The following is a 142436-nucleotide window of genomic DNA, read 5'->3' on the forward strand; positions in this document are numbered from 1 at the left end:
TACTGTTTGAATCATAATTACCTCACTAGGTAAAAAGCATTTCATTATCTGATGTCCTTTCTTTGATAGGAATAATTTTCCAACAAACAGAAGTTCAGCTGAGCTTCTTGGAAGCTCCAGTAATTTATTCCAAGTTTTATTTGCGATGTTAAATGTTAACTGTGGATTCTGTTTTTATAAGCACATAAGTGATTATAACTTGCTATGCTTTAACTCTCCAAAAGGCATGCACTTTTATACACTGTCCTTCACAAGGGGAGGGTCAAGAACTGTCAGATTCAAAAAATATAAGTAGCAGCTTAAAATGGGTAATTCTTTTCACAGCTGATTTTGAAAACTAAAAACAGAATTAAACCTTCCAAATTGACTATGGTTGATGATTTCAGGTTCATAAAACATAGCTATCGTAAAACATAGCTTTACATACCTGCAAACAAGCAAACTGAAACCTCAAAGAATGACCAAAAAAAGTGAGAAGGCAGGGTGGATTTGCACTGTATAGACTAACTAAATCAGAGATGTAAGTCACAAGCTTTGGGAGCCCAAGCTGTTTTTATCAGATGCTATAAGTTTCTCAGTTGAAAATCTACCCTGCCTTCTGTCTGACTTCAGACTAACAAGGCTAACTACCTTTAGAGAAAGCGACCCATTAAGCCATTCCTAATGGACATATTATTAAAAGTCCTTACAAATAAGCAAAAGTACTTTTAAATTTAATAGCTGATTTTACCAACAACCACTGAAAAGATTTCAAAGCCAAACAAATATGACCTAATAATGGGACTCCAGTTGGCTTCTTTGCTGTTTCATTCTGTATCAGCTGGAAGCTTTTAATAGCACAAGCTGTTAGGTACAAAAATAATGCATTGCAATTACATACAGTTCCCTGAAACACAATTGAAGTCTTATCAGTAAAATCATCCCCTAAAAATAATGACTTCGGGCTAAAGACATTCATAGTCTTTAGTCTTTCATAAATCATCTCAGAGCTGAATATTTGGCATTTAAAATACTAGAACAGAGGATCAGAATCCATAAAAATATGAGAGCTTCTGCAACAGATTTTTTTTTTAAACAGATGGGGGTATTGTCCATTTTAAAGCTCAAGTTGAGCAGGAGACAATTAGAGCTAACTTGCTCTCCATCTCTAGTTCAGATCTCTCCTTTCAGGATTTAATGAAACCTAGAAGAAGGGGCTAAGTTGATATTTACCTAGCTGAAAATCTCTGAACAGACAGGTTTTATAATGAAAGCTGCACAGGTCTTGTTCCACTCTGAAAAATAACTTTGTGAAAATGACATCTTGGAAGTCTGCAGGCCAGCTCCACTGTATACTCCAATTCAGATCCACTGACTTTAATGACCAAATACTACTTCTCTCTTGCCTTTTGGCCCCCATAGCCAAACACAGTTCAGAGAGAACTGTCAGTTCTGTTCCTTTTTGTGTCATGGCAGATCTGTTTATATTTAAAGCAGCAATTTTATACATGTCACTGAGAACATAGCTGGAACACATAAGTATCACATAGAGTATTGCTTGTTGCCAAACCAAAGTTTCTTGTACAGAAATGAATAGGAATTCCTGTTTAATATTGGGAGAGCTATAGTGCTTGGATAAATCAGTTTCACTTTTAATGCATGCAGAAGACAACCAGCCTGCACACACACACGTGCAAACACAAAGGGGGAGATCCTGGGGAGGGGCAGTGGTGCACTTGAACCCCACTTTGATTCCGGGTCTACCCAAAGTTTAAAATCAACTGCCTGGCAGTGGCAATAGCATTTCTAGTCAGGCAGTGCTGAGGGAATCACCTGACTTCATGGTTCATTATGATCTACCTGATGCCTTCTAAACTCTTCATTCCATGGGTGTTAAAGCTTCTCTTCTTATTAACCCAGCTGACTTCTTCTTCTTCTTCTTCTTATTAACCCAGCTTACTAACCCCAGCTGACTTCCTGCCCTTTGGGCAGGGGGCTGGACTCGATGATCTCCCGAGGTCCCTTCCAGCCCTGATGTCTATGAAATCTATGAAATCTAATGGTCTTGAAGTTCCACCAGTCAAGCAAGCCTTTTTTTCTGCCATTCTGCTGTCTGTTAGCTGTTCCTGGTAGGCTTGGAGGTAGCTCCTACTTGCAACCAAGGAAGCCTTTGCTCTGCCATTCTGGTGTCTGTTAGCTGTTCCTGGTAATCATGCTCCTACTTCACAGCCTTGCAGCTTGCTTGTAACTCATTCCAATGAAGTTGTAATTATTTTTGCTTCAATCCTAAAAATGAATAATACACCCTAGACCCTAGCATTCTAGTTTCTTTTAAACTGGAAAATGTGTGTGTTGTGGTATATATGATGATGCACCTCACTATCTGCACCCTCCTTTCCAGCATTCTAGATCTGTTCATGTGCACGTGTGCGTGCACACACACACACGCACACGCACACACACACACAGCATCATGTCAGGAGCCATACCCAATCCTGAGTAACTCCTGCAGTATTTCAATTTGAAACATTTCATCCAGCTTTGCAACTGCATTAGATGTTGAGAAACCAGATTTTCTCTGGCATACATCAGTATTACTCATTTTAGATATCTTATATAATGGTACTAACAGCTGATCACACCTGTTCTCCTTGGATTTCCATGTTCTTTTTAGTTTTGTTGTTATAGAGACTTTGTGATAGAGAAAATTCAGGGGACTACTGCATTTTTAATCATGCCTAATATTTATATAGAGAAAATCAAGCGTGAGAGGTTAGATTAGACAACTGGTCAGTGAATTCCTCAAAAAACACATAGTAATCAGAAGTAAAGTCAAGATTAAGAACAACTGACTCATCGTTCAGTGTTTCCCACTTTTACTTAAGGGCCTGAAATGCATTCTCAGTAAAGAAATTAAGGACACTAAGAAAATAGCACAGATGACTTCCTGAGGCCAAGTTATTGGAGAAAAGTTAACAAGCACACCGGAGGCTGCCCTAGCCACTAGGCTACCATCATGCTCCCTCTTCTATTCTGGTCAATGAATCTTAAATTCTTTGACAAGCCAGGTGGAGTGTGCCCCATCAGTAGGGGACTCTCCTGGGAGCCAGGAAATGTGGGTCTGAATTCCCTTAGGCTGAAGAGGGCTTTGAGCCTGGATCTACCATTAACTGCTAGACAACTACAAAGATGGTAGGGCTTGACCACATTGTGAAAGACTGGGCCTTGCTCAGTTCTTTACAACAAGGGTCGTAGGCACCTACTCTCAGTGGCAATGCATAGGGATTCCCTGAGAGTGCCAGTGCACCCCCTGACTGGCCACATTTCCTGCTTAGGTTGATGGGATCGGCTGCAGGGGACCCCCCGCTTCAGTCAGTGAGATTGGCCCGTGCCTTCCCTGAGTAAGGTGGCACCAGTTGCCAGTGCCTACTCTCATTAGGACTATAGATCTTAGTTGGACAGAGGCAATTAAGCCACAGAGCAGTGAAATTTCATATATATACCTTAGCATGGGCGACTGGTGCCTCCCAAGGCTGGGGGGGGCACCAGCAGCGTATGATTCTGGGGGGGTCCCCCAGCAGCTACCTGGCAACTGTGGGGGGCAGTCAGGGGGATAAGGTGCTCATTTTCAGCTGGAGGACTCACTGTCAAGGGGCACCAGCATGCTCAGCACATCGCCTATGCTCCTTAGGTTCCCTGCTCAGTGTCTGGTAGGTCTGGCTCCCATTCCGATATATATAACGTTGAAGCTTCCTGTAAGTGACCACTCCAGGGGATTGGGTCTAGGTTCAGAAAGGGCTTTTAAGCAATTTAGTCATGTTTTAGTGGAAATTCACATGCCTTTTCTCTAATGTGTGATTCAGGATAGTCCTGCCTAAACACGCATGAATCCGAAGCATCCTAGTGCAGTTTTTTTGCATTCTGCATTCTAGCATTCAGAAGAAAACCCATCTAGGTGTTGGAAAACAAAGCTACACACACAGTAAGGAGGCAGGTGAGTCTGCTGCCTTTCCGGCTGGCTTTGTTGTCCTGAGGAACTCCTCAGCCAGTCCTTGAAATACAAGAACACAGTCATTGCATCAAACAACTGTGATACCCACACACACTTGGGCTTGTGCGTGGTTAAGTGTGTTCTGGTTTTATGTAGCTGTGAATCTTGTTTGTTCTGTATATTGTGCCTTTTCTGGGACTGGAAAAGGATCACATACCCTCCCCTTCATTGTGTCCAGGCCATTGTCTTAAGATTCCCTCCAAGGGACCTTTGGGATCAGCTTGGTGACCCTGGCCACTTCACCTGGAGTGCTGACCACCTTTGAATTAATTGGCCTGTACTAGCACCGTTCAAATGCTGCTGCTGCTGCTTCTGCCTGGGACCAGGTGATGATAGCAGAAAAGTGATTTAAGGTGCAGGCCACCTGGGCAAAGTCTCTTTCTGCTCCTGGGGATGCTGAAAGCTGAACTGGGAGCCAGAAAGCCTGCTCCCTATAAGGGGGATTTCCCCTCCCCCTCTTCATTGGAGAAGAAAATTGAAGCTACGAGAAGGGAAAGCATCAGGTACAGGGAGAGAAGGGCCCAACCATTAGGCATATTCTGAATATAATAAAGCAAAGAGGAGAATGCAAGCACTCCTCTTTTCTCTCCTTCAGCTATTAAGCCTCAGTGCAGGGTTTGAATTGTTAATCAGACAAGGTTCTTTGGGTGAATCTGATATCTTTTATTAGACCAACTTAAATAGTTGGGGAAAAATTTTTAGCAAATTTTCATGGTTAAAAACCCTTCATCAGGGTGAGGAAATCTCTGCAGTTGATGTGTGCTCTTCCTGGATGAAATGAATAATCAAGAAGCCAGAGGCTGGGCTTGTATGCATGTAAGATAGGCAGTCAGTGAAGACGTAAATTGAGGAGTCAGTGAGCGAGAGGCAGGTTGGGGGTGGGGGAGAAGGGGGATGAATGTAGCAGTTAAATAGTGGAGAGGTACCTGGGGAGTTAGATGTCAGGCAGATTATAGTGTGTCATAACTCCAATGTCTATATTTAGTCCACAATTTTTAGTATCCAGGAGGCTGATGAAGTGGAGTTCATAGGCTCGTCTCTGGGAAGTGTTTTGTAAGTTTCCTTTGAGGATTAGACTGGAGAGAGAGTGCATTTCTTGTGAGAAGTGTGCCCCCACAGGCAATTGGATATTTTCGTCTTTGCTAGATTTCTGGTGTGCGTTCATTCTGGTGTGAGGTTGTTTCCTTCAGGGCATTTCGTGCACTGGATGAGATATATTACATTTCTGGAGGTGCAGTTGTAAGATCTGAGAATGCTGATGGCTCTGTTGTGGGGTGTAGTAGTTGTGGGGGTGGAGATGTGTTAGTAGGTTTTGCATTTCTGGTCACCGCATGGTCCAGATCTATTTGGTGTGCTCTGGACCTGAATTGTTAATCATACATTAACAGAAACACCAAAGTCAGGATACAGGGAATCATTTCAGCAGTAGTGTAACCAGTGGTGGCTGCTGGGGTTACAAGCCTTGGGTACTGATTAAGTGGAGGTGCTGGAACAGAAGCTCAAGAATTCAACAGCTAGGTCCTCCAGCAGCACAGCGCAGGTGGAAGTGGTCAAGAACCAGCCCCCAGGGGGGTTCAAAAGCCTGGACAGCAGGGAAGGGGCAGGAGGGAAAAGAAGCCTGAAGCCTGGGAGATAATCCTGCCATCAAATTTGGCATTTTATGCTATTAGTTAGCATAGCATCCAGCAACAACCTAATACCAAACCTGGCTACTCCATCTTTGCTTTGTGTTTCTGCTCTGTGCTGATGGGCTAGCTGCTGATGGCTGCACCCCACTACCTGCACTCCCCTGGTTTCTAGGTCCTGGTCATTTGATCCTGAGACAGCGCACAGCTGCCAGAGTTTGGTGTCCCCCAATATGCCCTTGCCTGTAGGTCTCTGCCAGCCATGACACCACAAATACTAGTTACATCTCGGCACTTAAACAGAGGTGAGAGGTGGGATTCTAGACAAGTTCCCTTCTTCCACTAAGCATCCCCCAGTTAGCATGCTTGCTGATATATAAGTGCAAAGAGTAGAAACCTAGAATGACTCACTCTGGTCTTTGAATGTATTGCATGCCTAAATAGCATGCAAGATGATGCACAGTATTGGCTCAGCAAGGTCCCTTTTTCAATCTGGGCAGAAGACAAACATTCAGGGCTGTGGTGTCTAATTTGTAGGTGTGTAAATCTTTTAAATACTAAGTACCACTCAACGGCACAGCGGAATTAGGTCCTCAAGCTTTAGGTGAGCAAAATATCATTTCTTGTGCTTTGTGTGGCAGAATGTATGACAACCAAACAGAACCTAATTCTCCTCTCATTTACAGGACTGTCAGTCATTAGTAACTCCACTGAAACCAATGGAGTTTCATCAGTGTAAAAGCAAACATGAATGAAAGGAAAATGAGACCCATAACATCTACAAAAGCATAATGGATCTGTGATGTAGTCTTTGAACCCTCATTTACTTGGATTTGTATTACAAAAAGTCATTTTACTGATTCATTTCTCAAAAAAAGAGAGACACAGAAAAAGCAATATGCAATTTCACATACCAGCAGGAGTAGGAAGAGACAGGTCATGTCAACTAAGTCTTTGTGCTCTGAAGACAGGAACTACAAAGCTGACTAATGCCTTTTTTCACATTTAATCTCACTAAGGTTGGGCGATTCAAGAGAACAAAGTGTTTATTTTTTCCTGGAGATGAGAATTGAGAGCTCTCAAACAAACCTGTAGTTTAGGGCTAGGGACAGAAGTTAAACATAAACCGGTTTAAGTGATCAGAAACTAGTTTAAATCAGTAACAGAACAAAAGTTCACTGCTAATAAACCAGTTCCAAAAATGACTAAAATAAACCTGGTTGAACATAGTATCAGACTTAACTGATTTTGGTCAAACCCGTTTATGAAACTTCTGTCCCAAGACTCCTTCCTTGTTCAAGTTAAATCACAGTCCCCCAGCATCACAGCATTTTGCAGCCCTGGGCTGGACTGTGCTGTCTACTCCAGAGAGCAGGGCTGGCCCTGCCCCTCTGCTGCCTAGCTGGAGCAGTAAGGGCTGGCTCACTGCCTCACCACCCCAAGCAAACCCCAGCTGAGGTCTGGAGCCAGGGAAGAGGGTTAAACTTCCATTCCCCGAAGTACGGAGCTACCTTACCCTGCTTACTTAGTGCTGGCTGTGACTGTGGACTACAAATCTCAAAAGTACCTAGAAGTAAAAAGAGGGAGTGATGAGCAACCCTGCAGAGTCATGCTGCCATGATTCTGGTCTACAAATCCCAGAGACCATGGGGGCAGCAGGAAGAGGAAGCAAACACACAGCCCATGCTGGCTGTATTCCAGGGAGCCGTGCTCTATCACACCCCTCACCTCCCCCCGGCTTCTGGCCTGAGCCACCATAGGCATGTGGCTGCATTTCCTGAATCAAAAGCGAATGTCTGTTCATTTACTTATTGGTTCAATCTTTGCAGCTTAGACTAACCTGCAAAGACTGAATCAATTCAGCCTCAGGCTTTTTGACTGTCTGTACTTAGTCTAAATGTCCTTGATATGCCAGACTTTACTTTCACCGGATTGTTATTGAGCACCAAGGACTTTGTGAGAACATAAGGATGATTTTCCGTCTTCTGCTGCTGAGTGGTCCCCACCAGAGAGATTAGCAACAGCACAGCCCAACAGAAAACAGTGGTGGCAGCTATGATTTATCAGGTCTTTCTTCAAAAGAAAGCTCACCAACTGAGCACTTGCTCCATAGCACAGTGCACCCTACAGCGGTATACTTGTATCATCACTTTCACAAAAGTGCTAATCCAAAGTGTACTGTAGCACAACCATCCAGTGTCTTGTCCTTTTAAACATCAAGAACAGGAAGATACTCAGAGGAAAATGATTATTTTAAATTATTTCCTTTTAAACTAAATTTACTCCTCCATTAAATAAATAAATGCTAGACTGACAGGCAGCCTGGAGGCTGACGACTGCATGCTGACTCTTAGGCTGGAATCAGGGCAAGCAGCAGCATGGCAGACTTCCTCACAGTGCTCTATGTGACCCCTCCTCCTCTCCTGTTCTGCAGAGACCACCTCCAGAGGAAGAGAGTAATTTAAGTCTATAAAACCCATTAAATCCAGGGTTTATATAGCAAGACCACCAACTGAAGCCAAACTTAATGTTGTTTTTGGCAACATGACTACCTTAACTCTAAATCATCTAATCTCCTCATTTCATAAACACTGAAGAGGAATCAAATAATGGTGACTTTCAGTTACTGTGAACCTGGATCAGATGGAAATCAGGAGCCAAGAACTAAAAGGCAACATAACCCCTAGCCATCTACTAATGCCAGAGTAATGTGACAAGAAGCAGACAGACATTTAAAAAATCCTTTAAGTACTTTAGTACCAGTGGATAGCATATACTGTTAGTAACCTATGTTACTGTGTGATGATGATACTGTTAATCCCCTAATTCCATACTACCAGCTTCAGTCACTTCTATTGTCTTGAATTATGTTATCAGCTTCTTAGGACAAAAACAGTATTTTTCTATATAGTTACACAGTAACTATATAGAAATGTGCTAGGGCACATGGCAGCCCTCCTAATGGACATCCTTAGACCCCAATACTAATAGAACCTACTGTTATTTAGACAAATAAAATCAATTAGGTGGATTATTTAAAATATAACCACATGTTAAAGGAACTGAAGGCTACTGTGAACCTAAAATGAAAAATTTGCACTTCTGTTTCCATGGACAGTGATGGTTGTTAGGGTTCACATGTTGGGCATAATAGTCAACCAACTGTCAATGAATAAATGAATGTCCTGAATGACAATAGCCAGTTGTCATTTAGGACAAATGTAAGATACCACTGAATGCCTTTTGATTTAAGACAGGCTTAGTATGCAACCAAAATTACAGTTTTAATTGGAACAGTTGGGACCTGGTGAGGTAGTTCACACACCCGAGTTGCTAGAAGTGCTGGATATAACTTGTTCAGAAAGGGCAGATGGGGGGGAAAAAAGGAAGTGATGTTGCCTTATGTATGTATTAAAAATGGATGTACTTCCTATGGGGTTCAGAATGAAGTGGGAATGAGACCTGCTGACACTCTTTGGTTTGAGATAAAAGAGAAGAACAGCAAGAGCAATGTCAAAGTAGATGTGGACTTTAGAAGTGGATGAGGTTTTGTTAAAAACAGTGAAGCAAAGGATCAAAATCACAGGACCTGGTGGTTTTGGGAGACTTAAATTACTATAAGAGCTGCTGTGTTACTTTCACAGCACAACACAAACAGTTCAGCATGTTTTTAGATTTTACCACAACAACAGTTTAGTACAAATGGTAGGAAAATAAATTTCTCTTAATTCATTTCTTATTAAAGAGGAGAAATTGCATATGAAAACAGAAGGCAATATGGGTAACAATGACTATGAAATTATCCCAGAAAAAAGGAGAGTTGGACATTTTCTCATCAAAACACTGGAAAAGCAGAAAAACTTGAAGAACAAGTAGGAGGGAATATCATGGGAGACAAGTTTGAGAGACAGAAGGAGAAAAAGAATCCAGGAGAGTTGGTTATTTCTTTAAAAGACAGCATAAATGGCACAAGATCTTGCTATCCTCATGCAAAGGAAGGACAGGATGAATAGCAAGAGAACTGAGGTCAAGTAAAGTCTCAGTGGCTTGGAAATAGGCAAATATATAGTGCCCAACCTAAAAAAAGGGGGGGAGGGGGACCCAAGGACACATCAGTCACTGTAGATTCAATACCTAGACAGATACTGGATCATATGAGTCAATCAATTTGTGAGCACCTAGGGGATAAGAATGAGAAGTAACAGGCAACATAGATTTATCAAGAGCAAATTATGCTCTTGAAAACCTACAATGGAGAGCCCACAGCTTCACTAGGCAGCTTGTTCCATTGCTATACTACTATTACAGTTTATAATTATGAAGTTTTGCCTGAGATTTGATCTAAATCTGCTTTGCTGCAGTTTAAAACCATCGATACCTGGTCCTGCCCTCTGGTAAAGAACAATGTGTTTCTTTTTTTTTTTTTGTGGCAGTCTTTCAAACACTTGAAAATTGCTATCACGTTTCCCTTAATCTCCTTTTCTTCAAACTAAATCTACTCAGTTCGTTCAACCTTCCCTCATACAGCTTGCTTTTCAATCCTTTCATCATCTTTGCAACTTGCCTCTGGACTCCAGTTACTTTACAGCCTTCTTAAAATCTAGTGCCCAAAACTGGTCACAGTTAGGGTTACCATATTTCCAGTTTCAAAAAAGAGGGTACCTGTCGTGCAGGGGTGGGGGGGAACAGAGGGACTATGACTGCGGGGGGGTAGTGATATGCTGGCACTGTGCCCCTGCCCATTCTGTTTCCCCTCACTGCTAAGCCATGGTCCCCTCCTCCCCCAGCCCTGCTGATGCCCCGCACTCCCAACCCACAGACCCCAGCCCTGCCAGTGCCCCTCGCTCCCAAACTGCAGTACCCTGCCCCCCTGGGCCAGGCTGATGCCCCTCACTCCTTACCCGCAGCCCCCAGTACTGCCAGTACCCCGCAGTCCTCACCCAAAATCCCCTACCCCCTGGTATCCCTCACTCCCAAGCCACAGCCCCCCAGCCCTGCTGGTGCCCCTCCCTCATGACCCACAGCCCCCTGTTCCCCCCAGCCCTACCAGAGGGACCCCAGCTGTTCCTGTCCTGACTGGGCTGGAGTACGGTGGCTCCAATTCATGCAGGCAGCAGCGGAGCATGTCCGGCCCCAGCACGGGCCGAAGGGAAGAGGAGGAGAGGCTTGTGACACCCCCCTGCTATGGGCTGGGGCTGCCATGCCATGCCAAGCAGCCTGTTCACAGCCCCCCTTCCCCTCCTGGGCAATGTCTCCTGACTGTTCCCCCCCCGTGCAAACACCGGCACCAGCCCCTGTGCTGCCGCCCTGGCCACAGCCTTCCCCACTGCCCTCAAAGGGCCTCTTGCCCCTTTCCCCCACTGGAAGGGCAGGAAACTCCTCTTCCCCCCATCCCTGCTGCAACCCCTGCAGCCCCTACCACCCACAGACTTATCTGCCTGTGTGCAGACCCATGTGGTGCTCCCTGGTGTCTCCGATTGCCCTCCCCCTGCTCCCACCAGCAAAGCAAAGCAAAATCCCAGACATTAGGTCAGATTTAAGAAACCCATCCAGACAGATCAAAGGACTCAAAAAGAGGACATGTCCGGGCAAAACCTGGATGTATGGTAACCCTAGTCACAATAGACCAGTTAAAAGCAGCAAGACAAAGATCTAAAAAAATATGTGATACATAAGGTGGAAGAACTGGAATTATTTAGTCTAGAGAAGAGGAGAGGAGAAGAATGAGGGGGGCTTTGATAAGTTTTCAAATACAAAAAAAGTGTTGTTATGATCAATTGTAATCTATGTCCACTGGAGATGGGACAAAAAAATAGTAGGTTTTCACTACAACAAGGGAGATTTATTTGGTATGATGAAGAACTTTAACTAGGAAGGTGGTTAAGAAATAGCAGATGTTGGCAGAGAGGTTATGAAAGCTCTGTCACTGGAGGGAAGTTTTTAAATGCAAGTCAAACAAACCTCTGCCTGGAGTAGCTGAGAGACATGGTTCTTCCTTGAACAGTATGTTAGATTAGATGACCCCCTGAGATCCCATTCAGCCCTGTTGTTCTGTGATTAGTCAATCTCCAAATCTCTTTATATTCTAGTTACTCCAGTGGGGAAAAAAACAAAGAAAACATTTTAACATTTTTACTTGGATGGTTTTCTTCCAGGAGTTGAGTCAGCAAAGGATTTGTAAGAATGGACCCAAATAAATGTGGGCTTTACATTCAACAATAGTCCTGCAAATTTCACACATTTGTCCATTAATTATGGCTTCTCCACAGAACAGATATAATGTAATTAAAGTTACTATTTTTATTGCTGGCATTTCTATATTTGAGCTACTTATAGCGGGTTTTTAATTAAACAATACATTTTGTTCAAGCTCATTAACACTTCATTTCTTTTGAATGAGACTTCATTCAATGTATAAGCAGGGTAGATTTTTACTGAGAAGGAAAACAGTAGATTTGCACCTTTTAGACTAACTAAATTAGAGTAATAAACTTTCATAAGCAGTGGCTTGCTTCATCAGATGCTGTGAAGGGACTGCAGGAAGCAGAGCTTCTAAATAGAAAGCAGTGATTAGAAGAACCCCTATGTCACCACTGAGGGACATAGGGCTATAAAAGTTAATCCAGGTAATGAAATAAGAATGCACAATCTGGGTGCATCCAGTTCTGGGATGATGTCCTGTATGCAGGGCTGCACACAGCATGTGGAGTCTACTCTATGTATTCTAAGCACTGCTTTCTATTTAGAAGCTTGGCTTCCTGCACTCCCTTCACAACATCTAATGAAGTAAACTGCTGCTTACAAAAGCTTATGCATCTCCAATTTAGTCTATAAAGTGCAAATCTACCCTACTTTCTGCCTGATTTCAGACTAACACAGCTAACTACCTCCCTATGTTCATAGATTCTCAGTCACTGTCTATGTTCCCCATGTTCATTAATTTTCAGAGTCTACATGTGCAATGAGCCAGAGTAAATTAATTCCAATGTCACTGCCTACGTGTGCATTTAAGTGCAGTAATTTACTGCACTGCCAGGTACCACTTGTATCTGAGAGGACTATCCAGCAGCGCATTAAATTAGTTTGTTGTGCCCTGATTGCCATGCACATGTAGACAGTAAATTGTCTGCTGCTCAGTAAAGCATCTCATGTAGATGTGCCCATTGTGACGTCCAACAGCTTCAGTATACTAAAATTCAATTTAAACTGCATCATTGCGTAGAAACCAAATGACTCATTTCTGTTTTACCAACATTGTACATTAATCTGTTGTAATTTTGAGATACAACTAGATTCCTTTTGAGGTAGGAGCTGGTGTCAGCTTCTCAATTCTAAAAAAGTTTGTGCTTGACACTTTGATAGCACCTTCCCACCTAAGCCTTTCAAAGGTACTCTACAGGGATTCGTGACATTCACAACACTTCTCACTAATTCTTAGACATCACAAAGCAAATCAGTGATAGCAGAACCAGGCCAAGGACCCAGGAATCCTGATTCCTAGCTTCCCAGCTTGAATCACTAGACCATGCAAAACAAATAAAGAAACGACACATTCGATAGGATCACATTTCCAGAGCCTGAACAGATATTTGAGTTAAAGACTGCAGATGAATATTGAAACAGTTTGATTTAAAGGATAAAAAGCAAAACAAAGTGGAAGTGACAGTTTCCCTGATCTCAGGGGTTAAGTACTTTTCTGCCAGGAATCATTTGTCAATCTCTTCTTCTGTATGTATTGTTCCTTAATATTTTTTAATGCTCCATTACATTTCCTATTGCATTGTAATTGCAGTTTTAAAAAGCAGGCAGTCTGCCAAACTGGAAAGGTGACAAAGCCTGGAGTTTTATACACCTGGCTCAGCCAATTTAGCCCAATAATGTGAAGAGTCAAGCAATGTGTTGGATGCGCCTCTCAACTTGTGGTAGCAGAGGGGAAGAAAAGTGGGTGGGAGAGGAATAGACCTTATACTGCATGTTCCAGACTATACTTTAGCCCACATCATCCTGCACACATACCAAAGATCAGTGCAGATAGGCAGGAGCCATGGTAGGGATAGAGACAGGCAAAGAGCATCTCATGATGGGACCCTGTTGTCAAAGAGAAAAGGAGGTTTAGTGCACACCTGGACTAGTTCATTCAAATGGACTAGCTGTCCATGCCAGAATCAACAAGGTTTCTTCATACTCTTCATGAAGAATTTAAGGTGCTCATGCACCTCTCAGTATCAGTAATGCAGACCTTAGCAGGTTTCTGGGTCTTGAACCATTTCCTTAGAGCACTGGGAATTCCCTTTCCTTCTGAAGGAGGAATAGAAAAGAAATGCCCTAAGAAAGGTCTTGTGGCCAACCCAAGAAGCTCTCTCACCTATTTCCAGAGAACCAATAACAAAACCCAGCAATTCTGACCTCTGAGGAGGAAGGAAAAACTGAATCCTACACTCCAGTTTCTTTCTTGTATACCTGTTAAATGATTATATAGGTCTCCAGGGTACTGAAAAACACTGGAAGGAATAATCTTCCTATTGCTTGTTCACCCCATGTATTCAGGATCATGACAACATAGCAAATGATCTGCCACTTAAATCTAAGACTATGTGGGGAGTCTCACGGTGTACAAGTAGACAAAAAAAGGGTTCATTCAAATACAAATGTAGCCCTGGTGGAACCTGGTGAGTAGCCAAGTTTAAATACCCATCTCTATCTCACCTTAGTGAGAACAGTCTTCAGAAAGATGTCTGAATCTTCCCAGGGGATCACAGGTTAATAAAAATTCCCCTTTGCATTGTAGTTGTTACAGGCTCTACTCTTGATGGTTGGGAGGAGTCACTTAATTCAAGTCATGCCCATGTTGACTTGACTCAACAGACTATAATATAATATTATAATGTATAAAATAAACAATATGTTGCGAAGCAATGAGGTGATTCAGGGCAAGTCCCAAAGGTTTTACTGTGGGCACAAATCATGTGCATGTGGAGCGAGGGCATAGGACAGAAGTGGCAATCTTACAAGAATTCAATATGTTAAGCTATCATATCATTTCTACAGGATTGCCCTGAGAATACTGACAATATTGAAGGGCTTTAGCCTCCAAGCTTTTTAAATAAGGCATCAGATATTGCTATTTAGAAGACAAGTGGGGAACTTGGCAACTGCAAAACGAAATGGCAACATGGTTGTGCAGCAAAATTAGCAACACATTTTCCTTCTCACTTTCCAGAAAGCATGTCTTCCCTCCAGTGAGCCAGGTCCTGAGCAGCATAAATTAATCTAGTTTGAGTAAGAGCCTGTTAATATTTCCCTTGCCAAGTGTTTACTCTTGAAGTCAATATTCTTTCAGCACAGATCACACTGGATGACACTTGTCATCACAATACATGTCCTTGAGAATATGCACTGTGAAACTGTGCGCTTGGGTTTGCTATGCTTGTTTATAAAGAAAGCAGCCTGAAGGTTTTGGTCAAAATAACATTAATAACTCCCCCAAACCAAAACTTGCTTTCTACTGCCAAATGTCACTCAGTTTACCATCAGTACTAAAGTGTGTGTGTACATTTGTATTGTACTGATTGCCCACTTGTCTTCACCCCCCACCCCAAACTTCCACATCATGTGGGACACTCTATGAGTGGGAACCACCCAGTACATTAAAATATGCACTGCCACAACTTTGTCTTCTAATATGGTCTTCTCTTCAAATCAACGTTTTCTGTGACACCTGCAAACCACTCCTATTTGGCATCAGCTGAGCAAGTAGCAAGCTGATACCAGCTTTTCTGTTAAAGTGACTTACTGCTACCTCACCCTCCCAAACCCAGATTTCTGTTCATCCACCTGCTGCATCCCATCAAGCACCTAGGTTGAAAGCTTTTTGGAAAAGAAGCATTCCTCCTCATTATTTCTATATTACCTAGCACCAAGGGGCTTCACTGTGTGATTACAGTTCGTAGAGTCTACCATAATAAAAAACACACACTAAGCATAACCGTAACAACAGCCTTTGTTTTTCATAGAAACAAAGGACTCAGATATAGAAAAGACTACTTAAAGAAACCGTTCCAACTGCTTGTCAGTGCCAGGCTTCTCTTGACAACCTGTTTTTTAGGCTTTGTCAAGCTAAAGTTCATAGAAAAATGAAAATGGATATGGCAAGTTTAAAGAGAAGTGTGCTCATGCAGTTAGGTGACAGAAGCATTCCAAATGCATGGAGATGAGGCCAAAGTTGGAACCACACTGGTTCATTGTTCTGACTGGGTATGGCAAATGTTAGAACAGCAGGTCATTGTGAAAGTTTGATACACAGCAGGTCATTGTGGAGTACTTCTATGTTGAGAAGCACATGGACTGAGTGCATAATACTCAGATATGATCACCGTTAGGTGGTATGTCTGTTCAATACAGCTGTCAGCTTGCCTGCAAATAGAAAGCTAAGGTCCAATGAGGTCAATGTAGAAGGCATGTCTGCCAGGGTGGTCAAAGCTGGAGCGATGACATGCCACACAACACTGTCAGAAGAAAACAGAGCAGCTTGCTCCCAAATGCTGTTCAATGTTGTCAGTATTGCTGTGGCACACGACTTAGATCTAAACATCCGACCTGTCTGCCACACCATGTGCACAAGCCCATCAGCATTAGGCAATAGGTTATTGCTATCTTCTGCTAATTTTATTCTGCAACTGTGAAAACTTCCAAAATGAAATGTGTTGCCACAATTAAACTGAATGAATAGAACAGGTGAATGTCCTGCAAATTGCAGTGATGCTACTTCATATTTCTGTTATGCTTGCTAGGGAAAAAAAAGAACCAGTATTAATGAGCCACTTCTGCATGTGTTTATATTAAGGTCAACTCCAATCAAAGCAACACTGTGAAAGCAAAATTTGTCTATATTTTTTTTTATTTAGCTTTATTTTATAGCCTAACCTGTTTCACCAGTTTGAGAAGTTATTCCCCAGATGAAAACTCCCTCTGCATCTCAGTCTTCATCCTGGGACTTGAACGCCCATTTCACAAAGTGACAAATATGGCCACATCTGGGCTAGAAGCAGGTTAGAGCTTCAAGGACAGCAGCTTTTATTTCTAACTCAATTTTCTTCCTGACACATTAGCTGAAGCTGGGTAAAGTAGGGATTCATTTAGCCAAAGGAGGTGTTCAGGGCTAATACTCCATTCATTTCACACGTATGTTCCAGCTCCAAACCAAATCAAGGTCGCAGGAATTAAAGACAGGAGTTTGAGTTGAACTCTAAATGGGGAGATGTCACTCAAATATCCAAAAGCAGTTCAAATAGATGCAGTAACTGAAAGTCATATGAAGCCACAGAGATCAATCACTGTCATTTTAGGTTATGTTTCAGCACCATTTTCATTGTTTAACCCTCCTTATAGTCATCCACAACAGCTTAAACCACCTGTGCTTTAGGAGCCAGAAGGTTAATAGATTACCTATTCAGCCACAGGAGAGGACCTCCAACAAGTGATGAGAAGTAAAGAAGAAATAGAAGGAGCCTGCACAAACATTTGTATTTTAGAAAATGTTACAGAGAAACATGCTTGAGGCAAGTGAAAACTTGGAGAAAACAAAGAAAATGGAGGAAAACATGCACCATCAGGCTTTGGCTCTATCGAGGGGGAAGGGAGGCCATCTCACTTACAGCTCGTAGAAGTGTTTTCATTCAAGCTCATTGAGGAAGGAAAATAACATTTCCTTTTTGCCTTTAGTTTTCCCTTCAAATCTACATCAGTCCCTAAAATAACCACCAACTTTTGGCATGGGGCATGTTGGAAGAGAAGTAGGTGAAAGCATAGTGCACTCCATAGTGCACTCCCTTAGCTTCTCAGAGATTTCTGTTGCATTTTCCACCCTGAATAAAACACCTCCTCCATGCAGGGAAGGAGTAGGAGGAAAAGCGCATAGCTTTATGTCTGGATTTAAGCAGAGACTGGGCACATCAATAGCCTAATTCCCTGAATCTTGTAAGTTTCTTCCCAAAAATGGCCAGCAACCACAGATGCTGACTTCCCTGGCATAATCTAGCCTCTAGTCACAAGCAGGCTGATGTTCAGAGCCATTTTTACAGGAGAATGTGCATAGACATTGTATAAAAGGGAAGTAAAATACAGTATTAAAGAAAACAAAGCAAGAAAGAAGAAAAATCAAGAAGGCAAACATGGCTAAAAGAACTTATCACACATATAATACTTGCTTGCTTCTGCCCTAGTGATCTCCAGTTTTCCGACAGGCCACATTTGCTGGAACATGGGGAGGGAAGAACGGAAAAAACCCCCAAGAATTCTCCACATTTCCCGTTTCTGTGGAGAGGCATAGCATTACATTAGACCTTATTAGCCCAAGTGTTTGAGGATTATGCAAATCCATGAGGTCTAGCCTGAATGTATAATTGAAACATGAGCTAAGGCAAACTACTGAAGCTGACTATGCATCTGAAAAAGTAATACATCACATTCAGGGCCATGTGGCCAGATAATGACAGAATGTCTTAATCGGGTTGAATCTTTGTCAGTCTCAGAACATCAACCAGAGTCAGGAGCTAAATTCAAGGTATGCTTAAGGCTGCATTCTCTTATCCATTTTAAATTATGTTAGTGGCATGAGACCAAGTTTATTATACCAGGAAGAACTCTGTTATGCCATAACTGATATTCATTTTTACTTCCAAGTAGTTAATGCACAGATGATTTATCTTATTCATGACTTTCAAATATACTAAGTTCATACGAAACACAACTGTTTCTTGTGCAACCTGATAGTGCTTTAAAAGGGTGACACCATCATCATATGGGGAAGAAGCAGGGTAGATTTTCACTTTATAGACTAACCAAATCAGATGAAGCAAGCCCACTGCTTACTAAAGCTTATGCCGGGAGTAGGCAGCCTGCAGCGCAGGCAGGCTCGGTGCGTGGCATGTGACAAATAGGGGAGAGGACAGGCCACACAGTGGCAGGTAGGGTAGGGAACAGAAAGCAAAAGTAGTAGATCAGTCACAGAGCACAGGCAGGAAGTAGAGCAGCACAGGATCAGAGTGGCACTTCAGGAGAACGGGGGCTAATTTGTGGCACATCTGGCTTATTTTATACATCTCTGATTTAGTTAGGTCAAGGGGGCAAATCTTCCTTCTGCATGACTTGAGGCTAATATGGCTACCTACCTCTCATAATATGCAGAAGACATTCTCACTGGGTACAGTTCTGAAGTGCAGTCACCCACACTTATTTATTAAGAAAATATCCTAAATCAAAGCAATGTACATGTACAAAATCTTAGCTTCTTAAAGGTTCCTGTGTTCCTAATTATTTCTCCCCTGGAGTCATTATCCTTTCCAGTTGTGATGGCAAAAGCAGAGGATTATAACTTCAGGTGAAGCATAAGCAGCAGGTCCATAGGAAGATTTAAGCAATACAAATCCAGGCAAAACTATAAAGAAATACAGAAGAGAGGGAGATTTTCAAAACTGCACGACAATTTTCAAAACTGCATCTACATAGAATGATTTTATCTGTATGCTTGAGAAATCAAGAGTGCCAGTTATTATAATACCTAGGCACTAAATGCTTTTAGTATATTCTACGAGGCATCACTAGCACTTAAAAGATTTATTTCAACAATTTAGGAAAATCATCCATTTGCACATCATGGTCAAAGAAAGGTAATTACCACATATTCCTGTGCAGCAAAGTAGCCAGCACTGGAATGTGCATCACATCCAGTAAGATCACAGTTGTCAACACAACAATCAGATTATTTCACAGGGGCTTTTCTGGCCTTTTGTTAAATTTTAATAGGTATCGTGTTGACATGTCACAATTATAACAATCAGGGTTTAAGGCAAAAGGAATAGGTGTGTGGGAAGAAAAATAATTTCCGTTGCTCAAATAAATTAATTAGTTTCATATCCACATGAAAAAGGCCAAAGGGAATGGAAGCTGCCATTGTTCAATGTTTAATTATTTGAGACCTGGGCAAGAACCCATTAAAAATATACCAGCCGCATTTAGAAAGCACTATAATCTTTATCATAATTAATTAATAAACCAGGCCTTTGATGCCTTCCTTGGATACATTGCCATTTTGGACTGTATTTCACTCTTGCAGAGAAGTATGAGGTAACTACGGAAGAGGATCATTAATGAATGGAAACAGATACTGCTTTTCACCAGTGATGAGATACTTTACAAATGTTGAACTCGGTGCTTGCATATGGGAATTATGCAAAAAATGAAATTCAATCTGCTCCAACAACAAAAAAAAGTTTTATAAATTACTAAAGTGATAAATGCTGAGACAGGTCAAAATGTTTTATAGTAAGCAACTTAGACATCTGAAAATGTCTCATTACTGATATGTAGTTGCTTTTATTATGGCTTATGGGGAAAAGAAAATGAAGCTTTTAAATTGAATGAATCAGTCACTGGGATACTTTTCTTCAAGAGCATCCATCCAGGACTGTGGCTGTAAATGAATCTATTGCAGCTATTGTTGATGCTCTGACTTTCAGTTTGGTTTCCAAACTGGTGGTGAATGCAAAGTTTTCTCAATAGCCTCTCAAATTCTTTGTGATGGGCTTGATCACAACCTCCATATTTAATCATCATCATTATTATATTTAATTCTCTCCAAGCCAAAAGGAAAACTGACAGCTGTTTTAGGAGCTTTAAAAAATGGCTGTTTGTTAAGAGTAAATAAATGGTCTCCAAGCTGCGGCCCATAGGCAGCTGCTTGGTGCTATGTTGCTGGCTCTCCCTTTTGTTTCCAGCTGTTGCCTCACAGTAAAGAAGCTAAAAAAGTAATGAATGGATTTTTAAGAATATTCTTCCATGTACATGACTATGACAGTTGTCTCAGACATATCAGACAGTGTAGTTACAAATAGGAAGCGAAATGGCCAGAAAGTCCACCTCTCCGTGAAGAAAGGGTCCACACTATAGGGAAGTAGGAGTCATTCCATTAAAAATGAACAACAATGTGCTACTTTAGCTCTGCAGTTTATAAAAGGAGGACTAGGAGCAATTGCCTCAAGCTGCAGCCAGGAAATTTTAGGTTGGAAGTTACCGTGTTTCCCCGAAAATAAGACATACCCATAAAATAAGCCGTAGCAGGATTTCTATGTATTTGCGCAATATAAGCCATACCCCGAAAATAAGACATAGTGATAGGCGTGGCTAAGCGTACCGGCGCGAAGCGGTAAATAAGACGGGCAGCCCTTCTCATTTGCCCCATCGTGACAGCTGCTCTCTCGGAGGTGACCGGAGAGGGAGAAATAGAAAGTGAAAGTAAAAGTCTCCTCAGTGAAGTGAGGAGCAGGAAGTTCTGCTTTAGGTATTGTGTGTCCTCAGGGGGAAGAATAAAGCTGTGGCTGCTGTTTTACTCAGCACTGTGGGTCTCTCTCAGTGTCTTATTTTCGGGGAAACACGGTATACTTAATAAAAATAAGACATCCCCTGAAAATAAGCCATAGTGTGTCTTCTTGAGGAAAAATAAATATAAGACAGTGTCTTATTTTCGGGGAAACACGGTAGGAGGAACTCTCTACGAAGATGGTCAAGCACTGGAAGAAGTTCCCTAGAGAAGTTGTATCCGGCAGTCGAAGGAGTCTGGGGGCAGTCTGCAGGCTGGCAAAGGTTACAGCCCAGCCAAATACAGTAAGAGGTGATTGCAGGCTGCCTAGGCAACAGGACCATCTGAGAGAGAGAAATTAGCTGACAAGAAACTAAAAGGCTCCCAAAGAGAGTTAGAGCTGCAACGTGGAAGCAGAGAGTGAGAGACTGCCAGAGAAAACTGGGAGGAGAGCTAAGGAGAGGAACTGGAGTCAAGCAGACAGCTGAGGACCTAAGAGCTGAGAGGGAGAGAGCCAGAGGGTCAGCTCATGGTGTAGCCTGGGGACCACACTTGGATTGTGGTTATCCCAAGAATCAGCCTGTGATAGTGAAGATGAGCATGGGGTGTGGAGAAACCATGCACGCATCACAGACTGTGTAGATGGCTTGTGTTGATTGACTTTTGCTGGGAGGCAGCTTGCCTGGGGCAGTAGAGAAGATAACCAGAGGCTGTGAGCCTGTAAAAGGACACTGAGGAACCGTGTGAGGAGCTAGTTAACCCCAAACCTGATACAGATGATTAATAATGATCCTGTCTTGTGCAATGGGCTGGACTAGATGACCTTGTGAGGTCCTTTCCAGCTCTACTTTCCTATGATTCCTGTGAAAAGAGGATACAGTCCAGTCCAGTCCAGGGAAGACTGAATGTGTGAGGTTTTCCATGAGTGTCTTATCACTAGAGGCTGCCTTGTGTGTCTGCTGGGACTTCCCTTCTCTAGCAGGATCATCTACCTTTGGCAGTGCCACCAGGGTCCAACCTTTGACTGTGTATAAGATTATGCACCGCTACTCAGAAAGCCATTAGAAATTCTTCAGTAGCCAGACCTGGCACCACTAGGGCCTACTGGGGCCACAGCACATTTTCTCACCTGTCATCAGCCCCACAGACTACTCAGGTGCCTAGCAGTGACCCACCTCCCAGCTGCCAGGGAGCCCTTCCCCTCTTGACCAGTCCACAGCTTCACAGAGCCAGAAGGAAGCGAGCATCTGATTCTTTCCCAAACAGGTTCATCACGTTGTGCTTTCCTGACCTGTGACAACTTGGCTGATTCATTAGTCTAGTCTTCCACATATATACGTATACCATCAATGGTAGATGTAAGATGAAAAAAGGCCCTGGACACACTGTACCATGAACCTGGTATAATCCCAAAACCCCATTTTCCAAAAGTCATGGCCCTTATACCTTTTGAATATGAATGCACACTCATGCACATGCCTCTCTAACCAGCACGGTATGAGCAAGGCTCCCCATAGCATTTGGTCTTGAATTTAATATTCCATAGGGATTAATGGGACAATGTTGATCTCAGAAAGCTATTATTGCAAGCCATCAGCATGCATCACTGCAATAGTCATGCTCAGGTAATATTTTCAGGCTTTTCTTTTTACTAAGCTAACATAAGCATGAGGTGTGATAGGAGGACATAGAGAGATTATAAGGAAACCAGAAGAGTCAATACAGAGGTCAATAAAATATAAAAGTTATCATTTTTAACATGATGTGGAATCCCTTAACCTTCCAATCTGCTTATCTCTTTCTACCAACAGCATAACTCAGTTCTCACTGCAGAAGGAAACATTTACATATTTCCCTCTGCACTGAACAAAAATAAATATAAAACAAACAAAATCCAGCAGGCTACGGACATTTGGGGCTGACCAGATTCAGAAAAGGCATTTATGTACCTAGCTCCCAGTTAAGAGCTAAGGAAAGTAAGTATCTAAGGACCTTTCTGGACCTGTGCCTTAGATATAAAGATAACAAATCCTTTAAAAAAAACAAAAAACAAAATAAAGAAGGAAAGAGAGGTCATGGCCCATTAGCCTAAAAAATATTATCCTTTACCTTCTACTTCACAGTGTAATCAGCATGATTAAAAATCAAGTGCACATAATATTTTTCCATGAATAATATACATAATTCATATTAAAACATGCATTCATTACTGTTAATTTTAGACTCAACCCCCTTCTAAAGATAAACTTAATTTCTTGTTTTCTGCCTTACAAATTGCTTTGTTCCCACACAGCTTGTTTTGGAGACTTGATCTAGTCTGGATCATCCCTTTGGCTGCTCCCTCTCTTTTGAAGTTCTCTCCCTTTGTTAAAACTGTTCCAGAGCCATTCAGTTGCATAAGAAGAATTCTCCTACATTGCATTTCTGTGACTGGAAGAAAAGAGAGTTTAGAAACAGACTTGTATTTATGGCTCACAATTTCACTAGCTGTAGTGTCAATGATCCCCCCCCCCCCACCAAGCCCCAACCTTTTTAAAAGCTTAATATTCTGTATATTTATTTCTCTCCCCTCTCTTTTTACCTCTTGGTCTGACATTTCCCTCCCCCGCTGCCTGAGCTTTCTTTCAGGCCTACCATGGCTCTTTTTGATCTTGATATATGTTTCGACACTAGTTAGACTGAATAAAGTAATCTAAGTTATGGCTATTCCAAGAGACTGAGCAGGGTTATCTTTTGCCAACAATGCTTTTAAATTCCAGGACAGTAACCAGCCAAATTTTCAAGAGATCTCATTTGCTCCATTGAAATGAAAGTACTGGTTTTGCATGATTTATATCAACACTCAGGTGATTGTTTCTTTGCCTTTCCTGTGACTGTTTACTGTTCAAAGAAAAAAAAAGTTTTATAGGGAGCTCAACTTCAAGTTGGAGAAACAAACAAATAAAGTCTGTTTTCATTGTGTTGAATAACATGCTATATTGCTTACTTCCACGTGTTACTAAAATACATTTTTTTTTAATATGGGTCTCTTATTTCATAGCCATACCAAAAAGCTAAATTGCAGCCCTGAACAATTGCTGATAGACTCGCATGTAGTTTGTCACCGTTTGATAAATACACTGCATCAAATTTAGGTTCATATGACAGTAACACAAGGATGTCCCCTTTTGAGTACTGGAGAAATAGGTAATTTCTGATACCATTATGTGAAAACTTACAGGCAAACAGTGCCTTTTAAAGGCAATCACAAGAGTTTGACAGGAAAATGTTTTTAATTCCTCTTGCAACTGGTGCAGTAAGAGAAAGCAACATGAAAAATCATTTGCTCACTATCACTAATTTGCAAGTACTTGCTTATTTTCTTTTAAAAGAAATCAAAGAAGGATACAGTCTAAATCCTATGTTCTGTTCAGAGAGAGGGGAACACTTTGGCAAGGCCTGTTTAGAGCAGCTTTATCATAGCTATGTGGGAAGATGAGTAGATTTACACGCGAGAACCAGTTGCATGAAAAACAGCATTGGAGCGACGTGTTATAGTAATCTTTTTATTTCCTTCACTGCAAGTTCTCCATCTTTGACAGCAGCATTAGATGCAGCCTCAGTCAAGAGTGGTATGCTTGGTAGTACTTGCCTGAGGGTATGTTGCCCAACATACTTTTTTCAAGACCCGTGAGCCTCATCTCCTGAGCACAGCTGCTTCCTTTTTAATTGGCCCAGACCAATGGAAACTGAGATGTGAGTCTCACTCCCAATAAAGAAACTCTGTCACTTGCCACATCAACAGGTCATTAAGGCCCCTTAAATTTGAAGATGATTGTAGCTATCTGCCAGTAGAGTAGAAGCAACATTTTCCTACTATTTCTGTCATGAGCTACTTGATAATCCTGTTTCTGTGAAAGTCTAGACATTGTTGTGCAGTAGCCCTGACAGAGAATTGGGATTCCAATGTTTTGCGCATGCAAGAAGCTGGACAGATTAATCTATTGTTTAAAAGCAAATGTGACAGCACATAAAGAAGAGGAAGATAAAAGAGTTTAGATTTACACAGATCTGTACGTATTTAGTTGAGGGAGGGGTTATTCCTACAGGAAAGTGTTTTACAAAAAATGCTAGGTAGACGAATAGAAAGGAAAATGAAATGCCAAGCTGGCACTTCTTCTGTGCATTGTTTCAGCTGTTATCCTAATTTTTGAAGCCACCAGCTTCAGGAACACATTGAGTTGAATGCAATCATGGCTAGTGGTGCAATGTAAGCATAAAACTTGGAATACAATCTACTGATGTCCCTAAGCCAGATCCCATAACCTACTTCCCAGGCCTGCTGCCAGTGTTGTGCTCTGAGTCACGAAGAGAAACAAATGCAAAGAATGTCAAATTATATAGGACACAACACTTTCACAGCATACCCAAGCAAAGAAATCATGCTGCAGCATACAAACCTCCACAGACTCCAGTCGGACAGATCCTGCTCTCTGTAATAAGAAACATCTCTTTAATTAGCTTCACCTAATGAAATTCATAAAATGGGAAGTGGGAGTTTTGCTCCTGGGTAGAAACTAAAATCTTCTCTCTGCTCCTTTTGCCCATTTTCTGTAGCAGCCATTAGTGAATTTTATTGAATCCCTGTGCTAAACAGTAACAACTATTGTTTGCCTAGAACACAAGTCCATTTATAAGCTGCAATATGACACATCTTGGAAACCCCAAACTGAAATGCTCTTCTACAAAATCAGGACTGGCAAGAAAGAGTAATTTCAGATTCTCCAAACAGACAATAGAGAAACTTCACCCTGATTTTTAGGTTGCTCTGAGCACAGACTTACATATTTTCAGGTATTTTTCCAGGCTCAGCTAAGGTAATTTATGAAAGTTATTCTCTCCTCTGTCTTATTTCAGGGCATCGTATTTTTCATGTCTCCAACTGAAAGCCTAGGGGTTGCTCATAATCATCATATCAAAGCTGTGAGATTCCTAGACTTCTTAGGAATGTGCATATTCTCTTATGGAAATATTGACCCATAAGGCTCCGTTTAAATCCTCTTTGGTTATGTGTCTTCAAAGACAAACCAATTTCCATGGTAACAAACAATTTCATTGAAGAAGAAAGAACACAGCCAAAAAGAGACTATAATAGCTCTGTTAAATCAATGACTAAAAACGCTTGAAAGCACTAAGTTTAAACCATGAGGGCAGAAGATTCATATTGAGCTGAATCTCAAGGCATTTCATCAGGATGCTGTTTTGCAAACACATAGGAAGCATGGAGGAGAAAACCCAAAATTTTGTCAGATATTTTAATTTCCAAACTATTCTGTGAAGGGTGAAACGATAGAACTTTATTTTGAGGTTTTAGTTGTTTGTTGAACAGGTAAAAAACTTAAAAATGGGTGGGTCTCCAAGCCAAATTTGGGATAGATATAGATAATGTAAAATGATAAATCATCAGTTATCCTGTTCAGGTTATAATTCTTATTGACATCTTGTTTCCTACACATACCGACTCTTTCCAAAGAAGCCAATAACCAACATTTTCAAGCTCTGGCACTCAAATCCATATTCATGGAAGTAGCCTGATTTTCAAAGGTGCTATTTCACTTGTGGCTGCTGTTACAGGAAGTAACAGGACCAAGATCTGGGAAACAAATTGCAAAGACAAGGTATCAGCAGTCTTATTCTTAAAAGCTCAGAGCAATGGCTAAGACCATTGCCACTGTCTGGACCTGTTCACCTGACCAAGCCGCAGCAAGATGCTCCTACAGAAAAGCTCAAATTCGAGGTCCTATTGAAGTTGATGGGAATTTTACAAGTGATGTTACTGCCACCAAGTTTTCATCCAGTGAATCCGTCTTTTAAATAAGCTACCCTGACTTGTGCCTACCTGTTGGTGGTTGTACATAACAACCACTAGTCCAGCCCAAATAGTCCCTCATGTTTCCCTGAGGTTAACTAAATTGTGCAGTTCAGCCCCAAGTCATAGATTCATAAATATTAGGGCTGGAAGGGAGCTTGGAAGATCAGAGTTGAGCCCCCAACCCTGGGGGCAGGAAGTCAGCTGGGGTCATAGGATTCCAGCAAGATAAACATCCAAATGTGTCTTGAAGGCATTCAAAGTGGGTGCTTGAACCACCTCTGGTGGCAGTCTATTTCAAACCTTGGGGGCTCAGACAGTAAAGAAGTTTTTCCTTATGTCCAGCCTGAAACGGTCTTGCAGGAGTTTGTGACCGTTCAACCTTGTCATCCCTCAGGGCACTTTGGTGAACAGATGTTCCCCCAGATCTTGGTGAGCACCCCTGATAAACTTATAGGTGGCCACCAGATCACCCCTGAGCCTGAGCTTTTCCAGGCTGAAAAGTCCCATGACTCTCAGCCTCTCATCATAAGGTCTGTTTTCTTGACCTCTGATCATATGCAGGGCTCTCCTCTGGACTCTCTCAAGTTTCTCCACATCCTTTTTGAATTGTGGAGCCCAAAACTGGACGTAGTACTCCAGCTATGGCTTCACCAAGGCCGAGTACAAGGAGAGAATTACATCCTGGGATTTGCTTGAGAAGCATCTAGGGACACAAGCCAGCATTTTCTTGCTTTACTAGCCGCAGCATCGCATTGCAGGCTCATGCTTATCTTGTGGTCAATCATGACCCCCAAGTCTCTTTCATCCATAGTGCTAGCCAGCGTAGCACTGCCGAGGCTATAAGCATGTTGCAGGTTTTTCTTCCCAAGGTGGAGAACCTTGCAATTTTCATCAAGTTCTTGTCCACCCATTTCCTGAGCCTGTCCAGGTCAGCCTGGATCGCCCTCCTGTCCTCAGGTGTGGATGCTTTACCCCAGAGTTTGGTGTCGTCAGCGAACTTGGCCAGTCTGCTTCTGATACCAATGTCCACATCATTAATGAAGATGTTGAATAGTGTTGGCCCAAAAACCATGACAATTGACTCCCACCAACCACCACCCTCTGGGTCCTACCACAGAGCCAATTCCCCAGCCAGCAGATCGAGGTGAGGCCGAGGCCGCAGTTAGCCAGTATTGCCAAGAGGTGATCATGGGATACCAGTCAGTCTCCATGAGCCACTGTCACAGCTTCAAATGAGACTCAGCACTCATTTATAGCTCTAAAGCCATCATTTGCAGTGCCTGCTACATGAGTGAACATGGAGTGATCCCAGAGATACTCCCAGTCATTCTATTAAAACAACAAAGAAATAAAACCTTAACATCTTGCTAAAGATCATTCCACAGTTTGACAATACAGAATATGTGAATAGCTATAGTAAAGACTTTGCTGTCCATTAAGGATGACCAGCTTAAACTATAACTTGTCTATTTGCGAGTAATGCAACTACCACAGGACTCGTGTCAATACTATGTCATGGCTAGAATATATTCCACATCTAGGATGTTACTGCTTGCAATGAATTTCAGCTGTTATCATGGCAAATCAAATGAATACAGGCATCAGAAGAGCATTCCCCACCTACCACACCATGCTTTGCCAAAGGAAAGGTCTCTAGTACTGAGTCTGAATTCCTGATATTGCCATGTGAACAAATAAGAAACTCTAAGATCTGGGACAGACAATGCATAAACTGGTTGGAGCCAAATCAGTTAAGTCCGATACATTCAACCAGGTTCATCTCAAACCGGTTTCAGCCCTTTTCAAACTGGTTTATGTACACTGAATGTCTGTTGTGTTACAGGTTTAAACCAGTTTATGTGTAATGTCTTTCCCTGACCTGAAGGGCAAGGGTCTGCTGCAGAGATGTTTCTGGGACATCAGACTTTCCATAACATGTATTGGCATGGGCACAGTGTGTTTGATGCAGCATGAAAGAACAGTCCTGGTCGAGGGCAAGAACCTGCTTCTCTGTGCATGTGTTCTAATGTGAGTCTTTCTGGTCTGACAGGAAACATGGAATTCCTCGCTTCTGGAGGGGGAAAAAAACTCCCCCCATTTAGCTCTAGTAAATAAGAGCTAATTGTTGGGAATCAATCCTCAACATCGCTTCTCAAATAACGAAGGGTCAGGATGGATCTTCAACTTGCCCTGATACAGCCTCTCAACAGAAAAATCAGTAAAATAGTGTTGGCTCTCACCATGCAGTAGCACAGCTCATTACCCACACAGGTACCAACCAGGTCTACACTGGGTTCCCTTCCGAGGTCTGTATTCTTAACCCTTTACACCTGTCACCCTTTACACCTGTCACCCTGTTGACTTTGTGCCCTTCTTCCTGCATCCCAACTTGAAGGTAAAGCCAATGATGTAATTAATATAGGTGTTGCACATTATAATGGAAAGGAGCCAAAGTAATGTCTTACTGCCCTGAGACTGATTCCCTGATCTTTAGCAAGAGAGAATCAATCATTGATCAGTCAAAAGGTTTTTAGAAATAGAGTTTTAAAATCACGTGTGAGAAAAATAAAGAAACAAGCCAGTGCATTCCCAAGAAGTAACTGTCACAGATGTAAAAGAGAAATAGTTAAGGATTAGTCTGAAGTGCATCAGAAGTCAAGGTGAATTTGTGCCTCATAGAAACTTCATAGTGTCTGATAAAGTAGGTTACTACTTTATGAATCTCTAATTTAGTTAGCCTATAAGGTGCAAATCTAGTCTACTTTCTGACAGGTATAAAAGGCCTTTAAGTGACTGGAGCTCAACTGCATGAGGTAATCAGATGGAAAATTTCCCCCTCGCTTGGTCCCAGTCAAAAGGCACAATGAGCAGATAGGTGTTCGACCCCTCTGGAACAACAGCCCTAACCATTGCTGTGCCTTTGAAGCAGTTCCCCCCCAACTCGGTGCTATTGCTTTTATATTACTATACTGCTTTGAAGCAGTAGTTCAACTAGAGAAACCAGGGCAGGATACCTGGGTGCTGTTGCCAACCTTTGCCTTTTTCAAGGGGCCTAGGCCAAGCTGTAAAAGTGTGGCTCAGCAGAAGACACCAGAGCCTGGTTCGGAGTGATTGTAGCATGGACCTTTGCAGAGGTGACAACCAGCCTGGTCAGCAAAGTATCATAGAATCAGTGAGTCAGAAGGGACCTAGACAGATCATCTAGTCCGACCTCTGCCATGGGCAGGAAGGAGCACTGGGGGTGGGAGGGGTCATAAGACCCCAGCCAGGTGGCCATCCAGTCTCCTCTTGAAGATTTCCAGGGAAAGTGAGAGCGCCACCTCTCTGGGAAGCCTCTTCCAGGCTCTGGCCACCCTTACAGTGAAGTAGTTCTTCCTAACACCTAACCTAAACCTATCCTCCCTCAGCTTGTGGCCATTGTTCCTGCTGACTCCAAAGGGGGCCCTGGTGAACAGACTTTCCCTGAGTCCCTGCTGCCGGCCCCTGATAAGGTTGTAGGGAGCCACAAGATCCCCCATCAATCTCCTCTTGTGGAGACTGAAGAGATTCAGGTCCCTCAGCCTCCTCATAGGGCTGGCCATGGAGGCCCCCAACCATATGAGTGGCCATCCTCTGGACCCTCTACAGGTTCTCCACATCCCTCTTGAAGTGTGGTGCCCAGAACTGGATGCAGTGCTCCAGCTGCGGCCTGACCAGTGCGGCATAGAGGGGGAGCAAGACCTCTCTGGACCTGTTAGTGATGCCCCTGTTGATGCATGACGGAGTGCGGTTGGCTCTGCCTATTGCTTCGTCGCATTGGCAACTCATATTCATCCTGGAGTCAATCCTGACGCCAAGATCCCTCCCTGCCTTTGTGCTGCTGAGAGGGTCAGCCCCTAACCTATAACCATAATGCTGGTTCCCTCTCCCCAGGTGCAGCACCCTGCACTTGTTGAACCGCATCCTGTTCAAATCCGCCCACTTCTCCAACCTATGCAGGTCTGCCTGGATGCGGTCCCTGCCTGCTGGTGTATTCACTTTACCCCACAGCTTGCTGTCATCAGCAAACTTGAACAGGGTGCTCTCCACACCCTCATCCAGGTCGCTAATGAACAGCACCAGCCCAAGGACCAAGCCCTGGGGGACTCCGCTGCCCACACCCTCCCAGGCTGATATCGACCCATCCACCACCACTCTCTGGGTGCGCCCTGGGAGCCAGTTTGCCACCCATGTGACTGTGCATTCATTAATGCCGCAGTCTCTCAGCTTGCCACCCAGAATTGGGTGGGACACTGTGTCGAAGGCCTTCTGGAAGTCCAAGAAGATGACATCGACTTCCTCCTTCCCATCTAAGCTCTTTGTTACCTGGTCATAGAAAGAGACCAGGTTAGTCAGGCAGGATCGGCCTGGCACAAACCCGTGTTGGTTACCCCTCAACATCACTTCCCCTGCAGGGCTCTCACACATGTGGCCCTTGATAATTTTTTCAAAGACCTTCCCCAGGATAGAAGTGAGGCTGACTGGCCTGTAGTTGCCAGGCTCTTCCTTCCTCCCCTTCTTGAAAATAGGGACCACATTGGCCCTTTTCCCATCCTCAGGGACTTGGCCTGAGCACCAGGAGTCCTCAAACAGCCGTGCCAATGGCTCTGCAATGACACCAGCCAATTCCCTCAGCACGCGTGGATGAAGGTCATCCAAGCCCGCTGACTTGGACACATCTAAGCCCGCCAGGTAATCCTTAATTAGGTCTGAACTAACAGTTGAGGGACTCGCATCCTTCCTGGGCCTCTCTGCGCTATCACCCGAGAGCACCCCGTTGTCAGCAGACAGGAACATGGAGGCAAAGAACTTGCTGAAGAGTTCTCGCGCGTCTGTCACCAACTGCCCTGCCCTGCCCTGCCCCGCAGGGGTCCAATGTTACCCTGAGACTTCTTCTTGCTACCTATATATTTGAAGAAGGACTTTTTGTTATCCTTAATCCCAGAAGCTAATCTAAGCTCCAGTGCTGCTTTAGCCTCCCTTACCAAACCCCTACAAACTCAAGTCAGGGAGGTGTACTCCTCCCTTGTCCCTGCCCCTGCTTCTACTGCCAGTACATTTTTTTCTTTGCCCTCAGGCCAGCCTGGATATCCATGCTCAGCCATGATGGCTTCTTGGACCCTTTTCCCACCTTCCTGCGCAGAGGAATTGCATCCTGCTGCACAACAAGAATAGCCTACTTGAGGACCGACTACCTTTCCTGGACCCCAATACCAGCTACACCCTGGGCTCTGAGCGCCTCCCTGACTACTGCCCTGAGCACATCGAAGTTGACTTTCCTAAAGTCAAGCATTTGCGCTGTGCTAGTTACCCTCCCCACCTTTCTCTGAATAGCAAACTGGATCATTTCATGATCATTGTCCCCTAGCCTTCCTTGTATTAGGGAAGTACAAGTAAAGGAAGCCATAGTTTATTGAGAGCACATAGAGAAGCACAAGAAATATTTTTATTAAAACAAATTGCCGCTATGGTGGCCCTGTATAACTATTCAAAAGTAAAAGTGCCCCAGAGATATATTTGGTCCAAATGTTTTGATCACATGTATTAAAACTAAAAATGTAAAATAGAGCTCCTTGACATTAAAGGGGTTAGACAAGTAGCTAGATGTTTTACTCTGAAGACAGGCAGAAGGCCGGGCAGAGACGCACCTTATACACCAACTGATTCAGAGACACATGAACTGTCATAGGCCCATTAGATGCTATGAACAGACTGGAAGCTAGGAGCCCCACCTCACGCAGGCACACTAGCCAACAGCTTTAGAGTCATGTCCTCTGGATAAAGGTCTTCACTGAGCCACAATGTGGAACAGGATCAGCAGCGGAAACTGGAAGCAACCTGCCTAGGAACAACCTGGAGGAGTATGCTCAGGACGCTCTCCCCCAACGTGTATTCATTTCCTTCTTGGAGGGGGAAGAACTGCATCCTGAACACCATTGCTACTGGGTTTAGTAAGGGGTGGAAATGGGACAACCGGGCATCAGCATTCTCCTCCAGTCTCTGATATCTGCTCCAACCCTTCTGCTTTACACGTTTTATAAGCAACCAAAAAGCGTTTCAGTTTATCAGAATGTTTCATTTGAGCTAAAATGAGTTTTTAGTTTATGTTTTAGCAAAGAACAAATTTTTCCTCAGTTTTAGTGGGTACTCTTTTGTTTTTGTTTTAAAGTTTGGCAGCCAACTGTGGCAAGATACCTCTCCGGGGAGGTGGTGGTGGGGGTCTGAAGCCCCTAGAGTTAATGAAGCCCCCACTTTCTGGTGGCAATCACTCGTTTAGTGCCTGACATGCCTTGATGCAATTTACTTTTTTATGAGGGAGGTTGCCCCAGGGTTTCCTAATTTTTTCTTTCAAATGACCACCAGTTGCTAGTAGTCCCTGCCTTATGGGCTAATTGCATGGCTCCATTCTGTCCCTATCATGACCCATGCCCTGCAGATGCCATCCTCATTGATGTTCTTTGACTTAGCACCCCCTCTGGGGCACCTGGACCCTCTCTAGTCCCAATCTTAGCTCCTCAATCCCTGGGTCCCTAGGAACCTCCTCCTCCCGTTTAGTCCCTCCCCAAACCACCAGGCTGCTTCTTGTTGTACTCTCTAAGCTGACCTTCAAGAGCTGCAGCCACCCTGCTGAGGTGTTCTCTCAGCAGGCTCCAAGATGTTACTGCTGGCTCATCTCAGGACCTGGGCTTATATCTCACCTAAGCCCAACCTTCCTTCAGGGTCAGATGACTTCATAATCAACCCTGACTGCACCTGCAGGCTGCCTTAGTACTAGCTTGTCTGTTGTCTAGTGCTGAGGCAGCCTGTCTAACTAAACTAGTCAGATACAATTAAACAAAGAACAAGGCCTAAAGGAAGACATTAAGGGAAGAGCATGCATTAAATAATGCAAATACACTATATCATAGCTTTATCTTAAAATTTTAGTAGTTGGCAGTGATTGATGTAACCACATGTATTAGATGTTATCTTGCTATGATCGATGCACTTTTGTTAAGGTTCTCAGATAATTGTCTGAACAAAAAAAACAGCCTTGTCAGAGAAGACCATAAACTAAGGTAAAGAAGAAACAGGCCAGTGTTGAACAGCATTCCACAATGAAGAAGGAAATGAGATAAGAAACCCTCCCTTTTGCTTTCCCCAGGATATAAATCCCAACTAATTGACACTTTCCAAGCCCATAGGAGATCTGGTTCAGTCCAGTTCCAAAAGTTTCAGTGAAACAAATTTAAATAAAACCAATCATAGATCATTTATTAGAATACTAGAACCAGCTACCTATAAACATGGGGTATAGGTTGGAGGGAAATTTGGAGAACTCAGCAAGTTCAAGATGCCCTGCTACCAATCTGCATGCTGCATTTCTCTCACATGTCAAGTCTCTTCTGGCAGTAGAGGTGAGAATCTATGTTGTACTGTCATGGGTAGCCAGATAAAAACAAACATTTATCCCAAAGTATATGTTTTCAAGGGCAAACAAATAAAAAGTTGGGCTGTAGACCTTTTTCTGTCCCTTTTATCAGTAGCCTACCCACAAGGTTACCTGCAATCTGGGAACCTGCAACCTGATTGCCTTTTATGATCAGGTCACAACAGCCTTGGATGCAGGTGTTGCTGTGGATGTAGTCTTTCTGGACTTCAGCAAGGCCTTTGACACAGTCTCCCACCCCATCCTCATTAAAAAATTGGGCGACTGTGGCACTGATGCCTACACAGTCAGATGGATTGCAGATTGGCTGAAGGGTCGCACTCAGATGGTGGTGGTGGATGGGTCATATTTGACCTGGGGGGAAGTGGGCAGCGGAGTCCCCCAGGGCTCAGTCCTTGGGCCCATGCTGTTCAATCTCTTTATCAGCGATTTGGACAACGGGGTGAAAAGCAACCTGTTTAAATTTGCTGATGATACCAACATTTGGGGTGAGGTGAGCATGCTAGTAGGGTGCTGCACTCGGGTAGTAGTAACCAGCAGAACACTTAAAAGATGGGAAAGTCCCTTCTTGAGAGCATGGAGGCAGAAAGGGATCTTGGAGTCATTACTGACTCCAAGATGAACATGGGCTGACAATGCAAGGTCATGGTTGGCAGGGCTAACCGGACCTTGTCATGCATCCACAGGTACATCTCAAACAGGGCCAAGGAGGTGATCCTCCCTCTCTATGCAACACTGGTCAGGCCACAACTGGAGTGCTGCGTCCAGTTCTGGGCGCCCCACTTCAGGAGGGATGTGAACAACATTGAGAGGGTCCAGAGGAGGGCCACCAGCATGATCCAGGGACAACAGGGCAGACCTTACAATGAGAGACTGCGGGACCTGAACCTGTTTAGCCTTCACAAGAGAAGGCTGAGGAGGGACCTGGTGACTGTCTATAAACTCACTAGGGGGGACCAGAAGGTTTTGGGAGAGACCTTGTTTCCCCTAGCGCCCCCTGGCATAACAAGGAATAACAGGCACAAGTTGTTGAGAGTAGGTTTAGATTAGACATCTGTAAGAACCACTTCAGAGTCAGGGTGGCTAGGATCTGGAACCAACTTCCAAGAGAAGTGGTGCTGGCTCCGACCCTGGGGGTCTTTAAGAAGAGGCTTGCTGCCTACCTGGCTGGGATCATTTGAGCCCAGTTTTTTCTCCTGCCCTGGCAGGGGGTCGGACTTGAAGATCTATAAGGTCCCTTCCGACCCTACTTCTATGATTCTATGAAATAGTACTGAGTTGAGGGGGGGAAGTGGAGGTTGGGTAGGGGGGTGCACCACTGCTACCCAGCATGCAAAAAATACTCACATGCATCTCTGCTTTGAAGATTTACACCTCTTGCTCTGCCAAGTCTGCTGAGGGCTCAAATTTTCCTTTAGAACTGGAAAGTGACAGGCTGTAGAAGGGGCAACAGAGACACAGGCTTAGCCACAGGTTAAGATACAGATTGATGCTCACACCATTTCTGAAGTTGAAATCCTTAAAAATAAAAAGCCCATGTTGCTTGTTTAGGCTTTAATGTCTATATATGGAATTTAAGACCCAGTGAACCAAAATTCACATGCCATCAGGCAACAAGAAACCCAAGCACTGATTAGTTTTTGATTAATGCCTAGCTAGCTTTTGATTAAAGCCTACACCTTCAAAACAGGTGACTACACTTAGGCTTCTAAATTCAGAGTTAGGTACCTAAATAGAAGTGGCCTAATTTTCAATGTACCCAGCAACCCCAGCTCCCAGAGGAGAAGAGAGGCAGGCTGGAGAAGAGCTGTGCTTCTTAGAGTTGTCAGGGCAGCTGCTAACAAACAAAAAGGTTATGTCAGATCACAGCAGCTCTGCAATTGCTTTTTTCCCTTCCTCTTCTATGACCCCATAGAAGAAACTATAGCCCCATAAACTTACAGATGAATTACAATGGCTGCTATACTTGAATATGATCAGGGAATAAGGAACAGAAGTATTCCAGCTCACTAAATGCAGAATAAGAAATAAATACCCACAGAGGGTCAGTTCAAGTGCATAAGATTCTCTAGTGTGCCTTGATCAAACTGCATTGGCTACTGATGCAACGTATTAACACATTGAACTTTACCTCATTAACTAAATTAGAGTAGTGTAGCTAGCCATATGCAGTAAAATCAGGAACACAAAAATATGGTAGTGCTAGGGTTTTAAACCAGATCCTTAAACATAAATTTTAATGCATGCGAGTTGCATCCTCCAGAGAAAATTGTATTTCTACCAAGGTGGAAATCTTTAATCAAAACTCTATAGCACTACACTGGTATTAAGCATTTCTATATTGAGAATCAGAGCACACCATGGAAACATCTAGACTTATTTGCAAGGTTGGTTATTTTTCATGCAATAGACATGCATGAGTCCACATGAATGCTCTGCTACTTCTAGTCTTTGAATCATGCCTAGCTGCAAGATTTGTTTCTTAAAAAACAGCATGTGTGTATCTCTCACTGAGACCAGGCATGCATTGTAACTAAGAGAGGGCTAGCATAGGCTGCCTATTGCTGTGAATGCATTTGGTTATTACAACAACTAACATATCCCTACACCCTGCACCACCCTGTGGTGCCGATCTTCAAGAAAGGGAGGAGAGTGGATCCGGCTAACTACAGGCCCATTAGCCTGACTTCTATCCTGGGGAAGATCTTAGAAAAGTTTATTAAGGAGGCCATCCTTGATGGACTGGCCCAGGCTAACATCCTAAGGGATAGCCAGCACGGGTTTGTTGCGGGTAGGTCTTGTTTGAGCAATCTCATTTCCTTCTATGACCAGGTGACCTATCACCTGGACAAGGGAGAAGAGATTGATGTCATATATCTTGACTTCAAAAAAGCCTTTGATCTGGTATCCCATGATCACCTCTTGGCCAAACTGGCCAGTTGTGGCCTGGGCTCCACCACGATCCGCTGGCTGGGAAACTGGCTCCGTGGTCGGACCCAGAGGGTTGTGATTGATGGCAGTCACTCATCGTGGTGTCCTGTGACCAGTGGGGTCCCTCAAGGCTCTGTCCTGGGACCCATACTGTTCAACATCTTCATTAATGATGTGGACATTGGAGTCAGGAGTGGACTGGCCAAGTTTGCCGATGACACCAAACTTTGGGGCAAAGCATCCACGCCAGAGGACAGGTGGGTGATCCAGGCTGACCTGGACAAGCTCAGCAAATGGGCAGACGAGAACCTCATGGTGTTTAACACCGATAAATGCAAGGTTCTCCACCTTGGGAGGAAAAACCTGCAGCATCCTTATAGGCTCGGCAGTGCTACGTTGGTTAGCACTACAGAAGAAAAAGACTTGGGGGTCATCATTGACCACAAGATGAACATGAGCCTGCAATGCGATGCTGCGGCTAGTAAAGCGACCAAAACGCTGGCGTGCATCCATAGATGCTTCTCAAGCAAATCCCGGGACATCATTCTCCCCTTGTACTTGGCCTTGGTGAGGCCGCAGCTGGAGTACTGCATCCAGTTTTGAGCTCCACAATTCAAAAAGGATGTGGAGAAGCTTGAGAGAGTCCAGAGGAGAGCCACGCCATGATCAGAGGTCAGGAAAACAGATCTTACAATGACAGGCTGAGAGACATGGGACTCTTTAGCCTGGAAAAGCGCAGGCTCAGGGGTGATCGGATGGCCACCTATAAGTTTATCAGGGGTGACCACCAGGATCTGGGGGAACATCTGTTCACCAGAGCGCCCCAAGGGATGACGAGGTCGAACGGTCACAAACTCCTGCAAGACCGTTTCAGGCTGGACATAAGGAAGAATTTCTTTACTGTCCGAGCCCCCAAGGTCTGGAACAGTCTGCCAGCGGAGGTGGTTCAAGCACCTACATTGAACACCTTCAAGAGCAAATTGGATGCTTATCTTGCTGGGATCCTATGACCCCAGCGGACTTCCTTCCCTTTGGGCAGGGGGCTGGACTCAATGATCTCCCGAGGTCCCTTCCAGCCCTAATGTCTATGAAATCTATGAAATGAAGAGGCCTGAACTCCCATTGGTTGGATAGTTAAATGCAACTCAGCAGTCCATATGAACAGAGGTGTTGGGTGCTTGGCTAGCTCAGCAAGCCTGAAGTGATAGGAAGGATGCAAGCAGAGATTTTGTAGTTATGCTCATAGCTGGAACAGGGCAACTTTGAAGACCAAAGAGTGTTAAAATACTGTACACCATTGCAAACATATTCTGCTGTCGATACTTTGCGACTATATGAAGATATTAGGCCTAATTTCTGATCCAAGTCCATGAAGGCAATGCCTTTGGACCATGGTTTATACAGCTGAGCGGTAACATGGACAGATCCTGTAGCAGGAAGCATTTAACTGAGAGACAGATATGGTGAAGTGGTGTAAGCTTAGAGACAAGGACCCAGCTCCAACTGCCACCTCGAACCAGTCACTTAAGAACAGGGGCAGGTTGTCACCACTGCAAGAAGCCAGGGCAGAGCTGTGATCTGTTGCCTGCATGTCCCTCCCCAAAGCATGCAGGCTGCTCTGCTCTGGCCCTGGCCCAAGCTGCCCCTGCAGCAAGATCCCAGCAGCTCTGGAGCAGCCCCCTTTCCTATCCTGCACCCTGCCAGTGTGGCTGGGGCTGGTCTCCATGGCCACCCCAGCCTTGTGCTAGCTACAGCTGGGCGTCTCCATGGAGACCAGCCCCAGCCATGTGGGCCAGGGCTGCTGGGAAATGGAGTCTGGCTGCCGGCCAGATTTGCCATTTTGTCCACCCCTGCTTAAAAAAAGTAGCTTTCCTCAGATTCTGCCTGGTCCTTATGGATCAGGACTAGGAAACTGAATAGATTTCAGAGATGCTTAGGGTCAGAAGGGACCTCAGTAGATCATTGAGTCTCACCCCCTGCCCTGGGCAGGAAAGAGCCCTGGGGCCAAGTGACTCCAGCCAGGTGCTTGCCCAGTCTCCTCTTAAAGACCTCCAAGGTTGAGGAGAGCACCACCTCCTTTGGAAGTCCATTCAGATTAAGGTTAACCTGGAATAAGGTTATACATTTTTAAACGACTAAGATTTGGCAGACAAGGAAGTTAGAGTGGATGGAGCTACATCCAGGTCCCCTAACTCCAAACTAGGAATAAGCCCCCACTAGGGTATCTGAAACAGGTACATTCCCTGGGACTTCCTTAACCAGCAATGGAGTATTTGAAAGTAGGCAGCTGAATAAGGAGGTAGATCCCAGGTATGATGCATAATGTGTAGGTGGTGAGGAGAAGTGAAAGGCACCACCACCACCAGGCAGGCAGGCAGGCAAGGGCAGTCTATAGTTACTACTGCCACTCTAGTAGGGAGGCAATGAGACAACTGTTACAACACAGGAGAGAAAGGAGGATTGCCCAGAAGATGCGTATGAAGGCAGCAGTGGACACTAGTATTCCGTGAACCTTCCTACCTGTTCATTTCAGTCAAAGCCGATCAAAACTTTAGCCTCAGAAATGTGCAAGCACATGCTTGTGAATATTTCCACTGCTTATGGTTTTCCCCTGGGGAAGAAGTAACATTTCAATATCAATCTACTATCTGCATTATGGCAATGGCTATAGACTGCAGCTGAAAGGGGGGCTAGACTGTGCTAGACAGCATACTAAGAAGGATTAACACAGCCCTTGCCCTGAGGAGCTGACAGTCTAAGTAGTACATACCAAAAGGTGGGAAAAGGGAAGTATTTTTATCTCCCCTTACCACCTTCCAAGGGAGAATCTGTCTGAAGTTAAAAAGGCGATAATACTCACCTTCCTCACCGAAGCCTTGCAAAGCTAAATTTGTTTTGGCAAGGGGTTTTGAGATGGGAAGTAATACCATAGGCCCTATTTAAGTGCAATACCACACATGCTTTGAACAGCACTAAATTATTTTCGTAACAAATTGGAGGCCTTGTTTGTTGGCTCTGGTATACCACATTGAGTAAATTTTCTTTCCTTTTCCTAGTCAGTATGCAACAGCCAATTAAAAAGCATTGCTGTCTTTGTATCCTTTGCTACAATATGAGGCTTATTGTCCTATTTATCACCACTGAGCTGCCATGGCTGAATTATTTATAGAGTTGAAAAAGATGAATAAGTAGTAAACTCAAACTGGGTCAAACAAATGTCTCACAGGCCCTCTGGCTCAGTCTGTGTTAATGGACTGAGGTCTTGCCCTTTTAGTCAGTTTAATGGAACCAGACATAAAAAAACAAAACAAAAAACAAAAAAACCCCTTCACAGTCTGCAAGAACTTGTGGTGAAGGAAAAAAAGGATGATTACTATTTTTGTTGGAGGTACAGGAGTGGGTAGCAACTCTCACTTGTTTAGATTACTTGCTTATGGGGTCTTCTTCTCCCATTACCATTAATATTTGAATTAACCATACTGTGGAATATTAGAAAACTGGAATTTCTCTGTGGAGGGAGCAGGGGAGTATGTACAGGTATACTTTATTAGCATGGCAGCAAACACATGACATGCTATGTTAAATATGGAAGTGTTATGTGGTATTGCCCATATTAAGCTTCACAACACAGATAATGTAAAACAAGAAGATCCCAAAAGGCTTTGGTCTGATAGGAATAGACATGCAGAACTCTTAACTGCCTAAACTGATATATCAGCCTCGTTTCAGAGTCTGTTGAACACTTCAGCCTGCATCTGCATTTCAATTGAAAGAAGTGCTGTATGTTGAAGGATTTTTTATCTTGTACAGTTGATGCATTTCCCTCTGTGATCAAAAGGATGCCAAAACTGAGACCAACTTAATACTGCATAGACAGATTGACAGGGTTTCCCAGTTGGTACATACATAGGGGAAAAGAATAAAATGACCCTTATTAATTATGGAGGTATATAGTCCATCAAGCATAGAGCAGTCCTTTCAAGAAGCAGCACAGCATCCTGGATCTTGTAGTCCCAGTGGTATGGGATGCAACACCATAAGCCAACAGCAAAACCCAACACCATGTTTACAAAAAAAATGGAAGATACATGCTAAGGACATGATATCTCTAGGCTGAACTTTGTGAAGAAAAACTACATCCCAGCAAAAAATTCCAACACTTAAAAAAAAAAAATGCCACAGTTGCTTGAGACTTCAGCTTTTAGCCTAGAAAGAAGCAGTTATTTAAGCATTTAGACTTAGAAAGGAAATCCTATGTACATTTCCTCACTTAATTCCCAGTTGAATTTAGTAATGCTACACTGGGAACAGTTTGTACCTCATCTATCTTCCAAGTTTGAAAACAACAATGATTCAATTGCTTAAAATATAATGAAAGACAATTTCACATTACTGAGCTCTCGTGATGTGTCAGACTGGGTAAGAAAGACTTTTATTAAGGTGTTTACATTTTATGATTTCCCAAAGGGATTTACCACGTCAGTGCTCCAAGGATCCTCCCATACAACCTCATTTTGATTTCTCCTCCAAATTACCGCCACTATCTCATTTACCAAGGGAGTCTGGGATTTCTGTAAAGGTCTTCCTTCCTCTGAAAGGGGTTGTATTTCCTGAGGTGCTTGTATGGCCTTCACCTGAGAACCTCAACAACATTAATCCTCAAAACTGGAAAGTAAGGGTGAGATGCACATTGACATTAGGAGGTGCTAATTCCAAGCAATGTTAGTTTGTGTTAAGGTTAACAAGTGCTAACCATCAGTCACACATTCTGGGTTAACACTCTCTCTAATGTATGCTGCTCAGATCTGCCACTAAAGGGCTGAGAAGCAGGGGTATGGCTAAGGGCTGCAAGTCTACTCCACGTCTGCCCTGCTCACAAGCTACAGATAGACCAAGGGCATTGGCAATGCATAGGGGGCACACACGGGTGCACATGCACCCCCTGAGATTGGCTGTGCACCCCCTGGAAGCGCCAGCAGGGTTTCTGGGCTCTGGGGCCCTGCACTTCTAGCTGCTGACAGGCAAAACTTGTGACATGGGTGCTTGTGCAACTGTATTTGTCTTGGGGCAAGGGGGAAGGTGGCGGGGGGACTACTGGAGGCCTGGCTGCTAAGCTACTGTGTTACCAGTTACCAATCAATCATGATTCACTCAGGGACCAGCTCAATACACAGTAGCTAGCTAATGTAACAAGTTAACAAGCAAGCATTAACACCTACAAAACCACAGACTAAGGAGAGAAAATAATCAATACAGACAACTGCCCCAAGACAGAGACAGTCAGTTGAACAAGCACCCATGTCACAAGTTTTGCCTGTCAGCAGCTAGAGGTGCAGGGCCCCAGAACCCCCCTGCACCTATCTCCTTGACATCTGGCAGGCTTCGTGGCCGCAGCTGGGGCTACCATCTGTGCAGCTTTTACCCTGCTGCGCCTTAACACAGTGTCACCCGTGTCACAGGATTTGCTTGTCTGCATCTTAAGGTAGGTGCAGGGGTTTTGGGGGAAACTCTGTCCTTGAAACTTGGCAGGCTTTGTGACCTCACTAGAGGCTACCATCCCTGCAGTTTTCACCCCCCTGTGGCGTAATGCATACACGTGACACGAGTTTCTTTCAAGAATTTGGGTTGTAGTTTCCCCCGAACTCCCACACTTATCTCCTTGAAATGTGGTAGGCTTTATGCTCTCAGCAGAGGCTACCACCCCAGCAAGTTTCATCCAAATCAGACAAAAAACAAAATGATAGATATTTCATTGTACCCTATGACCAAATCTCTGAATCGGCTCCGAAGCCAATTCAGCCGAATTGAAGCGGGAAACCAATTCAGAGCTCTGAATCGAACTGCTGGCATCTGAATCAGCTGAATCTGAACCTGAATCAAATAGTTCCCTATTTGCACAGGCCTAATGGCTAATGATAGCTAGCAATGCCTCCTGGAATACTGGAGGACTGCAAATTGGTGGTTTTACCACAGATAAACACTCAGAAGTTAACTTAACTCAAGCTAGGTAGCACAGCTCAAAGATAATCCTCATCTGAAATGGCATAATTTTAAGACACCTGGGGGGCATTTAGCACTTGGTTAAGCCTCTAATTTGTGATCATTCAAGTTTTAAGTGCTTTTTACATAGTTTAATTGTAATATGTAATCTCTCCCTATCACAGTCTGTACTGGGGATGGGGCAAAGAGTAAAATTATGTGTCCAGAGTCACAAAGGAACCCTCTGGCTGCACCAGGATATAGAGCCAGGGCTCAAATCCTGGTGCCCACAGAAGACGACTCTTCCTTAGCTGCCGCATGAGGCAAACTCTCTTCAGAGAGTAGAGAGAGTCTGAAGGTAGCCGGAGGCAGGACGGGGGGCACTTTACAGATGAACTCATTCAGAGAAGCATGAGCTTTCATAGGTTACAATAGCCTATAAAAGTTCATCCTCTCCAAATGAGTTGTCTCTAACAGCATTTCCCAACCTTTTTTGCCCCATGGCACATTTACCAGGTGCCATGGGACATTTAGCAGGTCCAGGGAGGTGATCCTCCCCCTCTATGCAGCAGGTCCAGGGAGGTGATCCTCCCCCTCTATGCGGCACTGGTCAGGCCGCAGCTGGAGTACTGCGTCCAGTTCTGGGCGCCACACTTCAAGAGGGACGTGGACAATATGGAAAGAGTTCAGAGGAGGGCCACTCGTATGATCAGGGGTCAGCAGGGCAGGCCTTATGAGGAGAGGCTACGGGACCTGAACCTGTTTAGCCTCCACAAGAGAAGGTTAAGGGGGGACCTTGTGGCCTGCTACAAACTGGTCAGGGGGGATCAGCAGGTATTGGGGGAGTCCCTGTTCCCCCGTGCGCTGCCAGGAGTGACCAGGAATAACGGTCACAAACTGGCGGAGGGTAAGTTTAGATTAGATATTAGGAGGCGCTACTTCACAGTCAGGGTGGCTAGGGCCTGGAACCAGCTTCCAGGGGAAGTGGTGCAGGCTCCTAGCCTGGGGATTTTTAAAAGGAAGTTAGATGAGCACCTTGCCGGGGTCATCTGACCCCGGTGCTCTTTCCTGCTAAGGCAGGGGGTCGGACTAGATGATCTACCTAGGTCCCTTCCGACTCTAGCTACTATGAAACTATGAAACTATGAAACCTGAATAAAAAAGCACTGTGGCACACTAGATGCGGGGGGGAGAGGGGAGGGATCTGAACGCCGACAGGGAGGGGTGGTGTGCAGCCAGACAGACAGCATTTTGGACTGGAGTCATGCTCCCCATCTGTGTCCACAGCAGCAGGAGGTGGGGGGCATGGGTCCGGCCAGGCAGGGGGTGTGGCTCCACCCCAAAATGCCATGGCACACCTGGACATGCCTGATGGCATACCAGTGTGCCACATCACACCAATTGGGAAATGCTGATCTATAAGGGTGCAAACATAATTTGCATTTCTCTGAGGAGAAAGTAGCCTACAAAATGCACAAGATAGAAGTGTGCTAACCCTCCCCACCCTCACCCTGGGACAATGCTGTGTATAGGCAGTCTTCAACTTACAGCATTTCCAGTTGCAACATTTTGCACTTACAACATTTATAAATCAACACCCTGTTTCAGCTTTACAATACCAGTTTCGACTTTACAGTGCTTGATCCAATGTGACACCACACCAGCAAACAAGTTCGCTGCATCACTCATCTCTCTGGAGAACATCTGTCCAAACTTCCTTGGACACTTTAAGAAAGCAGACAAGACTTGACTGGAGTCTTCTCAGGAGAACCTTTCAAAAAGTCCAGCAGTCACCTCAAAGTAGTCATTCCAAATGAATATAATGTTATTTACACTATAAATACATTAATGGAACTATATTATTCATCTATAATTGATTGAGTACAAAATCCTGGGATATTTTTGGTGAAAAAAATTGGTTCCTAAACCAAGGTCCAATACCCAATCTCCCATTTATAACATTGTTTCTTGTGAGAAAATTGGTTCCGAGTTACAACATTTCGACTTAAGATGCAGTTTAAGGAACCAACTGTGTCGTAAGTCCGAGGACTGCGTGTACATCTGTGAGCTAATTACAGGTCTTTCAAGTTCATTGCAAGTTTTTCCAGGGACTAGCCAGTCAGAGTGTGCTCTCACTGGCCACCTACTAGCAGAAGGGCAACAATGCAGTTTGGAAGGGCTACACATGCAAACGGCTTTGCTGATTGTGTTTTGATCCTGTTTAAAACCCAGGACAAATGATATATCTGTTCACAATCTAGAGTGCCGCCCTGCCCTGCCTTCTCTGCAGAGAATAAAAGTGCACATTTATCCTACCAACCTAGGGCCAAACCAAAACAATGGCACTCAAGATTCCCACATGGGGAGGCTACAAAAAAAAAATATTAGGCTAGGATGGTCTCAATTTCTTTGAAAACATTTTAAAGGATCCTTTTATACAGGAATGTACATGGAAAAGTACATCTTGTATATGTACAATTAGAAATTAATATTCTTCCTTCAGGGTGACCCTCAGTTAGCCTAGGTCACATGACCCATGTCACATCTACACATCAAGAATAGGAGGGGAGACAAGATGTGGGCAGACATATTCATAAATGAAAACTTCCTTTCCCTCCCCCCACCTCCACCCAAGAGGAACCCTCTTTTAAAAGCAGCCTGCCCACTATTCGACTGTCCTGCTGTGCTTGGCACCGAGTAACAGAGATAGGAAAGAGACTAGTATACACAGAGCAGAAGTCAGGAACAAGAAGTTGGGGGATTGCTGGAAGCAGAGTTCCTGTCTTTTTGGCAATAACATTGGCATTGCTCATGCTGCACCTTAACTTACAGGGTAGGTGGTAACTATATAGCACAAAGCACTGCTCAGTAGAAATGTACTGTGTATGCACCAGGTGCATTGCTTCCTGTGTCACCAGATGATTTCTGAGTGTGCTAGAGAGAGGCTCATCTGGAGCAGTCTCTGAAAGTTGATGGAGATTTCAGAAGTGGTTTGGACTACAGCAAGGGGAGGCAGGTGAGGGAAGGGGTCAAGCTTAGTAGTGTTCTTTATAGATGGTCAGTCAGTTTGGAATTGTAAACAGCAGTAAGTGGTTTTCAAACTGTTTGGTGGAACCCTGGAGTTCCATAAGTAATTAGGGGCTCTGCAAAGACATTGGGGGTAATAAAAGAGCAGGGCAGGAGGCAGTGGACCACTGTTGTTGGCCAGCTTGCCTGGCTCTGCATCAACTCTTTAAGATAGGGGTTATGCAGAAGTGATATGAAAAGGTTCTGTGACTCTAGGAAGGTTGCAAACATGGGTGACTGGTGCCTCCTATACTAGGGGGGCACCAGCAGCCAATCACTGACCTGAGGGGAGAGGGGGCCCCCCAGAGACCAATCGCCAACCAGGGGGCTGCAGTCAGAGGGAGAAAAAAATGGGGGGGGTGCTAAGTGCTTGTGCATGCATGCCCTCCCCATCCAAAAGTCCGCAGGGGAAGGGAGTGAGGCTGGGACTGGCACCAGCACCAGGAAGGGATTGGGTTCAGGGCCATGGTTTGCTACAGCCATGCAGCTGCCCCTTCCTCTGCACCAGGGGTCATTACCTGGCCCCAGCCTCTACTGCACCCCAGCCCTGCACTGGCCACAGTCCGGCCCCAGCCCTGCACTTCCCAGGGGTGGTGGGGAGCACAGCTGGAGTGGGGCCAACTTCAGCTGCACCACTGGGCTAGAGGAGACTGAGCCCCTGGGATTTGGGACCCCCGCCCTGCCCATCTAAGTCATCCCTAGGAAGAGCCAGGAAGCCCCTGCAGTTGCGATGCCAGGGAGCCAAGGGGAGCACATTGGCCCCCTCGATCTTTGTATGGGGAAGGGTGGGCTGCAGCTGCGAGGCGAGCTGGGTTCTGCCTGCTCCATGTCTTGCTGCAGCCTTTGAAAGCGGCGCACAGCCATGTGTGTTCCACTGCTGGCCAGGCCAGGCAGAAGCACATGACGCTGTGCCATGCAGCTTTTAAAGCCTGCATCAAGGTGCGGAGGCAGGAGCAGGCAGTGCCTAGCTTGCCTTGCAGCTGCAGCCCACCCTTCCCCCATGAAAAAAATCGGAGGGTGGGGCACGTGCACTGCTCAACTCCCCAATACTGCAACCTGCAGGAGCCCCTGGTTTACACTTGTCCCACAACCTGGCCTGGCCAGGGCTCCTTTCACTATGAATAGGACCCCAACCAGGCCAGGTCACAGGGCAATTAGAGCCCAGCAGCTCATCCAGAGCTGCGGCACACTGGAGCCAAGGGATTGAGACCCCAGCCGGGCCAGGTTGTGGGACAATCCCTACAGTGCAGCAGGGAGTGGGGCAGGGGTAGAGGTGAATGATTCGGCCCTGCCCCTACCCCACTTCCTCCTGCACTGTGGGGGTCTTAATCCCCCCACCCCCAAGCCCAGAAACCAGAGGAAGAAAAGAAACCTTACCTACCTGGCTGTTGTGTTGTGCTGAGCCGGCTGCAAGCCTGGCACACCCCTCCCCCCTGCTGCAGCAGCCTGCGGCTGGGTTGGCCTGGCATTTATGGGGGCTGAGCCCCGTTAGCCTCCTCCTCCACTGTCCCCAGGAGCTGATCCCGACCAGCAGCTGAAGTGCTGCCAGCGCTTCTCTCATGGCCAATCTCAGAGGGTGCACATACACCCCCTACGCATCATCAGTGGTTGCAAACCACTGCCTTAGGTTCAAGGATATATACTAGGGACCTTGGTTATTAAGTAGGGGCTGAGCCTTGAGAAAGGGAGGGGCACCCATTTGAGAGACACAAGTAATATTTTTATTAAAACAAATTGTCGCTATGGTGGCCCTGTATAACTATTCAAAAGTAAAAGTGCCCCAGAGATATATTTGGTCCAAATGTTTTGATCACATGTATTAAAACTAAAAATGTAAAAATAGAGCTCCTTGACATTAAAGGGGTTAGACAAGTAGCTAGATGTTTCACTCTGAAGACAGGCAGAAGGCCGGGCAGAGACGCACCTTATACACCAACTGATTCAGAGACACATGAACTGTCATAGGCCCATTAGATGCTATGAACAGACTGGAAGCTAGGAGCCCCACCTCACCCAGGCACACTAGCCAACAGCTTTAGAGTCATGTCCTCTGGATAAAGGTCTTCACTGAGCCACAACATGGAACAGGATCAGCAGCGGAAACTGGAAGCAACCTGTCTAGGAACAACCTGGAGGAGTATGCTCAGGACGCTCTCCCCCAACGTGTATTCATTTCCTTCCTGGAGGGGGAAGAACTGCATCCTAAACACCATTGCTACTGGGGGGGGTGGGAAAGGAGAGGGGATGGGACAACAGGGCATCAGCATTCTCCTCCAGCCTCTAATATCTGCTCCAGCCCTCCCGCTTTATGTATTTTATAAGCAACCAAAAAGTGTTTCAGGTTTATCAAAATGTTTCATTTGAGCTAAAATGAGTTTTTAGTTGTTTTGGCAAAGAACATTTTTTCCCTCAGTTTTAATGGGTACTCCTTTTGGATTTTAAGTTTGGCAGCTGACTGTGGCAAGATGCCTCTTCAGGAGGGGGTGGGGGGCAAAAGGGGCTGAAGCCCCTGGAGTCCGTGCAGCCCTCAATTTCTGGGGGCAATCATTCCTTTAGTTGCCTAATATGCCTTGATGCAATTTTTTTTTTTGAGGGAGGTTGCCCCAGGGCTTCCTAAATTTTTCTTTCAAACGACCACTGGGTGCTAGTAGTCCCTGCCTTATGGGCTAATTGCATGGCTCCATTCTGTCCCTACCATGCCCTATGCCCTGTAGATGGCATCCTCATTGATGTTCTTCGACTTAGATGCCCTCTGGGGCACCTGGACCCTCTCTGGTCCCACTCTCAGCCCGCCAATCCAGGCTCCAAACCGCTCCCTGGGTCCCTAGGAACTTCCACCTCCCCAAACCTCCCTTCTTGTTGTACTCTCTAAGCTGACCTTCAAGAGCTGCAGCCACCCTGCTGAGGTGTCCTCTCAGCAGGCTCATCTCAGGGCCTGGGCTTATACCTCACCTAAGCCCAGCCTTCCTCCAGGGTCAGATGACTCCATAAATCAACCCTGACTGCACCTGAAGGTTGCTTCAGCACTAGCTTTCCTGTTTCTTAAAGCGGCACCAAACCTCCTGCCACACTGATTTGAAATACGTCGTCTTGGTACAGCTCTGTGCTGAAGTTGCTTTACCAGGAGACTTAGTTTTTACTACAAGCTTGCAAGTGAAAGTGAAAGGCCCCCATTCCAAATTAGGTCCAGGAAATGTGACTAGCCCCTGGTTGGGGATACAAAAAAAGGTAGCTGAATGCAATACTTATTACTCCACACCCATGTGTGCTATTGGCTCTAGAAACTGATGGCCTTTGCTATGTCAGCCTAATGAAGCCATATGGCTAAGGTTGACCTTTGACTTTATATGCTCTTCCACACTTAAATTTACAATTAAAAAAACCTCAACTGCTAAACACTTGCTAAAGCAGGTATGTGCAATGTAAGTCTACCGCTCAAATCACTTCCCTCCTCTCTCGAATGTAAACAACATAACTTTACCTAAACAGTGGTTTGCATTTCTATGTGCTCCTTCTGTTTGCATGCACACTCACAACTGCAGTACACAGGGCCATTTAAATTTAGCACAGCCTTCCTGCTAGGTTTGCACATGCACTCACAAAAGCTGTGCACAGATAGTTACATATAGCTTTTTAAAAAATGAAAGGCAGGAGACACCAATATCATGAGAGGAAACATAGTTCCAAGAGAGTCTGTAGTAATGGGGTTTCCTAGGCTTGTTTGTTGTATATTCATCCTGTTCTTTCCTGATCTTATTTTGCTTTCATTTTGATTCTTTAGTTTCTGCTGTCAGTGAGGAGTCTTTAGGTTTAGACTCTTAACAAATTTAATCAAATCTCAACAGAAACAGTATTTTCTGATGAAAACTGCCCTAAAATTGATTTTTTAAAACTACTACTGTGCACTGGAACTCTCAGAGGAATCTCAAACCCATCCAATTTACCTCAATGTTTGCTTTATTTTACCATGTTGGCTTTTCTTTTTATATGACAGGAGGCTGTGCACACAGACTGCATAAAAGTCTATGTAGTATATGTACACTGAAAGAAGAGATGGAAAAATCATACCATGCCAAAAAGCCCACCTTCTCAAGACAGAAGGACCTGTTTAGGAAATGGATAAACTGAGAAACAAAGTTCCCGGATCCAAGTAAGAGTGAGAATAACACGAAGTAGGGAAGAGAGAATTTTAAGCCAGAAAAAACATTTCTGGATCACCTCAATAAGGGAATACAGACAACACCCTATCACCTCCCCAAGTAATAATAATGCTTACACAAAAGCATTCTTTGTGCATCTCTCTCAAATTACATTCAGAGGAAAGCTGAGCATTTCCCTTAGTTTACAGATAGGGAAACTGATGCACAGCCATTAAGTCAATAATGCAAGGCCAGTCAGTGCCAGGAAACAAAGCTGGAACTTCGACTCTCATTTCGAACCCTGCTGCCTTCCCCTTTCTTACACCCCTCAGCTATGGAATTTAAAGTACTTAGCTTCTCACCTTAATCCTCTCTTCGGGGTTGCTATTCAGCCCTCTGAAATCAGCTGCTGTGACTAGCCATCATTTTGCTTAAACACAAAACGGGACCCAGGATGTCTCCATCCAACTTCCTGCCAGTTTACTAAGAATCAAATTCCGAAGAACTTCAGAGCACACATGTATCCAACTACTTAACTTTAAAAACAAATGGCACAGGCATGTCAGCCATTGGTAGACAAGGTAGCTAATACAGGGAAGCTCATGCAAATGCTATTAGTTTCATGGGTCCAAACCCCTAGGCTTGGGTTCTGCACATATGAAACTGGAGCCAAAATAGTCCAGCTCTTCACTTAAAAAAAAAAAAATAAAAAAATCAAAGTTACAATAGCAGTGGCAGGTCCAAGTTGTTCACCAAGCCCCAAAATACTAGAACTAGAGGGGACCTGCTGAAATTAGTAGGCAATAGATTTAAATTAAGACAAACTTTATTTTTTATGTAACACTTTGTTAACTTGTGGAATCCATTGCTACAAGAGGTGGCAAAGGCAGATAACAGCCAGGTTCAAAAAGGGACTAAATATATTTATGGATGATAAATTTCTTAAATGGTTATTAAATAGAAAAGTTGGAGGAGTTTCCTCTGGCATCCCAAAATGAATACCGCTAGACACTAGGAAGGGTATTGAATAGGGGATAGATCACTCTAGATAAATCGGGTTCAATGCCCTCCCTCTATAACACCCACCCTGCCACCATTGGAGCTGGGATACTGGGCTAGATAGACAATTGATCTGACCCGGTATGGCACTTCTGACGTTCTTACAGTTGTAGATGGTTTGCATGGCAGGTTACCCATGCAGGGTGGTGATAATGAAAAGAGGGTCTTCCTTGCATCTTTCTAGCACGGGGGTGGGCAAAATCTGGTCTGCGAGGCTGTACCATCCAGCTGGCGAGGCCTCTAAAAAATTTACAAAAGAGTTAATATTGATCTGCCCTTGGTTCCTGTCAAAAGTGACAGAAACCAGGGGCAGTAGGACCCAGCAGGGCTTCTGGCCTGGGACCACGTAGCTGCACTGGTGCCGGAACCTCAGGTAAGGGGGGAGGTCGGGAGGACAGGGGAGGACCCCAGGCAGGGAAGGAGCCTGGGGAAAAGCAGCTCCTCCCCATCCCGTGGCCAAGCGCCCCTTGCTGCAGCTGCTTGCAGTCCACGCAGGGCTATCCCGAGCAGGCTGTGAGCGGCTGCAGCACGGGGTATCAGCTGCAGGGCAGGCAAGGGACCACTTTTTACCCCCACGCTCCAGCTTGTAACATGCCCCCACTGCCAGCTTGGGCCCCACACCAGCTCCAGGCTCACCCGCTGGGGCTACGCTGTGGCAGCAGCAGCTGCGGCCCCCCCCACTTGCTGCACTAGGCAGTGCTGGCCATGAGGCGGATGAGGGGCCGCTTTTCCCCCATGCTCAACACCAGCTTGTCTCCTGTCAGGGAGTGGGAGGTCAGGGCTGCACACTGCCCTCTGCCTGTACCACAGGGCTGGGGGGGGGCGGCCACTGGGAGTCAGCGGGTACACAGGGCCCACACCAGTGTCCCAGGGCCAGCACCAGCAGGGCCAAGAGCAGCGCGGCAGGAGTGCAAGGTCCCAGCTGGTGGGGGCTCTATGGAGCCAGGCCAGCTCCCCCTCTCCCTGCTGGTGCAGCCCAGCCTGGGTCCATAGAGCCCTGCCAGCCTGTGCCCCGCTCTGAGTCCCACCAGCACTGGCCCTGGGACATTGGTCCCAAGATGGTGACCAGGGGGCAGGGCACCTGTCAAGGGGTGGGGCTACCCATGCAGCCCAACAGCTTGCCAAACCTGAGTAAGCGGCCCTCCGCCCGAAATAACTGCCTGCCCCTGTTCTAGCAAGATAAGCTGATCCTACAGCTCAGTTCCTAGGAACTGCACCAAACTATTTCAGCACCACATCCATTTTATTCTACTTGCAATTCTGAAGTCCACAACTTTAGACTGCTACAGAGAGGTAGAGATCAACAAATAATGCTTGAAGTTCAGTGACACAAAGCCATTTAGAAGTAGTGACTCCTTATTCCCTTCATGAACAGAAGCAGACATAACAAGAAATGCATTGTTCTAAGCAACTTTTTAGTTGTGTATTAAGTTACAATCACCATTTCCAAACTAGACTAAGAGTTGCACAGAGCTATACAAGTCTGATTTCTGGATTAAGAAATGAGCCTGATTTTTAAGAAAGCCCAAGTTTACTGAATGTAAAGAGTCAGACACCCATAATTACATTTTCTGTAGCTAAGTTACAAAGCAAAAAAGGGGAAAAAGATTGTGATACACGTTATTTAAAAGTATTTTTATTTAAAGTGAGTCACAAAGGGCTCAAAGCAGGGTTTTTTTTAAAGCAGTCCTGCAATAAACCATCTAGAAAAAAAAAAAACCAAAATCAATTGAGGAAAATGAAAGGCTCTGTGGAGCATAATAAAAGAAATCAACTGCTGCAGATGAGAAACATTTACTATTGGGCTTCAAAGAGACATCTTCATAGTGGAGAATACCACCACAGAGCCTCAACATGGAACAAAGCAAAGCACTCAGGTACCTGACACGGCAGGACAGGATTTTATAGCATTAACATCACAACCTGAAGGCTAAATAAAGGTACTAGGAAAGCTGACTGGAATGTCAGGAAGTAGGATGCGAGACCCCCATGACCTACAAAAGCAACTGAAATGTTAAAAAAAAGGTTTTGATTTCTCTGCATTCCTAGTTCAGTACAACTCCAGCATGGGCCTACAAGTCTTCATTCATCTGTAGATGAGACGTTTCAGTGTTAAATATAGAAAGCATACATAGTAGGAAACCAGAAAATCAGCCCCTGATTTATAAGATGTAGGCTTTACGCAGTAAGCATGTTTCTTAGAAGTGTTCTTCCTCTTCCCTTCCCCCAAATGTAGGAGAGAGATTTTTTTTTTAAGTTTTTTGTACAATAAGGCCCAATTTAACAGGTCAGAGAAGACAGAAGTGCAAGCATTTTAGATTTGGGCTTTCCTTACCCAGGGTAGATGCTGCAACAACTGAAGCAACAGGGAGATTTGCCCTCAGCTTTAGTTACTTTCAGGGCTGAGGTGAAGGAGCAATTCAGTAGTCATAAGGTATTCACTTTCGTTCACTGCACTGTAGTCTCACCACATGCAGAGTCGATATAGACACACCCATAAATCCATTTTTGTAAGACTTCCTATGTCCTTAGCTAAATTTGCCTTGCTGGTTTTTCATTGTAATCAACTATTAAGAGTCACATGTTCATGCTAATGAAGTTAAGTGATAATATGTGGGACCACCATAGGAAGAATGAATCATCTTATTTGAAAAGTATAATATAACAAGTTTATGTTTTTTATATTAATCTATTTATATATACACACATTCCTAGGATTCACAACCCTCTTTAAGGGATGTTAATATTTAAATAATTCCATAAATTTATATAGTGCTTTACAATCATAGTGTAGCTATAAACAGCAGAATGATAAAGACAATTTTGAGCTATAACCTAGCACTCCTCCCTCCCTGAACAACATGTATTATTATACAGCTGGAAAGGCTTCTAAAGCAAAGCAGGTGAACATAAAACACATATAGTTATTAGGTAATACAAAAATCCTGCAATCCTTAGTATTTAGCAAGTGATTGGAAAGGGGTAGTTGTATCAGAATTGACCAAAGCAAGTAAAACCAATCCCTGAGAAGGCAATTTAACTCAGAAACTGAGCCCACAGTATTTAATCATGGCTAAAATATTAAATGGAGGGATTTTTTTCAGTTGGTGAATGAAATAAAAGATAATTTTCACATCACATTTTCAATGGAAGTGTGACAAACACATGAATGTTACTAAAAGGTATCTGACAAGTAAACAGACACTAATCATCAGAGATAGTGAACTTGCTTCAAAAGCCTCAACTGATGCAAGTTAAGTTCAAAATAGCTGGTGTGATATTTACACTAGGTCACAACACAGAAGAATGAACATTTTGTACAAGTGAAATTAATAGCATGATTCCTGAGAAAGCCACTAGATATATCACCAGCATCATAAAAATGAATCAAATGAGACAGGCTCTAGAATGCCAGATAATAAGGCCTTAATTTTACATAAAAAGTTAGGGAAGATAAATGGTAACTCATCCTAGTAAGTTTCCTAGACAAATATTAAGTGAAATATAGAATTCATTCCTTCATGCAATAAAAACCCATTTCAGGAGCTAGCTCAGTCATGAAACAACCAGCTATTGTAGTTGAGGCCTGAGATGGCACTAAAAAAGTCTGAAGTCATAGCCCCACCATTAAACCATTGCTAGAAAGCCAGAGTTTTGACTGGTCACTTGTAAGAATGATTTCAAATCAAATCTGTACTTCCCACGACTCTCCACCCCACCACCCAGAGCCACCAGTTTCACCGTGTTTCCATTTCTTTGCTCAACTGATTGATTTACCAAGCCAAAGACAGAACTAATATGAATGAAGTTTTCAGTGCCAAACCAAATTATTTTATTTTCTTCAGTTTAATACTTTGAACCAGTAAAACCCGTGAACTGTATCCAATTTGTATTCCGCAACATTGCACACCCTCCAGCTGTACCTGCTTGCTAAAAGTTAGAGAACCCCATTTTACAACAGCAGAATTTTGACCGGATACTGACTTTAAACACTGGCCTGGTGTGCACTGAAGCAGTCCTCAGTTGAAAAAGAGGGAAGGAAATACTGCTGTTGAAGATTAAAATTCTGTTATACCACTGCTGCTTTTCAACTCGAGTCAGAATCACCCAAAAATGGAGACAGGTTTCTAATGAGAATGGTCACTTCTGGCAAACATCTTAGATTATTTTAAGGGTTCTTGAGGTCCAAAATACAATTGGTTATTTTGCTATCCTAACGTCTTTCAAAAAATATATATATATGTCATGTAAAAAAAAAAAGCAGCAAGTCTAGGGTCTCTCATCCTGAACAGACACCATGTAGCAAACATCAGTTTTCTTCACACTGCACTGCTGGTGTTTCCCATATCTCCTCATCCACAGACTGAATCATTTGTGATGTCTGAGCTAAGACTGCTTTCTCACTCTGAGCTATAAATAATGTATTCTGTTCTCCTCCTGCTAATTGAAGGTCAGAGCTACAAGAATCATTATACCCATCAAGTCTGTCTGTCAAAAATTCTACTGCATCTCTAGAAGCCTGTCCAGCCTCTGCTTTAGCTACTGGCTCTGCCTTCAGCTGAAGTCCAAACATGTCATTTCGGATGATGTATCGTACGCACTGCAAAATCACATTCCTTTCATGGCGTATGTCCTGGGCCAATAACTGGAAGGAAAGAGAGAAAGTGATGCATATTTCCATTATTATTTGTCAGCAACAGATGCAAATATAATAAGATCTGGGGGGGACAGTTATTTAAAATAGGTTTTCAAATAAGCTCCGAAACAAGACCTGAAAACAGAGACAGGAAAGTCTGTCCTACTAACACAAATATGAAACTTAAAGCCACCAAGCCCCTAATTCAAATCTTAGCTCTACCACTGACTTATGTTGGGATTACAGGAAAGCCAGTTCCATATGTAAAATAAGAATATTTCGCAGGTGGAGCAAGGCTCTCAGGAGGTTGAATGCTGCAATTCATTTAAATATTGAAGTACTGACTTCTGGTGGGGAAAAAGCACATGGGATGCGTAAAAGTTATGTGTACCTGTCTAAAGGGTGAGACCAGCAATTCAGAAAATATTTAACCCCATCACTATACTAGAGGAGGTCAACCAACCAACCTGGGAAACATGGACAGCATCTTTTTTATTGTTATCATTTCTAGTTTATACAGATGGCAGGAAAGTCAGCAAATATACCCCAAATACCATGAATTGTTCATGTATAAATTCACATATTGCAAATTCTTCATTGTAAGAACCATGCCTTTGTGTATGTTTATAAGGCTCTCTTTACAACATGGGTACCCAGATGCTGGTTGGGATATCTAAATGTTATGTTTATTCATAATTAATACCTGCAATAAACTTATTCCAGCCCTTGAGCAGCATACTGCAGTACCAAGAATCAACACGTATTCGGACTTTTCAGACCACAGAAGTTACTTCTGTCAGACCACACAGATTACCTAACATAACATCACATACCTATGATAAGTCTGTTCATCTGGGATACATATTTACAAAAATAGCTCAAGTAGATAGATACCACGTTAAGAACTGATTAAGCCTAAATATTAGTGTCTATTCTGAAATGTAGTCCTCTAGATTAAGATTTGTCAAAGCTTATTCAGTAAACTGCTGAAGGCATTCATTATTTACTGTAAACTCCTGCCAATACTTATACACAGTTAGCTTAGTATTTCAAAATCATATTTTGCAGACTGTCATACTGTGAATGTTAGGAGTAATCTAAACTTTAAGCAAGCAAGGAGTATAACGTAAACAAATTAAACTTGTGACTACCTTAGTCCTTTACAAGAGAACAGTCATAAGAAGTGTGTATTCAACTTGCCCTGTAGAGTTTGATGGAAGCATTCTTTATCATAAAATTTATTTCCAAAAGAGAAGTCTATTCAGCCATTTTAAATAAGTTTTTGTTTGCTATTCAGAATGGTTAGCAAACAGTGCTGTAGGCAGTTAGTCTATAAAATGAATACCTTCTGCATTTGCCAATATTAAAGCACTAGTTGAGACACTAAAGCTTACTGTAGTTCATGCTCCTATCCTCACATGCATGCACACAAACGTGTGCATTAGAGCAAGGTGTAGGGCTGCATCATTAATTCTTTTTGCAAGACCTGGAATAACTAAAGAATTCACAAGTGGTGACAAAGATGAAGTGGAATGCAGGATCATCCTTAGCTAACAACAAATAAAGCTTCTTAACAGCCCATCTGTCACATTATATATAGCCTATACCAGTAACTATATTCATAACACCTTTGCCTACTTTATGCAGTGAAGGATACTGGTAGAAATGGGCTGTATGGGTTTTTTTGCTATTCTCAGTCAACACTATGCATCTTTAAGCATACAGTGCTATGAATGTGGCTAAGATGAACATAACTTGATAGTATCCAAACTGATTATTTAATGAATGCCAACAAAATGGTCTGCACTGCAACTACAAAAGTCTGTTTTGTAGGAAAAAAGCCACATTATATCTTCCTTCAACAGGCATGCTTCTGCCATTCTCTTCATTTCCCTAGGCTGCTCACAGTTGAGGCTACTTCTAACAATGGAATTCAGTTCTGAAAACCTCTCATTTGAAAACCCACTCTATTTCCTCGCCTTTCCTGGTACAAGGAAAAGAGTAGTCTTTATACAATATATTAAGGTTAAAAAAAAGAAAAGAAAGAAAGATAGAAAAGAAAGATAGAAACACGTGTTTTACAACTACTCCAGGCAGCTAAGATCCCCACCCACCATACTATCTATCTCCTGTTCACTGCTTCCCTCCATGCGTAGGACTTCACAGTAGTGTCCAAGTTTTCTTATTACAGTCCTTACAGCTTTGATTGCCAACTGTTTTGTAGTTTACTACTCCTTCAGTTTTTCTTGTCTGAAAAATGGACTTAGGTGTGCACATCCATGCATGCATTTGTGTGTACGTGTCTGTAAGGAACCTTCTTCTGTAGCCTGGGGTTATGATCATGTTGGGGCAGGGTGGGAGTCTCCACTGCCCATCTCTGCTGGCATTTCAGGCACTGGCGAAATGCCTCAGGCTCTCTTCTGCACCTCTGGCATACAATTCAAGTCAGTCACCCAGCTGTAGCAGGTGGGCTGCACCAGGTAGACTTGGGTGCTGGAGCTGGCCCCAGCTGGCAGCGGCAGCAGCAGCAGCAACAACATGCCATCACCTGCATCATCCACATGCTCCACAGTTGGTGAATGCAGAGTTTTAAAAAGACAAAAAACAAAAACAAAAAAAACCCCTGCACTCACCGGCTCTGGCAGCAGCAATTGGGGCCTCTGGGCTCTTTTGGCAGAGCCCCCTTGCACAGTGGGAATCGTTCCCCTACCCCACCGCCTAGCACCCGTGCGATAGCTGCCACGTGGTGCAGGTCCAGTGTGGCTCGGCAGGACACTACATGCTGTCCTGGAGCTGGGGCAGTTCCAGCAGTCAGCCAGAGCTCCTGGTTAGATTCCCCAACTCTCCGATCATTCCCACAGCTCTTCCCATGGGGTGCAGTCCCCACGTCACATGTGGCATTTCAGCAGGCTACCGCTGCCAGATGGTGAAATAGCCCAGAGCCGCCACCATCCTCAGCTGGCAGCACCAGTCTACAGTCATCCCGCATCATCCAGGGACCCCATGCCCCCCGGGAAGAGCTGGGGGAAATTAGACCTGAACGTTCCCCCAGCACCCAGTTTGATTCCCCAGTCCCCGGCTCAATTTCCCAGCTCTTCCCAGGGGGCACAGGCCCCCAGATCTATGCGCCAGGTTTCAGCAGGCTGCTGCTACAGGCTGGGGCCAGCAGAAGCACTACTATGTTCCCAGAGCTCAATGTGGGCTGCATCAAGTGACGACTGCTGGCCCCAGCCTGCAGCAGCAGCCTGCTGAAACCTCATGCACAGCTCCAGGGCCTGTGCCCCCTGAGAAAAGCTGGGGAAATGATCAGAGTGCTGGGGTAATTAAACTGGGAGTTACACATCAATATCAAATTAGTCCTTCCCCACTCTTCCCCCTCCCTCTCCTTAGTTTGTTTAGCTGCAAGCAAGCCCAGCTTTGAAACATTTTGAAAGTTTTGGAATGTTTCAAGTGCCCTCATTTCGTTTTGATTTTACTGTTTCAAGCTCAAAACAACTTCAAAATGAAACACCCGTTAAAATGCCACACAGCCCTAGTGGATGCAGCTGCACGCTGAGCTGTGTGTACTGTTGCCGCCGCTTCGGAAGCAACATGATGCCATGTGCCTGCCACGCTCAGGACACAGAACCCAGCAAGCAGTGGGCAGCCCACCTCTGCCTTGTGCACAGATCCTGGGGGCACTTGCCCCCTTCCCCCTCAAGCCTCTTCTGAGAGGCACACAAGGGCAAGAGCCCCCCCACCCTGCTGGACAAGCCGCCCAGGCTCCAGGAGTCCCACCACCCACCCCAGGATCCTATTAACCCCTGCTCCACTCCCTCCCTTTGTGGAGGCCTCAGTCTTCACCCCCCGCATGCCACTTCCCCGACTTACCTGCTGTGGTGGGCAATGCTCTGCATGCTACGTGGCTGCAATCCTAGCTGCCTGCAGGTTCTGTGTCTGTTTGTGCACATCCCAACCCCTTGCAGCTGCCAAGAGCCCATGCTCAGCCTGCCCTACAGACCTCTGTGCTGCCCCATATTTGAGGTGGCTAAGCCACATTAGCCCCAGCCTTCCATTGCCTATGCTCGCGACGGGGCAAATTTTGTGGTTTCCACAGTCCGCGAAATCATGATTCTCAGGACCCTAACTGGGGGCGGGGGGCACAGAGGGAGGAAGAGACTTGGTAAAATGTAGTGGCCTGTTATATACAGAAGGTCAGAGTAAGAGGATCTGCTGGTCCCTTTCACAGATTTCATAGACATTAGGGCTGGAAGGGACCTCAGAAGATCATTGAGTCCAGCCCCACACCCAAAGGGCAGGAAGTCAGCTGGGGTCATAGGATCCCATCAAGATGAGCATCCGATTTGCTCTTGAAGGTGTTCAATGTAGGTGCTTGAACCACCTCTGATGGCAGGCTGTTTCAGAAATTCTTCTTTATGTCCAGCCTGAAATGGTCATGCAGTAGTTTATAACCGTTCGACCTCATCATCCCGTGGGACACTCTGGTGAACAAGCGTTCCCCCAGATCCTGGTGGTCACCCCTGACAAACTTATAGGTGGCCATCAGATCACCCCTGAGCCTGCACTTTTACAGGCTAAAGAGCCTCATAGCTCTCAGCCTGTTGTCATAAGGTCTGTTTTCCTGACCTCTAATCATGCATGTGGCTCTTCTCTGGACTCTCTCAGGCTTCTCCACATCCTTTTTGAATTGTGGAGCCCAAAACTAGATGCAGTACTCCAGCTGCGGCCTTACCAAGGTAGAGTATAAGGGGAGAATGATGTCCCGGGATTTGCTTGAGAAGCATCTATGGATGCAAGCCAGCGTTTTGATCATTCGCTAGCCGCAGCATCGCATTGCAGGCTCATGTTCATCTTGTGGTCAATGATGACCCCCAAGTCTCTTACTTCCGTAGTGCTATCCAACGTAGCACTGCCGAGCCTATAAGGAAGCTGCAGGTTTTTCCTCCCAAGGTGGAGAACCTTGCATTTTTCAGTGTTAAACACCATGAGGTTCTCATCCGCCTATTTGCTGAGCTTGTCCAGGTCAGCCTGGATCACCCGCCTATCTTCTGGCGTGGATGCTTTGCCCCAAAGTTTGGTGTCATCGGCGAACTTGGCCAGTCCACTCCTGACTCCAATGTCCACATCATTAATGAAGATGTTGAACAGGATGGGTCCCAGGACAGAGCCTTGAGGGACCCCACTGGTCACAGGGCAACAGGATGAGTGACTGCCATCAATTACAACCCTCTGTGTCCGACCACGGAGCCAGTTTCCCAGCCAGCGGATCGTGGTGGAGCCAAGGCCACAACTGGGCAGTTTGGCCAAGAGGTGATCATGGGATACCAGATCAAAGGCTTTTCTGAAGTCAAGATATATGACATCAATCTCTTCTCCCTTGTCCAAGTGATAGGTCACCTGGTCATAGAAGGAAGGAAATGAGATTGGTCAAACAAGACCTACCCGCAACAAACCCGTGCTGGCTATCCCTTAGACTGTTAGCCTGGGCCAGTCCATCAAGGATGGCCTCCTTAATAAACTTTTCCAAGATCTTCCCCAGGATAGAAGTCAGGCTAATGGGCCTGTAGTTAGCCGGATCCACTCTCCTCCCTTTCTTGAAGATCGGCACCACATTGGCCTTCTTCCAGTCTTCGGGCACTACACCAGAGCGCCAGGAGTTTTCAAAGATCTGTGCCAGGGGCTGGGCTATGACGCTCGCCAGCTCCCCGAGTACTCTGGGGTGCAGATTGTCAGGGCCGGCTGATCTGAAGGTATCCAGCTTCTCAAGGTGTTCCTTCATGAGGTCAGCATTTATGGAGGGTAGGGGATCCCCATCACCCGGATCTCCCTGCCCCATAGCAGGCATGAGCATCCCATGGGACTGATGAAAGACTGACGCAAAGTACCTATTTAATAGGTTGGCTTTTTCCTGGGCGTCAGTTCTCAGTTGCCCCATCTGGTTTAGCAGGGGTCCAACGTTGCCCTTGCTTTTCCTCCGGCTCCCCACATACCTGAAAAAGGACTTTTTGTTGTCCTTGATGCTTGAAGCTAGTTGGAGTTCAGTTGCAGCCTTGGCTTTCCTGGTTTGCTCCCTGCAGGACCAGACTAGTGCAGCATAATCCTCCTTGGAGGTGAATCCCGTCCTTCATCCTTTGTAGGCTTTCCTTTTTAGCCACAGGAGGTCCGCTAGGTCCCTAGAGAGCCAGGAGGGCTGCTGTGCCTTCTTGCTGCCTTTCCTCTGTGTTGGAATAGATTTAGCTTGTGCATTGAGGATCGCTTCCTTGAGAAGCAACCACTCTTCTTGAACTCCCATCTCCCTGGGGTCATGGTCCCCGAGGGCCTGACCGACAAGCCTCTTGAGCTTGTCAAAGTCGGCTTTTCTGAAGTCAAGGACTTCTGTGTTGCTGACTGACTTGCCAGCTTTATGGCGGATGGTGAAGGTGATCAGCTCATGGTTGCTGTCACCCAGCTTCCCATCGATCACTAGGTCGCCGATTAGGTCGTCCCCCATAGCCAGTACCAGGTCGAGCAGCGCTTTGCCTCTCATTGGCCCATAGACTTCTTAAGTCAGGTAGAGGTCATCCACGCACGAGAGAAAGCTTTGCGACCGCTCGGATTTTGCTGAGTGATCTTCCCACGAGATGTCCGGGTAATTGAAGTCACCCATGACAACCAAGGTCCTGGAGCAAGCGGCCTCAGTCAGTTCCCAGGCGAACTCCTGGTCAAGCTCAGGACTTTGAGTGGGAGGTCTGTAGTAGACTCCCACTGTTGTGTCCCCTGTGCCGTTTTTCCCACAAATTTTTACCCAGAGGGTCTCTAGCTGTCTTTGAGCTATAAAAACCCCTATGAACTGAAAAGAAAATTAAGTCACTGCTGATTTTATACCAGAAGGTAAGCAATAGAGCAACTGCACAGGATGAAGATGGATTTTTGTTTAAGCTAGTTTAGTTAGTCCCAATAGCCTCTGAATGCCCTGGTCTCCTCTACAGCATTATGGTATCAAGGCAAGCCATTTCTTGGGTTCCAACAATTTCTTCATGGTACAAGGCAATGTTCACGGCAGTCAGACTTACTAAGCTTCATTTCTATATGTGGAGAGAAGCCTATACATAAGAGAGGTTACCTGAGAACCTCTTTTCTGGCTGATCAGAAATATGGGTTGATGTGCCTTCCACTATGCTTCAGCCAGAACAGAGGTGCTCACTCCATCACCCAAAACCAAACAGCAAGAGAAGGGTAAGCATAGTGACAAACAAAAACAAACATCTTATTTACAACAGAAACAAAAGGTTTTCCCTGCAGACTAGCTTCATTGATAAGTTTTCACCTTTTGTTCATCAAGCCAAACTATTATCTGAAGCATACCATGAAGCAATCTATTTACATATTTAAGCTCAACCTTTCTGCTAAACTGAATGCGTATGCAGCATCTATCTGAAGAAAGAACTGTTGCTAATAAAGAGCTTTAAGTTACAACAAGTAAGACCTCAATTATACTGTTAAAATAAAAAAAAACAAAACTTGTGTGTCAGTGGTTTAGGAAAGCACATTACCATTTCCAGGAGTGTTGGACGACGTTTGGATGGTACTGGGAGAGACTTCTTTCCCCGTTTATTAGAACCTCTGTAAGCCCCTGTGTTTGTATTTGAGCTTCTTAATGTTGCACTCGTACACTTTGTATGTTCTTCGTGGTTCACATTATTCAGACTGTGAGGTATATTTGAAGCCTGGGAAGCATTTCTCAGCATGATCTGGTTTTCCTCAAGAGTTTTAGTTACAATCTTGACAGGAACTTCTAAGGACATAGAACAAATGGTAAGCTCTCAAAAAAAATCTCAAATGCCTCAATTGATACTGATATATCCCATTTTTGATAGATTACCAGTTACCATCCTAATATTAACAAGCTGCGATTTAAAGAAGCTCAAGATAGTTTTTACAAAGCATGGTATCACATCACCTATTCCCAGAAGCTGCAGTAGCAAATGCAAAAATTAGGTGCTTTGGCCAATATCAGAAAGACCCCAAGAGCAAAATTCTGGAATGGATCTTTGTTCTTTTTGCAGCAATACATACCAGCAAAGAGGATGAATGGCCCAGGGACTGAGGTGCTACTTAAGACACAGGAGACCAGAATTCAATTCCCCGTCATGTCAAATTCTCTGTGTGACCTTGGGCAAACTACTTCATCTCTATGCTTTAGCTCCCTCTTTGTAAAACTGGGAGCAACCACATCTCTCTACCTACTTTAAAGAATGGCAAGCAATTTACTTGTTCTTCAGCACTGACTGAAAGAACACTTTCTGATTTTTATTCTTTTTGGACAAGCTAATGGACAGTGACTTTGAGGGAAGTCACTGAAACATTTATGTAGATAAATCACGGCTTGTACCCTAAAGTGTGTTTACTGTTCTTTTTAGGCATGCGTTTTAATACAATTAAGTGGTTGTGCTAATCCAATTTAAAAACAAACAAACAAACCAACCAACCAACCAACCAATTAGCAGGCATTCAGTATCATAGTGGGTCTTGTAAAAGGATCTCTACCTCGAGCTAAAACATACACACACACAAATATTTTCTTGTACACAATATGCCCCAGAATATAATACACACTTTTTTTCCCCAAAGGCAGAATGAAGTGAAAAGATTTTTCTTCAGAGAATGTGAATAGCAGCAGTTAGGGAGTTAAGCCTGCTCTTGTTCTCCTCCCTGTGGATACATGCAGATTTTACTTTGTTTCTGGTAAGCAGCACAACCTGCTCTTACCATCTCCATCACATATAATGTAAATTTTTAAATTTCCTGCAGCTGCTTTTTTTTTTTTTTTTTTAGAAGGGAAAATGTGTGTACTGTATACAAGAAAATACAGTATTGCATCTTGAAGCACAATGGCAAAGTTACATTGCCCCCAAGAATACCTAGTAGGTGCCTTCTCTAGAAAGTGTTAAAACCTTGGAGATTAGTGAATCCAGTTAGTGCCCTCATCCAACGTAATTTTACAGCAAGGTAGAAAGACGGCTAGCTTCCCACCTACATGCCTCTGAAAACTATACAACTTAAACAGCTCAGGAACAGGCTGACCCCAAAAGTAAATTTAATCTCCATGTTCAGATTGAGATAGCAGGAAAAGGCAGATATCAGGGGGCAACTCCTCTCCCACCACCAAACAAGCATGCCACATTTAGAAACTTGAATGTCATATAATATTTATTAGTAGAGACTAAAAACTAGATGGACCATGAGTCTGACCCAGTACAGCACCTTTGATGCTCTCAGTCAGTGAACCCTAAGTGGGCAAACAATGTACTCTGTGTGCTTCTTTTGTATAATGTGTTCTCTCCGCTGGGAAGCTACCACTGGGGTGCCTGTCCCTGCCCCCCACCCGAAGGAGGAAAAAAAGGCTCATTAAGCACCAACTCACCTTCTGGCTCACTGTCACTATCCGTTGCACTGCCATAGTTAGCCACAAGTGAACTCAGGGCCGAGGTTACCTGCTTTGGAATTACAGTTAGTCCCACCTTTCCATCCTCCATGGCTGCTTCATCCTTGTCAGATTCTGCAAGGAAGTACCGAGATCTGTCAGTGATCCTTTCTATAAACAGCCATCTTTATCACTCACCCTGCTCTCAAATAACAAATACCTGCTACAAGTGTCAGACAGGCTGCTCAGCATCCTGGTTTGATAAAATACATGCCTACATACTTTCCATAAACATTCAGAGGCAGAGTTGTTTAAACACTGGTTTACAGTCCTCACAAAGAGACTAAAAAGGAAAAACAGCTTGACTTCCCTGAACAAAAGCTTGGGTTTTTGGCTCCGTCTTCATAAAGTCAATTTAATTACATGTTATGTTATTAATTGCAGGTAGCAGACAGAGAAGAAGTGTTTTAGTCTTACTTGATGTAGTCCAGTGAAAGATATGTTCAGACTTTAGTTGTTTTCTGGAGGAGAATTCACATTTAAAATGAAAATTTCCAAGAGAGAAAAATCTTTAGGGGAGTAGAGTTATTTTTAGAGAATATTCAGAATCAAAGCATCTTAGCTATTTATAATGCTTTAAAAAGCAAGATCTTGCTGTTAAAAACAGTGCAACACAATGCCAGGCAGATGAAATGTGAGATAAAGGGATCAACATCTGAGAAATGGAGCAAAAACTACTAAGAACGCCCAAAAGCAAACTTGCAAAACCACTGATAATCTTATTTAATATGGAGGACCCATATGTAACAACAGATCACTTCATTTAGAGGAATCTCAAAAGTCTCAGCTAGGAAGAGAGGTATGACATGTTCTTTTATAAACGAGTCTAGATACAAATTTTGGGAAACATTAAGAGAACCCTATTAGGAACACCATCAAAATGGTTTCTGCTGAGACTGAATGGAAGCCTGGTTGCAGGCTGAACTATTAATTAAAAAAAAAGAGCAAGGTATTTTCCCAATTACAGGAATTGTACAATACCTCTTTCACTGCCTTCAGCCATAGGAGTTACTTACTTCTAGAAGTACACTTTAAACTGTACTTGGAGTTACTGTTAGCCTGACAGGAACCAATGTCATTTGGTTAAGTAAAACTCAAGTGGCAGGAACTTAATTATTTGGGGTGGGGGGAGGATTTTAAATCGCTCTCTTTTTTTTTTTTTGTATTTTATCATCCAAAAGAAAAAGGCAGCTTCTCACTGGAGGGCAACAATAAAAACCTGTCAACTCGCAACTACATTAACCTTTATACCAAGTTTAGCACTTTATTTTTTTACTAATATTAAGATTTGTTAATTTTACCAATGTTAAAAATGCTCAACATTTCTAGATGAAGTTTTGCTTGTCTCAAGCTAAACTGGGATGAAACCATCTAAAAAACAGCTTTTGAAAAATTTTATACAAAATACTTGAACTGCAGGAGACAAGGATTTTGGTAGGTGACATCTCATTGAGACAACTATATCAATAAAAGATATTATCCACAGAAATCCTTTCCTCTTGCATTATTTCCTGGACCATCACAGCCACAGTTCCAGTACTAAATACATATAAAATGTTTTTAAGAGATCTATTTTCTATTTAAAACCATCTAGTAAGATAAAGGAATTATTATGTTTAGTTAGTGAAACAGACTTTCTGGCCATCTAGATATTAGTACAATAGACCTCATCCTCTCACCTTGTTTTTATTCATAGATTGGAAGAGGAAAAGGCAGTCGAGGGGAAAGGGACTTAAGGGTGGGAGTTTACTACAGACCTCCCAACCAGGGAGAAGAGCTTGACCAGGAATTCTCGGGTCAGCTCACAGAGGTAGTGAAGGCTAAGGATGTGGTAGTCATGGGGGACCTGAATTTCCCGGACATCTGCTGGGAAGAGCAGTCAGCCAGGTCTGAACGCTCACGTAGGTTCTTGGCCAGAGTGCAGGACCTCCATCTAACCCAGGAGGTGCACAGCCCCACCAGGGGAGATGCCTTGTTGGACCTAGTGCTGGCCATGGGTGATGACCTGGTGAGGGGGCTGCGTGTGCTCGACCACCTGGGCGACAGCGATCATCGCCTGCTGGAATTCACCATCCAGCGTAAGGTAGCAAAGGCATGCATTAAGGCAGCGGCCCTAGGTTTTAGGAGGGCAAACTTCAACGAGCTAAGGAGGATAGCTGGAGAAGCGCTGAGGTCCCAGAGGGGAGGGGAGCCAGGTGTCCAAGGAGAGTGGTCGCTCCTTAAGGAGACGATCCTCCAAACCCAAAGGAAGTTAATCCCAACAAGGATCAAAGGGAGCAGGAGAGCACACAAGCCTCCGTGGCTCACCAAAAGCATCTGGGAATGTCTCCTTGCTAAAAAGGAGGCTTACCCCCAATGAAAAGAAGGGGTCATCACCAGGGAGGACTATTCTGTAGTTGCTCAGGGATGTAGGGGTCAGTTAGGAAGGCCAAGGCAGAGATGGAACTGGGACTAGCTTCCCAGATTAAGGACAATAAGAAGTCCTTTTTTAATTATGTAGGGGGTAAAAAGAAGGTCCCAGGTAATGTGGGGCCCTTGCAGGACGCAATGGAAAACTTGGTTGTCACACCAGACGGCAAAGCTAACATGTTTAACGATTTCTTTGCCTCCGTCTTCCTAAGTAGGGACCAGAACAGCCACCTCCCTGCTGGGCCCCCCTCGGGCCCCGGGGGAGGCACACCTGGGCCACAGGTTAGCAAGGATTTAGTCAGGTAGCTTCTGGAGGGGTTGGACGTATTCAAGTCAGCCGGCCCGGATGATCTCCACCCTAGAGTTCTAAAGGAACTGGCCGAGGTCATTGCAAATCCCCTGGCACAGCTTTACGAGCACTCGTGGTGCTCTGGTGAGGTACTGGAGGACTGGAAGAGGGCCAGCTTGGTCCCCATCTTCAAAAAAGGCAGGAAGAAGGACCCGGGAAACTATAGGCTGGTTAGTCTTACCTTGATCCTAGGCAAGCTGGTCGAGAAAATTATGCTGGCACACATCCATGAGGGGCCAGCAGGGGACTGCATGCTTCGGGGCAACCAACATGGGTTCATCAGTGGCAGGTCCTGTCAGACCAGCCTGGTGGCCTTTTACGATCAGATCACCAGATCATTACATGCAGGGGTAGCAGTGGATATAGTCTTCTTGGACTTCCGGAAGGCTTTTGACACTGTCTCTCACCCCGTTCCCATTAAGAAACTGGGGGGCTGTGGTATAGACACCCACACAGTCAAATGGGTCACCAACTGGCTGGAGGGCCGCACCCAGAGGGTGGTAGTGGATGGGTCCTTCTCAACCTGGAAGGACGTGGGCAGTGGGGTTCTGCAGGGCTCGGTCCTCGGGCCCGCACTGTTCAACATCTTCATCAGTGATTTGGATGAGGGGGTAAAAAGCACCCTGTTCAAATTTGCTGATGACACTAAGATGTAGGGGGACATGGGCACACTGGAAGGATGCAACAGGCTACAATCAGACCTAGACAGGTTACAAGGATGGGCAGACGAGAATAGGATGGGTTTCAACACAAGACAAGTGCAAGGTGATGCACCCTCGGGAGGAACTGGCACCATACCTACAGGTTAGGGAACTCCCCTCTTGTCAGCATGGAGGCGGAAAAGGATCTGGGGGTCATCACTGACTCCAAGATGAACATGGGCCGGCAGTGTGGGGAGGCAGTCAAGAAGGCCAACCGCAACTTGTCATGCATCCACAGATGCATCTCGAGCAGGTCCAAAGAGGTGATCCTCCCCCTCTATGCGGCACTGGTCAGGCCGCAGCTGGAGCACTGCGTCCAGTTCTGGGCGCCACACTTCAAGAGGGATGTCAACAGCATGGAGAGGGTCCAGAAGACGGCCACTCGCATGATTGGGGACAGCAGGGCAGGCCCTATGAAGAGAGGCTACGGGACCTGAACCTGTTCAGCCTCCAAAAGAGAAGGCTGAGGGGGGGATCTTGTGGCCTGTTATGAACTAGTCGGGGGGGGATCAGCAGGCATTGAGGGAGTCCCTGTTCCCCCAAGCACCGCCAGGAGTGACCAGGAATAACGGTCACAAGCTGGCAGAGGGTAGGTTTAGGTTAGATATCAGGAGGCACTACTTCATGGTCAGGGCGGCTAGGGTCTGGAGCCAACTTACAAGAGAAGTGGTGCAGGCTCCTACCCTGGGGGTGTTTAAGAGGAGGTTAGATGCACATCTTGCTGGGGTCATTTGACCCCAGTATTCTTTCCTGCCATGGCAGGGGGTCAGACTGGATGATCTGCTCAGGTCCCTTCCGACCCTAGAAACTATGAAAACAAAATTTTCCCGTTTCTTCACCTCCCAGCTAGTTTCTCCACTTCAAATGAAGTGCTTTATTAAACTGAGGTGAAAAATATATTCTGTCTGCAAAAGAGCTACTGCTGACAAAAGCAGGCTTGACAGTCCAAGAAACTCTAGATCCAGGTGCTTAGTGAATTGTACCTGTTCAGTGGTTTGGCTTTCTTTATAGGAACTTCAACAGCAAGCACAAACTGCTTGAATAATATTTTCAATAGATCAAATTAAATATGACCCTGCCACCTAGAAGTGGAAAAATATATTCAAACAATTAGTTGATTTTTTTCAACATATAGCATTACTATCCTATCCTGACAAGTAGTAATTGACAAAACATTCATTCTCTTGAATTATTGGGATTTCTATCCTGCAGTGGGATACAAAAACTGAAGGAAACCAAAACCACATTTGAGCAGTCTGACAGTCTATCAAATGGGAGTAGTGGAATATACCAAACATTTTTCCCCATATGTTTATTATTTTAAGAGACAGAGCTCAAGCTTCTTGTACTGTCAAAAAACCTATTTATATGCCATACCAAGAGTGCTATATCAGTGCAGACAGAATAAATAGCCATATAGTTCAAAAGTTATACTGCTCCCCTCCTACAGGAAACAGTTTTTAAGATCAAGTTTTGTCACTTTTCCTTATATTGCATTCATCCTTAAACTTTTAGGCTCTCAGTCCGGCAGTTTGGGATTCAAAACACGGTAAAGACTATTTCATGGTTTTCAAGAACAAGTTCCAGCGTGCAAACATTTCTAGTCCTATTTGGAGTTTTCAGAAATAATTTTTGTAACGGTTGGTTTTAGGGTGCATTTAATTTGACACGATTCCTTTAAGCTACTATGCAATATTTATCATGCAACATGTAACACTGTGCACAAACTTCTACTTGGCAGGGTTTCCAAAACCTGACTACCAGGCAGGAATTGCAGTATCTAAATTTAAACAACTCAGATTCAATTTCTTAATTCCTCTCTTGTTGCATTCCACTCACTGAACTGCTCTTCTAAACAGAAGCGCAGGCAAGAAATGTCACTGGTTATTGCCACAGCACTCAAGGCAGGAAAAAAGAAAAGAGGTTGGTTTTAAGTTAAAAAAAGAAAAAAAAAAATCAAAGACCAGCACTGCACATGTTAAATGTCCGTTACACTTATTTCCAATGTTACAGTAATTTCCAGAAGTACCTTCTGCTGAAATATCTTATTTAACATTAGGAGCAAATTGCATCTTTGGGCCAAACAGCACTTTTTAAGGTTTGCTTTTTTGGTTCCAAGATCTGAATAAACAGGTATTTCCTAATCTTTTGAAATTACAGGTAGCATAAAGCTATTTGTTAAATGTTGAAACACTTGTGTGTAAAATGGACAGAATTTGACTGTTCTTTTTTAGTGTGGAGAAATATATTTTTACTTATCAGCTAATAGTTCATTATTTGCTTAAAGCTTGTAAGTATTAAGCATATATCTTTATGTACACCAGTAGAGTTCACATTTGACATCCTGCCTCCTATACTCCAACCCCCTCCTCTGCTTTGACTGCCATCTTGGATTTTCAGGAAATTCTTAAAATCAAAATGTGCACTTAGTCTTTTTATCTGTATTGCTATAAATATTAGGAAAATAAAAAGGTACAGAGAATGGTCTCTCTTTCACACGTATGTTTACTGAATAGTCAGACTAGCCTGTACTTGAAATCTGTGACTCTACTGGCATTACTGAGGGTGCTTCCTCTGACTAGAATCTTATCTGTTGATTTCTTTCCAAATTACACTCCTTATTTTTCTAAAACTCCTTCTCTTCATTACCTACTACATTTCTTTTTTCTTCAATCTCAAATACCAACGAAGCCAGAAGTTTCAGCTTTTCTTATTAGCAGGTACAGGTCAGCAGAACCTCCAAAGATCTTGATCTATTATTTTCTCTCTAACAGGTTAATTCTGCTCAGCTAGAGATTTCCTGAGCCCAGGACTTCTAATACATTGACTCAGTCTGCACAGTTCACCCTCCATAATGCTCATATTGCATTTTTTCCCTGAGAAAGTTCATGTTCCTAGCCAGGATGCATCTGAACAGGAATTTCCATCCAAAAGGAAATCCTAATGAGGGTTTAAAGTACAAGGACATAAAAACAACCAGACAGCCACAAATTTATGACCCATTGATGCTTAAGCTGGCATGACCACAGGGCAGGAAAAACCCCAGTAATGTAGCAAAGTGACAAAGAGAAGACTTGTGGTTGAGTGGCAAGCTGTCCCTGCTGCCCTCTGCCAAATCAAGAGGAAAGTGTTACAACTGTTGCTGTGAGCATGGGTCTTCCTAATGACTGCAAGCTCTCTCAGAACCCAGCAAACAAGTTCTGATCAGACCTCCAGCTCTTCTAAGAAGCTGTTACCTAGATCAGGGGTTGGAAACTTTTTATCAGCAAGGGCTGCTGCTTGAGACCCAGCCCCAACCCTAACCGTCTTTCTACCCCCTCCACCTCCTGTGATGATCAGCAGATCCTGTGGCAGGAACAGATGGAAGAGGGCAGGAAGTAGGATCCTGGGGATGCCTCCTCTACTGCTCTGGCTGGACCATACTGCTGATTCCCCAACCTGCTGTGAGCTGGATCCAAGTCTCATCACAGGCTGGATTCAGGCTGTGGGCCACAGATTGCCACCCTGCCCCAGGTGAAAAGCAAGAGTAATTTCCCTAGCTGTGATGTTTAAAATAAGATCTCAATTTTCTTTGACTGTTTTTCTTACCAGCATCACTATTAGCCAGAATGCTAAGTGGATCCACATCCTTTGCACAAGCCTGGGCCTCTGAAACAGGCTGTTTTTTAGGTTCTTTCTGAAATGCATGGTCTTCTGGTCCACTGGCTGCACTTTGTGCCTTCTGTGGTGATGCATTAGCATCTTCACCACTTTTCTTAAACTTTTTCCAGAATTGACGCTTCTGCTTTCCCTTCTGTTTTTCCTGCTGCCCTGAAGGTTTTTCTTCTTGAGGAGCTTTCCACATACCCTTCATTTTGCTGACAGAAAGAATTGCAAAGATCTCATACAAACAGTATAGGAGAAGGAAAGAAAACAAAACAAATCAAAGCAAAGAAAGAACTGTGTTCTAAAGGAAACAAGAGATTAGAGGAACAACTTGTACTTCAACAAAATCTGTGAATTTCCCCTCTCATGTGCCACTGCACTTAGTTTCCCCAAAACTCAGCATATTGGGAGTTGAATATAAATTTACTAGAATATCAATTATCAACCTCAAAGCATTTTATTTGTGGTTTAGGAGTTTTACTTGGTGACTAGCCCAATGAACTAAGACATGATGGAAGGAGAAAAAAGTTCAACAGGCTACCAACATGAAAACAAGGCACGAGGGCACGTTTTATGGCCACCAAGACTGAAACAATTCTTCATCCCACATCATAAAGTCAATATTCCCCTCATTTAGTAAGGCTATTCTCAAAAGGCAGAATAGAAGAGATAGGAAGAGATCTGTTACTACCACATTTCCTCAGCTGAAGTCACCCCTTTAGTTAGTTCTAGAATATATTGTTACAGTGCTGTGCAAAATCCTAATTTCTTAAACAGATCAGACCAGCCCAACTGCTATGTCAGCTTAATCCACTGAGGACTTGTCTCCTTTCAAAAGTGTGTGCATTTTAAGGAAGGGGAAGTAGAAAATAAAAGATAGGCTATTAGTGAGAAGAAGGAAGTTCTCTTCCTTTACAGCAGAAGGTTTCAAGTTCTAATCAGGGAACCGTGAAGTGCTTTCAATGAAAGCAAACTATGGGGACAGCCAATTCTATGAATCACAAGGATTAGTCCATATTGTAAGAGGAATCTCAGAAGATCCCAGCAAAAGCTAAAACTGGTCTCTAAAAAAAATACAAGCTTGAGAACATGGTGAAATGTTTTGCACATATCTGAATGTGGCTACAGTGAGAAATTAGGTATAAAAATAGTAAGTTGTGCCTACGAACAGCATTTCTTCCAAGTGAGTTACTTTGGTTATTGACAAAAGATTAACTACCGTCAGCACCTCCAAACACTTAGAGCAGGGGTGCTCAGCCTCCGATTATTTGGCGAAACGTGGCTGGCAGCATCTTGGTATCCAGGTCACAGGGCTCACCACAAATTGGGAAATTTAGCAATGGGGGAGGGGTAGCAGGTATTACTGCCACCCTCCACTGCTGCCAAATGCCCAAACCCCAAGCTCTGGAGTGGGTTAAGGCCAGGCCATGACCCCTTGCCCCATTCTTCCCCCCTACATGGCCAGGCTACCCTTGTAGGGCTGGGTTGGGGCTGAGATGCTCCCCACCCATCTGCACTGCCAGCTGAGGCCCTGACACCCATCTAGGGTGCTGGATTGGGACCACAAGCCAGACCCAGCCCATGCACAAACCAGGTACCACCCATCTGGCCCATGGGGGTAGGGTGGGGAGAAAAGATTAAGCACCACTGCCTTAGAGGAATGCAAGAACTTCCATGCCAGAGTGGGCCGGACAGCTCATTTTGCTCAGTTCCCTTTCATCAATGCACATACAGTGAATGAGAGGTCCCTTTGTAATACTCAGGCAGTTGTGCAATACCAAGCCAGGAACCAAAAGGAAAAAAAAAAAAATCTGAGTAGTTTCAGGGGAATTAGAACAAAACTCTCAGTTCTGATAGGAGATTTCCTATGACACTTCAGGCAAGTTGCTTAATCCATCTGTGTATCTGCTCCCCATCGATAAAATGGGAATATTACCTTCTTCCAAATTTGTCTTTAAACTGTAACTTCTATAAAGCACAGGTTTTCCATGCATTTGTTCAGCACTTTGTACAAGAGGATTATGCAACACCAGGAGGTTAAAAAACATTGTGATGGGGCAGCTGCTGTCTTTGATCTATGGACACTAAAAACCTGTGACAATTCTCAAGATCAGAAACCTGTTGTCCAGTTCCAATGCAGAACCTCCATTCTGCCTTCCCCTTTGATAGATCTACTAAAAGATGCATTCTCTACTTCTTGTCCAAAATGGTTGCACTCAGTATGGTACCAACCGGCTACTGCAGTCCACCTACAAATGGCTGCATTTAAGTACTAAGGGATATGTTTCTTGTATTTTCTAATCTAATAGACAGGAATGTTAAAAATTAACATTTGCAAGGCACTTAAGTAGTACTTTTCTACAGTGGCTCTGAAGTGTTAATTACCTAATCCTTTTTAAAATCTTAGTTTGCTGTTTGCCTGAATGCCACAAGGTTCCAGAGAATAAGCTGCATTCTAGCTTGCCTGACACATCAGTAAGTTTTCTACATAAGCACCAACTCCAGAATCTTTATTGTTGACATACAAAGCAGAAACGACAGCTTTCTGGACAGCAGATTGAGTCTGTAGTGCTAGCAGTTTGGACAAAGATTTCTAACCTAAACCAGCATTGCAGATAGAGGTCACCAAGTAAAAACAAAAAATGGAACAGCTAACAGCTTAAGAATCGTTTTTCTAAATCACTTTTCTAGCAGTAAAACTACTGACATGTGATAATCTTAGGCATGAAAGGCAAGTGACCTTTAGATGCTGCCTTCTGAGTCACAGCTCACTAACAGTCAGAAAAGTGCTATCAGAAAAAAAATCATTAGACACCAGTGATTGTACTACTTGGACAAGCAGGGATCACCTTAACCTCTAGTTATGAGCCTCTCTAGGCCTCCATTTCCAAGCATTCAAGCTTTATATTCACTTCTAATGTGTTATTACCAGTGTTCATTAAATTTATTCCATCTCACATAAGCCAGACAAGGAAAATGCCACCTTAGTCCTTAATAAGTAGGAACCTTTGTTATACAGCCCTGCAGAAATGAGCAAAGACAGACCGGGGTATACTGCAAGTGTGACAGAGCAGCTTCTGCAGTTTAGTCTTCATTGGGACTATCTGCACTGCTATAAAATATCAAATTAAGACAACCAGGTTAAGGTTCCCCTTTCTATTAACATACTCAAGCTACATTAGAAGAACTTACATGGAACCAAGTTCTCTTAGTACAGATAAGTCTGAGTCCATCCCTGCAGACCAGCAGAAATGCTCCACATGGAAACAGGAAAAGCTCTAGCATTTTGAACTGGGAACACTTTTGCTGATCCTACTTAGTTCTGATCAATTAACAAGAGGCTGGGGCATTGGGTACATTCTAAGAATAAAGAAAGAATAAAAAGGTGGGAAGATACAGCCAATCTCTCTCTACAGAAGCCTGCATGGTGACTTCCAGGGGTTTGCAGGTAAGATCAACAGGAATCCAAGAAGAAACAAAAGGCACACAGTGTAGCTTATTATTCGGTGACTGAGCTTCTTGTTTTAAAATTTAGACTACTTTGATATTTTGTTTTCTTAAGCCAGGGAACACAATCTGCCCAGAATATCAGGACTGTAACATGATTACCGTTTCAACTGGCTAAGTCACAAAAGAGGTTTGCACAGTACTGTGAACAACATTAAAATTTGCAACTTGAATAAAACGAAGGATATGCGGACAGTAAGTTACAATGCCCAGTAAAAGCTGCAACCACTTCTGCAGCATGTTTGAAAAGGAGTGGACTTTTAACCAATTACTAGAAGGTTAAATACTGCCAGAAAAAGCTTACCCAAATTGTGGAGTTGTCAGCACTTCACCTCTCTCTTCTTTCTCTCTTTGCAATACTTTCTTCTTTTCAATGTTTGCCACTGTAGGAAAGTTTCTAGAGAAAAAGACAAAGTGTAAATGTTTAGTTTGCACCCGTCATAATCCATACCTGCAACATACACACCACATGAATGAATGCAGTTTAATCTTTTGTGTCTGTGAAACACCTTTAAGACAAGTTTAAAGTCAGACTGTTTGCTCATCATACCAGGACTGGAAACGGAGAGGGAGGAAATACACCCACCTGCATATGTACACAGGTACAGAGGGTACACTGAAGTGCAATGGCTTTATTAGACAATCTAATGACCTCACAAACTAAAAAGACACAAACATCCCAAAACAATAACATCTACAGATTCCACCAGGCCATTACATAACATGACAAGCTTATGCCACAACCATTAATAGTTCTTCAACCAAAACATTCAACTGTCACAGGCACAGTGCGTATTTATCAAGATAACCCCATCTTCATGTGAAAGATTTTCTGCTCATTTAGGCTGGATTTTCCTACACAAAAAACATAGTTCATCAGGAGAGCCTCCGGACACACAGGACTCCTTTATGACAACAGGTAAGGAAAGCACATGTTTCCTTTCAAGCAATATTCAGTATTGTGGTTGCACACTGACCTCAGTTTCACCAGTATTTCTGTCCTCTTTAGCAATTTTTCTTGAAACTGGAATAAGTCATGCAGACCAAAGCATATCCACAGTTATAACTGTTTCACAAGCTACTTCTTTGCACCACCCCAGACTCCGTTCTTCCTTAAGGAAAATGGTACACTAGTTCTAACATGCAAAGTCTGATGTGAATCATTGCAAGAGATCTTACAAATGGCTCTTCTATTCACCCATCAGAACTTACTCTTTCAGTAGAGACCCCACCACTTTGTAAAGCACTTTGAGATACCAAGAAAAAAAGGATATATTCTGTTCTTAAGGAACGTAATACCAGTTATTAATAATTAATGTCTGTTAAAAAAGGAGCAGCATCAGCCTAGAGCGGCTACACATGCAGAGTTATCAAAAAACACAAAAACAGCCAGCTTTTTGTGCTAAATATTTCATCTTCTCACACATCCTCCTCTATTTTGTAGCAGCAAAAGTACATGTTAGCAGAACAAGCTGAGGCAAGACAGCTGCCAAGAAAGGAGGCGAGGTGAAAAAGAACAACAGAAATTTTTACAAAGCTCATTCCTTCTAAGGTAAGATTTTTAATGGGGCTGGTAAGTTTTTGCAAATCATGCTTAGATATACTTTTATTGTATTTCTTCCAGAAGTCCTAATGTTTATCACATTCTATACCTTCCATGGGAGTTATTCCTGCCATTGCTGTAATCAAAAGCAATGGTAACTAAAGCCCAGCAGAAAAGCAACTGTTATGCATCTTCCAGTTTGCCATTTCTCATTTCTTATCACTGCCGAAACTGATGTGCATCTAGTGCATCCATGCTACTATCTTTCCAATAGCTATATATCAGAAAATGTCTATCAGTTGTGCTATTTGCCACCATTCAAGGAAGTAAATATATTCATGCAACAGAAAAGCTGGCTTTTTGCTAACTTGAACCAGATGCCTATGATGAAGAAAGGTAGTATCTGTTGAATAAACTTAACCAGCACTGACCAGGCCAACATGTGGAGTTGACAATGTTGCTCCATCCCAGTGGTTCGTACCCAGATTGCCACAACACCCTGGGGTGTTCAGTCTTTCCTCATAAGTCAAATCCCCCAGCCCCTCACCATTTTTGTTGCCCTCCGCTGGACTCTCTCCAATTTGTCCACTTCCTTTTGGTAGTGGGGGGTCCAAAGCTGAACACAGTACTCCAGATGTGGCCTCACCAGTGCTGAATAGTAGGGAATAATCACTTCCCTTTGACTACTGGCAACACTTCTACCAATGCAGCCCAGTATGCTGTTAGCCTTCTTGGCAACAAAGGCACACTGCTGGCTCGTATTCAGTTTTTTCTCCACTGTAACCTCCACGTCCTTTTCTGCAGGGCAGCTTGTACCGATGCATGGGATTGCTCCATCCTAAGCGCAGGAAATTGCAGTCCTCCAATTTGTCTAGGTCACTCTGAATCCTAGCCCTACCCCTTTACTACAGAGCCATGCACTAAATCTTTTAGCCAGCAGAATGTATTCAATAAATGCCCAGATGAATGAAGCTTCTACAAAGATTACATCAACATATAGAAGAGATGTACCAAAGTAAGGGAAAAGCAAAACAAATGAGTTCAGGAGATAGTTAAAGAAGGCAAATTCGATAACCTATCCAGGCATAAAAAGCCATTGTAAAGGACAGGCATAAGAATTCCATTTTCACACTAAGGGTGTCTGGCTGCAATTATCTCAATAACTTGCAGTGCGATAGCTGAAGATAGGGTAGTCAGATTCACCATGTACAAACAGGATACAGATTTCTGTGGAAAGGAGCTCTTTTCAGACAAAGAAATACAGGAACTGTGCCTTATGTGATAATTAGTGTGGAATGTCAACAAGTATGTGGCTGGTCAACAGTTCTCATTATATTTCTTCTCACTATTTACCAGACTAAAAAGCAAGAGACTAGCCTACTTGCTGGGGAAGAGGAGGGGGCAGGACCACATCAGTTTTGGTGATAAAGTGAGTCTACACAGCTCATGAATGGCTACTGGCATCATCTGTTAATATACTAGGGCAATGAGGACCTGGGAACCATCTCACTATACTGCTTAATTTTAAAGTTTCTCTGGACAGGAAGGGACTCACAGGTTACTTGAGAATTATCAGCTCTTTACATTAAATACAAAGGCCACAGACACCACAGCAATTCAAAGTAACATTGTGAGGATAAAGAACTGGTTTCTGGGCAAACAGAAACTAAGGGCATTTTTACACATCCAAGCACCACAGCACTAGGCACTTTGAAAAGCACTGGGCACTGTGACGTTTGCAGTTGTCCAAGCAGCAAAATGCACCAAGCTGAGAAAATGGCAGTGATGCATTTTTGAACTAAAACACATTGACGATGTTTTAGTTCAAAAGTGCACTGCCGCCATTTTCTGCGTGCTGATACGCATTTTGCTGCTTATACAACAGCACAGCACAGTTTGCCTCAGCTCGTGTTCAGAGCAGACTTGATTGAGTCTGCTCTGAAGCAGCGGATCTCTGGTGTATCATAGGACAAAAAAGTATACGTATAAATGCCCCAAGATGTTAATTTCCCCAGTGCAGGTGCCTATATATTCTTGGTACAGGTGCATTTTTACTCCTGAATTTTTAGGATACATTCAAAAGAGCAACTATTTAAAAAAAGTAGTTATGACCTTGGGAAATAACCAGAATGCTGAAGGAATAAGCAACAGAAGAACTAAAACAGCAATTAAAGCCTGAGCACGGAGCTAAATGCATTAAAATGCCGCCGCTTGCTTAGGATCTGATCGTTTATGACCTGAAAAAAAAAACAAAAACAAAAACTAGCTCCCTTAATTGCAAGAGAAACTTCAGACAGTAAATACACGCCCCCTTCAAACACCACAAACCTAAACAACATAGCAGCTCAGGCTCCCTCTGGAATCCTTTTTTTGCTACAATGCAAAGTTTACTGAAGCTTTGTTGCTGAGTCACATTACTAAATTGTTACTTTGCTGAAGGCTCAATTTATTGCTTCACAAAAACTATATTTTAAGGACTTTCATACAGATTCCTTACTTCAAAAAACCCCCAAAATAACAGAAGTCACCTAGGCAGTCATTCTGCACCCATGTATTATAACTAAACAAGATGTCCACACAGGACGTAAAAGCACCAAAATGAACTACAGAACCACACCACCTAGTGGACTTAGCTTTAGAGGATTCTGTTAGATTCGGCTACTTCTACAACTTCATTAATCCTTTTGATTTTTATTGGTCAAAAGGTTCATTTCCATATATTTTAGTATGATGATTCATGCAGGAATTTTGCAGGAACTCAGATGTAATAGGCCTTAAAACACTGGTCAAAGCAATGAGCGGAGTGGTCGTTCCTTAAGGAGATGATCCTCCAAGCCCAAAGGAAGGTAATCCCAACAAGGATCAAAGGGGGCAAGAGGGCACAAAAGGCCCCATGGCTCACTGAAAGCAAAAGTCTCCTGGATAAACTATGGCAGGGGGTTGGACTTGATTATCTGCTCAGGTCTCTTCCAACCCTACAAACTATGAAACTTATTTCTTACAAGAGGTGCTGGTCAGTACTTTGCTGTTTGATCTTCTATAACTATTTTCGGGAAGGTCAGATATAGCTACAAGCAAAACATGAATTTCATCATATAAGCAAACTGTATGGTTATCAGCAAAAGTTGGGAATTCTTACACAAATATCCCAAACAAGAAGACTGATCACTATAACCCCCCATCAAAACACACACATACAGCATCAGGGCACATGAAAAGCTAAACAGTAATTTTCAACTATGTTGAATTTTTAATGGGAACTAGTCTAGCAGTATATAAAGCTAGCTATGGACTGAAGCTATGTCTTGCTAAATTCAACATTGATTATAAGCCTGGGATTAAGGGCTCTCTAAAAGTGTTTTGTTTTGTTTTTTTTAACCCATCAACATCAAATTCTAGACAAGTTTAAAGAAGTCAAAAAACAACTTTTGAATTTCTAAGAGAGAAAAGGACACTTTGGGTTTCACACCAGCTGCCACAAGACAATAGTCTAGATAATCTTTTTCTGGTTAACAACAGCATCAGGAAAATAGACTGTTGCTACTAGAGCATGCACTATGTCAGGGATTGGAAACCTTTTGCTAGCCTGGGCTGGCAACCCAGCTGTGGGTCATAAAGCTGTCCCCACTGCCACCATCACACTGAGCAACCAGCTGTCAGCCCTCACCCTCACAGCAGATACTCAGTTCCTCTGCAATGAGGGCAATAGAGATGTGACAGAGCAGGAGGCGGCTCCAAAGCTATCAATTCCCTTGTGCTGAACTGGATCTTTGCGAGATGTAGGTTGCTTACCCCGGTATTTATTTAAAAAAGAACAAAAAAAACCCAATTTAAGATTATGGCAAATTATAAAAATTGAACCGGACAGTTGGCAGGCCAAGGCTGTGGGTATAAACAGAAACTTTTCCTTTGTCCTGCCTGTACAGGCACAAAGCAATCAGGGCTCACGGACAGAGGTGATATCTTTTATTAGACCAACAAGATTTTTGCAAAAATCTTTAAAAATTAAAGGAATTTAAGAATTAAAAAAATTGCAAAAGTCTTGTTGGTCTAATAAAAAGATATCACCTCCATCCATGCCACTTCCCTGAACCTGCACCCTTCTATGAAAGCAGGTTCAGGGAAGCAGCAGGAAGCAAGAGGGGATAACTTCCGCACTCTCTCAAGCAAACACATGCCAGTATTGTCTTTAGGACTCCATTAAAGCAGCCACCTTGACTCTGACACTTTAGCCCTGTGTCTCTGTAGACACTCACAATACAACAGAACTGCTCTACATGTACTTTACCTAGCACTTCACACACACACACAAATTAAGCTGCAGCCAAACAGCTCATAAGGATTATTTGGATAAAGAAGGGGACAAGCCAAGGACTGAGATAACAGAAGAAAACAGTAAGAGAACTTTTGATGGGTCTGAATAAATTCAAGTCAGTGGGAACTGATGAACTTTACCCCAGGATACTGAAAGAACTGGCAAATGAGATTTCTGAGCCCTTGGCAATAATATTTACAGAGTCATAGGAAACAGGCAAGGGCAATAATTGCATCAAAGATCAAACTTGTTTAGCATGATCTGTTCTTCATAAATCCATGCTGACCACTCGTGATCAGCCTTTCCTCCACCACATGCTTGTAAATGGACTTCAATATAACATGTTCCAGTAACTTCCCAGGTACTGAAGTGAGGCTAACTTGTGTATAATTCCCAAGGTCCTCCTTTTCACAAAAGAGGAAAGCTATGTTAACCCTTTTCCAGTCCTCTGGTACCCATTTCCAATTCCAAACTAACAGTTTTTTCAAAACTGCTTTGCCGCTACTATGAAGAGTTTTAATGACAACAAAAATCTGGAAAAAAAAAAAAAGAGGACCCTCAATATGACTACAACATGGTTTTCAAGAATAAGGAATTAGGAGCCCTGTGTACAGGATCTTCTACAGAAATTTTGCACAAGACTACAACCACAAGCTGGGTTCTGTGGACTAGCCTGGAAAACTCCCACTCAAGTAATGAGCAGGCTTGAATTCTGGTAAGATCTCAGCCCATAGCAACTTGGCTGCAGAAAGTACTGTTAGTTTATTTCTGAATTTATTTGAGAGAGAGGACAAGGTAGGAGACCCAGTTCTCACACAGTGCTTTACAGCATCACCAATAAATCACTCACTCACTCTCATTCTACATTTTTTTAAAATAGCTGTATATACAAATGAGGGCCAAGTCTCAAGGAGAAGAAACCTAAACGATCTTTTACACGGATCAATCAAACATAACCTGTTTTATCTTTGAACAGCTACACAGGTTACATTTGATTGATCCGTGTAAAAGATCGTTTAGGTTTCTTTCTCCTTGAGACTTGGTCCTCATTTGTATGCAGCTTGTAGCTTTGAACAGCTAAACGGGTTAGTAACATCAGGCCGCAATTAGCAGCATCTTTTTATGCAGTTTTGCATTGCACTTCATTTTACAGCTTCCCTGAGAGCATATTAAATCGCAGAAAAGGCTTATACATCAGCAGTGTTTTTACTTCTCTCTCAAGTGTTTTAGATGATTCCAAATAGGGAAAGGGAAACTTTTTTTTTTCCTTCATAGCACAGAGGTATTTAACAGCACACATTCTGAGTCAGAGAGTGCAGACATGCACGCTCACGGTATGACATCTACAACAAGGTTTAGCAAAGACGTTACATCCCGTTATCCAGTCTACTGGAATAAGCTGTGAAATTCTGGAAGATGTCCTATAGCTGCTGTTAACATCCCATTTTAAGATCACAAGACGATAGGACTGGAAGGGACCTCACAAGTTATCTAGTCCAGGCTCCTGCTCACTGCAGCATCATCCCCGATTAAACCACCCAAGCCAAGTGTCTGTCCAACTGCCTCTTGAAAATTTCTAGGGATGGAGATTCCACAACTTCTCTAGGTAGCTTATTTCAATGCTTGACCATCATCATAATAAGGAGGTCCCTCATTTTCAGATTCTTGTAGCTTTACAGTATCCAATGCAAAAAAAACTTTTCAACTTGAGATGGGAGAGCGTTTAAGGCAAGGTGAAATTACAAGAAGACAGACTTCCTGTTTATAACAGATCCTTACATTTCACTCAGTTATTATCCCTGTATAAAGGCTAGTAACTCTGTTGGACTAAAGCATAAATACCAAAAAGGCAGCCAATCTTAATTTGAAAATATCTAGAGGGAGAAACTCACCACTTTCATTGGCAGCTTTTTCTTATATTTAGCTGTGTGCTCCAATGGGAAATTGTGCCCAATTTCTAAATTGAATTTATCTGCCTTTGGCAAAAAAAAAAACATAGGCCCAATGGTGATAGCCCTTCTCCACTAAAGGGAAGCCTATTAGTTTCTAGTAATCTTTGCTCAGGAAGGAGTAAGTAATCAAATCACTTCTTGATGTTCTTTTGATAAACCAGATGATAAACTCTCACTAGTGAATTTGATCTAAATTACCCAAATCTCCTAGATTGTATTCCCATATTTCAGTGAAAGTTTTTCATTCCACTCCATTTTGCTTCTACCTTTTAAAATGAAAACATAAAATGTTTCAAAAGAACCAATTTTAAGTATATATATTATCAGTTGAAAGTATCCTCTCTGACTATACTGAATGCGATCAGGACAAGATCACTGCTCCTTAAGGCAACCATTAACTCCCAGTACCAAAATAACTTCAACTTCTGCCATGGTACTGAGGTCCAGAACAGAGCTACTACTCACTGGTAAATGACAAAACAATCTTTAGATAAATTATTTTTAGACACTAACATTTTACTGCCAGCTGCATGGGGCCTCAGGTATATATCTATAAAACTGAAGCCTCTTCTGATCCCATAACACAACAGGTTTTCAGTTTGGGGTTTTTTTTTGACACTACAAACAAGTACTCAGAGAGTAGCTCATGGAGTTTTCCTATTTGGTGTCTGCAATAGATCACTGGTTCCTCTCTACTGGGCTTTGGTTATATATTAAGCAACATGTACTGAAGATCCTTGGGTTTCAAGCTACCAATAACTATAAAGCAAGCAACGGTGCCCAATAGTAGAACAAGCAGGTACATCATTTTTACCTATTCTACCCTTCCTAAACTGAAATTTTAAAATTCTAAAACAAGCCAATCATCTCATCAAATTTTAGCAGTAATTTATGTCAAATTTCTTCTCATTTCTTTGTACAATGCACGCTCCTGATTCAGGAATTTGACTGACCACTACTTTTTCCAGCTTCTAAATTTAACACTTTGAGTGATTTTCAATAAGTGTTGCAAAACTAATTCACCTAAAATCTAAGAACACAAAGAGAAAACTATAAAGATTAAGGGAGAAGTGATGATGGAAGAATGCCATCTTTTGCAATGCAATTAGTTTCTGAAATGCTACTCACTTTTTTCTTTCCTCTCTCCACTTAGCGATCTCCTCTGGAGTATCCAATTTAATTCTTTTAACACCAGGAGCATGCATCTAGGGAGTTAATGGTTTCAGAAGTATTTAAAAAAATATGCAAAGAGAACATCTGATTATACAAAAGAAAAAACTGCATCTTTTTCAACCAAGATATCCCTGAGCTTGAATGAAGCTCATTTTCATCACTTATTTTCTAGGACAATACAGGGCAATTCTCATTTTTATTTACATGATTTTCATGTTTAACATGGAACTGAGGGTCAAATTTTAAGGATTCTGTCTTTCCAGAGGCATATAAAAAAAAGCTTAAGAAGACTGAGAGAAAGGAATAGCAGATTCTTCACTGTGGACTTCAACAGGAATTAAAGTTCTGAAGCCGTCTCAGATACCTACATTCTTCCAATGCATCTGAACTAACTTCTCGTGCGCACGAAAACTGCAACCCTCTTCTGGGCACTGCAAAATAAGAAAAAGTGTATTTAATATTTGAGTTTGCATTTAATTATATAGGCAATTCACAAGAGCAAAAGAACTGCTTTTTACTGTGTCAGATATAGCTTCATCTTTCCCAGTGTTTTGTGTCACACAGTGGCAGACAGCAAATGGTTAAAGGGAGAATGAACAGGGTTTTTTCCATTGTTCCCTTCCTACTTGCATCTTCCGTCATTTAAGGACTAGGAAGTTCCAATTCAGAGGCTAAGCCATTAACTCCCATGCTCAATAGCTATTATTCACTTCTCCTAGAATTCATAAAATCCTTTTTTAATCTGGTTAAACTGTCAGCTTGCCACAAAATGTTGTGGCAATGAGTTCCACACTTTAGTTATGCACTGTGTGAAAAAGAACTTATAAGTCAACTACAAATTTCACCGCTGTTCCATACTAATAGAACTAACCATTAATATATCTCAGCCACTATGTAGCCATGTAATACTTTGCATAAAGTAGGACTGTCCAATTGCAGGCTGCATGGGGACCACAAGGGGTTGACCTGCAGCCCCTGGGCACACAGTCTGGACACTGTACCCACACCACTCTCCTCCTCCTGTTGCTGGGGTCTCTGGGTTCCCCCTTCCCTCCTGCCTCTGACCTTGGAGCACAGCATGCAAGGCCAAAGAAGTCAGTGGCAGAGGAGCTTAGGAGCACCTGGCAACCCTGCACAGTACAAGTTTATGGCAACAAAGGGGCACCTGCCATGTAGCAAGGGGCCACAGAGCACAATGCAGGGGATCTGGTGCAGCATTCAAATTCCTGACTCCCTGAAAGTAGGACAGCCCTGGCCAGGAGCACTAAGAGAGAGAACTGTATAAAGTTCCAATTGGTACAGCTTCAAAAAAGTCATTCCTAAACTGACTGAAAGCTATGCACTATATTTACTATTTTATTTTCAAACCACCTTTGCTAAAGTCAGCAAAAAAATGGAAAGTCCTCTCTCTGAAAACAGTTCAACTGTTCCAGACACAGATGAAGATGCTTTTGGTAGGAGGCCTCAACTTCTGTTGGGAGACCCATTACCAGGAGCATCTTTCTGTTTTATTGTGTGGTTTGGGTTTTTTTCCATCAAAATAGTGGATTCCTCCCTGCTCATATAACCAGGTTCGTGCTCCACGGGTGACTGGAGCATCCCTTGGTGGTCATGTAACCCATACCCTGCTCCAGCTCCAAGGTGCTTCCCCCTCCTCACTCACACACCACACCTTTGGTGTAACTGTCTCATTGGAAGGGAGGCTGCCTAATGGGTCCTAGAGTAAGCCCCGTACCTCTAACAGCCAGCAAGTTCCTCCAGGACTCCACTGGTCTCATTCCTGCCCTTGCTGAGCAGGCACTCTCAGTCCACCCAAGCCCCAGGGCACTTGTAAGCCTTAAGGCCTAATTATGAGGCTCCAACCACCCTTTATACCATGCCCATGCCTTGCATGTGTTTTCTGTCCAATCAGTCTTTCCCCAAGGTAGCACTTGTGCCAGGTAGGGTTTCACCTGGCTCCTCCTGCTCTGGAGTTCCTTCCACTGCAGCCTCCAGGGCCAGACTGCCTGCTCTGATTCAGGCCTAGGTTTATATGGCTGGAAGCCATGCTCCATTTGGTCATGTGGCTCCCTGAGCTGCCACATGTGCTTCCCTAGTAAGCTTGCTGACAAGGCTCCAATGCAGCTCACCGCTCCTGGCCTTGCTGCTGCAGCAGGGCCCATGCTTCCCAAGCAGGATTCTTCCCTGCTAGATTATCACAGAGTAAGCAGCTGTGATAGGCACTCCTAGCCTCTGCCTCTTCCCCTGGCTGCTTATTTTCCTTGCAGCCAGCTCTGGCTGGTACTGCTTTCTCCTTAAGTAACAAGTCCTCTGGCTCTCCATTACACCTCCCCACAGTGTTTTTCAAAACAAAATTCTTTCCATTTGAGGACTGACAGTGCTAATGAACTGATCCACAGCACTCTGTAAGCAAAAGGTACTATTATTATTATTATTTCACAAGTGTTATATAACAAAAGGACAGAGAAGAAATCAAATTTCCCCAAAGTTAAACTTAACCCGGAAATGTTTAAAGCATACAAAGCCACTAGCTACACACTATTAAGCTACACGATCTTTTGAACTATTAGGTACAAAGTCTACATTGCCCCTGGTCTTTATTAAGGGAAACTAAATACCTGTTAAAATTCAGATTACAACTCTCAGCGACCAGCAAGGAAGAACTTCACTACAATTTCTTGCTTGAAGTGATAGAAGTAGAGCAAATGCCACCTAAGAATTACTCCTATTGTGGAACTGTTTTCAATAGAAGAACTGTGGGACACTGGATGGAACAACAGGATGGAAAAACTGCATTTAGCTCAGATCTGGAGTAGAAAATCCCCTAATATTTCAGGCAGTTTTCAAACTCAGATATGCTTTCAGCGTCAGGGTCACCAACAGCCAATCCCATGCAACTACAGGCAAAGGCTACAGATTTAACTGAGACCTTACCTCTACCTCTTAATCAAAAAGGATACTAATTAAGAGTACTAGCACTATATTCCTTTACCTTAACTGGGATCTAAGACAAAGTGCTGATTCCAATGTAAATATTGCCAACTGATACCATCCTTGTAGAACATAGATTCCCTCTAGAGATCTTCCGTTTGGACACTGACCATGACAAACTACGCTGTGGTTATAAAATCAAAGGCCAAAATGAAAGAAAGTCGAAAGAAGGCCAAAAATGTTACTTTAATATAGACTTTCTAAAAATAAACAAACCTAACCTGTGTGTGCTGTGCAATGTGTTCATCATACTTTTCTTCGTTTTTAAAGCCACGATCACATGTATCACAATAATGAGCAAAATCTGGTTCTTTCTTCTTTTTGTTCTGCCAAAAGAGAAAAGGGGACAAGGTTAAAGAAACTGATTAAAAATATTGGCTCTTATTTTAAATAAAGCAACATGCTGTGAAGAAAGTATTGAAAATATTTTATATCAATTGGAATTTCAATACTCCAAATGCAGCCTAGTCTGAAAAGTAATTTTAAATCAAACTACCATATTCCATGTCTCTCAGCTTTTAAGTCAAATAGGTTCCATTTACTTTTTTTTTTTTAAGCACCAACGCTGCCAACCCATCCCAAGCTTTGAATATCTAGGTAGACTGAAGATGTCAAATAAACCATGAGAAAAAGATTCTTGCAGGAGGCCAGCCCAACTCAACAATAAAAAAAGCACCCCAGGATACTGAATTTAGGCTTATAGACACATCATGGTGTATGCGCCATGCGTTTCAATTGAGAGTACTCTGTACTAAAACTACAGCTGAAGCTGCATGCTCCACATAACAATTATAGTAAGTACCTTCTGTTTGTAGTTTCCACTGCCAGAACGTCTGTCATATGGGGGTGTTTGCTCAGCTTGCCATTCTGAGGCAAAATGGCAGCTCCCACCTTCAACAACATCAGTTACCAAAAAGACAATTAAAAAAAACAATTATAAACTAAAAATGCAATGTGAAAATATACCCTACTTCCACCAGGATTATAGTCGAGGGAAGAGGGAATGGAAAAAGAGTGCACAGCCTAAGTTAGTGCTTTTCAACCTTTTTTTTTTTTATTTGCAGACCCTTAAAAAAAATTTGAGGGGGTGTGGACTGCTTTGAATCGTAAGCATGGGTATTCGCACACTTCTAATTGATCGTAGTCATCTTCTGCAGATCCCTTTCAAATATTGTACAGACTCCCAGGGCTACAGGTTGAAAACCTTTAACCTTAGTTATTGGAGCCAACCTTTCCATAGAACTGCAGAGCAAGTGGGTTTGAAGGTATCTCCAGAAGTCAACCCCCCCCACCTAAGGCAGGATCATCCCCACCTAAAATTTAACCTAAACAAATATGTAAACTAACCTCTTCGGAAAACTACTGCCAACCTTTATGCAACACAAGACATCACACCCTAACCTGCCACAGGTAAAGCAGGGGGGCCGCAGCAGCCAACACCCTACTTCTGTAAAAGGCTGCCAATATGAACTTGAGAGACCCTGGGTAGAGAGGTCCACACCCCACATTAGAGAGCAGGGCAAAACCCCCCACAGCCCGTACCAATCTGACCCTGGGGTAAAATTCCTTCTCTGAGCAGAGAAGCAAGACCCTCCAACCAGGAACCTCGAGATTTAAGCCCCAGCAGGAGCACTAGCACACCCCAGGCATAGGCCTTGCCACCAATCAGCCCAAGCGCTGCTCCAACCCCCTTCCCAACCTGCTCTCTGCCCCTGGCGGGATCAGCCACATCCGTCCCATCCACGGGCCACCCCCGGCATCTGTAACTGAGGCAGCCGGAGCTCGCAGGAGGGTGTACGGGCAGCGGCTCCAAGTGTCTCAGCACTGCCGCGTACCTGCGGGCGGGCCCTGGTGCTGCTCCCCATAGCCGGGCGCCGGCGGGGGCTGGTACCAGGCGCCGGGCGGCCCGAAGTCGGCGGGCGGCCCCCAGAAGCCGGGATCCCAGGCAGGCGGCGCGCAGAACATGGGGGGTGGCGGCGGCGGCGGCGGATACCAAGCGAACGGGTTCATGTCGGGCCCGACCCCTATCGCTGCCTCCACATGGGCCGCCTCGAAGGCTACCACGTTGCCCGTCACTTCCGGGCCCGCTGTAAACACCACGTTCCCCTCCCTCGTGGCGCAGAGCCGGCCAATGGGCAGCTAGCGACGTCATCGGACGGCGCCGGAAGCGCGGCGGAGTCTTGTTGAGTTGCGCAGGTGCCTCTGCTATGGCCCGGGAGCTGATCGGGCCAGCTTTGCCCCCCGGCTTCCCCCGCTGCCCCGAGGTGGACCCTGACGAGGACTTGACGCAGGGTGAGGAGGGGGAGGCGGCCGGGTGCTGCCCACCAGCCTCTGGGCTTCGCCGCGTTCAGGCCGCTCCCGTCCTCAGAGCGGGGCTCGGCTCTGATTGTGGCACATGTGACTAGGGCAGAGGTTCCTAACCCCCGGGCCGCAGCCCGGTGCAGCGGTTTGGCTGCCGGACTGGGAGTCCAGGAGTGACCGGCATACTGCGGAAAGGCATCCAACCGAGTATACAAAAAAGTAGGCTGCCGCTCCGTGGTACACTGGTCACTTTCAGACTGCAGTTTGCTGGTCACGGTTGCTTCTGGGCTGCAGCTTGCTGGTCCGTGATCTAAAAAAGGCTGGGAGCCCCTGAACTAGGGCTCTGCTTGGATCTGCTGCTGGCAGGAAGTGGTGGGGAGGAGAGGCAGAGACATGTCTTGCCTTTCCATTTTGAAAAGTTAGTCACCCTGCATGTGACTGGCTCTGTATCTGTGGTTGGTCTACATTTGTGGCACGATTCCCCAGTGAATTATGCCAATAACTTTGTGCTATTCATTGGTGAAGCGTGCTGTAAATTTAGACTGTCCACACACGCCGAGCAATTCTCCCACAATAAAAAGGACCCTCCAAAATTAAAAAGAACCTACTGGCTACAAAGTTAGTGCTTTGAAATGTGTTACAGCTCTACAGCTGATTTCCATCCACCTTTCATTTAAACGTGTAGCTAGCTCTTGATGCTGCTGGCTTCTGTTGGAAGTCTTCTTCTTTATGTTGTGTGACTTGCATGTGTGCACCTAGCCGCACAGACACCCCACGTCACCTTGCAAAGCATATTGAGGCAGCCTAGTGTGGTGTGGGACCTGGCTGCGAATCAATGGATCAGGGGTCCCAGGTGTGTATACATACACCCATGGAGAGAAGCAGGGTGGGTGTAAAGGTTCACTTGCCCCCTCCCCCCCTTTGATTTCAACTTCACCGAAACTTTAAAGCCAACTGCCTGTGAGGGTTAGCAACTGCCTGTGAGGGTTAGCGACTGCCTGTGAGGGTTAGCGGCCTTTCAGTTCAGGCAGTGATGGGATAGTCAAGTGACTTCATGGCTCATTATCTTCTTCCTGATTCCTACTAATCTCTCTCCATTCCAGGAGTTAAGGATTCTTCCTCCCTTTTATGGTCTTGATCTTCCACTATTCAAGCTATTCTTTCTTCTGCCATTTTGCTGTCTGTTTGCCATTCCTGGTAATACGTCTCTTCCATTTCACAGCCCTACAGACTCTTTTGAGCTCTAGCTAAAAACTTTAACTCAGGTGTGGTCATATTAACTCAGATTTAGAAATGACTGACAGTGAACTATTTGAGGCACTGCCATGACATTCAGAAAGGCTAGATTTTGTTTTGTGAATCTGATAAGACAAGTATGTTGAACTATAGTGACTGCAGGACTAATGACATGATATACTTTATTTGTCTTGTTTGTTTGGTTTTTTTAATTGCTATATATACCTAGCACAAATTGGTACACATTCCAGTAGTTCGCTCTGATCTTAAACTTAATAATATGGCCTTAGGCACTTAGGATATCAGTAAAGCTTCTAGTTTCTCTTGAACTGGAGAAAATGTGTCACGTGTGATGATTTTTCATGTATTCTGCACCCCACTTTTCAAAATCCTGGATCCATCCATGCACATCTCCTACCTCAGACCTAAAACTCACTTGCTGCACTGGCAATAGGTTGCTCTGTTGTATGTCAGTATTTATTGCTATGTTCGGCTTGCATAAGGCCATCTTGTCAAATCCTGTGCCATTTATTGGAGAGGCCTGAAATTGTTCTTAGTAGTTTAATTCTATGTCTAGAAATAATTAGCGTATCCCTAAAGAAGAAGAACATTTTTGAAACGCACTGGAAAAGTGTGGGTGGTCTAACAGTAGGGTCCAGCCAGGGTACCAAGGGTGAGCAAGGTATCATCTGCTACCTGTATCTGGGTTGTGGAGCTGCATCATGCAGCCCACAGGGCTCCACACAGGACCTGAAATTTGGCAGCAGGATGAGTGGCGGCAGCATTAATTGCCACAGCTTCATGTTCATCCTGCCAAATTTCTGAACCTCTAGGGGGTCCCTGCAGGCTGGATGATATGGCTTTGCATGCCACATCAGGCCTGCAGACCAGTCTCATACCACTCATCTAGCTGCTGAGCCAAATGAGTTGGACCCTGCTGTTAGACCAAGTGCTGTTTTAGTGGAAAGTATTAATTTGTTGAAACTGAAAATGTTCATGGAAATGTGTTAATTTGAACTATACCTTTTTCAGGAAAGGCATCTCAAGCCCAGGTTACAATTTCTCATCAGAACTGGGGAGAGAGGAGATGGCCCAGAGGTTAGGACGCTCATCTGGGATGTGATCAATCCTGAGTCATGTTTCTTTTTGCCCAAGCGGGTGGACAGACAGTGCATTTACACCAGAGTAATTGGACTTCATCCCAAGTAAAAGTGGAGTAGATGCTCAGCATTCAGCCTTACTCCATGGTAAAGTAACCCTTCAGAAAGGCAGTTTTATCCTGGGGGCCACTGTTTTAACAGAGGCGGCCCTGCTGCTCAGTCTTAGTATGTATGCGTTATATATAAAACTTCATAAGTAAGTAATTGGCATTCTGACAAATAATTAGCATATCAATGTAGCTTTAAAATTCTGTTTGCCTTAAGCTGTGATGAATAGAGGGCATGGAACTGCACAGAATGTGGTTGCTGAAGTGTATCTAGGGTTTAAGTCAAGTGAGGTGTCAGGAGAGGAAGCTGGTTGTTAGTGGAATAGGTGGAGGTGGTGCCCAAGTGGGAGAGGTTGTTGAAGTTTCGTTGGAAGGGGGAAGGTAGAGGAGTTTGGGGTTATTATTGGATTCCTTACCTGCTATATGTGCTGTAGGTACACTAGCTGCTTCCTATATTTAATCCAGCAGAGGGAGCTGCAGGAGGAGTGACTGCTCCTGAAAAAACAGCTGCCTGTTCAGCTGGTGCCATAGCAACTTAACGCTGTCAGAAGACACAACTGCCAGCAGTGCCTCCTGTCTGCCTCCAGCTCAGCTTTGTGTGTGCAACTTGGAGATGATCTGTCTTCTTTAGGTTTAAGACTGCTTTACATCAGTTAAGCATGATTCCTTTTTTGACCAGTATTTAATCAACACCCTTTGCTGATGTAGGACAGGGTCAGCAACATGCAACCTGCGAGCCAGATCTGGCCTGAGGAGCCACCCATGAAGCTGGATGGCTTTGCATATGCCCGCACTGGGGCTGGACAGCTGGAAGATGCACCTGTGTTGCTGACACTTCTCCCTACCTGCCAGTCCTCAGGTACAGGTGAAGCTTCCAGCCAGTGGGAAACTGAGCCAGGGCTGGGAAGCTTCCAGGTGTGCCTGCGCAGCAGCTGGGAGGCAGCAAGATGCAGCATGAGAAAATAGTGTGGATATAGCTTCTGGCTGCTTGGCCCCCAGCTCAGTTCCTTACTGGTTGGAAACCGAATCCTCCCTTCAGCCAGGAAGTGGGGAGAAGTGGTGGCAGGTCTTGTGCTCAAGCCTTGACCTGGGGCCTGTGAGAAGCAGTGGCAGTACAGGGGCAGCTCCCAGCTGCCTGGTCCCAGCCTCACCAAAGCCACTTAGCTTGCAGCAGACTACAGCTCGGTTGTTCTGGCCCACAGTTCATAAAGGATGCCAGCCTTGATTTAAGACATTTTTAAGCAAAGTCAAGTGTCTCTATGCAGGTTTTCAGTTTAAATTAGTTTAAAAACACACTTTCAGTTAAACCGGGGCAAAATTAGATATAGGTAAGACACAATGATCCAGTTGAGATGGACAACAGAGCACCCGTGGGCCTGAGTTCTATTTGTGATGTGTGATATTTGGCAGCTCTGTTACAGATGAGGCCTAAAAGCTGTAGTATAAACACTATTTAAGGATGCCCTTGGCATGGTGCTTTATATATTCTGGCTGCTGTCTGAGCTGGTGCTGGATTTCTCTTTCCTTTAACCTGATCTAAACAAGTATTCCCTTATGTGTTCTTTCACTTGCTGTGTGGTCTTATGCATGCTTGAACTTGTCTCTTGCTTTTCTTCAGGGACATTTTCATTTCTAGACACTTCTCTTAGCATTCATGTTTGTTAGGAGGGAAATGCCGTACAGAATTGTACCCAATATTGCATTCCATCGAAAGGGTTGACTTGATCCTATGAATTACGAAAATTAAGATAGTAATCTTAATGTCACTGTCCCTGTGAAATAGAATTGCCACTTCATATACACAATTTGTAGCATTACAAATCCATTTTTAAGAAGATAGGACAGAAAATGTTTAATATGCCATATTTCTTCTTTTCTACTCCTGCTTATATTTGACAAATAGTATCAAAAGAGCACTGGGGTTGTGAAGTCAAGCATTCAAAGGTAAGAAGATGTCAGGAATAAGGTTTCACAGGAAATATAATTCTTGCATTTGCTAACTTCTGAGCAACTGGATCAGCAAAATAAATAGCTACAGTTTTTCAATGAACAAGTTCCTTTATTTTTTCTTAAGCAAACTGAAAAAGCAGAAAATTGATCATGCGTTGTCCTATTGACACCCACATGGGTTTATCAACAAGGACAGAACCTGGATATATGTAGAGAGAGTGATTGAGATTTTTACATATATATATATGTATATAAAAGTCAAAAGTGGTCCATCCATTCTTTTAAGCTGATCAAAGTTGATAGCATGTATCAGGGCTGTTTGGCTTCTGAGTGGCCTAGGGATGTCCTCCTCCACCACCACCACCACCCCCCCTGGATGGCCACCCTCCCCACTATATATGTAGCACTGTGCAGCAGGCACTCCCTGCTGCATTCCATATGCTGCATTGTAAAGCAGGGCCCCATCCTGCTGTGCCATGAACACCCCCAGTTTCCCTTCAGCCACCTGGGCACAGGCTTATGTGAACCATACCGTACTACCTCCCCACTCTGCCCACTGGGCAGTAGAAGGGGAGCCTGGAAACTCCAGCTGGAGCAGCGCAGGGAGCATTTCCTGGGGGCCACAAGTTAACCCCTCTAGGGCCAAATGTGACCTGGAGGCCACCAGTTGGACAACCTTGGCATGTATGACAGCAGTTCATACATTACATATTGATCCTTGGCCCCTTTCCTCTCTTGTTCCAGACTAAGTTCTTTCATATGTTTTCTCTCTCCTTTTGTCAGCCTGAACATAAATTGCCTGATACTGAAGGGGATTCATGGATCTGTTTGTCATTTCTTTCTCTTCTCTGCAGGAAGCTGAAATTAATGGCAGACCATCAGGTGCTTTTCAGATTGTATGGTCTTGTTTTATGTGTTAAATTATGTGAAAATAATATGAGTTGTCTCATGCTCCCTTTAATATTCTTCATTCCCATCTAAGTCCTGTCTACTAAAAATCGAATTTCTAGATGTAGCTAGTTTATTTTGCATAGTTGAAAAGGTCACCACTCCTTAACTGTGGATGTAATTGCCCCTTAGCCTTCATTTATATTCTTTCATTACATCTGATCTTTTCTTCTAATTCTGCTGCTGTGGTAAAAGTTCGCTGTACCTCTTTCCAATCAAATAACTTCCCCTTCCTGCCAGCAATAGAATCAGAGCTTGAAATTTAAAAGACACTATGGACGTGTGAGATTTGATTTATTTTTTAATTAGAAAAAAGGAGGAGTCTTGTGATATCAACTTTTATTTTAGACCGTAATTCAACAAAACACCTAAAGCATATGTTTAAACCCATCTTTTGTCAGAAAACTATTTACGCCTGGACTTGCATCATTTGCCGTATCAGGACCTTAACCAAAGCAGAGTGGAAAGTATGTTGCAGGGGTGTCAAACCCATCTAGCCCTGCTAGCCAGATGAGGGGTACAGGGCAGGTCTGCAGGCTGGACCAGGCCCACAGACTGGCCTTGTGTTGGATTCAGCCCACAGGGCTGATCTAACTCTGCAAGCAGCATGTGCCCTGGACCAGCCACAATGTGATAGCTTTGCTAGCAATGTGGTGTTTGTAGCATGCACGCCAGCTTTTGCCCTGCATGCTTTATGCAGTATATGCCAGCTCTACACATGGCACACCACATTTGGGACCAGTCTGGGGCACACACTAGATACAGCACTGGTCTGGGGTATGTGCTGCATGTAGTACCCACATTGGACCAGCCTGCACACTGGATCTGGCCTGTGGGGCTGGTCTGTGATCCTGATCTAGACCAGCCCCAGATCCAGTGTGAAGGGCTTCTCTGGTGTAGGTGCCGCTTATAGCACATGCCCAAGACTGATATTACATATGGTGCACAGCACCAGTCCAGTTCATGGTCTGCATATGATGCCCATACCGGACCAGCTGTGCATCCTGGATCCCAGCACGGGGGCCCATCTGTGGCCCCGCTCCAGAGTGGCCGCAGATCCAGCATGCAAGCCTGCTTCAACATGCATCCCAGACCAGCCTTGTTCAGCATGTGCCAGATGGGTTCTGCATACCACATGCCCCAGCCTCAGCCAGGGCATACAGCAGGCAGCACTGTGGGTCAGGCAGTGTGGTTGTGCAGGCCAGGTCTTGGTCCCCTGGTATATTGCATTAACTTGTGAACTCCTGATTTGCACATAGACAAATAATGTTACTCTTCTGTGGTCAAAGTCTCAAGTGCTTTTACATCTTGGTTGCAAATACTGCTTTAACATTTATACAGCATAAAATAGCAGTATTGCTGTCAGACAAATGCTATGGTTTTTGCTCTCTAGTGCCAGAAGATAAGCAATGTACTTACCCTTTCTTTTTTTCTCAGTTTTTCTGCTGAAGTTAGTCACTACATTGTAGCAGCAGGATGAATGCTATTTAATTACTGATATACCATGTGTTTTTATTTCTTTGTTGTTTAAACATTTCCTTTTACTTGTAGTATAGAAAAAAGACTTTGTGACTAGAGTGCAATCCAACCACATGTGTGTTTTGAGGATAACAAGATTAATGCACATCATCTGAAGTGTTTAATAAAATAACCACAATAATTCTTGCTGTTTAGTTGCAGGACCTGCATTGCCTCCAGGCTACAAAAGCAGCTGCAGCTCAGAAACGTCTAACAGTGATGAAGACCCAGAGTTTCTTCTTTTGCTGAGGGAGACGGATAGAGATTCTGAAGAGCCAGACACCGATCCAGCACCCAAGTCAGTCTGTTTGTTTATCATTCACAAATGTATGTGGTCAGACTAAGCAGAAACTGGACTGCTCAATAGGATGAACTGGTGGAATAGCACAGGTGCAGAATCTGGGAAAAAGGACTAAATTATTCAACTAAGTGAAATAGAAGTCAGCCTCAAGATAAAATTTCCTGGCAGTCATCACTTCTCTTGGTTGTCTGCTTGAGCTATGCATAAGTTTATTGCACTTGGATCTGGAATTTATGTTGTGAAGTCACTTAACATTTAGAGTACATTTTTCATTTGCTGAAATACACTGGAGACATGCATGCTAGGTCCATTATTAGAAATCTGAAAATTAGTATTCAGTGAATTCATCTTCCAGAGTACTTTAGTTCTTGTCAGCATTCAAAAAATTCACAGAAGATAAGTTGTATGGCTACTATCAGAGCAGCTATGAAGGGTTTATTCACGGAAATACTAAATTATGGGTTTGGGTAGACTCCGTCTTTGCTAGCAATGAGACGTCTTTCATATTTTTTTCCCACTTGAATGGGCTGGAATTCTGAGAGAGCTGTCTTCTAATATACATGTTTATTAAGAAGCCCGGGGACTAGGAATGTAAATGTGAAACTAAAGAATTATGCCAGAATGTTCACATTTGCATATCTGAAGTTAGGCTCCTAAATCCCATAGTCTCTTGGGGGCTTTATATTAAAATCCTGATTTTTGTCACAGCGGCTAGATGGTGCTTGTCAGGGATCATGTGCAGGAGGGGCCCAAAGTGAATAATCCTTTGGATCCTCTTGGACATAACATGGCTACCTGTGATTGCAGGGAACTAGACACTGACCCAGCTGGTCCCTTGTAACCCTGTGTTCGCAATCACTATTTTGACATTTAGACAAAAGTCACCCAGTCTTCAGAAATGCTGAACACCCACAATTCGTACTGATATCACTTATAGCTAGAGGTGTTTAGCATGTTAGAAAATTGAGGCACTTCTTCAGGCATTCAGATTTGAAAACGTTAGCTTTATGTGTGTGTGTGTAACAGTGGGGTATACTGCACTTGTTTTTGGAACAGGACCATGGTGCCAAAATACAAGAACATTCAGATACTAGATCAAAACTAAGTTTTCGGTGCATGCATGGGGAAAATTACAAGAGGTGCACCAATAGAGATTTTGAGATCCAGTACCAATAGCCCATTTTTAAGGAGGCATATTGGCCAATACTGATCCGATTTCTGATACCGCTGCATGCAGCTGGTAAGTCTGTTGTGTTGGAAGGAGGGGGGGAGGGGCATGGAGGGAGGGCAGATCAAGGCCCCTGCAGTGAGGGAGGGAGTGGGGCACAGGCTGGGGGAGGGCGTGGGACAGAGCCACAGCTCATCTGGGGCGCATGGGGTAGAGGGAGGCTCCCGCTGCTGCTTGTACCCAAGGAGGGTAGGTGGGGGCATGTGACCCCAAATCTGTGCGAGGCGTGGGCAGGATGGGCTGCAGCTGTGGGCTGAGGCCAGAGCTGTGCAGGGCTCTTCTTAGCAGGAGGCGGGGCCAGGCTGTGCTCAGGGCAGGTTGTGGCAGCTCTGGGAGGAGGGCTACAGGGGGGCTGCAGCCACCCCACATTTCACCATAGTCCTGCTCTGCCTCCCAGCACTGGCACCACAGCCTGCCCAGAGCACAGCCCCAGTCCAACACCCCACCAGACGCACGTGCCAGGAAGAGCCCTGTGTAGCCCCCACCTTAGCCAGCAGCTGCAGCCCACCTTGCCTGCACCCTGCACAGATCCAGGGGCACATGCCGTCTCATCCCCCACCCCCCACCCCAGTGCCCTCCTGGGGTGTGTGCAGTAGTGGGAGCCACAGCACCACAACCCCGCCACCCGCTACCTGCGCTCCCAGAAGAGCCACAGCTATGTCCCACACCCCGCCCTGCCCCAGCTGGGCAGCACCTGCCCCAGCCCCTGCTCCACTTCCTCCCTCACAGCTGGGGGTGTTGATCTTTCATCCCCCACCCCATGTCTCTTCTGTCCCCCCTCCTCTTTCCCCCACGAGAGACTTACCAGCTGCACACAGCTCTCCAAGCTGCTGGGTTGTGCTCCTTGCTGCCTGCATGCTGTGCAACAGCTACACACATGCACAGGCATTTATCAGCCAAACTATCGGTTACATCAGGCCAGTTTCTGATGCAATCAATTTTTTTTATATTGGTACCGATCCAGTATCGGACCGATAGATCAGTGCATCTCTAAAAAAAAAAAAAAATTACCTTAGTAATGACAAGAACAATTAGTCTTCAATGCCCAGTATGTACTTGGGACCTGGTGCAGCTCAGATTGAAGTCAGTTAGAGCAGTACGAGGGTGCAGTCTACAGTTGTAATGCCATCTGTGGGCATATTCTCAATGTTTAAGGTGATCATAATCATCAGGGAGAACTTGACCCTTTTTAGACTCTTAACTGTTTAGCTTAGGGAATTTTAATACGCCTATCTTAATGATTCCTGCTGTAGTCAGTGGAAAGATTCCTGGGTATGAGCAAGATTTGTTTAATTATTTGACTTAAATAATGAAAAAGAATTGTTTAGCAGCTCTCAGGCAACAGCACATAATGTAGTTAAATGAGAATATTAAAATATGCAAAGCTGAGTGTACATAATTCTTTTTACAGGGTCAGAGCCTTAGAGGATGCTATACTCTTCACTCTCAATGAGCATTGAAACAAACATTATTCATGTTTTTCCCCCCCCCATGCTTTATTCATCATTCTTTTAGTCCTGGTCAAATTTGATTTGGAAAAGTACAAGTCAAAATGTGTAGCTTGATAGCAAAAATATGGGAAGAAATGTGCACATAAAATGGCATTTCAGCATGTTACTAGTGGTCTTTTTCTTTCCACCAGTAATACTGATGTTGTTTGGTTTGTTTTTTAGAAGTCAGAGTAGTTTAAGAGTATGGCTCCTGCTAGCAAATTTTTAATTGCTCCATAGTATTTCAGATCCTTATGCTCTGTTTCCATAGGAACAGCAAGATATTTAGTACACAAGACTTTCTGAAATCATTTTATGTTGTTTTTTGCCTTTTAAAATGTAGATAATTGCCATCTATTTCACGGTAATTATTAAGCTAAATCACTGTATTTGCAGAAAACCAAAGAGAGTGCAGAAAGATGACAGTGATGGCTTTTTTGGACCTGTTCTTCCTCCTGGATTTAAAAAAGAGGATGATTCTCCAGAGAGGTAATTAAAGTGGAATAATATTCTGGCTCCTCTCCTTAAAACATAATTATTTTAGATAAAATATTTTGTGGCTCTATTACTGAACATTTCAGCTGTACACCTGAGAGTTATGTGATTGGACTCCTTCCTTCCCATTGTTCAGAACAACAGCAGTGTTCCTTTGAAATGAAGTACAAGAGTCCCCTAGTACCCTATGGAAAGTTGGAAAGAAAAGGAAAATATGACAACTGTATGATCATATTTTGAATTTCAAATTTCTTTCATCTCAGATTAATTTTGAAAAGAGTGTGCGTTCAAAATATTAATTGCTGTATATTTATGGGTTTGTTTATGCTTATTGTCTAATATCATAGTGGTCTTTTCAAGCCCACATTGCAGTGAACTCTTCAGGTACAGAAGACCACCTGGATCTGTTACTGGACTAGTTATTCTGTTGGTGCATTGTGATGACTGATTTTTTTCCATACCAACATGTAAACAGGGTTAAATGTATTTGTTAAAATACATTGTTTTTAGCCTCTTTGTCAAAAACAAAGCCCATTCAGGCACACACGATTACAAAATACTTGTTGAAGAAAGCTAGTTCTTAATTTTGTATTCAGGATTTGTGGACTGTATCTGACAGCCCTGTACTTCTTGCATCGATTTCTACACTTAATAGCATAATACAAAACGCTATTCTGTACTCAGTCGCTACTTTTAAGATGACATTCATAGATTCCACTGTAACTTTCATTGGTCTTGTAGATTTGCATTTTTTTCATCTTTTCTGTTTTCTTCCCTAGGTGCAATAAGAATCAGTAGATAAAATGAGCCAATGTATACCTGTCATTTCTAGGAAGATGAGCCCATATTTTGCTAAACAGTTCTGGGTATTGCTTTATCAGCTGCAATAAGTTCTGTAATTGAATATGTGTTGAGTTGAATAGTGAAAATTCCTAGGTGTTAAGACATAAGATATTTTCTTATCTGGATTTAAATCTATAACGCAGTAAAGTTGTCTTCACGTGTGCAGTTTAAAAGAAGTAAGATAAATAGTTGAGTGACAACAATGGCTTATCTGTGCAATTAGGTCAATATAACAGACAGCATGTCAGCACTTATTTCCTTTAGAAAGGCCACTACCTTCTTGCCTCCTGAATTTTTGTTCAAAAAGCCTTTCTGCTGTGATCTCAGATAAATCAGGCAAGCCTCTGTAGGTGGGTTGGGTAGCAATCAGAGGAAAGTGGGTTTTATTTATAATTTTCTAAACTCTTTTTGGGTTTTATAAAACCATCATTTAGATAACCTATAGATCTGTTGCCCTTTCCACAGGAGTAACTAGGAATTTTGGCACTGTTGGCAGGAAGGTTGGGAGGTACTGAGTGACCAAGAGTCTTGCATCCCCATAAATAGGCTACCACTGCCACGGTATGGGCTGAGTTCAGTGGGAGCAGCCATTCTGGTGCCCCCTCTAAATCAGCACCCAGAGCTGAAGCCCCACTTATCCACACCTAGTTACACTACTGGCCCTCCTCCCAGATTTAGTTTGTCAAAGTCATTTTTATTTGTACAGGATCTAGCATGTTTGGCTCCTTGAATAGTATCACAGTAATAAATATCTGAAAAAGGAAAGATTATATGTACAAAAAATCTTTAGCTATATAAATAGACAAGCATAAGATTACAACAATGGATCTTGAGAGCTTTATCAGGATTAGGATCACAGCAAGGAGAAGGGAATCATTTAAAGGTGAACAAGATCACTAAAAGATGCATACAACTTAAGTCTGCTGGTTTTTTCCACAGAGGTTTTACTTCTGTTTACTTGTTTACTTCTGATTTTTCAAGTTAAAGCAAGCACAGTTAAAGCTAACTTGTATTAACTGAATATACAGGACAAGACTCTGCCTCATCCTGTGCACTGACTTCCTTCCCTGCAGCAGTATGTCATACCACCACATTCAGTATACATTGAGAAAGCAGGATTTACAGAGCTATTCAACTCATGCAAGTGCAGGACAGGGTAGGAAGGGTAATGAGGGGGCTTATCTTTCTTCCACCCCTAAATGCACGTAACAGTCTAATTACACTGGTATATTGAAGATAGACCCACTGTTGTTTAATCAGTCACCAGTAGAGTACTAGGGAGAATTTTTGGGTATGCCTGTGATAGAATCACTATCCCAACAGTAGTAGCCTCCAACATAACACATTGTGCTGATCTAGCTGGGTTGTCCCTTAAACCAGAGATAGGGTAGCTGCCTCACATGGCATTTCAGCTTGGCTCATTAGCGTTGTCACTTAGCGGTACTAATTAGCCCACCTCCAAGCTAACTAGCCCACTTGTGCAGATGTATGCTGCTTCTCACTTCTTACAAAGCAGCCTGCACAAAGTAGGGACACTCCAGATGGTTATTTTACCATATCAGCGATATCAGCCTTTTACACTCCCATTTGTAGTTACCACCCTGGGCTAGTCCGTAGGCATACAGCTATACCCTCCTTGCCCATGCAGGGTCAGCTGATAGCAGATTGCAAACTGACAGCCAAGCCCATGATTATTGAAATGAATGCTGGCATCTTTATTTCAAAGTACAGGTATCAAGAATATATTGCTTATGCGCTCTCATGTATTTGCTGATTTAGAGCATCTTTGTTTCTCAAACCTGTCTCTACCAAACTTCTCAAAACATAAATTCTTTAATGAGAACAGCAGATATGACAATATGCAGCTTGTTAAAAAATCTAATTTTTAAGTATTTGTGTAGCTATAAAGAATTTTCTGAAGTGTCCAACAGGTAATTACTTTCCAGAAATGCTGTAAAAACTAGGTTAAATATTCACATTGTGCTTAAGAAAAAATATGAGCTATTTTACCCCCAAATCTATGCACTTTGAAGGAGGTAAGCATTAATAATATAAGACAGGGAAAGAGTGTATTTTTCCACTGTAACATCAGCCGAGGCCTGAAAAATCCAGTGGACACTAGGGCTACATACAAGTTTGAGAAGCCATACAAACATTCACTGAATTTCTCCCAGGTGAAAAATGCCTCTTCCAGGAGAAGATCTTAATTTTCTAAATCTAAATTTTCAGATGTTCTCTCAAAAAAAAAAAAAAAATGCTGACCCATCCCCTTATGGTCTAGTCCAGGAGGGGAGGGGAGCAGCAACAGTTGCTCCTTTGACTCTTTCCCAAACCAGGGGAAAATAGGTTGGAAGCTTTGCCCTGTGGCTCCCATCCTGAACTGGCTCAGGAAGAGGCAGAAGGGTGGGGAACTGCTTTACCAGCTCTCTTTGGCTTCCCCTTATCCTCTGCTGCCTAGCTGTGCAGCAGAGCAAGGGATTGCAGTGCCCTGGGGACCAGAACAAGGGAAGCTTCCCTGGCCTGGTTCCTGGTCCCCAGGGCTTTAAATGCAGAATTTAAGGGACAGAATTTAATTCCTGGGGGCTGGAAACCAGGGTAGGTAAGATACGGCCACCCTCTCCTAAGACTGGAGTCGCCTGTGTGAAGAATGAGTGGGGAGTTTTCTCTGCTGCTCAGTCTGAGTGCAGTGGGCAGTGCTGCAAGACCCCTACCTGCTTCTCATGCTGGAGTCCCTGGTGTGAGAAGTGGCCAGGGGCTTCGACCTGCTACTCCAGTCCCCCGCTCTTCATGTGGGACTGCTCTGGAAGGGTCCGCTCTGAAAGGAGCAACAGGCAATGTGCTTTGCCTCTTCCCCAGGCCAGGGATTGCCTGGTCTGGACAACAGGTTGGGGTCTTTGTCCCCTATTACTGCACCCCACCCCACCAGGGCCTACTCCAGACCTATAAAACTGGAAAGAATGGGGTGGCCTCTGCTCCCCACATGTTCCCCAGACCAGTCCCTAGTCTGGGGAAGGCAAGGGAGAGGGGGCAGTTGAACACCTATATTGTTCCGTCTCCTGCAACAATTTCCAGCAGTGGAAATTTCTCAAAAATTTCCACTGCTAGAAATGAATGCCTGCATGCAGCTCATAAGACTTTTGCAGGCAGATCCGGGGTTTTAATTGCATCATATTTGTAGGAAATGATCTTTCATTTAAAAACTGGTTTCCTGCCCTTTTGTATCTGAAATTTTCTACCATTCTAGACAGGTGCACTGTTGTCTGTCAAGAGTATGTGGAATGTTCTCCAGGCTTTACCAGACAGCAGCAGGGCCTATTTAACAAGGTTTTGTTTAGATTCACTTTGGTCCTCAGAGAGACTTTAATAGTCAGGAAAATGCCAAGAATCATGTCAGCTTCAAGCTCCTGAGGTAAGCCCTGAGCAGCAACAGAGAGATTCACAGGGAAGAAATTTAGAGACTGTGGAAGGCATAGAGTATTAGAAACCCTTTTTCTTCCCCTTTCTTGGAGCAACTCAGAAGTTAGGAGAAGAACAGAGGATTTGAGAGCTGATCCCTGCACTTTGCTGGGAAAAGTTTCGTGGGTTATATCTGTAAGTTACACAGATACAACCACTGGCATGTGGACACTTATTTCAGTGTTAGAGTTTTTTTGTGAGGGGGAATTGTGTTTTTAGTTCGCGGTTTGACTTGATAGAATTATAGAAAATTAGGGTTGGAGGGGACCTCAGGAGATATAGTTCAGCCCCTTCATCCAAGCAGGGCCATCTTCAACTAGATCATCCCAGCTAAGGCTTTGTCTACCTGGGTCTTAAAAACCTTGAAGGGTGGAGATTCCACCACCACTCTAGGTAACCTGTTCCAGTGTTTTCTACCCTCCTAGTCAGAGAGTTTTCCCTAATTTCTAGCCTAAACTTCCCTTACAGCAACTTGAGACCATTGCATCTTGTTCAGTCATCTGCCACCACTGAGAACAGTCTAGCTCCATCATCTTTGGAACCACACTTCAGGTAGTTGAAGGCTGCTCTCCTCTCTGTCTTTTCTTCTCCAGACTAAATAAGCCCAGTTCCCTCATTTTTTCTTTATATAGCATATGCCCCAGCCTCCTAACCATTTTTGTTGCCCTCCTCTGGACTTCCTCCTATTTATCCACATCATTTTTGTAATGGGGACACAGGACTCCAAATGTGGCCTCACTAGTGCTGAATAGAGGGGAATAAATTTAAAATTTGCTCCGAGCTAAACTAAGAAAGGCATTTTTATACCAAATTAAATCAATACGTCAATATCTATATCAGTGATTCTCGGCTAGGGTGCTGTGCAATACTTCTAGCACTGTTAGGTGTACAAATACCTACATGATTCACAGGATAAACTTGGAGATTTCAAATAGGAATCCATAGCGTTAAAAACATTCTGACCTGTTGTGGTCTTTCTGGGTTCTTTGAAACAGAAGAATTGCTGTGTTGTTTTTCTGTTGTCAAAAAATGAGTGAAATTAATTATTAAATGCCACTAAATTCAGAAAAGTTATGGAGGGTGCATTGAATCTAAAAACATTGAGAACTACTTATCCATATCAATTTAAATTAATCCTTTTAAGTTGCACTGAAAACCGTTCCCATGTAGATAAGGCTTTAATAGGCAAAAAGGGGCGGGGAGGAAGAAGTTGCTTCTCTCTTCTAGCAGCTAGGTGGAAGTGGAGTTTCAAATTTAGCAAACTAAGCTAAAAGCTGAAATGAAAGATGGAGGTAGTGTCCAGGATAGACTGGATATGCCAGCAGGAAAATACCTTACTCATTTATGACACAAGTATTCCAGTAGCCTGGGCTTGTCACTTAAGATTGCCCCAGATCCTCAGTGATAGGTGCCCTGGCACACATAGCTCTTGTCTGTGTCTACCTTCAGCCACCAGGTTTAACCCTGTGACTAACATATGTCTGAAGGGTGTTCTTTCAAATCCTAGCAGTAGCTTCCCTTCTGCAAGGCTTTACTTATTAGATTATACTGGATTTAATAAAAGAGCAAAATTAGTGTAATTAAATGTGTTATGTTTAATTGCACAAAAACTTGGACTGAGAATCATAAGGGTAAATAAAAAGGAATGGATTAAATAGAGATTTAGTAGGACGCATCAAATTGACAGTATTTTAAACGGTTCAGGTTTCTACTGGCATTCCCTTTAAAAATGTGTCTTGAGCATTCTCTGGGTTTTTCTTGTTTGTTTTTTTTTTTAGCTTTTCTCATCATTTTTGAGAGTCTCTTCAGCAGAGGAGAGTGAATGGGCATGCTAGTGGGCCTGACAGCAACAAATTTGCTATGGCCTGTTTTTCTCTATTTGTTTCTTCCTCTGCAATACAGTCTAACATGCTACTGGGCTCATTAGCAAATACTGAGGAGGGCTGGTCTGCTTGTGTACTCCTGGGGACCTGCAAACCTCACAGAATGAAGAGCTCCTTCTCATTCCCCTCTCATTACATCTGCAGAAAGTAAAGGGTTCATTTGACTTTCTCCCCAGGCTTCAGTACTCCCATGAAGGTAGCTCTGGGTGGAAGGAAATACTGCTGACTACTCCCTTCTTAGTGCTCCCCCCCCAATGCACACATTTCTATGCATCTCACCTTCATGCATCAGTCTTCCTGGAATATGGAAATGGATAGGTGGGGTGTGTGTGTATGCCCCTTTTTTATATGGATAGAAAACAGCCAAAACATCAGCCAAAACTTGCATAATGTGCCTCATCTCTACTGGTTTGAGCCTCTTGACCTAGTTGTATGTTGTTTCCTTTTGCTGACATTAGAAAGTTATTAGTGTTGGTGTATTTTTCGTGCTGATGCATCATTTTATTTTCTTAGTTTAAAAACATTATTTTTTTCCCTCTCTTTGAGGCCTGTTATAGGTCCTGCATTGCCACCTGGGTTTAGGAAACCTTCACAAGACTCTGATAACAGCTGTCCCGTAGGACCTTCTGTTCCATCACAATTCAGCTCCCAGGTTTGTGAAAACTGAAAAGTGGTAGACCCATTTTGTATTCATACCCCATGTACATCTGACACATCTTGACAAACTAATAATCTGATCCAACATTCATTTTTCAGAATGGAGATTGTCTGGCTCTGTGTTTAGAAAGTGTCTCGCTCATTTTTAACTTCTGCAATATGAAGGATCAGAAATCTGCTTCTTCAAAAAGGCTGACCCAGAACATCTGGGCCTGTTTAATTATGGTCAGACTTCCCCTGACATTTTCCTTTCTTTCTTTGGCTAGTAATAACTCACTATCAGAGGTTATTGCTGTCAAATTCATATACCCCTTCTTTTTTGAGGCCCCAAAATGTAAGCAAAACCCAAGCAAAATGGTATTGGCTTCCCTTCTGTGCAACTCGGGATGTTTTCCTGTATTTAGGATAGGAAGGATTGAAAATGATACTTCCTTGCTGTGGTTTGATAGCATCTAAACTACATCTCTAGGAGCCTCAGAGCAACAGTTGTCAACAACTCTGGAATAATGAGGGACAAGGGAAGCTGCCAGCCACCCAGTGACCAACACCAGTGCTGGCCATAAACAGAGGCAGCAGTCTGGGGTTGCTTACCAAACTGAACATCATCTTCCAGGAAAATATGCTTTCCTGCAGTGGAAATGGTGTGATGCTATACTCAAGAGATTTTTTTAGTAGATTCACGGAGGTGATGCAACCTATTAAAATAGACATTAGAGTATAGTTAGGGCAAGCTTTCCCACTGTCACTGAAGATGCAGGGCTTATAAGTCTTTAACAAAAACATTGTTTTCCCATGGTGCTCATTGGGCACTGGAGCTAAATGTGTATTAAGAGAAAAGCCTAGAGCAGTGGCTCTGACGCTTTTTTTTGCTGCAACCTCTGCAACCAACTCGCTTATTCCCAGCAGTGCTAACAGAGCCTGGGCTGGGCCGGGATTGCAGGGGACAACAGTGGTGAGAGCTGTGTGGACTGTGCAGGTGGTAGGGGCAGACCCCCCACGACCCTGATTTGGGTCACTCCCCAAAGTTGGGAGCCACTGGTCTAGAGTTGTAAACAATCTCTCAAAAGCTTTCATGTCCTCTCATTTGCTCTCGTCTTTTATCTTGTCAGTGTCACTTGGTTCTTCAGTCACCATAGCCTTCAGGATAGTTGTGACCTGAATTCTGTCTTTAAAAAATAACTGAAAAATTGATATGCATCTCCTGTTGTTTTTATCCATCATAAAGAAACAGAAAAGGCCAGATATACTTCACAGTTTCCTTATAGTTATCTCGAAAAGAACTGGCATGCTTTAGAGTGGAAAGTAGTCTTTCCCTCTGCCCTTTCCCCATTGCCTTGGTTGCTTTTTCTTCTCTTTACTTTGAAATTAAAGAGAAGAATATTTTGAAAGTCTTGATTTTCATGATTGTATTTTTGTCTCTCCTTTCTTGCTGTCTCTCTCCTGTGACTGCCCTGTTTGTGCTGCCTGTTACCCAGCAGGGATGCAAACTACACAGCAGCGTATGCACTACTAAGGAGGGTGCCCTGGTATGATGCATGAAAAAACATTGCTAGGGGTATACCAGTAAAACAAAATGATACTCCCATTTAAATGTTGGTATTTGTTTGCACCAGTTATTCCTGAGGGGGAGAGAGAGGGAGAGTGTGTGTGTGAAATTTTCAGTGTAAGGCTCCAAAATACTACCAACTAGTATAACCTGGCAGAAGGGTAGTTCTGCTCTGGGACTTAGTATGTGGTGTTTTGTTTTTGTTTTTGGATTTGGATTTTGGTTTTGTTTTTTTAGCAGTAATATTTGGGTAGGTATCATTCTACCACCTCCTACAGTGAGCATTGTCATAATTTATAATGAAGAGTGATAGTCTGACATTTTAAGATGCTCATCATGTTATAACTACAAATAATGATTAAGCGATTTATCACAATGACAAATCTCTCATGGCATAGATGTTAAAATCAGGCTATTTATACATTTCCCAAACAAAAAAGTCCTCCATTGCCAAATAGGTAAATTAGGTGTCAGATGTTATGTGGAAATCTAATTTATTTAGGTGATCTTTCTAGCTAACAAACTAAAAGTTTGGGGTTTTTTAAATCTGTTGCTGCTTTTCATGATCCTTTTATTGCCAGGTTGTGAAGATCATAAATTTTCTGCTTTGAAATAACTCATTTAAGTTTAACTTTTTTTTTTTTTTTTACTCTTCATATTTGGCAATAATATATCTTATTATCTTCAGAGCAGTTTGTACTGTATAGACTATGCAGTGTAAATTAAGTGTACTGATTTGTCTAAATCCTGTACTTAGGAATTTTTTATGTTTTGTTTAATTGCATCTAGTGGGGGGTGGTCAGGAGGTACTGGAATGAGTTGCATTTAGAGAGGAAATGAGGCAGACTTCTTCAATGACATTTCCTGCATCTTATGATGTGAACTGGTTCAAGATATTTTATTATGAAAGCATTCCATTTTCTTTATTAACCATCCTCCAGCCACCAACCCCACCCCACCCCAAAAACATCCTTTTTGTGTTTGAAATAATAAGTTAAAGCAGTATTGCAAATAGCATATTTTTCAATAGTCAAGATATGAATCTGAAAGCTTTGAGTAAAATGACAAGAGGAAATGCCATTATGCACCTAGCTTGTTATGGTCATAAATGGATAATCAAATTTGTCCTCCAGACCTTTGGTTTTGTTTGGTACAGTCAGTCACACCATCCTTTTCAATTCTTTGCCATCCTTCCTTCTCCTTAGCTTTTATAATTATACTATGTCTCTTATATTTAATTATACTACCTCTTATGCTCAATTATACTACCTCTTTGGCTGCTTTTCCAGTGTTCCTACCTTGTCCTGCTCCCCTTAAATGGCATTTTCTACCAGGGTTATCTCCTTGATGACTCCTCTCTCTGTGACCTCATCAGTTCTAATAGCCTCTGTTTTACACAGTGTTGTTATGGCTATTTGGCCAGTCTATTCAGTCTTGCATCTGCCAGTGTCGCAATCACCATTTGAATGTCCCTTACCTCAACACAGCAAAACCAAAACTACCCCAAATTGCTTACATCTTCCTACTTCATAAGCCCCATGTCCACTTACACATCAGTCTCAAGGTCCTTATCTTCATTTAGTTAGCTACTTAGCTCTCTGCATTCTATGATCCTTCATAAATCTTGTTCTTAGTTGGCTACCAGTCTCTTGCTCAGAATCTGGGCTTGCCAATTCTTGCCTCCCTCACTCAGGTACTTGGGTCTGTAACCCAGGAGGACCTCTATGCCTTCTCCCAGGTAACCTGGAACCCTTTATCCTTTACTCCTTCTAGCATCCTCTCAAAGCTGACATATCCAATCCTTCAAACAGTATGATGCCTTGTACAATAAGAAATGTTGGCAGGTAATTTAAAAGAAATACTAATACGAAATACTAATAATACTAAAACAAAAGAAATATTAGTACTAACACAGCAGTACCAGTGAAGCCAATCCATAAGCATGTTCTGCGCATTTCTTTGTTCATTCTGCCCCTCCCTTTGTCTGCCATCATCCTCCACGGCATCCCCACAGTTCTAAGTTTGGGTCAAATTCTAAAATCTTTAGAGTTTGCATTTATTGTGTACAATATTATCCATAAAACGCCATACATGCTTACAGGGATAAGTTTACATGTAATGAATAAAGATACCGGATGCTTATAATATTACAGTTGTATATGTACCCTTGAATTGTTTCTAATCTTAATGGCTGGTGAGCTACAGGGGTCTGAGCAGAATATTAAGAGATAATGATATCACCCTGCTGATAGGAATTCTACACATGATACAATATTTATTAATCTCTCTCTGGCAAGAATACTCTTAACCACAAGGGGCAATATCTTTTTATTGGACAAACTACTATATTTACTTTATTCCAAGACAATTTTTTCCCCCATTTTAACACAGGGGACTAGCCCCTTGTTTTACAATTGAGTATGAGGTGGTGGTGGCAGGCTGTGATTCCAGCTGCAGCTACTGCCTGTATCCCTACTGTGTCCACACCCTTTGCTTCTCCCTATGGCAAGCTCAAGCCCCCGCTTGCCCACCCTGTCTGCGTCCATGCTGCTTCTGCCCCCTCACAGCCTTGGGCCCCTGCCCTCCTCCCTTTTCCTCTTCCCTTGCTGTAGCTTCTGCTTCCACTATCCCTCCCTTCCCTTAACTTTACTCTGTGCCAGCAGGCTCCATGCCTGCTCCAACCTAGGGTATGGAGCACAGCCCCAGCCCAGCCCTGTAGCAGTGTTGTCAGCTCTGCAACACTGCTCAAGGAGCAGGCTGGGGCCATGCACTGTGCCCCAGGGCTGGAGTGGGGACAGAGCCTGCTAGTGCCAGAGCAAAGGTAAGCAGGAGGAGGTTTGTGGGGGGGCGAAGGAGGGGACGGGGCCTGAGGATGAAGGAAGGGGGATGGAGTGGGGTAGTGGCCCAAGGCTAACGGGGGGCAGAGGTTTTGGGGGGAATAAAGCTGGGGGGGATGCTTTTCCCCCAGCCATATTTTTCCCCATGCTGCAGTTATGATGAAGACAAATTTTAAGACTATATCCTCCAATAATCAAACTCTGTACATGGAAAATTATAACATACTTATACATTTTCCATGGATAGAATCTAATTATCAGGGGATTGTCTTGTATTCAGATAAATACAGTGTATATAATCAAGAGAGCTGTTAAACGAGCTTTTGGGCACAAAGTTCCCATCTTCGGGTCCGGGAAACCACAAGGGGTGATGCATTCAGAAGTATAAGTATTAGACGTGTGATTTCTATGAAAGGCAGTGGGAGTTACAGAACTAAAACAACATGGCTGCTTAAAAATGTTGGTCAATGTTTCTAGAAGCTTTAGCACAACTTTCGGGTGTATGTTTGCCATATGCACATACTCTAGCCCCTCTGTCTTTTCTCAGCATGAAGTAAAACAAGCTATTGAGTTACTGAATAGACTATCTGAACTACTAGATCAAATAACTTACATTTTATGGAGCTATTCTATTCCTATGTTTGATGGATATGTTTCATATTTTATTTTTAGAAGGCAACAGATAGTGAAGAGGACGATGATCTCATAGGTCCGATGCCTGCCAAAGGACCAGTGGAATCTGATGTCGCTAGAGAGTTTGAATACAGAGCTCAGAGAATGAAAGAAAAGCTTACTTGTACAGATGATGTAAGTCTTGTACATAATTTTGCTGACTATGGTATTTTCCTGGTCTGTTAGCAGTTCTTTGAATCTTCTCCAGTTGTACTTTTCTTGTTGGTTTTAAGAAGAGATGGTAACCAGAAAGATTCATAATTTCTACAGAATGGTGGGTTGGTTCCAATATTTTTTTTCCTTGGTTTTTTTTCTTTAAAGGATGGGTCCAAGCGAGTTACAAGGGAATCTTGGATGACAGAGCTTCCACCAGAATTGAAAAAATTTGGATTGGGTCCAAGAACTTTCAAGAGAAGAGCTGATGACAAATCAGGAGATAGATCAATTTGGACAGATACTCCAGCTGACAGAGAGAGGAAAGCCAAAGTGAGTATTTAATCATTTGTATAGACATGCAGATGATATATGTTGTTAGTACTTGAGAAGACTGAGAAAATAAACTGAAGATTGCCTCAGCCATTCAGGAAAGCCTAAAGGAAGTTTTCTCATTACTTACCTCACACGCACAGTTCACACACACAGACCTGAAGGTTAGAGAATAACCATTTTGAGTAAAAATTCTTTCTTATCTCACCAACAACAAGTGAAGTCAATTCTGTACCAGTTTAATGAACATCAAATTAGATTGAGGCTTGTGTGCTTTCTTTTTTTTTTTTTTAATCAAGCAGGACAAAAATGCCTGATGGGCAGAGATACAAAAGCTTCATCTTGGCTTGCTCCCTTTACATTTAAATATAGACTTCTTTGTTGCTTGAAGTGTACTGCTTACTAATGCTTGCAATCTGCTTCCATTCATCAGGAAACGCATGAGGCAAAGAAGTCAACCAGTAAGGGTGATGAAGAAATTGTATTTTCGAAGAGGGACAAGAGACTGGCTGAGCAAGTATCTTCATATAATGTGAGTGTAAAAGCAAATTGCTTTTCCCATGTTTCCTTTAATTCGTCACTCTTTCTGTTTCTCATCTGAGCGCTGTTGGTTTCCATGGTGATACCATGATATTCCTCTCTTTTAAGGCCCAAACTGGCTGGCATTTAAGGCAGTCAGCAGGAATAGTATTGGGTCTTAAACTGCTGCTGGAGAGACAGAGACAGAGAAAGTGTGAGAGAATTTTCCTTTTGTATTTTAGTCCTAAGTCAGAACTTCTTCTGTCATTGAGAATAGAGAGCTTCAGTTCAAACGATGACATTCTTCACCAAATTACAGGAATGTCTAGAAAAAATGGCAAGGGTGGGAGGGAACCATTACAAGGGTTTAATTATAAGGTAAAAATATAAACAAGCAGAAAGGATACTCAGTGTGCTAAATAAATCAGTACTATATCTACTTTTCTGGTAACATTTTCTGGTAAAATATTCTATTACTTCAGAAGCATTTGCAGTTTTCTTAATCAAAGACTGGTCATTACAAGTCTGACGTCTGTATCGGCTTCACAGTTGTATGCCGCCCTTGGCCACCCACCCTGGTTTCAACGTGTAGAGTTTTATTTGCCTTAAGGCTTCTGTTTTCTATTCTCCCCTGAATACTGGCCTGAAATCTTGCAGAAGACAGTAAAGTATCCTAAGAGAAAAGAATTGATTTGGGAAACACCGCTTGGCTTAGATGACAAGATTTTAATTTTATCTGGCACTTCAAAAAATGTATTTGCAGTTCATTAGATGATATCTGTTTTGATTTTGCAGAGTTTAAAATCCAGAGCTGTTAACTTCCAGTTTTCTGTATTTCTTACTTTTAGTTCAGCTATGGATTTAGAATTGCTTTTATATATAAAATTGCATTTAATGTTCTTTCCATACTACGTGCACATTTACTCTTTTTAAAGTTAGCTGACGTCTCTTAAAAAATTTTGAAGAACATTTTGCTTGGAGAACGATTCTTATGTTGTTTTTCTATCCTTTTTTCCCCTTTGATTTCCACCAAGAATGTTGTCATCCATATTGTCATTCATAGTTTCACAGTTTCTAGGGTTGGAAAGGACCTGAGCAGCTCATCGAGTCCGACCCCGTGCCATGGCAGGAAAGAGTACTGGGGTCAAACGACCCCAGCAAGGTGTATATCTAACCTCCTCTTAAACACCCCCAGGGTAGGACCCAGCACCACTTCTCTTCGAAGTTGGTTCCAGATCCTAGCTGCCCTGACCATGGAGTAGCGCCTTCTGATATCTAGCCTAAATCTACCCTCTGCCAGCTTGTGACAGTTATTCCTGGTCACTCCTGGACTTCCCCAGTGCCTGCTGGTCCCCTCTGACTAGTTTGTAACAGGCAAGTAGATCTCCCCTCAGCCTTCTCTTTTGGAGGCTGAACAGGTTCAGGTCCCATAGCCTGTCCTCGTAGGGCCTGCCCTGCTGCCCCCGATCATGCAAGTGGCCCTCCTCTGGACCCTCTCCATGTTGTCCACATCCCTCTTGAAGTGTGGCGCCCAGAACTGGATGCAGTACTCCAACTGTGGCCTGACCAGTGTCGCATAGAGGTGGAGGATTACCTCCTTGGACCTGCTTGAGATGCATCTATGGATGCATGACAAGGTACGGTTGGCCTTCCTGACTTCATCCCCACACTGCTGGCCCATGTTCATCTTGGCATCAGTGATGACTCCAAGGTCCTTTTCTGCCTCTGTAGTGATGAGAAGGGATTCCCCAACCTGTAGGTATGGTGCCGGTTGTTCCTCCCCAGGTGCATCACTTTGCACTTGTCGGTGTTGAATCCCATCCTATTCTCATCTGCCCACCCCTGTAACCTGTAACAAAGAAAATTGTTTCTTAATGTTTGTGGTGATAGTACCACATTTATCTTCTATTGTAACTCTCTTGAAATTGGGGGAGTTAAATCTGGAATGAATCTGGCCTATACTTTGATTGCCACAGCAACCATTTCTGATGGCACGAGTGGAAGATTGTGACTGCAGGTAGGAAATAAGAATCAATGAGGAAAAATGAACTTTTAAAGAAATATCCTGTTTTCCTATTGATATTCTTAGAAAAACACAAAAGAGATATATGCAGATGTGTTTACAAATAGAGGACCAGTTTGTGCCTGGCCTCTACACTATTTTGCCAGGAGCTGGGAGTGCAAGGAACTGGGCCACCACAGAGAGATGTACACATTTTGCCTTTGTAAAGGGGAATGCAGCATACCTAGTTTGGGATCAGACCTACTCTTGTTAAAGCCAGTAGAAATTTTGCAAATGGTTTCTGTGACAATGGAATTGGGGTCTTCAACAAACACTACATAATTCCCTGATTCAACAGTGTTTCAGCATGTTCTTAATTTTGTGCAAGTAAACAGACATGTCAACTTCAGCAGACTAATACACACTTAGTTGACCTCATGTTTATGCATTTCTTGAATTGGAACTGAACTTCTTTGTACTTGTTTTTACAAAGCTCTTTTTTTGTCATGACTATTTAGTTATCTCCTTACAATGACACCTAGATATTTAATCTAAAAACTGATTTTAAAACTCATTGGTAAATGCAGCTAGATTTAAACTCCTTTGTCATCAGAATTACTCTACACGGGTACAGATGAGCCTGCATGTGCCTCTTGCCGCATCTCAAAGCAGTTTGAGACATGGTAAGATTTATGCTGGGACCAAAAAAATGTTTCCCATGCTACATATTTTCAGTGTGGGCTCAAAGTTTGATATCTGGATATCCAGGTATCAGACTGCCCCCCCCCCCCAAAAAAAAAAAGTGGGCCATGTATAGAGTTGTCTTTTGTTTTAATTGTGGAAGAATATGCATTTGGGGGTATTTTAAAGAGTGACTTCAGGATTTTCTTATCAGAGATTTTGCAGTTTTTAAATGGGGAACACCAGAATTTCTGCTAGTGAGACAAGTGGCAGGACCCAGGCAGAGGAGCCTCCTCAGAGCTGGCACCTGGGACCCAGCAGGAGGTGGCTGACCTCAGGTGGCCAGGAGGGCATGCTTTGATGATTCAAAGCAGGCCACCACGCTGAGAACATCTGGGCGATTAGCTATCCAGATGGCAGGGCAGCATCACACGTGGCGGTAGTGCCACACAAAGGCCAACTGTGCAGCCACCGTCCACTGCAGCCATGCAGTCCACATTCAGGTCTGGCAGGCATGCATCCTTGGGGCCACATGCTATCGCAGGTGGCAGCAGGTCATAGCCAGGCAACAACTGCCACTGCCAGACTGCTGCAGTAAGTAGAGGATGCAGGGAACTCTCAGCCAGCACAGGTGCTGGTCCCAGGCTCTAGCTCCCCCTGGCTGCAGATCCAGGAGGAGCTGGGCAGGGTTATTTGGCCTCAAGTAGCACAACTTGCCCCACACCAAAGTGCATGTCCGAGCACGTGCACCGAGGCAAAATTCCCCTGCTCAAATTTGTGCCGCTTTTATTAGAGCTGCAAACGCACATGCCTGCATGTGTGGGCATGCCCCACTTGTCTATGCTGAATTTCATTTTTTTTATGTGTACTCCAGTTACTTAAATTTTTGTCCTTTGGAAATCCCTCACAACCTTTGTAGCTCTTGGCTATTGTATCCTTATGTACACTATATTTCACCAACATTCTTCAGTATTCACTCTTTCCTGTTGCTCCCTGTTCTTTTTCAGGACTCAAAGAGACCAGAATCTCTCATGGATATGCATCACAAAAAATTAAAGAGCAAAGCCACAGAAGATAAGAACAAGCCTCAAGAGAGAAGGCCATTTGATCGAGATCAGGACCTCCAAGTCAGTCGATTTGATGAAGCTCAGAAGAAGGCTCTTATCAAGAAATCCAGGGAGTTAAACACCAAATTTGAACATAGCAAAAGCAATATGTTTCTATAATGCAAAAGACATGAAGTTGAGGTGAAGTATATTAAACTTTAAGTATTTCTTCAGTATCTTAAGTACCTTTTCTGTAAATATCTTTTTCTATTTGTATGCAAAATAAATATCTTAATGCTTACAAAGAATATGGATCTGAGAGCTGCTTTTCCCTACCTGTAAATACTTCATGTAGGAAAGACACTTAAGCCAAAATAAATAGATAAAGAGGAGTTTGTATGTATTACATACCTGCTGTTAATTAAGTTCTGTTTTTTAAATGTGCTAGGCCACTTGAAAATATCAGTGGTGTAGTTGAAAGTAGCTGGTGTGTGTGTGTGCATGTGAGAGGCAACACAACTGACTTCACAATTGTGTTGATTTTTTTTTCTGCTCTCTCCTGCTGCTCTCTAAGACCTGCTCATGGGTCCTAAGTCAAAGCCCATGGAAGTCCCTAGAAATGTTCCTGTTGATTTCAGGAGACTTTGAATCCAGACTCTGAGTCCTGAATTGGGAGCCTACCGGAGCTCCTGCTGGAAAGTATTAACTATACGGCAGCTTTCACCTTACAACAAGGTAGTGCTTTTCTGAAAATGGAGTCCGTGTGTACATGTGTTTATGTATATATATATAATTCTTTAAATATTGTATGTAATACATTTTAAAGATTGTTATATTTTTTTCTTGGTTTCAAAGCAACGTTCAAGGTAGGATCTGACGTGCGAGTCTAATAGCTTTCTTTGGGATTACACAAGTGTAAAACAAGGCCTAATTTGGTCTGTAAATCCTTTTTTGTTAATAGTGATGTGTGAAAACCCAATTCAGTTCTGAACCTGGGTTGAACTTGCAGGACTTCTCAGTCAGAAAATTCATATTTATTTATAACTGAAGAAATGTGATTTGGCAATCAAAACATAATAAGCAAGAAGCATAATGATGCCATTGCAGTTGTCTTTTAGAACAGAATCATACTTTTTCAGCAGAAAGAATTTTGCAGTTAAATCTGAAAATCCAGCCCAGCACATTCATATTTTCAAAGATGTTCTGTTACTGTTTATTACTTTTTATGGTATAAAAGTGGAAGCAAAAGTGCAAACCTGTACTATCAATATTAACTCCTTTTTATTGTATTTTAAAGTAGAATATATGAACTTAAATATTGTCCTTTTAAGGAAGCATTGAAAGGAACAAAGGGTATCCCTGCCTATGTACACAGTTTGATATAATAGATTTTAATGACTCCTTTGGAGGTAATGTGCATCCTCATATCATATGTTAGCTATAGTATGGCTCATGCCATTGTTCATAAAGAGCTTCAGTGATGTGCTAGATCCAGATTTATTTACTTTAACATATCAACCCAACACACCATATGCTGCCATGGTTTTAGTTATTAGTATATTGAATTAATTCATAGACTTTGAGCATGTATCTAAAATACACTGGAAATTCTTATTTTTTTAATGCAAAAAGTTAATGTTTATGTGCACACTCTTTGACTATTTTTAAAATGAAGTTGTTTTGGAAACAATTATAGAGAAACAATTTGGTCTTCTCTGCAAAAATGTCTTTTAGCATAGGTTGGTTTTGAATTAAGGCTTTTAAGATTTTTGAGGAGAGTTTGAACAAAAGCTTTGTGTCAGTGGCTCTCAATTTTTCTCACAGCACAGTACCTTTTAGTAAGGATATAGTCTTTTGAACTTCTCAGTTTCCTTTCATGCCTGGAAACATCACCTCTTCTAATGTTAGGGAATAGTTCCTACAGCAGCTACTAAATTGCTCATTTCAAAATGTAACATTAGGGAAGTAATATATTCTTAACTTTTAGTGTGACTTAGAACCAAAAGCCAAGAGAAAAATGTAGTGTCACTTGACCAGAGTTCTCTGTGGCCCAGAGAAAATGCTTCTTGGGGTGCAGTTAGGAAATGGAGACTTCAGTATCTAATGTCATGTTACACCTGAGGGATGAATTTTGTTGAAATGGAGTAGTTCCCAGTCACGGGACAATAGAACTGCTGACATGAATGAGGCCCTTAGCCATGAAGTGTCAGTGCTGAAGTCAGTCTCTCACTGAGGTCAATGGATACATTGTGATTGACTTGTTGTGGGAGTTGCATTTGAATTTGAGTCTTAAGTTAGAGAAGTGGAGGGTGGTTATGAAAAGTGATGGACCTTGGGCTACAGCACAAATGCAGCATTTCAAGGACTGTGTATTGCTTCAGTCAGTCCTTGATGTACGGGATACACATTTCTAATTACTGAAGCCTTGATGTAAATTTGGCAAATCATTTTCTTTGATCTGATTAATCTGTTTTTTTCTGAAGCCTCTCATTCTGGATTTGATGAAGTACATGATATAAACTCAAGCAGGGGAAAAAGTGGAAATGTTGAGTTTAAATTAAGCTTTTCATTATTGTGTGTAAATTGAGTGAACTTTTGAGTTGTATTAATACACAAATTAATCTCCTCCTACTAATGCCAGATCATCTCCTAGCACACTCATTAAAATAAACAGTATCTCAGTAAATTATAAGCTCAGTAAGCTTTTGTGTGAAGAGATGAGCTGTCCTCTACAATTTGGGCAAGCTGAAAAGCATTTTTTGTTGAAATGCTACTGGGTGATATTCAGAATTTCATTTTAAAGACCAGCATTTAGTTCATGGGGGAAAAAAAATCCCTGGAATAATTACTGAGTATCGTTTCTGGTAACCAGCTCCTAAAATGTACATAACAGCTTCTAAAACGTATGTAACAGATTGGTTTAAGTGAACATGGACAATGCATAATCCTGGGTTTAAAATGCTTATCTTTGTGTTATGGAGCTCTAAAGAATTTTTTTATGCATTCATTAAAAACAAATTACAGTGGTATTTAACAGTGGTATCCTCCTTTTGTGACCTGCGCTGTTTAAGATGTGAATCTGATTTGAATTTGGAAGTTCAGACCAGAGTGAAACTAAAAGAAAGAAATGTATACTGTTGCAGGTAAGGTATAAAGTAAGGAAAGATGACAAGAATTTTCAAGATAGGTATTGAAATATAATGAGAAAATAAGATAAGTATGGGACCAACATGCAACTGGTGAATCTTCTGTGTTGGACGGAACAGTTAAGGAGGCTAAGGACGTTTCAGGGAAACCATTTATGATTTTGTGTGTCTTCACCACAAGGCATTGAAAGATGATGATAAAGGTCCCAAATAACTACCTGAACTGAATACAATAAAAGGTGGTAGATCCCCAAGGAAGGTGGTGTCATCCACTTCCCAGTATAAACACATTGGGGAGCCTTTCTTTGCATGCCAGTTACAGATGGGACGTGTGCTAATCAGGTCAGTTTTTCTTGCTGATGCATGCCTCTCACAAATAATAGGTATTGAAGGAAACACAGTTACCTTTGGCTCTGAGAATGTAAGGATGTATATAAGACTGTCAGTATGGCAACATCATTTGGGATTTTCTTGTTCCGCAATGCATTTCTGTCCAGAAGAATATATTGTTTTCTTCTCAGTGTAAAAACATTGTTTCAAGCCCGATCAGAAGATTCTGGGAATTGCCTTTTAGACTAATTTGTTCTCTGTGGAAATCTTTTGTTTTCATTTGATGTCTTACAAGGTTAGTACTAACGGCACACAAAATGACACTGGCAATATATTAAGAGGTAAGATCACAATAAGCTTTAAAACAGTGGTTTTCAAACTTTACAGAACTCTTTCATATCATTTTTCTGCCCTGCAACACTTACCCCTGGCTCCACGGGCTATGAAGCTGCCAGTCCCCTCTGTCATTACCCTCAATCTCTGCAGACCCCCTAATTACCTATTGCAAAACCCCAGGGTTCTACAGAACAGTTTGAAAACCACTGCTTAAAAAAATCAGTTTACCAAACTAAGTTGCACATGAAGTCAGCTCTGACCCCTTCTGAATTATTAATGATAGTCCTTAGAACTTGCTCCAAATTTAGAACACACCATTTTTTGACGGTTGTAAGTGCCATTTTAAAGCATCTTGTGGGCTTATGCTGCATTACTTTGGCCAGATATTTAACAGGTTATTTCCTAGAGGCTCATAGCAGCAGCAGATCAAAACTGTTATTCACAGGAGCAATTAACAGTGCTTCTCAATGTAATTTCACTTCCTCAACTATTTATCAAAAGAAAAAAAATCACAAGAATGATTGTGGTGGTGGTGTTTCAGTAACATGGAGAAAGTGGTTGAGTAATAATTCTAGTGCCTCTCACTTGATCTCAACCTAGTTTAACAAGCATTTATAAATTGTCCTTGTGTGTCTGCCAGTACAGATGGAATTTTTATCCTAGAGATCACTCGGGCATAAATGTATGGCCCTAAACTGTTACATTCCTCCTGAATGCAGTTTGAATCCCCTCTGGTGCTCTCAGCTTCATATTTTAGGCGAGTGGAACTGCTAGCTTTGAAAGCATAGAAATTCCAAATTCACATGCCATTTTTTTTATACCTATATGCCATGGGGCTTCAGGCATTTGCCTGTACAGTGTGCATCTTTTTCATAACAGAAATAAACATTGCACATCTTGCTAACTCTGTTAGCTGTCAACATGAATTGCAAAAGCCCAAATAAAGCCATCCTGTCTTGCTACAGGTGGTGGGTGTGATGCTTCACTTTATTACTGTTACATTTTTCAGTCCCATCATAAATCCATTAGTCAATTTGCACCAGTTTAAAACCAGCACGATAGAGTAGTGAATCAAGTCCTTTTTATATCAGCCTATGAAGTTGGATCTTAAGGTCTCTTTGGTAGCATAGAAAGCTGTCACTCTCCCAGGAGCAGCTGCAGCTGTAATTTCTTTCAAATGAGCAACCAAAGCATAAATATTCAAAAAGCAATTAAAAATAAAAAAAATAAAAACAGCTTATGGCCCGTACTCTCAGCTGCTGAGCTCTGGAGCTCTTCATACTATAGTTTCATGGAATTGCACCAGCTAAGGTGGCCCTTAATTTCAGGCCTTTGCTATGAGTTCAGAGACAATTTTTATAATCATCCATCTGTGGGTTCTTTTATATTACTAATAAATGGCTGCTAAATAATATGTCTACCCTACAAGGTCAATAGGCAACCATTGTAAAGCCAGCATTCAGTCACCCACACAAGATTAGCAGAAGCCATTAATGATTTTTTTAAAGCACTTTAATTATATAAATTAAATTGGATTTTTCTCAATGTTCTCCAAGCTGTCAGATCGAAGTAGGATAGTTTATGCTTCCCGTGACAAGGATGAGCCATGTGCAGCCTGTTGACTACCTTGCAGGTAGTGCCAGTAGGTAGCGCTGGCACTTGAATTGTCATGTGAGAAACATGTTGCCGAGATTACTTGTCCTGTTTAGCCTCTCTGCTTTTTCTGTGTATTTAGAGTAAAATAGCTAAAGTAAAGAAAGACCAGAGACCTCTTCATAAAAGGGCTAGCGTGGGGAAAATACTCTGCAAGGAAAAAACCTGCATGAGTTTTTGGCTGAACTGGGTGGCCAAGTAGTCTTCATTTCTCCTCCTTCTCTCCTCAGACACGTCTCCCCATGTGAGGAGCTTGCCATGAAACATGTGGCTGAGGGCCATGGAGTCTGTTTCCCTTGTTATCCCTGAAGTAGCCCAGAAGTGGCAGAAGCCCAATGTGCAGATGCTAGGGATTCCCAGGGCTGTAATCAAGGGGTTTCAAGACCAAACACATGTAAGTTCTCCCTTCTTCTTGTCCATGTAGTCATATGAAAGGCATGAGGAACAACCCAGTTCAAGTGGCCTGCTTTTTACCATTAATTCCAATAGCAGTTTGCCACTGGAATATGGCAAGTAAAACAGATGTTCTGTATCACCTTCCGTTTCTGCCTGGCCGTAGTCTACTTTTGGCTGCATAGTGGATTTACAGGAGAGGTTGGCAGTCTGCAGCCTACAGGATGGATCTTCCCCCGAAGGGGTTTTTTCCACCTGCCAAGCACACCATTGTTAGTATGTGTTGTACAAGAATGCATTGTCTAGCATAGGGGTAGGCAACAAGTGCCAAAGCATGGCACATGAAGGCATTTTGCTTGGCATGCGTGCCTTGGAGCAGACAGCAGGGAAGGGGTCAGTCAGGGCTGCGCTGCCACAACAAGGATCAGACCCTTCACAGCTCCCCTGCCACCCATCCCTTGTATGCCAACATTTTGTAAGTCAAGGTTGCAGGTGTTTTTGGCACTCTGCTCAAAACATTGCTGACCCCGGTCTAGCAATTGCTGCGTCCAGCCTGCCTTTACACAGCGCTGTGTTAAATTGGGTCCTTATTAGCAAAATGTAGCTAACTCCTGATATACAGCATTAGTGCACCAGAGGAGATGGTGATAACCAGGTGCCTACAGCCACCCCAGTTGTACACAATTTAGATTAAGCCCTGAGTGGATGGAAGCTTTGTGTTTGGCCTTTCACCACTATGCACGGCCCTGGGTTCCCCTCTGTTGTGTCCTCTTGTTGTAACAAACATTATTAGTGCTGTTGTAGCGAGACAGTGGCAGTTAGTACATTCCCTACAAGAGAGAGAGGGGCACACATTGCCCTAGTATATGATCAAATTTGAATTTACCATCATTGGATTTAGCTGTTAAAGGGCCAGAAACTCATGTATGCCACTTGATACTGAAAGGGCCTGAGTTTTTGCCACTTAATTTTTCCCTGAGTGCAGCTGTTTTGTACCAGTCCTTATGAGGCAACTGTGGGTTGTCTTTCCTTTGTGGGATGCCTGGGTGGTGTGAAATTTATGCCTGTTTTCTTTCCTGTGCTGGGGCCATTTCCAGGGCAGGACTGCTTTTGGCTGCCCATGTAGCCTTCAGAGCAAGTCCAAGAGTACTGCCATGTGATAAACCTTGTCTACTTCAGCCCTTTCTGTGCATGCCCACCCATACAAATTAGGCAGCACAGACCATGCAGAAGCATGTCTGAGTGGCCCTGAGTGCATGCTCCCTGCTCTCCACATCTGGAGAGCTTGAATGCAGTGCTGGGATTTGTGCTCAGGGCTGCTCTGAGCCTCTCAGGCATGCTCTGGAGCAATCCACCCTGCAGGCTTGGGTGAAAGCAAAGTAGGTCCAATCTCTGTGATGCTATTGGGCTCGCTTCAGAGGACATACAGACCTGGACTTAGTGACCATGGCTCAGCAGAATGAGCCCTGGAGGCCTAGAGCCATTGCAAACTACCAGCAGCTATTTTTTAGTGTTTTAGGAAAAAGGAAGCGAGCAGAAGACCCAGCAGCTTATTCATTCAGCCTGATGTGTACAAAACAATGTCAGCCTGGAGGAAGCTGTTTTGTAACCAGCAAGGTTTCTTTCTAGTTTCCAAGGTAACTTGCATCTCCTGTGCTCCAGGTGAGACTAAGGCTTTAAAAGCACATATATCGGATACAAATAATTTGACTGAAACAGAGGAAGCTGAGAGTAAGATTTAACAATACAAATTATCTGTTTTAGGATTCTGTGCTGACACCCACCAGCTCCGTGTCTGAAAGCCTGTTAGGTTATTAGGCTGGAATAACAAAGACCCTATTGGCTTCATAAAGGTTGCTGTACTTCCCTATGGCATCCTTTTCTAACCTAGGTGATTAGTTCATTTTTCAGGGGGTAGGAGGTTGTTTCCATTCAGAAGAGAAGCTGAAGATGGGCATTTCTTTAGTGAATTCCTATTTATTTAAGAATGTACATGCAGTCCTATGTATCAGAACAAAGAGAGAATTTAACAGGAGAGACCCTTTGCTTATAGTTCCAAGCCAATTTCAGCCAGCACTTTATCCAAAAAAATTCCCCTTCTCCTTACCTCTTTACTCAGGATCATGGTGCCAGGGCTTCTCTGGCTGTATCTGTGCTTCTCTGCATCTTTTTTTCTTTCCTTCTGTGATTTTACTTTTTTCTCTTTTATAGAGACACAGGAAAACCTCCACCAATCAATGCCTCAGCCCCTACATTTACTGCCTCTCTTGCCAGGGAAACCCCTCAGCCACATGACTCAAGCCTTGCCCCTAAGCCAATACTGTGGGTGGTGGCTCATATTATTTCAGCCATCTGGTTCCAGAAAGGAGCTTGATTCCTTCTTCCATATATGCTGAACAGGCCGCTCGTTATGTCTAATAGCTTCAATCACCTCTAACACCTCTTTATAGGAAATTCTGTTTTGTAAGTACAACTTAAATGGGGTAAAGTGGGAGAGCAAGAAACACTTTAAATACTACATGGCCTGACCACCACATAAGCTTGTATATCTGTTGTGCAAAGTTGCGTGCACCAAAAAATATGCAGAGGTGGTAAACCTGCACACTGCTTCATGTGCTTTCTCAATATGCTGCTAAAATGAAAAATCAACCTGCAAATCTAGTGACATAGAGGACTCTTCTACATTCTCGCTGGATTTAGTAGGAGTTGTTGTGGAACCATAATTTTCAATGAAAATTTGGGAGAGGAAGTGGCATTCTGGTTAGGCCCCAGCAAGCCATAGCTGTGAAACATCAGATTGCCTAGATGGGAATAAAATACAGCTAAATATAAGGCAGGGGAGTGGGAAGGGGGCCCCAACAACAGCTGGCAGGGAGGGGGAGGCAGCAGGGAGGGAGGCTGTGTGGGCCTGGGCGGGTGTGGGGCAGGGGGAGGCAAAGTGTGGGGGGGTCATGGTGGCGACTTGTTGGGGCCAGGCAACAGGGAAGGGGGGGGCATCACGGTGTTGGTGCCCCCCCACTGCCTGGCCCCAACAACAGGTGGCAGAGAGGGAGAAAGGGGAAAGGGGAGGAGAGGTGTTGGGGGAAGCCCTGCTGCAAGGTGGAGGTGGGCAGGGAGAGGGAGCCCCCTGCACTGGAGGCTGAAGGAGGCAGCAGAGGGAGTCTTTACATGGCTGGCCCGAAAGGGTGAGTGGAAGGTGAAGGGGAGCCACGTAAACACTCCCTGAAATGCATCATTCTTGATGAGCAATTAGCTAGTGCATGTGTGTGTGTGTGTGTGTGTGTGTGTGTGTGTGTATTTTGATATTGTAAAAGCCTGTCTGTCCACAACACTTTGCCTGTCTGTCAGCCAATCAGAGTTCAAAAAATCAGAGTGCAAAGAAGTGTTGGGACAGGTGGCAATGCACCGTGTGCCCATGATGGCAGGGACACAGGGGATGGAGCTGGCCTTGCCCCTCCACCCCTGCTCTCTGGAGGCGATGGCAATGGAGTGAATGGAATGGGGTGGGGTGGGGGGTGAAGCCAGCAGCACTGGCCTTGCCCCCCACCCCCTCCCAGTCCTGCTTCTTGCAGGAGGCGATGATGGAACAGAGGTGGGGATGAGGCCACTGGAGCTGACCTTGCCCTCCACTTGCTTCTTGGGGAGGAGTGGTGTTGGGACACTGAGGGGGGGGGCAAGGCCAGCCCCTCCCTGCTTCCATCGTTACCACCTGCAGGGCCATCCCACAGGAATGTGGGGAGGGGAGGTCCCCAGTGTGCTCAGCAGCAGACTGGTCTACTTCTGTGTCGGCCTGGGAGTGTGCAAGGGGGTACCCCCACACCCACCCAGCTTGGCAACTGGTGCCTCCCCTGACACTACAACAGGGGTGGGCAATTATTTTGAGTGGAGGGCCACTTACTTTGTTTTGGGAAGCCATCAAAGGCCACATGACAGGCATCCAGGGGCAGATGAATATTAATTTTCTAAATTTTGGGGGTCCCATGGGCTGGAGAGAATGGCCTGGTGGGTCACATTTTGCCAACACCTGTTCTACAGAATCTGACTCCCCAGGTACCTCTCTACTTTTACCTGCGCAGCTACATCCCCTTTTCTCACCACCCCACTCCAGCCTGTCCCTCACCCTCTGATGCGTCCATTTCCATTTGCACTGAAGGGCTTTCTTGCCTGCATTACATGCCAGCTTCTGGTTTCTTTACTATTCTTTCCATCCAGAAACAGCACACACACCAACTGCAGGTGCTGCCTCAGCCAGACAAAGGGTTTTTCAACTGAAAAGCTGGCATCCCAGGCAGCTAAGCTGAGCTCACCTGGAGCCTCACAACTCCACTGCAACCAGCAAGCCTCAAGCCTGTCAAAGATGTGACAGGTCTGGGCTTTCCCCAGCCAGGTGTGGGGGGGGGGGGCGTGCAGCTGGAGTTTATGGTACCTCCTACCCACCTTTCACCAGGGGGATCCTCGGTCCTGGCATTTCCTGGGGCTGCCAGCAATCCCACCAGGCCTTCCAACCCTGGCAGAGCGCAGTTTTAGTGGTCGTGTCAGAACCTGGGACCTCCTTCTTCCCCATAGCCCCAGCCCATACCTCCAAGTTTGTCCTGGCATGGGATCTCAGCAGGGACATGTTCTTCCACTGCTGGCTGGTGATGCAGTGAGTGCCCCCTCCAGCTCTGAGAGTGGGGCATTAAATCATTTTAAAAGGATGAAAAAAGGAAATAGGTGTGGATGGAGTGAGGAGTCACTCTGCACCTGGAACTTAGGGAACCCCAGCAGCGGGAGGTTCACCTTGAGGAACAGCAGTTTCTCCACCAAACCAGGATCCAAGCAGGTGTGGTGGGGTGTCACTACATCCCTAGCAATGCTGAACACCCTCTTGCCTGGAATGCTGGTTGGTGGACAGGACAGGTGTTCCCAGGCAACCATGGCCAGATCTGGCCCAGTGGGCAAAGGGTGACACAGCAGTGGTTTCACATCCTCAGCAAGATAGCACTCAGGCCTTGGTGGCTGCCTATCTTCCTGATGGTGGGGTCTGGTGCCTCTGGACCCCACCATGGAAGACTGGCTGGTGGATAGTGTGGCAGAATCCAGTCTCTGTCTCTCCCCAAACTCTGTTAACAGTTGGATGACCAATCTGACAATTCGGTTACCATGGTCACTGCAGAGGGCAGACACCCTTGGCCCCCATCAGCTTCAGGTAACCCTAAGTTATAACCTGAGCTGGATACATTCATGGGGGAGAAGGAAACCTGCTGCCTCTGCCTATGTGACTAGCCTCACACACCCAGGTAGGGGCTTAAGCTCCCTATTGTTCTAAGCAATGTCATCATGACTAGGAGGGGGCTAGAGACCTGACAGTCTACTCGGCAACCAGTGATGCATTCCCAATTGGTTGGCTAGCAGTCAACAGGTGCTAGTCTTCATTGAGTCAGGTAAATGAGGTCATATGGTGTATATAAGTTAAGGACTGCCCAGGAGGTGGGGCAGCAACCATGATGAGAACTCTCAGAGAAGCTGGACCATCTGATGCTCTCTCTTGAAACTCATGTTCAATGATCTGCTTGCCTCCAGAGGGAATTTCCACCTGCCTCTGGATGATACTTGTGAGTAAGCCATTTGAGATCTAACTAGATATATAGCTTGCAGTAAGTCAGATGTGTGATCAAAGGCTACAAGGCCACTGTTTGCTCTAAGGTGTTTCTCTGATACTGCTCTACCTGGTACCCTATTCCAAACCTACTCCTTGTAACCAAGTTCTCCTCTGTACTTAGCATGGGAGACCTATATTAGGAGAGGGTCTAGATTATGCCTTGGGGTCCCCTTGGTATGGCTGACTAAGGGAGACCACTATTTGTGCTTCAGCCTGAGGGAAGCACCCCAAGTTCTTGCAGTGGGTCAGGTACCCCTCAAAGACTAGTAGGTGTGTGTTTCCCAGGGGGCAGAAGGCAAAGATAAGTCCAGACCCTGTGTGGTGGTGGCTTTACCCCCAGGCTTGCAGGTGTGCTCCAGGAATGGGGGTCGGCCGGACGTGAGGTGCCCCCATGGAGTTACTTTGCACCTGACCACCTTCCAGGCTCTGTGAGGTGGGTGGTTCAATGCAGGAGCACCCCCCGCTGGCCTGCCACAGGCAGCACCTGTGGTGGGGGAAGAGACTGGCTGGTGGATGGTGTGCTAGCATGGAACACTGGATCCCCTTCTTCCATGTCCACCCGCTTTGGCTGATGCATACACTGCCCCTCACCCTCAGGTCACACATGGTAGCCAGCACATGAGCCGTACTGGACTGCAAGAGATCAAGCCATTTCCTGATGCCTTCCTTCAGCCGCCTCGTCAGTGCCTGCACATCTGGTGACAGTGGCTTGCCCCAGCCAGGAACATTGATCCCCTGGAAGCTCTCTATTTGGCTCTGAAGTTCCCTCACTACAGGGATCACCTGGCTAAGGATGGCATCGTGAGCTCTGAGGGTCTCAGTTGCCTCAGGGAAGGGCTTGAGGACCAGCAAGATCTGGAAGATGATGTTCCACTCATCTCTGTTCAGGGGCCCACTGATCTTAATCTCCCCAAGCAAGGCCATCTCATGGATGGCCTTCTGTTGTTCCACCAGCCTCTCAAGCATCAGGTATGTGGAGCTCTACTGAGTCTCCACATCTGCATGATTTTGTGCTGTGGGATGTTCAGCTCTGCTTGTTTGTCCTGCAGCATCTTCCCCTGCTTGATGCTCTGATGGAAGTAGCCTGCCACCTTCCTGCATTTTGAAATGAGCTTGCTGGTAGTGCTGGCACCATCACCGGCAACCCTGTGCCCCTCCAAGGTGTCCCTGACTACAAGGTGGAACTTGTGTGCCACATATTAGCCCCATTGTTGATGACCATGAACCCATAGGTGAGCTCACCCTGCCCAGTGAGCCACCCCTGCACCAAGTGGTTCATGACTTAACTATGAAGAAAAACTATGGCCCCCATGATCTCTGTTGCCATGTAGGACTCATCCATCACCTCAGCTTGAAGGAGAGCCCACCAATGGCCTGATTGGTCAAACCAGTGTCCTGTGAGGGAGAGGTATGCATGATCTTCACCATGTTTGCTTCAGATGTCCAACGTGAAGTGTAAGGCCACCTGCGGACCTGACTTGCATAGCTCCTCCCTCAAATAGTCCCTGCATGCCTCATACAGGGAGGCCACCACCGTCCTGAAGGTGGTACATGTGGGCATGCGGTATGAAGGGACCATAAGTGCCGTGAGCCACCTGAACCCTGGCCGCTCAACAAAGAAGGGCTGGCATTCCACAGTAAGCATTTCCCCAGTGCTTTGGATGATCTTGGTAGCCCTTGCAACGCACACCCCATTTCTGTCTGCCTTTCTCCTATTGTTCCAGGATGGCCTGCCCCTGCTTTGGCGGGATGGGGGCTTTGGAGTGAGAGGGGGACTTCCCTTTGGGCACACTCCCACTAGTGCCAGCCTGAGGAGGAGCAAGGGCAAGGGGGTGGTGCCAGTGGAGATGCATTAGCATCCCCATTGTGTTCATGCGTTTCGTTCCCTTGCTCCAGCTGGTTTTGGCGCGGCAGTGCAGGCAGATAGCATACATAGGATCATCTGCCAACTCAAAATGATCCCGGACCACACTACCCGCTCGCTTCTGAGATGCGGGTGCATGTGTGGATGCTGCAATTTTCTGCTTCTCAGCAGGTAGAGGTACAGCAACAGGAGGAGCGAACTCAGCTGAGCTGCTTGCCTCCACCTGTACATCAACTTCTTCCAAAGTGTCTTATGGGGAAAGAGACCTGGCTCTAGGGGAAACTTGGGGGTGTGGAGCACAAACTCAGATGATTCCCCATCCTCCCCCAGAATTTCCCTTGCTAGGGCACTCAGATGCAGATCCAGCTCCAGCTCTTCCTCTAGCAGTGGAAGGCTCAGCATGGGAAGTGAAATGGGGGTGGAGGAGACTGTCATACTGGTGCTGCTGCTTATTGTCATGGTGGTGGTGGCGGGCAGTTATGGCTGGTACTCTTGGAAGGGATGCAGACTCAGACACAGGCAGTGGCACTGCCCCCCTTCTCCTTGCTGCCTGTACTAGTGGAAGCCTCATGCTTGCTTGTTGTAGCAAAGAGGCTGCATTTCAATTTGGGGAGGGGAGGAAACTTACACCTCTCCCTATCCCCCCTGTTCTGCTCCTCCCTGAAGGCTTGCCAGCTGCCTTTTCAGCAGGCTTCATGGTGTGTTTCATAGTGTCTTGTCTTTGCCTTGGTGTGCTGGAAAATCTCTCTTTCTTCTATAATGTTATCCATCTGATTTATGCAATATATGTAGATATTAAAATAATTGTATGTATGTGTATTTATGTAATTATGTGTGCTTGTATGTATATATTTATGTAATAAATAATATAAATATATGTGTGTGTGTGTTTTTCTTATATAAATTCTATATTATAATATGCAATATAATTATGCTGTGCTTGGAATCGAATGCACACTAAAAAAAGCACAGATTTGAAAAGAATCAAAATAGACTAAACAAAAGGAGGATTTGTGGGGAGGAATAAGTTGAAAGGAATCAATTAATATAATAATAAAATAAAGGGGTATAGAAAGAAAGCAAAAGGTATTGCTGAATCCCACTTGCTAGGCTAGCAACTAGGAAATCAATGGTACTAGTCTTTGTTGTTTAAAACTGTTGAGCTTTTGAAAGATAGCTCAGCAACTGACCCCAAGGCAGAAAGCAGGCCAGTTCAAACAATTCTGCCTTTTATCCCCCAGCTACACAGTCAATATCAGAGCAGTCCTTCCCCCCTCTCTGCCCCCTCCCTCTCCTTACTTTCTGTTTCCCTGCAGGTAAGCCCAACTTCAGCTTTGAAACGCAAAACATTTCAAAATGTTTCAACTGCCCTTGTTTCGTTTTGAAGCTGTTTCAAAGCCCTTCGTTTCATTTTGATTTCGCTATTTCAGCTCCAAATGAGTTGAAGCAGCGTTGAAATTAAACAGCCTGCGAAATTTCGCCCAGCCCTAGTAACAGGGAATGATGATGGTTAACTGTATATGTGTGCTGTGCTGCTGATTAGTCACAAGACAGAACTGTAAAGATATGATGGGGTGGTGTTTAAGTTGTAATATACAAGTAGGTACAGAAGTGCTGCTTAAAAGTACAATTATGGAATACCTGAGATACAACTTGCAGCAGTTTTGAAGGCAGTAAACTGCATCAATTCTGGATGAACTAAGTCTATGGGTACCTGGAGTAAGTGCCATATATGCAAGTTACTGCAGGTATGTTTATTGCTAGGTCAGTATTTTCAAATTTGCTTTTCACTTCCATGTGCACGGGGAGGGCACAGTCTGACAATAGGGAAGCAGGTACAGGGGAAAGAATTTGGAGGTGCAGAGGACAAAGTGGCTGTTGATTCCCCCTAGATTTATCCTCCATGTTTTAGCCATGGAAGAGGGACACATTAAAGGCACACCTCAAATAATTAGATTCTATACCTGGAAAATTGTAACAAATTTATAGATTTTCCATATATAGAATCTTATTGGGGGGGGTGGGGGGGAGGTCATCTTATATTTGAGTAAATATGGTATTACAGTCTTGTATTTCCTTTGCTCACTTACACCTACATGAAGTGATTGTGAAATGCTACTACCATTGTGATTCGGTAGTACTTCAGATCCTTTTTGCACACAAGGGACCAGAATCATCCATCTGCAGAGGGCCAGCATAAAGCTTTGGCACCTGCTGAGACCCATTCTGAGGAGACACAGTAACCACCTGATTTGTCCTTTGGATTTATGGCCCACAAGAATAAGTTCTGATTAATGTAGCACTCCTGAATTCATTGGTAGTACAAACTGAATTCAAGACCTCTGAAACCATAAAATAAGAGTCAGTGTTGTCACAGCTCAAGAGCTCAGGTTCCTTGTTTCAAAGACTGTGGCAAACTCATAAATCTCTATGGGCACATCAAGATGAGTGCAGATGTGTGGTATGCTGCGCCGCAGACCCATCTATGGCACCGCACACCACATACATGGCATTCCCTACACTGCTACTTTGCAGTGTGAGGGGGGAGGTTTGGACCCCAAGAGATCCTGGGATCAAAAAAAACCTGCACCAAAAAAGGCAGTGTCACACATCGTGGCAGCACACGCCACCCAAAACCAGAGCCTAGCTGGCCAGAGCAGCAACATGCCGTGCTCCAGAGTGCACATGGCACAAGCATTCCCCAGGGACAAGTAGCAGCAGCACACTGCTGTTTTCCCCAGGGAAACAAATGTTCTTGCTCCTGGGGCCATGCCCTATATGTCTACTCACCACTACGGAGGGGACAGAAGCCAGCCAGTATTAGCAGAGGATCAAGAGGGATAATGAGAACCCTTATGTGTCCATAGACAGGATATGTAAATCCTTATGCTTCAGGGCATATGTTGACCACTGACTGCCAGGTGCTTGAGAAATGTGTTGCCCTTGAGGAGGTTTATTCCAACTTTTTACACCTTCTGGCCACTATCTGACAGGAGACCAAATTAGCTGGACCAAAAGGTCTGATGTCCATAGGTTTTAATTCTTTTTTCTGAAATGGTGCTGAGCACATATCCTTAGCTGCACTTGCAATTAAACCATAACTTGCACCCACTGTCAACCACAGATAATTTTGTAAAGTAGGTAAAGGCTCCTAGTAGGTAGGTTTATAGTGAGTCTATCATTGCACCGCTCGTGTGTGTCAAAGCTGTAACCTGTTCATGTTGTTTAAGCTTTCTTATTTACATACAACAGAATCCACATTTGCAATCCCAAATATGGTGCGGTTCAAACATTAAAAGAGCAGAGAGAGCACTCAGTTGCTGACTGCTTTAATAGTGTTCACTGGAGGTTTTAGAGAAGAAAGCAGACTAGGCCTCCAAAACTTTGTGTCAGGCAGTGATGTAGTCTCCCTAGCAACCATCGAAAAATTCAGTTGCTATAAAATGAAATCTAGATAGCTATTCATGCGTCAGATCACACAGGTCAGATGCTGTTCATCTCCCTACCGTCTGTTACAAAAGTCACTGAAATTTTAATTGCCTCTTCAAAATCAGTAGAAAGGGGGAAACGAGAGACCAGAGTAGACACTGAAAGTAATATTTTAAGCTTAATTCTTTGAAGTTTGTATTATTGTAAATTGCCTCCAAAAATGTGCCTCCAAGGCTGGAGAAATCAAGGCCAATGCAAAATGCTTAGCAAGCAGCATATAGTGCTTGTATTCATTATGCTCTATATGGGAGTAGGACTTATTGTGTGAATGTAGAAATTACAGCACTTCTAACAGAGCTTGTGAATATACATTCATCATTTGACAATTCCATCACTCCTTAATCAAGTGTCATTTCATTGCTTTTGTATAGCCCGGGGCCTTGGCTATACAAGGGCAGGAGAGCAATACAGGTGCCAGTTTGAGTTTTAAAAACATAAGCCATTTTAAGTCCAAGATGTAATACTCCACTTCTGACATGGAGTAATTTGCAAATAATAGGCTATTAGTGCCAAAAGAGGTCTCCCCAGTGAACTCATGAGGGAGTTCTGCATGAAATAGATGGTAGGAATCTCTCTCATCTGATGGGATTTGATGTTCATGAATTATACGCAGAACAAGCAGTGATGCCTAGAGTTAAGGTTGCCTACTACTTTCCTTTAAAAGACTGTTTTCTGTTGCTTGTTATCACTGCCAAAATAACTACACAGGCTGGAATTTTCTAGGTGTCTACACCAGATTGAACTTTTCGCCCACACACGTTTTCATGCTGGCTTTAGAAGTTTCAGAGAACAAAGTTCGGAAAAAATAAAGTGTTTGGGCCCATCTTGAGAAATTCTTATAACCCTTGCACTGAGAAGCTTTCTTGCCTTCATGGTTTGGGGTAGGTCTTTGAAACTTGGTAGGGGAAAGGGTGGCTTCCCTTAGACTCAAAAAAATGCTTTCTTGCTGTCTCAGGAAAGAGTATGCCTACGTTGCTCAAGTTACAAACCTCTGGAAATCTAACTTCCCATACGCTCAGTACAGACCAGAGGCATAGCAGTGCCGCTCAGTGCTCAGGACAGCTTTGTGGTGCCTGGAGCAGCACCAGCTCCTGCAGTGTCACTTGCGGTGCCATGATCACCTACTGCTGTGGCAACAGCTGCTTTTGTGGCCACCCCACAAAGGCAGCTCCCATGGTTGTTGCCCCAGTTGTCCTCCCCCTCCTTAGTGCTGATAGAGACTACTTAGAGTTCAGAAGCTACATTCTCTGCGGATTCTGTCTGCACCTGGCATGCTGCAAGTCAAGAGTAAGAGAGATGGAGCAAGACTGCTTCTCCGGAAAACCGGGGGCTGCAGCAGTGCCAGGCATAAGATCCATGAGCAAGAAAGTTGTTTAGTCTGTACTTTTAGTGGTGTCACCAATGGTACCTAAACGGAAATCCTTGGTAGTTTGCCAACAAAGCAATAAAATATAACTTCCGCACAGGAAGTTGAACTAGATAACCTTTGAGGTTAATGCTATGGTTCTGTGATTCTAAATCTCACAGTCAAAGGAGCAGTATCAACATTTTATCTTGTCCATTACTCAGCAGAACCCATCAGCTAAGAAAACCAGTGTGGATTCTGTCTCATGCCTCAGCATGTAACCAAGTTGGCCAAGGTCCAGAGTATTTGAGGAATGAAGCTGCTGGAGTTGCCTTGCCACAGTCTTCTCAGTGATGTTCCCTAAAAATGGGAGATGAGACTCAACAGCGTGCCAGATTTTCAACATAAAGGTTTGATTGCTTTGGTGTGACCCTCATGATAGCTCCTTTAAGAGCTTGGAACCCAGCTGCCCAAGAGAGAGATGCCAGTATTCTCAGCTGGCATGGGCCTGGTACTTCATTGCTGGACTTCGCTATTCAGAAAGGGCAAGGAGCCAGTTCACAGGCTGTGGCATGAAGCAACCTCAGTGCCTTTGTAGCAACAGTGAATGATACTGTCTGAAACTCAGACGCAGCATTTTCCTCTACAAACTTGCTTTTGTTTCTATATAGCAGATATCTAAGTTAGAATCTGAGCAAATCTATTAGAAAAATAACAGGAAAACTCTTCAAGATGGGGGGGAAAAAATCTCCGTTCCAAAAATTTTGACTTAATCACTAGTGAGATTTCATAGATTTCATAGACATTAGGGCTGGAAGGGACCTCGGGAGATCATCGAGTCCAGCCCCCTGCCCAAAGGGCAGGAAGTCAGCTGGGTTCATAGGATCCCAGCAAGATAAGCATCCAATTTACTCTTGAAGGTGTTCAATGTAGGTGCTTGAACCACCTCCGCTGGCAGACTGTTCCAGACCTTGGGGGCTCAAACAGTAAAGAAATTATTTCTTATGTCCAGCCTGAAACGGTCTTGCAGGAGTTTGTGACCGTTCGACCTCGTCATCCCTTGGGGCGCTCTGGTGAACAGACATTCCCCCAGATCCTGATAAACTTATAGGTGGCCATCCGATCACCCCTGAGCCTACGCTTTTCCAGGCTAAAGAGTCCCATGGCTCTCAGCCTGTCATCGTAAGATCTGTTTTCCTGACCTCTGATCATGCGCGTGGCTCTCCTCTGGACTCTCTCAAGCTTCTCCACATCCTTTTTGAATTGTGGAGCCCAAAACTGGACGCAGTACTCCAGCTGCGGCCTCACCAAGGCCGAGTACAAGGGAAGAATGACGTTCCGGGATTTGCTCAAGAAGCATCTATGGATGCACGCCAGCATTTTGGTCGCTTTACTAGCCGCAGCATCGCATTGCAGGCTCATGTTCATCTTGTGGTCAATGATGACCCCCAAGTCTCTTTCTTCTGTAGTGCTATCCAACGTAGCACTGCTGAGCCTATAAGGGTGCTGCAGGTTTTTCCTCCCAAGGTGGAGAACCTTGCATTTATCAGTGTTAAACACCATGAGGTTCTCGTCTGCCCGTTTGCTGAGCTTGTCCAGGTCAGCCTGGATCACCCGCCTATCTTCTGGCGTGGATGCTTTGCCCCAAAATTTGGTGTCATCGGCAAACTTGGCCAGTCCACTCCTGACTCCAGTGTCCACATCATTAATGAAGATGTTGAACAGTATGGGTCCCAGGACAGAGCCTTGAGGGACCCCACTGGTCACAGGGCACCATGATGAGTGACTGCCATCAATCACAACCCTCTGGGTCCGACCACGAAGGAAATTTCCCAGCCAGCGGATCATGGTGGACCCAAGGCCACAACTGGGCAGTTTGGCCAAGAGGTGATCATGGGATACCAGATCAAAAGCTTTTTTGAAGTCAAGATATATGACATCAATCTCTTCTCCCTTGTCCAGGTGATAGGTCACCTGGTCATAGAAGGAAATGAGATGGGTCAAACAAGACCTACCCGCAACAAACCCGTGCTGGCTGTCCCTTAGAATGTTAGCTTGGGCCAGTCCATCAAGGATGGCCTCCTTAATAAACTTTTCTAAGATCTTCCCCAGGATAGAAGTCAGGCTAATGGGCCTGTAGTTAGCCGGATCCACTCTCCTCCCTTTCTTGAAGATCGGCACCACATTGGCCTTCTTCCAGTCTTCGGGCACTACACCAGAGCGCCAGGAGTTTTCAAAGATCCGTGCCAGGGGCTGGGCTATGACGCTCGCCAGCTCCTTGAGTACCCTGGGGTGCAGATTGGCAGGGCCAGCTGACTTGAAGGTATCCAGCTTCTCAAGGTGTTCCTTCACGAGGTCAGCATTGATGGAGGGTAGGGGATCCCCCTCACCCAGATTTCCCTGTCCCATAGCAGGCATGGGCATCCCGTGTGACTGATGAAAGACTGACGCAAAGTACCTATTTAATAGGTTGGCTTTTTCCTGGGCGTCAGTTGTCAGTTGCCCCATCTGGTTTAGCAGGGGTCCATCATTGCCCTTGCTTTTCCTCCGGCTCCCCACATATCTGAAAAAGGACTTTTTGTTGTCCTTGATGCTTGAAGCTAGTTGGAGTTCAGTTGCAGCCTTGGCTTTCCTGGTTTGCTCCCTGCAGGACCAGACCAGCGCGGAGTAATCGTCTTTGGAGGTGAATCCCATCCTCCATCCTTTGTAGGCTTTCCTTTTTAGCCACAGTAGGTCCGCGAGGTCTCTGGAGAGCCAGGGGGGCTGCTGTGCCTTCTTGCTGCCTTTCCTCCGTGTTGAAATAGATTTAGTTTGTGCACTGAGGATCGCTTCCTTGAGAAGCAACCACTCTTCTTGAACTCCCATCTCCCTGGGGTCATGGTCCCTGAGGGCCTGACCGACTAGCCTCTTGAGCTTATCAAAGTCAGCTTTTCTGAAGTCAAGGTGATGGTGAGGATTCACCCAGCTGTCAACAAGCCCTAACAGTTTCACTGGGTGCATCCATGCGAGATGATTTACTGCACCGTAGTGTAGTTTACTGTGCAATAAGTGTGTGTCTACATGTGCTTACTGTCCACATCTACATGAGCAGCAGATTGTGCAGTTGTTTACGTGCAGTCATTTAATATTTGTGTAACCAAGTACTAAATGACTGCACAGTAACCAGCGTTACTACTCAGTAACATCCCTGCATCTTTTTTTTTCTGATGCTACTGCGCAGTAGTGTGTTGTGTAGACGTGGTCACTGTGCAGCAAACTTTGGTAATCATGAGTAAATTTGCTACCTGAAAACGCAGGCACATCTACACAAGACATGTCAGTGCACATTAGCCTAATTTAAGGTGCATTAAGGGCATGCATCTATACATGTGTGCCCTTAATGCGCATTAAAAATGGTGAATTTCAGCTAATCGCACCTAAATGGGTACCTGCATTTGCAGGTATCTAATTTAGGGACAGTTAGTTAAGGCACATTAATGCATGTGTAGATGTGACCTGGCACTAACTTTAGTGGTTAGGCACACCCAGCATTAGAGGGCTGGCTTGAGCCCAGCCCCAGGGCTCCTGGCTGTAGCAGCCCCTAGCTGCAGGCTATAAGAGCCAGCAGACATTTTATGCCCTGGGGGATACTGCACGGGACTTTTCAGCACTGAAGTTTCTGTGTGCCCCCTAGACAGGACTCAGGCTGCTGCTACTAGCCCTGTCCCCTTGCCAGAGATCCTGTTTGGCCACAGGTGAGTGTTGCAAAGAGCTGCAGCCTGCTACTCCCCCTGCCTAGTTCTGAGATCTCCCCAGGGCTTCACTGTCTCTGGAAGCAGGGCCAGCACCTGATCCCTACTGCCGTTCACCCCCAGCTGTCTCTTGTGTTTGTAAGTCCTGTGCCATGTTTGCCTCTGTCATGCGGTTCACAGTCACTGATTATGCCTGTGCTGGGTGCTGCAACTAGCTCTCCAGAGCTGGCCACACAGGAACAGCTGTGCAGGGGCCCAGAAAGACAGCACAGGACACACCACCATGTCCTCCCCCTCAAGGACTGACCCTGCCCATGTACACATGCCTTAGCCCCACACCCAGGGCCCCAACTGGAGCCAGAAGCAGACTGGCAACCTGGTGGCCCTCTGGGGGAATGGGGAGGTGCAGAAGCAGTTCACACAGGGCAGGCACTCCAACACCCACATTTATGAGGCCCTGTTGGGTAGGGTGCATGAGAGAGAGATCACTCCTGGACAGCACAGCAGTGCCATGTAAAGATAAAGGCCTTGTGGGCACAGTGGATGGCCATGACCAAACACAACCATCAATCCAGTCATGCCCACAAAACCATACCCTTCACGTGGCAACTGACCAGTATTTTGGGATCCCGGGACACGGGCTGCAGTTTACACCAGCAGGGGCAGCCTGGCCAAACCTCTGTCCCACCCTGACCCCTTTTGTGGTGCCAAGTCACTGGAGGAGGGGCCCTTGAGTGTTCAGCACACCACCCCGCCCACCTCCTTGGCTGCTGCACCCACTAGCATCTTGAGGAGCCCTGGCCAGCAGCATCCTTGACAGATCCATACCTCCAGCCCCTGCTACAAGGAGTGGCCAGCCAAGACACTGCTGGCTGCCACCAGTACCAACCCCTCCCCAGGGTGTACCCTGGCCAGGCACTGACCTGCCACGCACCATGCACTGTGGACACCAAGTATAGCTCGTTGCCATCACCAAGGAGAGGCAGGGGGGGTCCATGTCAAGCCACCAGTTTCTCCAGCCCCAGACAGAAGGTAAGTCCTGCACAGTGGGGAGGGCCTTCCCAGTACCCACCGTGGCCCCTATCCCAACATTCCTGCCTGGCTCACCTGCTCTCCCCTGGATTCCCCACCCTCGCACACACCCCTCCCAGCATACAGAGAGGCAGGACACAATTCAGAACTTTATTCAACAGCCCATGTCCCTGCAGCTGGGTGGGCACAAGCCTTTCACGTACCAAGGAAGGCATCAATGCTAGTGGTGATGTCCTCCTTGGCAGGAGGGGGGCAGGGATGTGTAGCATTGCAATGGGTAGTCCTCCACATGATGGTGGAGGTTGCAGGACAGCTTAGGCTTGCCCCCACCCCATGCCATTGTAGCCCAGGGTTCCAAACCAGGAGCACAGGTATGCCTGGGGCACCAGGAAGATCATTACCAGCAGGGCATACTGGCTTGGGCACCCCTCAACCTGCACAAACAGCACATTGTGCACTATCTAGGGCCATGAATGACATGCCCATGGGGGCTGGGGAGGCATAGCAGTGGTGGGAGCATAGGGGCAGTGGCAGAATCCTGGCAACAGTAAGCAGGAGCTCCCAGACACTGCTAGTACTGTCAGCAAGGTGGGGTTTGGCAACCACCCACAGATGCCATGAGCAGCATTGGCAGTGGCCAGCAGGGATCACTGACCTCCCGCAAATGCTGCCAGCAGTGGTCAGTGGCAAGTGGTGACTGCCCACAGGTGCTGCCAACAGTTTCAGCAGCACCTTTTTGTAGGGGGTGCACCACCATGCTCAGGGTGCACATGCACCTACATGCACCCCCTATGCGTTGCCCCTGCCTGGGCACACACAGCACAGGTATGCCTGAGGTGCTGCAGCAGCACTGGGGGGGGGGGAGGGCTGGCCCCAGGGTGCCTCCCCAGAGATTCCCCCTGCACAGAGAGCAGAGGTGTGGCCAGTCCCTTGCCCTAGTTGTCTGGGAGCTCCATGTGCCTTGTGCTCAGGCACCGTGGGCGGGGTGGCAGTGCAGCAGAGTGGCTGGCCTCTAGGGAAATGGGAGCAGGGTCTGGAACCATGGCAACAGATGCTGCCAGCAGCCTAGCCTGTCCCAGCCTGGGAAGCGGGCAGGGGAGGTAGGCTGCCTGCAGTTAGCAGGCCACCAGCCCCAGGGGAATGCAGGGAGATGTGGGGCTCAGTTGGTGGCCTCCTAGGCCCACTTGCTTACCATGGTAAGCCTAGCCAGCTTACCGTGGTCCCTGGGCACCTATGCACAGCTGACCCTCGATCTGAGGCCAGGCATCACACAGCCCCCAGTACAAAACATTCTCTCTGAAATATTGCAAACACTCACAAAAACTTTCCATCTCTTGCCTCTGTAGGGCCAACATCTGGACATAGGGGAGAGCCCTCCAGCCCCAGTGGGAATGCTACTTCAGGGTTGCCACTACCCACCACTCAAGTACAGCACATGTGCCAGCAGCAAACGAAAGATTGGATGCTCCTGCTCCAGCAGCCAGTGGCAATGGTAGAGTAGTGGGAGGAGCAGGAGCAGATGCAAGAGGGGAAACAGTAAGCCTGGTAGGTGGAGGCTGTTGGTCTGACAACAGGGGGGACACTGACTGCCAGGCCCTCAACACCCTCATGGCTTTGGTGGCCATGGCCAGACCCTGCCCACAGCCCCCCAGGGCCCCTGGGTGCTGCCTGCCACCCCACAGCCAAACCCTGGCCCAGCCCTGGAAGGAGGCCATCCACTGCCCCCTGGCCGCTGCAGAGCCTGGCCTAGACCTCACCCCAGATCCCCAGCCACCCACCTGAGACCAGCCCCACTGCTTTCCCCAAGCCCATGCAGATGTGGAGGTAGAGGGGCCAGCCACAGGACCTTAGAAGGATACTGGCCCTGCACTTGGGCAGCCAGAGCAGGAGCTGCCTGTGGCTAGACAAGAGCCTACTGCGGTCACTGTGTGCCCCAGATTCATGGTTGAATGGCCCATGGATCTATGGCTAGGCACCTGCTTTTGGACTCTGCTCTGTAGGCACCCCC

The 142436-nt window shown here is 44.2% G+C and overlaps 2 protein-coding genes across 4 annotated transcripts; one reads left to right on the forward strand and one right to left on the reverse strand.

The window, feature by feature from the left end:
• Positions 1–52921: 52921 nt before the first annotated feature.
• On the reverse strand, positions 52922–90240 carry NUFIP1 (nuclear FMR1 interacting protein 1). The gene is made up of 10 exons (XM_090025471.1): positions 90002–90240; positions 88969–89057; positions 88388–88492; positions 85544–85606; positions 85131–85207; positions 76497–76589; positions 72629–72897; positions 65522–65656; positions 63651–63892; positions 52922–56127 (listed from the first exon to the last, which is right to left on the reverse strand). Exons 1-10 carry the CDS (start codon positions 90174–90176, stop codon positions 55792–55794), a joined length of 1584 nt encoding a protein of 527 aa, XP_089881597.1. The 5' UTR covers positions 90177–90240; the 3' UTR covers positions 52922–55791.
• A 75-nt stretch (positions 90241–90315) lies between these two features.
• On the forward strand, positions 90316–120527 carry GPALPP1 (GPALPP motifs containing 1). 3 transcript variants are annotated; one of them, XM_090025493.1, is made up of 9 exons: positions 90316–90458; positions 97483–97624; positions 100742–100834; positions 107569–107674; positions 112735–112869; positions 113056–113220; positions 113654–113752; positions 117430–117669; positions 118043–120521. In XM_090025493.1, exons 1-8 carry the CDS (start codon positions 90374–90376, stop codon positions 117646–117648), a joined length of 1044 nt encoding a protein of 347 aa, XP_089881619.1. In that variant the 5' UTR covers positions 90316–90373; the 3' UTR covers positions 117649–117669; positions 118043–120521. The 3 variants fall into 3 exon arrangements, with proteins under 3 accessions (XP_089881619.1, XP_089881610.1, XP_089881627.1); XM_090025484.1 differs by having other exon boundaries at positions 117430–120521; XM_090025501.1 differs by having other exon boundaries at positions 90327–90458; positions 97489–97624; positions 117430–120527.
• The last annotated feature ends 21909 nt before the right edge of the window (positions 120528–142436 follow it).

The sequence above is a fragment of the Crocodylus siamensis genome, chromosome 1 (assembly GCF_052110815.1).
Source record: "Crocodylus siamensis isolate JL-2025a chromosome 1, ASM5211081v1, whole genome shotgun sequence".
NCBI classification, from domain to species: Eukaryota; Metazoa; Chordata; order Crocodylia; family Crocodylidae; genus Crocodylus; species Crocodylus siamensis.

Bases quoted from the DNA above. Each gene is read 5' to 3' on its own strand.
- NUFIP1 (XM_090025471.1), bottom strand. From the start codon at position 90,176: ATGAACCCGTTCGCTTGGTATCCGCCGCCGCCGCCGCCACCCCCCATG. The intron at 76,590-85,130 runs GTGAGTAGCATT...CTTTTTCTCTAG, and splicing joins TGGAGAGAGGAAAGAAAAAA to AAACTTTCCTACAGTGGCAA. The intron at 56,128-63,650 runs GTAATGTGCTTT...CTTTCCTTCCAG, and splicing joins GTCCAACACTCCTGGAAATG to TTATTGGCCCAGGACATACG.
- GPALPP1 (XM_090025484.1), top strand. From the start codon at position 90,374: ATGGCCCGGGAGCTGATCGGGCCAGCTTTGCCCCCCGGCTTCCCCCGC. The intron at 90,459-97,482 runs GTGAGGAGGGGG...CTTGCTGTTTAG, and splicing joins TGACGAGGACTTGACGCAGG to TTGCAGGACCTGCATTGCCT. The intron at 97,625-100,741 runs GTCAGTCTGTTT...CTGTATTTGCAG, and splicing joins GACACCGATCCAGCACCCAA to AAAACCAAAGAGAGTGCAGA.